The following is a 127,530-nucleotide window of genomic DNA, read 5'->3' as shown; positions in this document are numbered from 1 at the left end:
AAGACATGTAGATATTTTAGATTATTTTGATATATGCATAAATAATTTCACTTAAAGATTAAAGATTTTATTAAGAAATGTGTAAGTAATGTTCATAGTATTCGAACTTTCGAATTAAGGTCTATCCTCAAGCATAGACGGTACTGATATTATTCTTATTATAGGTATAACTTCCCAAATATTTGTTTATCTCTCACGCAGTATATGCGATATGTTTGATCACATTTTCTTACTTTTACACAATTTCTGAGAATTTATAACTAAACTTCTAAGGAACTTTTGACCACCTACGAATATGTGGTGGAGATGTTATCATTCAGACCCCACAAGGTTCCGAGTTCGACCCTAGCTGGCTTAGCAAATCTAAATGAAGACATTTTCTTTATAGGTTTTGTGTATTGTATCTTCGTCTTTGTGTGTGCCTTAATGATAATTATACTCTTTTTCTTGTTTTCTTTCTTTTACCAGAATATTTATAGCACGGATCTTTAAGCTACGTAAGTCAGCAGTATAGTCGCCTGCTCGCATATTCAACAGCGCTTCCTGATCCTACTTACTCCTCCTTCACTATGCTAATGAGCGACCTCATTTTTTTATGGCAATATGTGGCAAATCAGCAGACAGCTCACTTGATGGTGTACTTGGCAGATTTTACGGTACTTGACTTGAAAATGAACCCAGTGCATTTTAAATGACCATTTCTTTCTGCCTAAAAATCGCCTTTGAAAAAATGTGCTTGATACTATAATTGTTTTGGTATCTTTTGGAATAAGCAAAGTTATATTATAAAACTTAATCCTCAACGGGTTTGTTATTAACTTCAGTTAGGATTTCTGCTACATACTTACCGTCACCTGATTTATTTGTCTTGCTAGTCATTCTTATAACCCAACACATTGTTCAGTCATAATTATATTATGTTTACCATTTTTTACCAGATTGTGGAGGGCTTTTATACCGTGTGTATGTATGTATGTCTCATCTGTTAAAACGCCCTACAGCCCAAATGGCACGACGGATTTTACCATAATATAATGAGGTATAGTTGGATTCAAATAAACTTGGGAGTACATTACTTTCCTTTTCATAAAATGACTTATCAGAGCAGTCGAGTTTATTTATAAAAGTAACTAACTTAACTAATTTGTAGAGAAACCACCGCGTACTTGATCAATAAATATATTTAAATACAATACGACATATAAAATATAAATTAGGAAGACAGACAATATTTTCAGTATCTACAATAAACAAACCATAGCAACTATCGTTGCGATCGCGGAAAACACCGACCGCAGCCGATAACACTTAACTTAACAGTACTATTACATGGCGAAGACCCTAAAAACCCTTATCGTCTTCACCGTTTTGTAACTGCTTCAATAAAGCATGTCAAATTTTCAAAAGCTCTTCGACAGTGGGAGCGTTGCAAGTGGAACTGCTTAGCATATCGAGATCGGCTAGAATATTCAATAGAGCTTTGTTGCTGACCGTACTTACTGGTTTAAGTTCTGTAGAATTTTGGGACAAAATTAATTTATGAGGTTCTAGCCTCTGTTGATGTAATTTATGTAATCATTACGGTGGATCTCGTAAAGTGATGTAACTATGTCTAGTTTAATGTAATTTTAATTTGATATGCCTCATTTCTTCTTTAAAACATCAGTGTTTTCTTATGTTCAGATTTTACCATTGTGGTGTAAGAAGAAGATAGCAGGAAATTGTACAAATCCAATGTGTCCTATTTTCTCACATATTGAACACTTAACAAGTTATTTTCGCAGGTAATCAGAGAAAAGTAAATAATCTAAATGAAATATATTAAAGGTACATTTTTAGCTATTTTTATTTTTGATCTGTTTTCCGATTAGACATTTTATCATTATCATATTATCATTTCCATCATATAGTTATTTCTACTTTATTTTTGCGACCTGAATCCTGTCAAAGGGTCATGAACGTCACATATAATAATTATTAGCCAGGCTCCAAAGGACCTGACCGGGCATAATTCAAACGTAGCTCAGTGGCACTCTCTAGTGCGCGGAGTGGCGTCGGCTCCTCGAATATTCATCAGGCGGCTTCATTACACTGGCTAGGACTAAAGTGACTAAACTTAGTAACTTTAGTATATGTAGTGTGTGCAGTTTTAGATAACTGATATTGATGGTCTTGACCTGTCTGTCGATTGACTTGTCTGTCTTTATTCATGTAAAAAATAACCATATGTGTAATGTCAAATTCCTTATTTTTAAGTGAATTTTGTATGTCCACTTCCTGCATTGTGGAAATTTATTTTTTATATCATTACGGGCTAATTTTGAAAATACAAATAAATGACGAAATTAAATTAAAAATACAATTCAGAAGTTCACGAGTTTTTAATTAAATTCGGTTATATACCAAGTGGATGGTGAAAACCTAAATTATTTATTGGGTAATGTTAAAAATCGTTAACCGTAAACTTATTTCTAGCGTGGTTATAAATATTATGACCTATGAAGTAGGTGCTCTGGTAGAAAACTCTTGCATTATTATATTTCTACTGCCCACTGCTAGGTACGGATCTCTTCTCAGAATGAGAAGGATTAGGCCATAGTCCACCGCGCTGGCCAAGTGCATATCGGTAGACATATACCTTTGATTTTTTTAAGTATTTTTCAGGTATTGCAGGTTTAAACACGATACATCCTTTGTACTTTAAGCAAGTGATAATTAATTCCTAATACGCACATAACTTTGAAAAATCAGAGGTTGAAGAGAAGTCTGGGATTTTAACCTCGAACCCGATCAAGAGGCTGTGTTTTTTGACCACAAGGCTATCACTGCTCAGAAGCGGATAGTGCGGTAAAAATCCCACATAACCCGGCGTCGCTCCCACGTCGTCGGGTACCTTTTGAAGGGTTCCCCCTCGTAAACAAAAATAAAAGGCTATATATATATATATATGTAAGGCTCACATTTAATATTATATTTATAATATAGACATAATTAAGTTTATAATTTAGACATCGTTAAATTACATTATTATTGCACATCTCATCCTGTTAAATTATAATTATGCTTATAAAATATTTACAAATAGAATCCAAAGTCAAATTCAGTTACAGACATTGTCCATAAAAGTTAAATATTTCATATTCGTTTACAATTCACATTTCAACATTAACGAGTAACTGGTAAGCCTTTAATTTTATTTTCATTATATTAGGTCCTAATTAACCCGTTAATTAAACAATAATCAGGGATGTATTCAAACAAATTAGCAGATTTGGCAAATATAAATTAACACAAACTAAATTTGGACAAATATTTCTCTGACATGCAAATATTTGTATGCACCCGACACTGTACCAGACGTACTTATTGTTTTTGAAAAAAATAATTTCATGAAATATTTACGAATCACATGCGAGATCAAGCCATTGTTGTCCCACAGCTGGGCATCGGTCTACTCTTTAGAGTAAAATAGTTCAAAGTTGAGTCAGTTACATAGCTTTGAATGCAGTAGAATCCTCTATGGCTGACTCCGTAGGCACCACCGTCACACCTGTTTCTTTCTTATAACCACAGTATTAAGCGCCACTGCGTTCTGCTTTGAAAAGGCCACCCACGTAACGCCTGAGAACTAAGTTTTAATACTTCGGAAAAGTATGTCTCTCTTAAGGGAATGGCCATTAAGATGCTTGGGATTTGAACCTCGAACCTCTCGATCGAGAGGCCGAATTTTAACCTATCTAGGCTATCACTGCTTACGCTTCTTCTTATCTTAATCCTTTAAATCATCAGTAATAACTTATTAATTTGAAGGCGAGTAGTGCCTTGTAAGGCTATAGTGTACGACGACAATAGCACACGAAAAGCTTTCCAATTTAGGTCCCGTACACATTTGCGATTTGTGTCGATCGGTCGTCGAGTCCACTGGCAATAAACGCGTATTAACACGCTCTAATAATACGCAACTCGCAATACGATTGCGTAAACTACAATCGGGATTGCTCTGTAGCTCGCACTCGATGCGGTAACGAACCCGCACCTGATGCTCTCAATCGCCGCTACTATTTGTTATCATTGCAATTTCTATTTTCGATTAAACACTTTGAAAATAATTGTATAAAATAAAACACATTGACACCAAATTAAAAGTAACAGTGACTTTATGCGAGGTAGCAACTACAAAACAATATTTATAATTTTACACAAATGTTACGAAGTACGAGATATCTAATTTGATAAGCTAAAATCATTATTGGTGAATGTTTCTTATACAAGTACAAGTAAGTAATCAATATTATTACAGTTACAAATTTACTGACCTCAAGCACTGATATGAGAAGTTTATAAACTTCTGTGAGCCATCACAGGCGAGGGATTAATAGTAAAAATCTAAACTGTGTACTTATAATCTTAAATATATGAATTTGGGTACGTGATTGTTAAAAAACCTTAAAGTTAACATAGTTATAAACTGTAGTAAGCCCGATTTGATAGCCCACATAATAATCAACATATTTCATCAATGAATGTCACCGAACTCGAACAAAACTCGAAGTGTAGGAGCAGTTTACTTTGATTGACAAATGCATTAAAGTTCATACTCGTAGTAGAGACATGCATCGCATTTACTGCCTACCAATAGGCACCTGAGTCCTCAGTTTTGGGTACTTATACAGTACCAATTTACGTAATAGCTTGCATTTGGGCACGGATTTTTGCTTTGTGGAATTACTGGATTTAATGTGCCTGATATGGTCAAGGGGCTCATAATATATTTTTATTAATCTACGTATTTCACTGATATACACATATCTCCTTGTTAAATGAGAAGGATTAAAACTCAAATTTTTACCATGCGGTGTTTTATAGGCTAGTCATCTTTGAGTACCGAGGTACCTACATTTTAAAGAACTTTTAAGCGTGCTTTTCCCTCTTACAATATTTTTTTATGACCATAACTATTTGCAGTTTCATGTGTATTGCTTAATCTTAAAATTATTTTCAGACCAGAATAAAAAAACTCGAATTCTTCTTTAAACATTACAAATTATTTATAATGAAATATCGCTTTATTTATAAAATACGTATACATCCAAGTTATTATTTTGATCACAATTGTTTTGTTTTAATCCAAAAATTCATTAATTTGTCTGCAGTGTTTTATGTAAGCCTTCCTAGAAATCCATGACTTATTATAAAACCTACAACATGAAAATAACTTCATGATTAAAATGTTCAACATGTGAAATTCGCGGTATTAACTCGTTTGGTGTAAGGTGGTAAATGGTGGCAAAATCTAAACTCATCAATTACATCGTTGCGTTACATCCCGTCAGGAGATCGGTGGCTGGGGATCGCATCAGTTATTTAACGATGTCCCCACTCTATTCCGTAGGGAGTGCAAAAATGCAAACAACGGTAGACGCTCTGTAGGGTTCAGATTCTACAGATTTACCGATCTTTTTATGAGTGTTAGATGTGATTAACTATTTAGGTATCTTGGAATGCCAATTTTTTGGAATGGGTCAAAACATGGAGCTTTTCGAAGTGGTACAAGCCAATAACTCTTCTTCAATTCAATTCGGCAAATCTTCTAAATCTTCATAGACGATGGGACTTTTTACTGTAGAGTTACTCGTCAGCTTTATTACTAATTTTAGATATAAAATAAGAAATGTCTTGAAATCTTCTTAATCATTATTTTAACAGATCTATACAGACTTTGTTTTGTAACGTAGTTTTTTACACTAAAATGTATTACTAGTAAATATTAAAACATTGATAAAGTATGAAATAACGAATATTTGTTTGGTACATTTTTTTTAATTGGAGTAGCAAACGGGCTTGCATTGGACGTGGTCACCGCCCATGAACGTCTGTAACCAATTAATTATAATCTATCAGAAGAGAATCACAGATGCTGCCACTCCTACATTCATCATCATCATCATCAACTCATAACTGTCCCACTGCTGGGTACGAGTCTCCTCTCATAATTAGAAGGATTAGGCCATAGTCCACCGCGCTGGCCAAGTGCGTATTGGTAGACTTCACATACCTTTGAGTTTTTTTTTAATAATTTCTCAGTTATGCAGATTTCCTCACGATACTTTCCTTCACCGTTTAGCAAGTGATAATTAATTTCTAATACGCATATAACTTTGAAAAATCAGAGATGCGTGCCTGGGATTTGAATTTCGGAACCCACGATCGAGAGGTCGATTTTCTTAACCACTAGGCTATCACTGCCATAATTACATTATTGAGAAATAAACAACTTTTGAACAATTTTAAAGTACTTTCTCATGCAAACGTATATCAAAAATATCTCAAGCTACACAATACAGAATACAGTCCTATAACTCACAATCAAATAAATAAGATATTCATATAGTAAAGTGAGAAGACGGATGGTCCGCATTGTGAGGGTTGGATAAAAAAGTATTCAATAATAAATCTGAGTCGGCACGTCGATCACAGATGCGTCCCTCGATTGATATCTTACGAAATCCAAGATAGATTAATATTAACTTTTCTCATATTGATATTAAAAATTAAGTTACTGTGTATGAAGGATTGGAAGAGAAAGGATTTTTGATATATACTTAATTTTCTCTCGATATTATTTTACTTTTCTTATTTTGGATCTTAATGATTGGTATCAGAGTAAGAAAAGTCATAAAAAGATTTTTTATACAATACCTATTGGATTAGATTCCTACCTGAGGTCGGCCACAGATGCGCCGCTATCTCTGAGGACTAAGCTAGAACGCCTTGGAAAAGTATGTCTTCCTTACCATACCCTTCAAACTAAAACACAACAGCGCTTAACACTGTTGTTATGAGGCAGAAATAGGTGTGGCGGTGGTGGTTCCGTAGTCGAAGCAAAGAGGGTTATACCACTTTTATATTGTTTGACACTTGGAAGTATCAAAGGAGCATGTAGACTGCCTGATGTTGTTGAAATTCATATAGTCGATGGACCTCTTCCTATATAGAGTCACTAACATAAAGGGTCTTATCAGATCCACCGGGGACTTTGGTTGATATAGTCCGCGTAAAACTGCTAGTCCGCTCTGAATATAGAAATGAATCTCGTCGCCATAGAAAATTGTATGACTACACCTGCTCGGAACAACTTCAGAGCGGAGTAGCAGGTTGGCATAGACTATATTTATTTAAAACTTACCGGAACGCGCATTCTAACAAACATTTAAATTTATGCCATATGAGAAAAATATAAATGAATAAGTAATGTGTTGATACATATGCATATATGAGCTTAGAAAACGGCGGAGTTGAAATAACAAGCAAAAAATATTGTTGTATACATTTACTTATTAGGTAGGTAATTAACAATATTAACTATGATAATAAAATACAAATCATTCACCACTAGCATACAAATGATCGTAACGCAATTTCCGACAATTATCCCTATGATCAGGGTCCCACCACTTCCTTAAATGTTTATAACTCCTGTGGGTTATACTGTTATTGGAATTCAATTTCGTGCACAGATCGCAGAAATGCGACCTAGATCTTGGCGTGTAGAAGTAATGGTTCTTCCAATCAAAGAAGAATTCGTAGGTCTTCGGATTTTTAATCAGGTAGTCTATAATCGCACCCAATTTCTTTATGTCCAAATGTTGCGAGTTGATGAAGGATCCAGGTGGCATGAAGCTGGAATAAGAAATTAAATTAATACTAGAAATAGTTTAATGTTAGCAAAAATATATTTTTTTCTTATTGAAATGAAGTTTTTGCCGCTGCCTGAATAGAGTTAACCCGATAGTATAATGATCGTAACAGATGTACATCGATCGAATTAGTATCGTATATAACTATTATATTTATGGCATGTTAAAACTATCAATTTCAAACTTTTTAACGTAACAGTAAATGACACCACCTCGCTTGATTTTAACCATCAGCAATCTAACAAATAGGATCCTATCAGGTTCTATTAGGTCCAGGATCCTATAGGTCCTATCCTATAAAGGTCATCATATCCACGTTTGCCTAAGATGGACTGCCTCAAATTTTCCTCATCATACCTTTCAAACTGGAAAGTACTAACGTTTATCACTTAAAATTTTTGAATACTAAATAAAATAACATGGAAAATAAACTCTTGTCGTATTAAATAGGACTTTGTATAAAATCTTATACATTAATTATCTAAAGCTATTTTACCTGGCGTAATCGAGTGTTCCCAAAACGATGGGAATAGCCAAATGTGTCATGGCCTTAACAATTCTATCCGTGACATAATCTTCTGTGATATAATCTTCTAGAACTAGTTGGAAGAAATATTGTTCTTCAATTATCTTGTAACAGTTGAATATACGATTTTTGGGACATTTGATGTTACCGCACGGACCGTAGAGGTCTAAAGTGTAGTTATATCCATGTAACTCATCGTGTAGTTCTTTTATGTACTCCTGGTACTTAGTTTTCAAAGTACACGTATAAACCATCAACGCCACAGCTTTCGTTTTCTTGCTAATTTTCTTAGTAAACCTATCTTTGTGAGTCATTTTTTCGACCCATTTCACGTCCCTTCTTGGACCAACCACCTTGTTCTTTTTGTCGTAAATATTAAAAAATGGATGAACGATATCAGAGCTCAATTTGTAAGTCCAAGTCCAGTTGAAGAATCCGTCAAAAGCAGTATTACAAATAGGATATTTCGCTGCAGGTTCCAGAGAATGAAACACGTACTTTTGGTAAGGCGATCTGGTCAGATTTACGTCTTTCGGTCTCAAATTTGCTATATCCCGCACACTGAATACCACAGCGTCAAAGTTTCTGTGGTCCGCGCGAAGAAAATGCTTATTATAAGTGATGTAACAATTTATAAATTCACACTTTTGTTTGATAAACACACTTTGGCCTCCGAATATTTCTTGTTCTTTCGGATAATAAAATCCAAATTTGTTTTCTCTTGATGGCTTCCAAAGCAATATATACTTTAGATCCGTCGAAAATCTCATCTCCGGTTTAGTTAGAAACTGTTCACTGTGATCTGTTAGGTAATGTGGTATGGAAAATATAATTGATCCCATAGTAAATAATGCTACGTAAACACCGTATTTTATTAAGTTTTTCCTTAGCGGGCTTATAAAAATCATTTCTCTTACTTTGTACATGAACGGTCTAATTCTCGGAATTTTGTAAAAGAAGTGTTGCAACGTTTGCTCCTTGTTTGATACTGGATACTGAGAAAAAGAGACAATTGAGTGAAAAATTTGTTTGTTTCCTGTTTAGTATTTAGCTTTATCACTGAGCAAAAAGAATGTGTGTTCTTTGTAGCTTCAAACAATTCCAAGACATTAGTATTATTAAAATTTATTAAAATTTGTGGCATTCTCTTTTATAAATAGTGATTTAGAATATATAATATAATCATTATTCCATCGCGTATAATGAATAATAATGAATAACTCCTGGAATAAATTAGCAAGTAACATTATTTTGTTTTGTTGTAGATATTGCATAGATTGTAAATATTGTAGTTCGTCCGTTCGTATTCGTATTCGTTCGTTCGTATTCGTAAATTTGTAGTTCGGTCCGTTAGCCACTTTCCACGAATTTTCTTTCAAAATTAGATCAAGTATTTCTAATGCTTCTACTAACAAAAAGACAGATAAATGAAAATAATTAAAATACGTGGTTTCTTATTTTTATAAATGGCGAAGTGCGAGTGCCTAATTATGGAAGTTAGCTGAATGTTGTTTGTCAAATGTTTTTTATTCAATGGACGCTGCAGATAGATAAACCTTAAGTGGCTTTAAATAAAAACTAAATTCAAATTTACCACGAATGGACTAAACTGTGTTAACATTTAGTATTACGTTAAACAGCTTACGTCCTTTAAAAGTTTTCGGAAAATTGAATTCTGTATGCATAGAACAGAACTGTAAGCTGGTTCCGCATAATTTATGCTTTTCATTTCACGATATAATTCGCGTATTCAGTATTTAATTTAATGTGAAATGGTTTACTAGTCCGTAAGTGTGACAGTCATCGAGCTTAAACTCAATGTATAAAAGATGAACTAAATATTTCTCTAAATCTTTCATTCTTAGAAAATTGCGGTCAGTAGGTAATATTCCCCTAGGTAATAGGTCCCTATTTTAATACAGAGTAGTTCTATTTTTGAATATTTGTATTCCTTGCATGTTTATATTGTTTAAGTGCAATTAAACTTATATGTAATGTCACTTATTTTTTACTAATTATTAAATAAATGAGTACTTTACTAACACAAATTAGCATTGCGAAACATTTGTGTTCTATGGGTTCCGTTTGCACTATTACTACGCCAAGTTATTAACGCAAATAAATCTCAAGAAAAAACCTAGGCTTTACTTTTATAGTGAGGTCGGCAATAGATATACCTCTATCCCTGAGGACCATCTGAGACCCTTCGTAAAAGTATGTCGCCTTACCGCATCCTCCAAACGTGAACACAGCAGCGCTTAACACTGCTGTTATTAGGTAGAAATAGATGTGGCGCCGGAGTCAAACCACAAAACGATTTTAAAAAAAGTATTGCAAATTCTCATAGAAAGATAGACGACACACGAGGATTTTTAGGTATTCGTGAACTTATCTATCTTAATCTTTTTAACGGCGATAATTCTCCTTTCTACATCCAATCTCTCCTTACATTAAATACAACTCCATCCATTCACTATCGAAGTTTTGGAAAATAGAACAGTGTAACGGAGCCTGGCGGGTCGTTCCCTCATAATTTATGCGTTTCATTTCGCGATATAAAGTCGCGAATTTAACCAACTGTCGTATGAAAAACTCGTTTTCGTATCCAGCATTTAATTTATAGCAAAAATTCCTTCCCTCCACGATATTAACACATGTATCGTCGGATTCCACCTATTTTGTTTTGTTGTCATTGATATATTGTTTGCTTTTTGTAATTAAGATGTTTCGTTGTGAACAAAGCAGGATTGGTTACGTTCTAATCAAGTATATTGTTTGGTTTTCATTCAATTGTTTTTTGTGGTTAGAAGCAAAGTTTTACTAGATAATGATATATGATGATATTATAGATACAATATACTATTTATCTATCCTTTCTTATACATAGAAAACACTTTGCGTGCTTTAGGTCTGTCCTTAAAATAAGGGTTATAACTGTTGTAAAGAAATAAGGATCTAACTAAATATACTTACCTGCCTATAATTACCTGCCTATACCTACAATTATTCACCTGATGTTTAGTGGTTTGAAGGTGGTAGAACCCTTTGTGGTTCGACTCCGGCGGCACCACCGCCACACCTATTTCAACCTTATAACAGCAGTGTTAGGCGCTGCTGTGTTCCGGTTTGAAGGGTGTGGTAAGGGAGACAGACTTTTCTGAGGCGTTCCAGCTTAGTCCTCATGGGTAGCGGCGCATCTGCGGCCGACCTCAGGTAGGAATATCTAATCTTATCTGGGGTTGATTACAGATGTCCATGGGCGGCAGTAGCCACTTATCATCAGGTGGACTGCATGCTCGTCTGCTACTCCTATAATATAAAAAAAAAAGAAAAAAAAGTGGTCACTGCCATCCATATCTGTAATCAACCTCAGATATGATTAGCTCTACCTGATGGAGGCCACAGGATCATTATCAGGCCTGAGGTGTGTGTCTCTCTGTTAAGTCTGTTTATCTTCAAGTCAATTAAAAAAAATTAAGATATGTTCATAACCTCCAAAAGTTAAAATATTTTTTATATAAACATGTCTACCTAGCCACACCAATTGATCAAGTATACACTTGCGTAGAATGCTCTTAATATAAATCAGTGTGATAGTGGTATTACAACGAACGCATACGTCTTACCATATCTGTAATTAATTGCCTGATCATGAAGCGCTTTTTACTAAAAACAAATTGAGAATAGATTTTTTTCTGTCTTTGTGATTAGGGAAAGGGAGTATTTAAAATCCGAATAAATACGCAAATACACCCACTCCACTTCCCACAACCTTATTATAACAAACCCCCACATCTTCGCAAAGCTGACAAATGAATTCGTTCACAATAAACTGGATCATTATCTGTCTGTTTGTTGAGAATTAAGCGCAGCACAAGGCGGTGCTTATTTTCTGTTGTTGCGCCTCAAATTGTCGACACTTGAGCACAGATTAGCTTCGTTACCCCGCGGCGGCGTACCTGGCGTAGGGGTGGGACAGTTCGGAAATATATCGATATAAATGTTAAAAATACTTCTCGGAATGTAAATGTGTACTTTGTAGGTATGAATTGTGATGTATTTTTCGTTGGCTACTGAAATGGATTTTAGTTAAAAGCTTAATATAATTGGTTGCATCATTTTGCATGTCGGGCGCAGATGAGTGAAACTTATAATGATGGCTGTAATGATGCTATAATTTACAATTGATGAAAATAAAAATACAAAAAAAAAATAGTATATAAATAAAATGATGGTGTTTTATTTTAGGTTGTGATTGCCAAAGATTATAAAATGCTCAATCAATGCTGATATCAAAAGTGCTCATATTAATATTCAAATTTAAAATTCCAAAGTCAAATATCTTAGCTCAAAGCTCGAAGCAATACATTCAGAAGTTCAAACTCAAAACAAACAATAGTTTAAAAAATTCTTACCTATATTTTATGAGATAATATTGTTACAAACAAAAGTACATTATCAAAATTACATAATATCGATATCGACAACCGTCCTCCCTAACTTCGCAAGTGGTCGCTATTCGAAGTACCGGCATTGCGCGTTCAGATACGCTCGTGTTCTGTGCTTAATGGGGATCTCGATGTCGGCTTTAATTGTTTTCTTTACCTTTGTTCGCAGTTTATTGTGTTGTCTCCGAAAAATGTGGAAAAAGCCACCTTTTATAATGTTTTGCTTAAAATACTTCGCCAGATTCGGATTAAGAATTTATGCCGGATTGATTATATAGTGAAGTGAGACGTGGAGGTAGGTTATCTTTAAAAATATAACTTAAATTACTTTAGTAGTAGTTAAGTAACATTTAATAAAGGAAAGTGGTAGTACTTATTTTACTTAGGTTAGGTAGGTAGTTAAATAAAAACATGTTACTAATAATACTATACTAAACACTACCTTTATAAAAACAGTGGATTGTTAAAACAAGGCTTATTTAATTACAAGCTTTTTTTGTATAACCTCAACCACTTTTATCTCCCACTGCTAGGCAAGGGTCTCTCCCCACTAGAAGACTAGAACGGAATCCAGCTCAAATCGAATATAATTTCGATTTAACGTTTATTTGAATTTAGTATGCATTTCGAAGAAACAGAGCAAACGAGAGATTAAAACTAGTCATAGGAGTATGAAATGAACATTGAGTATTGATAACCGATACCTCAGTACACTAGAAGTGAGAACGACAATCAATTCGTTCCTCAAACGAACACAAAGGCATTGAAACTCAATCACAGCGAAACGCTGAAAGAATAAAAGCATGCTTCGGTGCGCTGTGACATTTTCAATTCCATTTAGGCAACCGCGGCCGCAGCTGGACTGTCATTGGGGTCGGAGTGTATTACAGGAGCGAAGCGGTAGCGGACTTGGGACATTAATATACATATATTCTCTTTAATTGTGTATTATAGAGTTAATAAACATGAATGCAATCAACCTTGTCTATGATCGGAAGTGACTACTGCAGGCCATGGATATGTATAATTAGTCCTTGACAATATTTAACTTAAGAAAGGCTACAAATGCATTATTACCCCTAATGACTTAATTGGAACGCATTATATAAATTACTCCCACATCATACCCTTCAAAGGCATTGAAACTCAACCACAGCGAAGCGCTGCAAGAATAAAAGCATGCTTTAGCGCGCTGTGACATTTTCAATTCCATTTAGGCAACCGCGGCCGCAGCTGGACTGCCATTGGGGTCAGGCGGCACTACATGAGCGGAGCGGGCTACTGAACTTTTGTATGTACTTATATTATTTGTATTATGGAAGTAACAAACGAGCATACAGTCCATTTGATGCCACCCATTAATATTAATAATTAATCTTAGATAGGATTGGAGTCCCAACTTCAGAACTGCTACAAAATGAAATGTATTATTACCTCTGATGACTTATTCGGGATACATTGAATAAGTGATTCCTTCTTCACACACTTTAAAGTTCATTGAAACTCAATCACAATGAAGCGCTGAAAGAATAAAAGCATGCTTCGGTGCGCTGTAACATTTTCAATTCCAATTAGGCAACCGCGGCCGCAGCTGGACTGTCATTGGGGTCGGAGTGTATTGGATGAGCGGAGCGATAATGGGCTACTGAAATTGTATATATTCTTTTTTATTTTCTATTATATACGTAGAAAACAAGTATTAGCCAATCTTATGGTAAATGGTAAATCCATTAAATTATAAATAAATAATCAATCCATGCGATTGTCTTATCTGAGGTTGGTCGCAGATGCGTTGCCGACGGTCATCTTCGATTTCTCATACTGGCAATATTAATGTTGTACTTTTGGAAGCTACATATAAATTAACATTTTACCGGGAAACATAAAAATAGTACTTCCATATGACAACAGTTTAAATCGCCATGTGTATTTGTATGTATTTTGAGAAGCATATAAAGAGATACTAACACGAGGCACGCGCAACAGCCATCAGTACCCTTACCATGAGTTTTTACGTTTCGACAAATATGACTGTTTTGGTATTTGTTTACGTATTGACCCATACGATTTCCAAGTTCTGATATAATCCGCTAGGAGCGCTGATTGGAAATAGTATGGGCAAATACGTATACAAATACCAAAACAGTCATATTTGTCAAAACGCAAAAACTCATGGTAAGGGTACAGGTAGCATTTATATTTTATTTAACTATTGTCAAAATCGCTCATAGACATCTACCATGAGCGATTTAACTGCTTACTTTAGTCGTTAGGTGGCATGCTCAATAGAATAAATTCATAATTCGCACAACACTCGTGTAAATTATTATGGAACAGCGTGGAAAGATAAAATAAATAAAAAAGAAAAGACAGATAAATCTTTTCCGTTACTAAGGCCACAACCTAATCATTCGCTAGACTAAATCACTGGTCCCAGTGGGTCGTTTACAGTGATTTAACACGTAATTAGTGGTATGTGGTATGCGAAACAATGGAGTAAGACTTGAGACAGATAAAGGTCTTGCATTGTATCTCGTTTCACACATATGTAGATTTAAAGATTAATTCGCCTTAAAGCGCCGTTGTTGGTTTTGAATTTGCCTGAAATTGGAGTGCGGAGAATATTTTTATTAAATAAACTGCGTTAACATACATGTCTATAGGGCTTAAAGTGTAAATAAACAAATGAAGACGCTGGATTTGTTCTCAAATTCCTCCGAATTAATCGACAACTTCATAACGATATTATCAATAATTCAAAATATTTAAGGGAGAGCTTTTTCAAATTTCAAAGATAATTTTAGGCAAACTTACTTGTATTGCTTATTGAGTAAAATATTTAAAATTGTCTATACTTAATGATATTTAAATATTTTTCGATATGATAATAACTGTTGCATCCCTATTAACAGCATGGAAGATTAAAAACCAAAATAGTTAATAAAATAGTCCACACGAAGAAGAAATAACCTAAACGTTTTATTTATATGCCTAATATAAGTCGATTTAATAATCCAACTGTATGTTGATATCAAAGTATGAATTACGTTTATTCAAAGCAAAACAGCTAATGGAATCCTGCGTTCAGGTACAGTCGTCACGCGAAATGGAATCCAGCTTATACATACCAATGAGGTTTTATCACGTCGTAGCCATAAACAAATATTATTATTTTATCTGTATGTATGTACGTATTATCTGTTATGTAGCATAAATTTATAGTAAATTTTACCTTTGTGTATTAATAATAAACATAAGTTTTAAGTTAAGTTGATTTTTAAGTTTAAGTTAAGATTAATTAAGTTCCTATTTGCATTTTATTACAATTTAATAAAAATCATATCTTATATTACGGTTTAATCTAAAGTTATATTTAAAAAGAAAATATTAGACAGCTGGTTATTATAGGCTATTTAAACACAATTTTTAACCAATTCTTATTTGTCAATGTCAAGAATTTATTCAAAAATGAATAAAAACATAGTAGAACTTGTCAATCATTTTCAAAAGGCTGCCTTTTTTACAGACGAATACGTTTCAATCGCTCTATATACTTTGACAGGCACTGCCCGTGTGTGCATGGCTATGATAAGGTAGATATAAATACACATTGTCTAGACTTTTTTCTGACATGGTTCGTGTTTGACACGCAATATATCTGTCGATTTACGTCTAGGAACCTTCAGACGCAAATTTCATAAAAGACAAAGTTCACATCTTTTGGCTATTTTTAAATAGGTTAACTATTTCATTTTCTGAAAATATTCCGCATAAAAACCAATTAAACATCATGGCGGTGCACCGAAGCTTGTAATTAATATTTATCGGCAGCAAAATGTTAACTGAGCGAGTTAGCGGCTAAGTGAGTTGTTCGAGCAATAAGCGGTTTGTGCCGTGCATTGCGCTGTCAATGGAACATAACTCAGTTTGCGCGGCGACATGTACCGTCGGCAGAAAAGTTTTTGTTTACGTGTATATATTTTTTATAATGTAGGAACTATACAAATGAAATGTAGTGATAACCTTGTTGTTTAAACTCGGCCTCTCAATTGAGGTCGGAGGTTTGACCAACAGATACGTATTTTTCAAAGTTATGTGCATATTAGAAATAACTTGCTATAACGATGAAGAAAACATCGCTATTAAATCTGCACTCCAAAGTTTTCTTTAAAAAATAAATTTTAAAATGTATGTAAAGTACCAATGTATGTAAAGTACCAATTCGTACTTGGTCAGCGCGGTGTCCTACCTACTTTGACCTAACCTCTCAGAGTGAGAGAGGGTCTCTTAATCTGAGAGGAGACGCAACAGGGGGACAGTAATGTGTTGACAACAACGACTTAACTTTAACCTTAACAATTGACAAGCTTGCCAAATTATGGCTTATTTATTTTTAATTTTTATATACTTTTATGTTGACGTTACCTCGTATCGAAACCACTTCGGCGAGACGCCAAGACACAATGAAATTATTGAGTTTTTTCGAAGGCATTTTGTGTAACGACGTACTATTTTGGTAAATATTCACTTGACTTCAGTTATGAATATTTAGAGGCTTCTATTATTTTACGTTTCACGGGTGGCTTATATATTATGAAATAGCAAACGTGGATACATTTTGATTTTGATGTTATATAAGCATTGTACTTAAGTAGTTATCAGTATTAGTATTACTTTGATTTTTTCTCCGAATTTCGTCGGATCTTTTATGCTTTTTCTGAACTGTATTATTTACATTTTTTATCACAATACTTGCACTTAACTAATTACTACATTCGTTGTTGAAGTAATTTTATTTGTTGGCGAGAGGTTTTTTAGAATTAACGGAAAAAATGTTCCTTTTATTCGAAAATTTATTGGAGGCCTCGCATTGTCCCAGGGCCTCTAGGCCTCCAAATCCTGACTGTATTTAATGGACATTTGTAATTATGAATTCGGTAGAAATTGAGGTCAGTTGCAGTTGTGCTACTCCTGAGAATTAAGTCGATACGCTATTGAAACCGCAAAATTTCGATGTAAATGTCCACAAACTTGAACACTGGAAAAGCTTTTATTTATAATTACGTAAATTTTTTTCCAATATACTTAATACAAAGACTAAACAGTCGAAGGAATTTGTATTGATAATTAACTTTTTTTTATAATATAGGAGTAGTAGACGAGCATGCAGTCCACCTGATGGTAAGTGGCTACTGCCGCCCATAGACATCTATAACATCTATAATCAATCCCCAGATAGGATTAAATATTCCTACCTGAGGTCGGCCACAGATGCGCCGCTACCCCTGAGGAATAAGCTGGAACGCCTCGGAAAAGTATGTCTCCCTCACCACATCCTTCAAAACGGAACACAGCAACACCTAACACTGCTGTTATTAGGCAGAAATAGGTGTGGCGGTGGTGCCGCCGGAGTCGAGCCACAAAGGGTTCTACCACCTTCCAAAGTAGTAAGTAATATTATTTTATTATTTTCCAAACTTATAATTATTTTATTGTTTCAAAAACCGAATCAGCGAATCCTATGTAAATGTACATGATATTCAATAAATGTTTGTAGATATGGTTTATTAGTATATTTGATCCTAATTAAATAACATTTTGAGCTAATGACACCATAATTTGAAACAATGGGACACTGATCGCTACAGTATATGAAATCCTCGCCGATATTTAAAAAAGTTTTCTTTTTCAGAAATGTACAAAGAAAATAATATATCGCACAAGTTTGTCTTATTTAATTTTAACACAGGAACGTAAAATATACACTTGATTGAGTTCAACACTTGTAATAAAAGTTGTTATCTTGTAGCATAAGTGCAACAACACACTTCACTTCAGAACCATGTGCACTTCCTTAAGTTTCATACACAACAACAAAGCTTAAGCTTAACTAGATAGCGTAGCGGAACATGTAAAAACATGTTAAGCTTAACATGTTGTTAAGTTTGTTAAGTATGTTAATGTTCCACATGCTTCGGTCACTTCCTTCGTGCATTTTCTCCGATAGTAAGTGAATATTGATATTTTTACTTTGCAACTTTAGCCTTGTAGTCAGCACGTGGTATCGTCATGTTTCAACTTGTTTCAAGCGTACAGAATATAGGATTTAAAAATCTTTCTTTAGGGTTGTTAATGGGATTTATACATAATCTAATTAATATACATATTTGGCAAGTAGACATAATCTAATTGAGTTACTTTATAAAAGTAATAATGATAGTTTATTTAGATTACCAGACATAGAAGGTATCAGACGCTTGCCATGACATACAATAAATATTCCCCTATATAATGTATTGAGGTTTTTACATATACCGTAAAGCAATAGCGTAAACGCAGGCTGTCAATTACAATATTGTTTAAAAATATGATTTTGTCTGCTACGACCCGTGTTTGATACGTTCAGTATCTGTTCAAATAAACGAGGCCATTACTTTTGAACCTACTTGTAAATAATGGTAATATCTGTTAATATTTTAACGTTCACCATTTTTATCTTATATATAAAATCACTCGTGTCATAATGTTAGTTACCGTACTCCTCCGAAACGGCTTTACCGATTTTCACCAAATTTTATATGCATATTCAGTAGGTCTGAGAATCGGCTACTATCTATTTTTCATACCCCTAAGTGATAAGGGTTGTTCACCATAAACATTTTTTTATTTATATGACAACACCGTTTGCCGGGTCAGCTAGTGTACATATAATATTACAATGTTTCCTCTATAGTCCTTTTATTAATAAACATTGTTAAATATAAATAAGTGGACATCCATAATCTCAAAATAGTTTCAATAGCTAAACGTTACTTTGAGAACGTCAGGAACTGTGCAACGTGTAGAAACATGTTAAGCGCTCGTACGGTACAAGTTTCGCAGGAAGAGCGGCGGAAGTTCAGCTACCGACAAAATGGCCGCCGGACACTTCCGCACCAAGCGTACTGTGCTTTAGACAACGCGAGTAAGTTCTTACCTAAGCATAGTGTAATTTTTCATGCGAGCTTTTTATAATGCTTTTATCTTAATATTATGTTTTGGTACTATTTACGTAACAAATTCATTCCTAAGTTATATTGTTGTTTTAATTTAAATGATATAATTTTAAAACTTACTTCTTGCTAAGTTACTTGTAGTATACGAAGAAGTATACTGTTAATCTGATAATAAGTGATGTCTTCCGCTCATGGATATCTGTTATCAACCACAGATAAGATTAGATTACATATTATAATGCGGGATAGAGACAATGAAAAAATATTATTTATTGTTAAACTTTACGACTAACCTTAAATGAAACACCAAAATTACTTGTCAATCTTCCTAATTTTAGATAGTTCACAATACACAAAGACGCTATATTAAAGTATAGGCACTTAGTGTAAGTCGTAAACCATTTCCTACGGGAAGCGTCGGACCAGTAGCGTACGTACCGGACTTCGGAAGCGGCGCCATGTTGTCTGCGACCAGCATTTCCTGCGAAACAGTCCCTGCCGATCTGTATTAGCTTTAGATATTAAATAAATTACTTTAAGTTTATTTATATTTTACTGGTATAGTCCGCGCCAAACTGCTAGTCCGCTCTTAAGTTGTTGCGCAAAACCACAAGCATATATTCCGTAGCAACGTAAGGGCACACTAAAGCAGCTATGTATCCATGGGCGTGAGCGGGCAACGGACAGATGCCTCGAGGGATTCCGCGCTGTCTTCGTCCCGCTAATATCTACAATTTGCTATTCGACGCGATTCGTTTCATATTTAGAGCGGACTAGCAGTTTGGCGCGGACTATACAAAAATTTATAGTGCTCATTACTGAATAAACTTTATTTTATTTTATTGTCTGACTAACCTTAAAACAAACACCAAAATCTTCCTAATTTTAGATAGTTCACAATACACAACGACGCTATATTAAAGTATAGGCACTTAGTGTAAGTCGTAAACCATTTCCTACGGGAAGCGTCGGACCAGTAGCGTACGTACCGGACTTCGGAAGCGGCGCCATGTTGTCTGCGACCCGCATTTCCTGCGAAACAGTCCCTGCTGATCTGTATTAGCTTTAGATATTAAATAAATTACTTTAAGTTTATTTATATTTTACTGGTATAGTCCGCGCCAAACTGCTAGTCCGCTCTTAAGTTGTTGCGCAAAACCACAAGCATATATTCCGTAGCAACGTAAGGGCACACTAAAGCAGCTATGTATCCATGGGCGTGAGCGGGAAACGGACAGATGCCTCGAGGGATTCCGCGCTGTCTTCGTCCCGCTAATATCTACAATTTGCTATTCGACGCGATTCGTTTCATATTTAGAGCGGACTAGCAGTTTGGCGCGGACTATACAAAAATTTATAGTGCTCATTACTGAATAAACTTTATTTTATTTTATTGTCTGACTAACCTTAAAACAAACACCAAAATCTTCCTAATTTTAGATAGTTCACAATACACAACGACGCTATATTAAAGTATAGGCACTTAGTGTAAGTCGTAAACCATTTCCTACGGGAAGCGTCGGACCAGTAGCGTACGTACCGGACTTCGGAAGCGGCGCCATGTTGTCTGCGACCCGCGTTTCCTGCGAAACAGCCCCTGCCGATCTGTGTCCACGCTGGAGATATTAAATCAATTACTTTAACTTTATATTTTAATGGTATAGTCTACGCCAAACTGCTAGTCCGCTCTTAAGTTGTTGCGCAAAACCACAAGCATATATTCCGTAGCAACGCAAGGGCACACTAAAGCAGCTATGTATCCATGGGCGTGAGCGGGCAACGGACAGGTGCCTGGAGGGATACCGCGCTGTCTTCGTCCCGCTAATATCTACAATTTGCTACTCGACGCGATTCGTTTCTATATTCAGAGCGGACTAGCAGTTTGGCGCGGACTATATAAAGATTTATATTCCTCATTACTGAATAAACATTATTTTCTTTTATTTTCTTATAGTTGTTTTTAATAGTTATTATTGTTGATTTAATATAAATGACATACTAACATCTATCTTACATCTTTGAAAGTATAGGCACTTAGTGTAAGTCGTAAACCATTTCCTACGGGAAGCGTCGGACCAGTAGCGTACGTACCGGACTTCGGAAGCGGCGCCATGTTGTCTGCGACCCGCATTTCCTGCGAAACAGTCCCTGCTGATCTGTATTAGCTTTAGATATTAAATAAATTACTTTAAGTTTACATTTTATATGTTATAATTGCATAAATATACTGTGTACGACTGTACCGTGGTAAAAGACCTTTAATTTTTCTAAAATCACGTTGCACCTTATAGAGTTAAAACAGTGAGAAAGAGACAAGACAGTTTTATACCTAATATTTTGACCGTCGATCTGAGTATTCAGTTATACGAGGAATTATTAAAAAAATCCTAAGTGACTTGTTCTAAAGAAGTTGTTCTACTTTTATGTAAGCCATAAACCATAATACAGGAAGCATCGATACAACGTATGTAGCGGTGGACCGCGTCGCCATGTTGTCTGTGACCCGCATTTCCTGCGAAACTTGTTCACTGCACAAATGTATTGTAGAGCTGAACATATTACGTTTAGATGGTTCAATTCAATTGAATTCATTTATTGCAGAATAAGGTAGAATACATATATGCAATACATTAGTCCTGCGGCATTCAAGTATGAGTCTTTGCGTGTAAGTTCACATTTTAAATATACGGTCGTATTTTAATGTTAATTATAGCGGTTTTCTTTTTTTTTGTAATACTGACTAGCTGAAACCGCTATTACCCTATTCAGTGAAAACAGTAATACACAAACAAGACACTTATATACGTAATACTTTGACATACGAAAAACTATTAGTCGTTTTTATTTAAGGCCTGCCTAAGTAAATTACTCTAAAGAAGTTGTTATACTTTTGTGTGTAAGCGATAAACCATAACACAGGAAGCATCGATACAACGTATGCGGCGCCGGACCGCATCGCCATGTTGTTTGCGACCCGCATTTCCTGCGAAACTTGTTCACTGCATAAATGTATTGATTTAATATTTAAAACTGTATTTTTATTTATTTATTAATTTATGCACACAAAAATACAACATAAAAGAGAGCTATATCTAAAATTTAGTGCAAAGGCACTGCTTATTTCTAAAGAAATTTCTTCCAGCAGACCTGAGTTTGGAAATTGGTTAACACCTGGTAAGCGTGCACATTTAACATAATATATACCATGAATAATATTATAATACATGAACAAAAATATATATATAAAGTAATAAAATACACATAAAATATACATTTAATACTTAGATACATAATATTTTAATACTCATACGGTTAAGGACAGGTAGTGATATTTTACTCTTTTCTTGAAGATATGGATGTTTTAAGAGTCGCGTATATCTGTATTTTAAATTTAAGAGTAGTATTTTATTGTAATATATTATGATGCCTTTCTTTTCATTGAATACTGACTTTCTGCTCACTATTGGGTCAAAACAGTGGTATCAAAGAAAACAGCTATTTACTTAATACTCTGACTGTTGAACTGCATTTCAAATCGTCTTTTTTTAAGAAATTCATAATTAGATTACCATATTCTTAAGAAGTTGTTTTACTTTTATTTAAGTCATAAATCATAATACAGGAAGCATCGATACAAGGTATGCGGCGCCGGACCGCGTCGCCATGTTGTCTGCGACCCGCATTTCCTGCGAAACTTGTTCACTGCACAAATGTATTGTAGAGCTAAACTTAGTACTTGATGGTTATTTTTAAGTCTGGTTTAGGTGTATTTGTGTTTGTTCTTATATTTGGTGAAAGCATGATGGAACTTTGAAGGGTTCTTCCATTTTCAAATTAATTATTTACTATAATTATTGAATTATTTATTAGTTGAGTCAGACCAGATGAGGTAGTTTTTGTGTACAAATTCAACTATAAAGTATTGAAATTATATCTAATCTTCAATATACCAGAGAATAATTATAAATACAAAAATTCAGACTGCTTAAAATTTTACCCCATGTTTCTCTCACGATTAAGCCTAATCTTGCAATATCTCATATGTAAAAATCTGTGAAGCCCTTTGGGCGATAGGGCATGCTAAGAAATGAGACACAAACGCTCTAAAAACATTACCTTCCGTAGTCGGGCGATAAATTAATTTTAAATATTTTATTATAAATATTTCTAAGTCTGCATTCCAGTCAGTTCTCCATCAATCCTTATTGGAACAGCGTGGTAAAGCATTCTCCGATCCTATAAGTAATCAAAAACCCGTAAACATTATGACATAAAAGGCTTAAATCCTCCAATGTTTGTATTGATTCATTAGTGTCGATACCGTTTATGTATTCAAATATGTCGAAGGGAGCTGTGGGATATTTCCGACACATCCGCTGTCCGTTCACTGTATCGTGGCTTCCTGCTTTATGGTTTACGGCTAATGTTAAACTAAACGTGCCGTTTATTATGACGCGCCTGCAAAATGTTGAAATATTTAAGTGTTTATGTCGTAAAGTAATAAAATAGTTACTTATTAAATTAAATTATTATTCTATTACTGTACAGTTGGTGTGTCTAAAAAGAGAAGGGTTTAACCCTTCTCTTTTTAGACATAGTCATAGTCATTCTCCTTAGTCCATAATACCTGTGATTTATAAAAAAATCTCAAAGGTATGTGAACTCTACCAATACGCACTTGGCCGGCGCGGTGGACTATGACTTAGGGCTCGTACACAAAACTGCGATGCGACGCGACGCGAATTCGCAACGCAGAAAATTGCGACACGAATTGCTGCGATGCGATATCGTGCGGCATAGCGTCTCCCAGGGTGACCTTTCTTCCGACAACCGTCAACCGGAACGTGTTTTGAAAATTAGGTCGTGACATGGATCGTAAAAAGAAATGTGCACTTTCGTTTTTGCTTAAGAGATACAGGAAAGAGTAATAAAGAAGATTTGGAGTTCATCCATTTATCATATATCATTTATTTTATATTTAGTTTCCCAAAGAGTCCCGTTCCTCAATCAGTAATATGAAAAGTCAACGTCGTACTTTGTCATTTTTTACATTAAAGTATACGTCTTCCCACCCAACAAATACAGGTCTATGCATCTTCCCTACACGCTGTCTCAGAACGAACTAAAAATGGCGTTAACAAGTGTGACGAAACATCGCAGGAATGCGCGATGCGAATTAGTTCGCAAGTTTTTGCGATGCGTCGAGGGAGCTCACAGATTTTTACGATGCGAGGTCGCATCGCAGTTTTATGTACGAGTACCTAATCCTTCATAGGTTAGGTTAGGTTAGGTTGACGATGATGGAATTATTAAAAGTATGAGTATACTTTTTGTTTCCGAAGATAAGTAACAAACTTTCATTGAAAATACCATCGTTTATGAAAGAAAATAATATCGTAAACAAAATTATTGTGTCTAACATTATTATTATTATTATTGTGTATAACGAAATTGTCTTTAAAAGTCTTCACCATGTTGTTATTTTATTTCTTAGTATTATTTTATTTGTAGACTACACTTTTTCACATATTATTTATTAATTATTTTAATACATGTAAATTTATTATAATATAAAGTTAAAAAGTTATATCAAAAGTTATCCATACGTTATCTGAGCTACATTTAGCTACAAGATTTCTGACAGCAAGTTGTAGCTTCGTGGGAGTCCAAAGTGAACTCCTATCCAAATAAGCCGCTTTATTAACTTCGGCAGATGCACAAGATTAAGTTTCTCTCAATAAGCTTTCTAAGTATATGTTTTAGTATGAAATCTTTGAATTATTTTTAATAATACAAGATTTAAGCTTGCTTGTAATTTTGCAGTTTATGATCAAATGATACAATGTAACTAAAAATCTCGATCTTATATTTAATTCTTTATTATTTCCAATTTTGTAGTCTGATATACATATGTAAGTATATATTTTAAACAAATAACTACTTAAAAGTAATGAACACCGTGGAGAAAAAATTTATCGGAGAGCTTTTCAAAATATTCACAAAGTCCAAATTGCATTTTGACTGCGACCTAATTTTAAGCAAACACGTACCTAGTTGTGGGAAAGTAATAAGTTGATGGACGAAAATGAGTTCATGAGTTATTCGTAATTAAATCAATTTTAATAATTCATATTACAATTAAACCGAAATTTGGAACTAGAAATAAAGTCCAAAACTAAGTTTGAGCGCTACGACTACACACGACGCTACGGGCTACGGCGTAGCAAGATAGTTCGACGGGAAACCCGCTCCGCTCTATCTCACTTCCTACTGTATATTTTACGACCTACTCTGGTATTAAGCTCTACATTAGTATCATTAGACTAGTAATGTAATAAGCATAAAGATTTATAATATAAGTTTCGCAGTGAAATAATGCTTTTAATGCAGAATCTTAAAAGTCAAAGTAAGCATGGAATCACCCATCTATATTATATTCAATAATTTTTAATTTGTATTATTAGTGATATAGTATACATTATAAAATAGTTTTTACAATTCTATTTGGCGTATAGTGATGGGTTTGCTAATGATGATACGTATTTTCGGCTAATATTCCTCTAATTGATGCAATAGTTAGAACACGACCGGTATAATTAAACCCACAGTTCAAACAGGAACTAGAACCCGTATCTAAGTTTGAGCGCTACACAAAGCTACCAGCTACGGCGTAGCAAGATAGTTCCGCGGGAAACCTGCTCCGCTCTATCTCGCATCCTCTGCATGTTTTACGACCAATCTAGAGCGATAGTGAACTCTACATTAGTATTAACACATTAAGACAGATTAATAAGTATAAATGTGATTTTAAAAAATTGTGTCGTGTGATTTTAACGTACGTACATGACTCATGAGGTGGCCGTCTTAGTCTTTAGGTGACAACGCTTCTGTGATCGACTTCAGACCCTACTCTACATGAAACTGGTTACATATATCTGTCATATGAATGGTAATGACTGCTAACCATTTGTTGCAATGCATAGTTTTAGGCTACTTCAATATTAGAAAAAACGGATTAGACTAAATTAAAGATAGTCTGTGATATAAAAATATTTTTAACGTTTACTACTAACTCTTAAGCAATGAATATGTTTAGCTATTCAGTGAGATAATTCTGCTGATAATCTGAGTACATTTCTGCGGGAATAATTTTTGTCTCTATGATTTTATTAATTTAACTTTTAGTTATTGGTATAGTGGTGAATGGTTCTAATTTTTTTTACTAATTTAATTCATGATTTGAATTTATAATAATGTAGTTTGACAATCTTAGGATGCCCTAGAACTTTTACATTTTAATTATACTTCAAGGGACTTAAAACTAAAATTAACTCAGTAGAGCAAGAAGCTACGGCTACGGCGTAGCAAGAAACAGTTCCGTAGGAAACTAGGTCCGCTCTATCTCACATCCCACTGCATATTTTACGACCTATCTACCGCGACTCTACCCCGAAAGTATGCTCTCTACATTAGTGTTTTGCAACTTATGAAAAAGTTAAAACGATTTATCGTCAAAATGAAAATTTGATATGGCAGGAAATGATGTGATAATATGAAGTAGTTATGGTCGTGTAATAAGAAGTTTAAACTCCCGCTTCGGAAGTCTCGATTTAAAATTGAGTTGTAGTCTATTGTATTTATTTCTGTCTTACTGCACGGCACGGGTATGGTCTCAGAATGAGAAAGGTTTCAAGCCACATTTCACCACACTAGCCATGTTGGAGCTTCACAAACTCGTAAGAAAGATCTTTACGGCACTCGCAGCTTTGTAAAATTTCTCATAATGTTTTCTTAGGTATTAAGCAATGAGTTGATGACGTAAATATTCATATGAATGTGCAGTTATTTCATTGCATACAGAAATAACGCAAAAAGAATATCTTAGCAAATACGTTTTCCGCCAATATTTGCTATTGATAGCGATATTTTTACTTTATTTCTGAGTTTTTGGCAGAACGCCAATGATCAGTTTCACCTTTTAGATTTAGGTTTATGTAGAAAAATATAAATTTCGAGGTTGGGTTGAGTAAAAATACAATTTACTTTTATTAAATTTTATTTTCGCTTTTTTTAAGACAACACAGCATCTATTTCTACAACATTTAATTCCGTTGGTACATTACAGTTAAATACAGTAGTTGTATAACCACTAGGCATATGTAATGTTATGTATATTACGTTGCTTTAACATATATTTTATATTGGACTTTACGCTTTCTTTTTTGCAAAAGTTCAAAATTTATTATTGCCTACTTTCGGAGTTTTGATATAAATGCCATTTTATACATATAATAATTATTTTTAAATAATTATGTCATCTAATTATATCTAATCTACTTAACTATTCATAAGCCTCTTTGTATAATATAGTATTATAATTTTATTACAAATTTAATTGATTAATATAATTGAATTCATTTATTTTTCGAAAGCAATTGATTACAAATAATTTTAATAATTATAATATGTAATTCTCCTTTGTATGTTCTTAAGTATTACGCTTTACAAAATTTGAAAAAAAAATATGGAGAAAAGTTTACAAACATCAGATCAGATTTATTCCTAATTATTTTGCGTGACACTTTACAGTGTGGACGAATGATTATTCAATTAATTGAATTATAAGTATGGGTATAATTATTTACATTTATTTACAGCTACGTCTACATTTCTAAAACTATTTGTTATATTATAATAATACATAATTTTAGCGAAGATTTTATATATTCGTTTTAATAATAGTTTTGTTACATTAAGTTTTAGATTTAACAGTTACAAGGAAGATATTGTCTACACAATTGACGGTTTACCAACAGTAACAAAAGCGACATCTATGTCAAAAACTAAGCATTTGGAATATATTTTGTCAGCTCTACATTAACTATTATATGCCGATATTTTCTCATAAAATGACAATAATTCAATTAAATACCTTTAAAAAATAAATGTGTTTATATTTATAAAAATATAAATAAAATCGTGAATTAAGGGAAATAGTAAGTACAGAATATTTAGATCATTCCAAAGAACTTGACAAATATATAAAATATATTTATAAGAAATGACATACATTTTGATTTGATTTTTTTATAAATATTTTTCAATTTGGTGAAAGCATCGCCAAGTCTTCTGTGCTCCTGTACCGCATACTATGTTCCCTGGGCCATTGAGTAGCTGAAAATTTTGTAAAAAATATACATTGGTTCAAATTATATCCGAATTTGTTCCCCCTATATCTCTTAATCATCATGTTTATCAATTTACTTGTATCTTGATACTGAGCAACGGCCGTTAATATAATCAATCTAATTTTTTGCCTACCAAATATCGAATTTTGAAGAAATCTCTTTAACAAGAATTGTCAAATTTCGATCTTCGCTAGGCACAAATTCGATTAATACATTATTAAAACCGTCGTTAACAAAACATTTACTAGAAATAGACACATTCTCTGATTAATTAAAACCATAAACTTTATAGATACGACTTATCAAATATTCTAACTACATAATTTAAAGGTACACTTAAAAAACAATACGTGCAAAATTTTAACTTATAAAGCAAGCTTACGTGCAATTCAAAAACATACCTTTTTACACCTAAATTAATTTAAATAGTTTTTGATAAGTTAAGCAGCCAACAAATACAGCACTAAAGAAACATTCAATTATGTGTACATACATGCTTACTTATAACATGCTACAGATTATTGGTCAACCTACATTATTAATACTCAATCTATCAAAATTTTGCCTAACAAACATCAAGACAATTTGCAGTATACAGAAATTGTCAAATGTCGATATTTAGTAGGCAAAACAATGGATGGATTAATCATAAATAACGAACGTAAAAACACATATCGTCGTCGTGTCGTGAATTATGTCGTCAAAATCCACGACATGTATCGTAAATAATCACGACACGACGGTGAAACGTCCCACGATACAACATCTTAACATTCAGACGTATCGCTAAACAATGTCAAGTCGTTGAAATCCATGTAAAAAATCACGACGACAACGTCCAAACGTGGCACGTTTCAACATCGTATCATTTGTATGTGATTAAGCTTCAACAAAGAAAAACTATCGTGCTGTAACTATACCTATTTCTGTGACATATACGAGTAGTGTTATGGTTCTTTCGTTTGCATGCAACGCTTTTTTTCGAACGTGCCTTGCGGGAATATCGTGCTGAAACATTCAATAAGAAGTAATTAAACGCTAATATTCAAAGCTGTGGACGCCATTGATACAAAGTACAGAAATAATTAGACTTTGCTTCAGAAATAATGAGACTTGCGAAATAATAGACTTTGTACACCTGTTTTAGTTAACACCAATTTTGGGGATAAAATGTACCTCTGTTCAAAATACGTCTTCAATTCTAATGCAACGTTTATATATTTGCCAAGTACAGACGAATAGACGCGAGCACGACGTAACAGAACGACGAGCATCTACCTATTTCCGCGGGCTGTTGGTTTTTTAGTGCGAATTCGGATCATAGAATTAACATAATAAATTAATTAGGATTATTCTTCTGTTACTACATGATCATCAATGTTTGGCGAATTATGCGGCGTATTGTTCGCAAGTACCTACATTTTGTATTATTCAGGTTCAAAGTTCTAAATAATTACATTTCCATAAGACTTTTCCACAAGGATTCAATCGATTTAAATATTAATATAAAGATAAAAAGGTAAAGAAATGACAGACAGGCAAAAAATTTTTGACTATAATTTTGTACAGAGAAATTCTAGAAAGAATTTGTAGTCTGGCGAATTTAAATAAAAAAAAATAGATAGTAGGTAAATTGTTAATGTGTATGTATGTAAATAATTATAAAAATGTATGTGGATATCAAAAATGCTTTAAGAAGAAAAAAGTCATTCCTCAGAACAGTTATCATGCGAAGGGATTTGTCTAAGACTATGTAAAATTTCAATAGATTTTTATAGAGTCAAAAAGCTATGAAAATACCTGTGTAATGCATATTGCGATACATGTCTGGGCAGTTGCTTGAAACCTGTGAACAAATTAAGTTAATTAAGTACTTTTTTAAAGGGATTTTATCAAGAAATAGATTTTTATTTCTTAACCTAATAAAAATATTTTTTGTAGCGGCTAGTTGCAGATTCATCCGACCTGAAATTCAATGTATTTTTTTAATAACATATTATTTTTTCGTGTTATTCTCAAAGTGTTCTTACAACTTCTATATTTTTGACTACTAACAATGAGAAACCTATGTGAAAATTCCGGTGTAAAGCTTCTTCACAATTTTCTTTCACATAATTTTGAAAAATCTGTGATCAAACCGCGATTAGAATCCCAATCCCCGATTTAAAAATCAAATTGATATAATATTGACGACCCGCGTGGCGGAGCGGTCACCATACCGGTCTGACGCGCAAAAGGTCCCGTGTTCGATCCCCGGCCAGACAGACATCTAAATGATAAATTAAGATTTCTGTTTCTGAGTCTGGGTGTTTGTGTATTTGTCTATGTGTGTGTCCATGGCATCCACGACAATGGGAACTAGTGTGGGGCTGTGAGTGTAGAAAGCGTTTAAAAAATACAATGAAATAATGGTCTAATTTTGTCACACTAAAGAACTATGATATACTGGGTAAATAAATATTTGTAAAGTAGTATCTCATACTACGACTTAAACATGTTCACTAAAGAATAAAGAAGTTATTCACAAGATAGTACTTGCAAATTATTTACAAAAACGTAGACACGCAATCCACTAAATTCTGAGTGGCCTCTCCAAGTCATGGATAACATTTATATGCACGTAGAAGTATGTTTACTTTAGTATTAACATGAAATAACCATGCATATAAAATATACATGCATTTTGTACAAGAGCAATGGTATTCAAATTTAAAAGAGCAATATTTTTTGTCTTATCTAGCAAGTAGTTTAAGGGATGTGACTTGAAGTTAGGGATGTATTATTAAAATATAATACAGTACATTTTTTGTTGTGTTGAAAGTCTGAGGTACAATTTTAGTTGTTTTGTTTTTTGTTTTGCGTTTTCTTCATTCTTAGCTATGGAACCTTTGGTACGTGTCGTGTACTATAAACATATAAAACAAACACATGTATATATACTGAAAAAAGGTGTCTTAATTATTACTTAAGGTCTTCAAAAGACTGAACATCCTACCTAACCTAGAATTAATTTATTTTTTACTACAAATATATCAATATTTCGGTTCAATAGTTCGTAAAATGCCGAAAAAAACAGTTTTGTTTATAGCGACTTTTGTTTTTAATGTTTTTATTTTATTTATTTATTTTTATAACGGCTATAGCAATATATACTTTTTTAAATTTTCAAGTGTCTATTAAAGTTCAAGAGATTAAAGCCCTGTGACTGTCGAACAGGGAGCGAAGGCCTTTTAATTGTGTGGTAATAGGGTTCAGTTTCTTCCTTTTAAGTCATCATCATCATGAGCAAGTCATTACTGTCCCACTGCTGGGCATGAGTCTCCTCTCATAATGGAAAGGATTAGGCCATAGTCCACCGCACTGGCCAAGTGCGTATTAGTAGACTTCACATACTGTTGAGATTTTTTTATAAATCTCTCAGGTATGCAGGTTTCCTCACGATGTTTTCCTTCACCGTTTAGCAAGTGATAATTAATTTATAAGTACCTTTCAAGTACGGAGCCTTAAAAATAATAAAAGAACTTATAGTCCGAATGCCACTGAATAACTTTACAGCTTTAACCTGTTATCCACTGCACAGTTGAAACTTTTGGACCTAAACACCATTATTGTGCTTTACAGTGCTTATTTAACACATTCATTGTCGCGATAAGAAAATTTACGTCAACATTGCAAAGGTGTGCACTGTGCAACGTAGATATGTAATACGTGAATGTGTAGAATACTTAATTTATAGACCGAAGTTTTAATTTTATATGCTCATATAAAAATCTTATGTTTTTTATTATATTTTTGTAATTTAAATATATTTTATAATTACGTTGACTCAAATTATTTGTATAATTATTGCATTTTAACGACTTTAATGAAATATATTTGTTAAGGTAACTATTATTTATTATATTGCTTTGTTTATAATTAAAAGTTACATTAAAACTAGCTTATATTAAATATTAATTTTCATTAATATATATTTATTTTTAATTTAAAATGATAATTATTATTCAAATCCAAGCCACATTATATTATATTAAAATAACCCTTTTAAGTACCAAAAACCCTTATAAGAATCTAAAAAAGTAAACTAATAAAAAGTTAAAAGAAAATAACTAAATTCCCGGTATCAGTTTAACAAGTTTAAACGAGCCAACACTTGCTTTCAAACTAAGCACTGTTATTGTGCTTATTCACAGTGCTTAGTTCAGCCCATTCATTGCCGCGATAAGGCACTGAGAAACTACAGTTTAAACTGGAGTGGTACGGTTTAGTTCACTTTCAGGTATTAGGCGTGTTTAGTTAAATTTTCATTGATGTTTTAAAAGCACGAAAGTATCTATTGATTTAGTGGATTGAAGGATGTGTAGTTTTTTTTCGCCCTAGCGGCTATAAAGTACTTTAATATAAATATGTATACAGACATAGAACGTTCCAGAAACGGTCTGTGACAGGCAAATTATTATTTTTCTATAAGTACAAGATCATCATCATCAACCCATAACTATCCCACTGCTGGGCACATGTCTCCTCTCATAATGAGAAGGATTAGGCTATAGTCCACCGCAGTAGCCAAGTGCGTATTGGTAGACTTCACATACCTTTGAGATTATTTTTTTATAAATCTCAGGCAGTTTTACTCACGATGTTTTTCTTTACCGTTTAGCAAGTGATAATTAATTTCTAATACGCACATAACTTTGAAAAATCAGAGTCTGGGATGTGAATCTCGGACCGCCCGATCGAGAGGCCGGTTTCTTAACTACTAGGCTATCACTGCTTTTTATTAAGTACAAGATATTGACAGTTTAAACGAGAAAGTGATTTTGCATGGCTTTGTTATGGTCATAACAACCTCAATACACATTACATGGGATAATGCTTTTTGTCTGTTACGGCACGTGTCTGACATGCTCTATGTCTGTAGATATAAAATTATTATATTGTAGTTCGTGTTATTTTTTTGAGTTATTGTGTTTATATATTTGCCAATAAAAGTAATTTATTCGGCAAAACCTTTCTTGTTTCTTTTTCGTTTTCATTTTCTTTTTCTTTTTTTATATAAATAAATCCCAACTTATTAGACGATCTACAATCTACACATGCCAGAGAGGCTACTTAAAGCAGATACAAACTAAACTTAGTCCCGTTTCTATTTTGCCTAAAAATAGCCACAATTCAAAGGACATCAGTGTTGCAAGTTCACCGCATTGGAAACAGTAAATCGTCACCGAATCTCGTAAGCCACTACAGCCGAGACGTAAAATATAATTTACTTAGAACCCGTCTCCATTAATTAATTTAATACGGCGCTGCGGTTTCGGGTGTCTATTGGGGTAGAAATGCAGGATTATTTGCAGTTTCGTAACTACGAAGTATAGCGATGCAATAGGTGTGTTTATAGCTTGCTTTTGCTTGGTTTTAACTGAGATTGTGTAATTGGGAACAATAAGAATTTCACTTTTAAATGTCAAATATTGGTTTCAATTAAAATTTGTTTTTTATTATCAATATGGGGGATTGTTAGACCGTTTGTGGTTCGACTCCGGCACCACCACTTCTACCATAACTATTTCTGTCTAATAACAGCAGTGTTCAATGCTGATGTGTTCTGCTTTGAAGGTTGTGGTAAGGGAAACATACTTTTCCAAGGCGTTTCAACTTAGTCTTCATGAGTAGCAACGTATGTGTTGCCAATCTTAGATAGTAGTCCAATCCTGTTTCTTTTTTTTATAATATAGGAGTAGCAGACGAGCATGCAGTCCACCTGATGGTAAGTGAGTACTGCCACCCATGGACGTCTGTAATCAACCCCAAATAGATATACCTACCTGAGGTCGGCCACAGATGCGCCGCTACCCCTGAGGACTAAGCTGGAACGCCTCGGAAAAGTATGTCTTCCTTACCACATCCTTCAAAATGGAATACAGCAGCGTCTAACACTGCTGTTATTAGGCAGAAATAGGTGTGGCGATGGTGCCGCCGGAGTCGAACCACAAAGGGTTCTACCACCTTCTTAGTTTCGTATTGATGGCAGATATACTAGCTAGTGACATATTTAAGTGCATTTAATTGCTCATTAAAACTGAGTAATAGGCTTACACGTGTATGTACACGTGTATACACGTATCTAGGTCAAACGATATGTTAAACGCTCATTAGGTATGAATGTTTTACTAACAAGTTTGCATCTCTGAGAACGTTGCTCGTAGATACTAATACATACTCGTAGATATGTTATTTATTTTTATAATAAAACTAGTAGTACCCGCGGCTTCGCCCGCGTTTTAATAAAAGTAACATGACATTTGCGCCACTGTCAAAAATTAGTTGTACCAACTCAGAAACCTTCGTGAACTCATGCACAAAAACCTTTTCCCACGGACTAAATTGTGAATCTAAACCATTCTCAAGACCCCTTAAACACACACAACAAATTTCATCAAAATCAGTCCAGTCGTTTTGGAGGAGTTCAGTGACATACACACGCACATAAGAAATATATATATATATAAAGATTAAACTTAGGTCGCGAAGGTTAGCGGTTAGCTAAATGTGTGATGTTTTCATAAATAGTACGACTTAAACACTGTAGTATGTTAGTGTAAGAATCAAAAACTTAGAAAAAGTCCGGATAGTCTAATGGTTGGAAACTTGGCTTCTCTCAATCTCAGTTGGGAGATTCGAGCGTCGAATCCCAGACACGCACATCTGTACCCCTTTTTTTTTGACGAGGGGGAAACCTTCAAAAGGTACCCGACGCTATGGGAGTGACGCCGGGTTATGTGGGATTTTTACCGCACTAAACCCCCCCCCCCCCCCTGGCCGTCCTCAGCGTTTGGTGGAGAACTCCGGGATCTCCAACGGAACACAACCGGAGTCCTCCAAGCGTGATGCCCCGATCGGGCTCTGCCCTGGGGGGAGCACTTGTGGCTCCTCCCACACCATCTGGTGTTTACGACGGTATGCGGCCACACATGGACCTAAACTCCACTCACTTTTAAAAGAGACCCGTACTCAGAAGTGGGTCAGAAATGGGTTGATGACGATGGTAATGAAAAGTGTTTTTTCAAACTAAAGTCTAAATACGTTTGCTGTAACAAGAAATGTCTGTCTGTCCTATTTAATATGCAAAGTCATAAAAATCCATTATAAATTAATTTATTTTTATGTTTCATGCTTATCTTTGAAATAAGGTTTCTACCATGTTTCTACTAATTGAGTTTCTACTTTTAAAAGTGGTATTCTCAGAAAGCTGGCATTAAAGCTTTTCCTTTGAAAGTTTTGCGTCTAATGAGTTATTATAATGTTTTATACGCTACATGTTTATTAAAGGTAACATTCCGTACTTTGTAGAGCATATTTGACTTTCAATTGTTATCATCTGTTATGTTATGTTATCAATTATTATGGAACTGTTAGACAAATATCATATTGATATTCTTAGCTTTCATTTATGACATTTAATACGAGTATTATCGATTTTAAATATTATTGTAATTTAATGTAATTAAATATAATAAAATGTTATGAAAATTGACTTTAAATAAATGATTCTTATAATCCTACTTTGAAAAAAAATATGTTATCTTTGTCTTCATCAATATATTAGTCGTTTAATTTAATCGTAGGTTCTTATGAGCCTGTAATCCGAAATGGGTGGCCACTAAACTGTATCACCTTTTATCACTCATTTGCATTCGACTAGCTAGTAGATTATAGTTGATAACTTAACGTGCCCTCAGAAAATTTAGCAACTAGCGGTCACCCATCATAACCTGGACCACAGTTACCGTTGCTTAACTTTGTTCGTCATTTTATACGTACTGGCATCCCCTGTTTGTTGAAGTTAATGTTGGTGCGGACAGTTCGGTGGTGGAGGGGCTGGACTGGTCTGGCGTTGTTCCCCAGCGGTGCCTTCGGAGACAGCTGGGACCCTTGCATCAGCTGGCGGAGCGCGAACATCTGGTAATACATACGTCAATAGAGTTGTGATACTCACATAGTCATCATGTAGTGAGTAATTTACGAAATATAAATACAATAATAAAGTAGTGATTCTCTTTTAGATACGTGGTATTATCTATATTTCCATGGAAAATCCTAACTTTTAATATTATTGAAGATGGTATATAGGTACTGTCGAATCGGATGGTATGTAGGTAGTCATCATGTAGTAATTAATAAAAAAACCTTATTACTACCGTTTCCACATATAACCTTCTTATTTTATTGCTAACAGATCCGTGGACTGTATTGAACTTAACACAAAATGGTTTCAGACATATGAATATAAACTTTATTTAACATAAGTCCATAGTGCAGGTAAAAAGTAGTTATGGTATCATCAGAGGGCAATATTATTTATTAGAAATCAATACATATAACGAAAACATATACAAGTACATAAGACAGTATAGTTTACTTAAGCGAAAGAAATCTCTTCCACCAGGTTGACGAGTTGAGAAAACTTCGATAGCGTGATTCAGAAATACTAGTGGCGCTATCTGTTGAGTAGTTACGTAAAAACCTCCACATGTCCTTAAAACTTTACCAATATATTGTCGGGTCAGCAGTACACTGGCAAACGTTGTGTTACCATATAAATAAAAAAATGTTAAGGGTGAACAACCCTTATCACGGGGTACGAAAAATAAATAGTAGCCGATTCTCAGACTTACTGAATATTCATATAAAATTTGGTTAAAATCGGTAAAGCTGTTTCGAAGGAGTACGGTAACTAACATTGTGACACGAGAATTTTATATATAAGAAAAACGAATACAAACCTCTTGTTTCGAAATATACATGGGTTTGTTGAAGATGATCCAGACAGCAGTCTCCCAGCACCCTGGATGCGTGGTGGAACCTTCATACGTCAGGTACTGTTGGGTGTTCGGCAGCAACGAGCTCAGGGGGAGATGTTTGATGGGGTAGGAGCTACCTGTTACACCATCAAATTTAAATGTAATACTTTGGTTTACTCAGTTTTTTTTTTCAAAGTTAATTATTTCTATTACGCACATAGCGTAATAGAAATAAATTAATGATTACTATCAGTGAAGGAAAACATTGTGAGAAAACCTGCATGTCTGAGAGATTTATAAAAAAATCTGAATGGTATCTGAAGTCTACACTTGGCTAGCACCGTGGACTATGGCCTGAACCTTCTCATTCTGAGAGAAGTTCCGTGCCCAGCAGTGGGACAGTTTGGTGCAAAATTTTATCGGTGGTGGCACAACTGGTATACTTGTTTATGACATTAAAAAGGCCTACATTCAGTTTAAAAGCGCTGATATGCTTCAGGACTAAAGCTTTGACCTGACTGGGAAGCCATGGGCACGTCGCCAATGACGTATCTAAGTGATATTACTATTATACATGTATAATGTATATTACCTACAGATACTTCATCTGGCGACGGTTTGGCTACGTCGCCAATTTGGTAGCTATCAAAATTGTATGCTTCTTGTAAAATATGTTATGTTTTTTATGCATCACTGGTAACGTAGCCATGGCATCCCCATGAGATGAACCTAAGACTAAGTTGGAATGCCTTATAAAAACAAACTTTAGATAAACGTTTTTTTGTTTCGTACTTATTGGAAAACCTATTGATGGTCGGTAACCAATTGCTATTGATGGCCACTAAGCATTATGTGGTTAGCCAGTAATTAATACAGCTACTCTCTTCGATTACTGATGCTTCTAGCTTAATTGATATTTAGTAAAGGCATAAACGAAATTGAACAGTACCCTTACCATGAGTTTTTACGTTTTGACAAATATGACTGGTTTGGTATTTGTTTACGTATTTGGCCATACTATTTCCAATCAGCGCCCCTAGCGGATTGTGTCCGATATTGACAATTGTATGGCCCAATACGTAAACATAAGCAGCTGACATCAAGAATAATATTTATTGATTTTAAATTAGAAATATATAAATGTTGTTGTTGATAGTCGAACTAGCGACTTCCTTATTCCTAAAAAGATACTTTCAGTCAGTTTAATTTCACTTTCAGGTTTTGAAGCGCTTCTAGGCGCGTTTGTATTTTTTGAGATAGGAAAAAGCACACTCGCGACACTGTTACTTTAACCAACATATACAATATATATGAGAAGGTAAATAATAATTAACAAATAAAATTAAAAAATAATTAACAATAATAATAATAATTTACACACAAAATACATACGTAGTTTTAACTGTGTAGTTTTGAAGGTGGTAGAACCCTTTGTGGTTCGACTCCGGCGGCACCACTGCCACACCTATTTCTACCTAATAACAGCAGTGTTAGACACTGCTGTGTTCCGTTTTGAAGGGTATGGTAAGGGAGACAGACTTTTCCTAGCTTAGTCTTCAGGGGTAGCGGCGCATCTGTGGCCGACCTCAGGTAGGAATATCTAATCCTATCTGGGGTTGATTACAGATGTCCATGGGTGGCAGTAGCCACTTGCCATCAGGTGGACTGCATGCTCGTCTGCTACTTCAAGTTTATAAAAAAAAAATTACGTGGGCACTGCCGGAGTGCCACTGTTTTTTGGCACATTTCCCCTAGTACTGATATATTATGAATTTCACTACTGTCTTCTGATTGACTGTAATATATGTAATGTAAGTAGTTTATGGAGTAGATACGACTTTTTATATACAGGGTGAATTTTTAAAACGGGCCTTCAGGGCCAAATCCGAAACTATAAGGATTAGCGAAAAATTCTGAAAGGAGTTACGAGGCCGATTTTGATAAAAACTAAAACTGCATCATTACTTTTTTAAAATAACTTTTTCCCTAGCCGGGAATCGAACGAGTTCATTTAGAAAAAAAAATACACCCTCTATATTATTCCACTATCTGATAGTGTTGCTTATAAGGATCAAAATCTGGGAAGTAATGATAAATGACAAACTAAAGGAAAAGCCTCAATTTTAAGAAAATACATATTTTTTTATATTAATTTGGCAGTTAAGTTCCCGCCATTCATCAATTTAAACATTGCGCGTATTAACAATTTTTTGGCTCAATGTTTCAAATCATTCGAAATGGACGTTTTGTTCTTCAAGAATTTATATTTTTATGTCCGACTTAGTTAAGGTTACTTTTAGGACCATTATAATAGATTTAACATGTTATGGGCGGAGTTTCGTTTAATACAGATGTAAAATTGACAATTTCCGAGAATGTCTTTTTCGAGTCAAATCCGAGTGATAACTAAACAAAGAGATATAAAAAATTATATTTACTGTTGAAACGTAGTTATAAACAACAAACAATAACAATTTACTATTTAATTGCTTATCTATTTTTATTAAAAAATAAATCCTAAAAACGGCGGTAATTTACTTGCCAAACTATTACTTTCTCATACTAAGCCGTATGTCACGGTTATAACATCGAATAATTAGTTGATTAACCAACAAATTCTTCAATGGTATGACTTACGTATGTTTCTAAAGATTTACACATAAATCATTTGTTATGTATAATCCTTAAGGATTAGTATGGCAATGTATGGAAAAATATGTATTTTCTTCAAAATTTTCCTTTTCCTTTAATTTGTCACATAACATTACTTCCCAGAATTTGATCCTTATAAGCGACACTATCAGATGGGGGAGTAATATAGAAGGTGTATTTTTTTTAAAAATGAACTCGTTCGATTCCCGGCTAGGGAAAAACATATTTTAAAAAACTAATGATGCAGTTTTAGTTTTTATCAAAATCGGCCTCGTAACTCCTTTCAGCATTTTTTGCTTATCCTTATAGTTTCGGATTTGGCCCTGAAGGCCCGTTTTAAAAATTCACCCTGTATATAAGATACCAACCTCGAAATTTTACTTTTCCAAATGCATTCGTGATTAACCTCAGCTCTTTGTTAGTGGGTGCTCCAATCTGAAACAAAATACAAGTTAGGCGTCTATCCATATATTATTAAATAAAATTAATATAATTAATAAATGGAATTTATTCTAAATAAAATTAAATATAATAATAATCTGCAATTTAGAATACCTGTGATAGTGAAGTTAACTAAAGAGTAAAATACATGCAATTTAATGTGCACTTTCTGGTATTATATAATACAAATTGATCTAATGTAACATTATTCTTCACAATAACCTATACTCGTCCGTATCGAGCTCAACTAAAACAGCACCTATATGGAGTCTATTTTAATCATCATCTAAGTTTCATGCGGAGTCTACTTAAACCATCATCTAAGTTCAATAAGCAATAAATTCCTTTTTAATGCATACATGCAATTCGTGTTGACTTATCGTGATGACCCTGTACTTGTGAACTTACTTGAACCATTAGTGAGATGCCAACGACCCCCTGCGACTTGTGTTGAGCTTCAGACATGTTGTGGTAGAGTTCTTTGTTGAAACCGTAGAGTTGGATCTAGAAATATTTATAATCTTAGATTTGTGAAGGTGAGTACACACTACAATTATTTATTGAAAATTAAATTGTTTTATGTTGTTTATTTTAAAGGTGGTAGAACTCTTAGTGGTTCGACCGCCACACGTGTGTCTGCTTATAAGTAATAATAGTAGTGTTACACGCTGCTGTGTTCTGGTTTGAAGGGTGTGGTTAGAGAGACATACATTTCCGAGGCGTTCTAGTTTAGTCCTCGCCGGTAGCGGCGCATCTGTGGCCGACTTCAGGTAGGAATATGTAATCCTATCTGGGGTTGATTACAAATATCCATGGGTGACAGTAGCCACTTACCATCAGGTGGACTGTATGCTCGTCTGCTACTCCCGTAATATTAATAAAAATTAAAAAAAAGATGTACATCAAATAGCAACTCCTTACGTATTTCTGGAAACATATTATTGATAACGATTGAGTAGAGAGATGCTGTCATTTTTAAATCCAATCTTTATTAAACTATGTTCTATTAATAAAATATCGCAATAATTAGTAATTTGTTGACATTGCAAATGAATAAACGCGGCACGTCTAGTATGCAAACATTAAAAATTAATTAGTGATATAAATTAAACATGATTAAGCTTGAATAACTAACGGGGACAAATTATTCAATGTTTGCCAATATCGATCAATTTTAAATTAAGTTGTTTTGTTTAGTGAAGTACTGTTATAATTAATTGCAAAATTTAGGTTAAATTCTAATTATGAAATCATCATATCGAGTTCGATTTTCAAATGTGTCTAATTTATGTTACGTGGTTTTTTAAATAAAATCGCACGAGGAAAATCTTTAATCCTGATTCGTGACGATCCTGATGAGGAGAATGGGATAAAATTAAATTAAAAATCGTGTATTGTCATCGGTTCTTGACAATTTTTTGAAAATTTTAAATTAATCGGACTGTTCAAAGTGGGCAAATATCGAGTTCAAAGTTCCGTTACATACATACATGCTATTTTTAATGAACTTAGGTTCCGTTATTAATTGTCTGTTTAATATTTCATATTAATATTTTTATATTCTCTTTTCAATTTTGAGGTTTTAAGGCTACTATCACACGCAGCGGTTTTCATGCACGCCCGGACGCACAACACGTCTAGCATTACAATCGCTTCTGTAGTCCTTAACATTTTAATATTGAATAAAATAAAATATACTTATAATAAATTAATCAAAATAATTCCTTAATTTAACTTTTGATGTCAACAGCGCATGAACCGTTAATTAACGTGTTCTGTATTAGTTAATTATAGCTCCTAATAATCACATCCTATGTGGTAGTCATGGTTAGCTATAACTCCTAAAATAATATAATGATGCCATATTTTGTGTTCACAGTCATACACAAAGCCATGTGTAAAACAAACATTCTGGTCTAATCCCTGTTTTACTATTTCGATGGCTACTTGACCCGAGATCGAACCCGGGACCACATCAATATTTGAGATGGTTTCGTACTCTTCACCCACTGCACATCTACCCAATTTGAATATTTTTGAATTACAATATAATACATACCTCTCCAGGGAACGTATGGTGGTCGATCTGGTGTTCAGATCCACGGTTGTCTTCCATGCCATAGTGGAAGTATATCTCTTCGAACTGGTACCGGTAGGAGAGGGGCCCGCCGCTTATGTTCACCTGGTGTTTCGAGTCCTTCTCCACCCTGAAGACCAGGGATTGGCCAGTGTTTTGCAGGACACCGCTGACCTAAGGGCAGAATAGACGTATAAAACATAGATTAGATTTTGAAGGTGGTAGAACCCTTTGTGGTTTGACTCCGGCGGCAGCACCGCCACACCTATTTCTACCTAATGACAAAAGTTTTAAGCGCTGCTGTGTTCTGGTTAGAAGGGCGTGGTAAGGGAGACATACTTTTCCGAGGCGTTCCAGCTTAGTCCTCAGGAGTAGCGGCGCATCTGTGGCCGACGTCAGGTGGGAATATCTAATCGTATCTGGGGTTGATTACAGATGTCCATGGGCGGCAGTAGCCACTTACCATCATGTGGACTGCATGCTCGTCTCCTCCCCCAAAATAAAAAAAAAAAAAGATACGAGTGAGTTTATGAGTGCACTGAGATTTTTATTTTCATTTTGACGTATGGAGCCTTGAAAGTATCTTTAGGTATAAAATGTTTAGTATTATGGTAATGGGAAAGTTTTCTACGAGTATATACATTTAAACATTAAAATAAAAAATGTTTTTTATTTTTCTTTAAATAATTAGGATTTTGATAAACGAGAGTCTTACTCCAGCTTAAATGATTACGTCTGAAGAGCGGCTGTACTCCAAAAGTCTCAGTTCAGAGCTTTTGTCTAAAAAAAATGTTTAAAAAACTTCGCTAGCTTGATTCGGGATTGTGTGTCGCCATCTCTTATTAAATTATGGAAGGTCATATTTTTTCTATTGCTGGCCCTTCTTTAGGTACATTTGATAAATATGCAATGCATAGTTAATCCTACATATAACAGTATATTAACAAAAAAACAATGTTTATATGTAAATTCAATTTAATAAATAAATGCATAACCTTTAATTTAAGACGTAATTTTGACTGGCTGCAAACCATTTCAGATCCCACTGCTGGGCATCCTTAAAACTGCAAAGATCTTTTTACCTAGAATATACTCCACTACACTACTTCAATGTGCATCACTACACTATTTTAATTTTTCATTATTAGTTTTTTAAAATACGAAAAAATGTTTTATAAAATACGAAAAAAGCTTTTTACTTTTACATTTTAATTTATTGAATGCCCGTGTTATTATATGAAACGCAACGATTAGTTTCCCAGCGGGGCGATGTTATCAATCAATGGCCACACCTTGATTAAAGCTGGGACTCAGCTTTGAGTGGAGATGACATATTACTTGCTGACACGCGAGCTACAGAACTATGTTGACTGGAAGTGCTAATCTTTGGAGAATTTGATTTTGAGAATTTATGAAAGAGAAGTACGAATGGTAACAAAAACTACTGATGCTATAAATATTGTCCGTTAACTTTCTTATATTATTATTTTGTGTATATCTGAAATAAATATTGCTCTTCTGAAGGTTAGAAGAAGTGTAAAAGAAGGAAAAAAAATCTTACTTTTATACTCGTTCATAAAAAATATCTATATAATATAACTATGGTGCTTTGTTTTGTATCTATTTGATTTAGTAGTATATTTGAAGTGCCGTCGTAGTATTCGAAGTAGCATGATAGAAAAGGACAAATTCGGACAGCTGACATACTGTCATTGAATATTTAATAATAACGAAACTTATAACAACTTATATGCAATAAATGTGCGCCGGGCGCTGTCTGTCAGTATGTCATTGTAAAATTTATTAAGTAAATTGGACCAGGACGTAAACTATTAATTGTGAATAAAAATTCAATGTAGTACCGATAAATTTGCTTAAGTAGCTAACGTAAGCAGCCTACTTGATGGAAAGTGGTCACTGCCCCTCATTGACATCTGTAACCATCCATTTAGAACAGAGGTTGTTTCTATTCATAAACAAATAATGGAGAAAAAAATAGTCTTACTAAATAATATTAACAGCAAAAAAATGTTTACTAAATAATATTAAAAGCAAATGCTGGACGGTCCCATACTATGTTTTGACCTATTTTGAGCTGAAACATTGTTACCCATTATACTCTCGTACTTATTAACAAGTCGCACATGATATGTTCTAACACAACACAGTCCCACTAGCTATAGTAAGTTATCAATTTGACGTTTCTATGTCAAAAAAAAACATTTTATATTCGTGTTACAAAAGTACTCAGGAAAGGCGCGGCTGCCCTTGATTCCAACAGTTTATGTAAAAGATAAAGACACAGTTGAAAGCCTTGTTATTGATGAGTTTACAGAACTTTAAGGGTAGTAATTATCATTTATCTACCCCCTCTATCTTACACCTTAATGGTTTTTACCACCTATTTGTATTCTGTCTCCATTTGGCATAAATTTCGATTTAAGTACCTGTCTATTATATTATGACATGCCATCATGTTACAACATGTATTTCTAAATAATTAATAGGAATGTATTTATTATTACTAATGTATTACTGTCCAACTACTAGGCATATTTCCTTTCATAAGGTGCAGTAAAAGTAATAGATAAATGATAAATAATTTCGATAGAAAAACGGTAATACGAATGTATACGATAAATAATTTATGATGATTATTAAATAAATGAAATAATTACTTCATTCCTATTCAGTTTAAGGGAATAATGTCCAAAAAAAATCAGTGTTTCTCTACTTAATATATATAGAACTTATGTGCAAATTCTATTTATATACTCATCGGTTAAGCAGTTTGTCTTCTATGAGCCTATTGTATGTGTTTTATAAAGTGGATAAACAAATTAACACAAACAACTACACGGATAAAACCATGCTGAAACCGGGTAAATCCGGTTCATGCATCGCGCCACCGCATGGAACGAGAAATCTTATCTACGGTTATTCGGTTAAACCAACACTGTTTTCTGCTTGCAAATGTACAGTAATGTTTGTTAGTTTTTGTTCGCACTATACTATTTTAAGCGTATCGTAACAAATATTAAAAATATTAAAGTAGTAAGTATTTTTTATTATATGTACAGATATACTTTCATTTCCTATTTAGCCTACTTATTTTTTTTTAATTTTTTTTATTTAAGACCGTTATAAGTAAAAGAAATTCCTGTGTTAAATTCCACTTATGAACTTAACGGGAAAGCTGCGTACTTTCTGCCTATTTTTCATTTTAATTACGTAGATAAAAAATTAACACAAAAAACTACACGGATAAAACCATGCTGAAACCGGGTAAATCCGGTTCATGCATCGCGCCACCGCATGGTACGAGGAATCTAATCTACGGTTATTCGGTTAAACCAACACTGTTTTCTGCTTGCAAATGTACAGCAATGTTTGTTAGTTTTTGTTGGCCGCTGTGCTAAGTTCTAAGCGTGTCATAAAGTATGGCGTGACGGTATTTTATTAGGTTTATATACACCTCTCAGAAAATAAATCAAAAATCCATTTTTATTATTCATTAATTTTATAATTATAAAAAAGAACCATTACGCAACATTCCATGCTTCAAGAACCACCGATGAAGCTATGTGTCATCTTTCTGTTTAGTGTGTTTTATAAAAAAAATAAGCAAATTAATACAAACAAGTATCCGGATAAAACCATGCTGAAACCGGGTAAAGCCGGTTTACGCATCGCGCCACCGCATAGAACGAGAAATGTAATCTACGGTTATTTGGTTAAACCAACACTGTTTTCTGCTTGCTAATGTACAGTTATGTTAGTTACTTTTTGTTCATTCTATACCTTGTTTTACTTTTTAGGGTGTTGTGACGTATAGCATTTTAGTAGTTCACTAGCATTGAGTGGTAAAATCGTGTTTCTCTAGTCATAACGTCTACTTGTAAAAGGCATTCTAAATTTTAAACTAGTCTTAGAATCCTTGATCGAAGGTTCTAGATAGATATTTACTATTACCTAATTATATTCGTCATAAACGATAAAGATTACTACTATTTCAATTAAATTTTTTAGACATTTTTTAGATTTCTATGTTACCCCTTTCACTGTGCACCTAGTGAACTAAAAATACATAGTTCTACTAGAGATAGATAGATGCTCGATATCGAAACCTGTAATTTACCGTGTGTAGGCAGCGAATGAATATTGCAAGCGGTGCTAAGCGCGTGGAATTATTCATTTAGCCCGAATTACAGTGTAGCCATGCTAATTTATGCGACTGATAGCATATCGGCTAGGCTATCGGCCGTTTTTGTAACGAATTTTTAAACTTTATGTGCATGTAATTTAACTCTTTTAGAACGTAACTTTGAAACATAATGATACTATTTTATTGATACCAAGTGCATAAAGCACTGTTGTGTATTCCTTCTGACAACTTCTTACTGAGGTATTCCCAGTGTGCTATGACACGGGGTTCTTCAAAAAAGGTCCTAACAGAGCTCTCCTGCAAAGCCGATGCATTAAAGACTCCTCTGATGTTGCAAATGTCTATACCCGATGATGACTACTTTCCATCAAGTGGGCCATCTGCCTCACCGTTTAGGTATAACTTTAAAAAATCTTATCGCCTAGACCGTAAAGCCGTAGAAAAAAAGGAACATTCCGAGGAATTTCATCTAATATTTTAACTTTTAACATCCGGCTCGAAGGACCAAAAAAAGATGTGGGGTCCTTGGTTGACCGCTACACTCTTTATTTTGTGTTGATGAAAACGCGTGGATTTATTGAAATATTTAATGTCCTTGATGTTACTAATCCTACATGGAGCTTAACTATATGTCTAGAAAACTATAGCTAGCAAAACTATATGTCTAGAAAGGTTTTCTTAACTATCTTTGAAAATGTATAATGTATATGTGTAAACAATGAATATTGCGCACGATGTTAAGCTCGTCGCATATTCATTTAGGCTGAGTTACAGCGTAACCGTGCTAATTTATGCGCAGATAGCCTATCGGCCGGCAAGCCCGTTTTTACCTCACCAGCACAAACCACGACCTTTAATTATAGATAAATAGTTTATATTTATTATTATATTATACCTAATCGTTTGGTCTGTAAGTGATTCGGCTGATAAAGGTAATTTACATTATTTATTATTTAAACAAAACTAATCACTTGACGTAAATAATTTAACATTTTAAAACAATATATTCGAAATGAAGTCGCTAAAAAATTTCAAAATTATACGTCTAGATAGTACCTAGTCTTAATCGTCTTTGAAACTGTATATAGTACCTGTACTAGCTGGCCTGGCAAACGTTGTGTTGCCATATAAATAAAAAAATGTTAAGGGTGAACAACCCTTATCACTTAGGGGTATGAAAAATAGATAGTAGCCGATTCTCAGGCCTACTGAATATGCATGTAAAAATTGGTGAAAATCGGTAAAGCTGTTTCGGAGGAGTACGGTAACTAACATTGTGACACGAGAATTTTATATATAAAATAATGTGCAAACAACGAATATTGCGCACGATGTTAAGCTCGTCGCATATTCATTTAAGCTGAGTTACAGCGTAACCGTGCTAATTTATGTGCAGATAGCCTATCGGCCGGCAAGCCCGTTTTTACCCCACCAACGCGTAACATGACCTATAATTATAGATATAGAGTTTATTATTAACTTGTTTCAAGTGGTTTTATATTTATAATTATATTATACCTATTTGATGTTCTATTTGTGTGACTTTAAGTGAATTGACTGATTATTGTTATTCTCATTTTTATTAAACCTATTAAAATAAAGTAGCCACTTCACGAAAATAATTTCAAATAAATTCTTGGAATGATTTTTCTAAAATTATCAAAACTATAAGTATAGAGATCTTTCCTAATAGTATTTTAAAGTTTTTGAAGCCTTAAAAGGTAATTACGTACGTAATATGCAAGAATATAGCGCACCATGTTAAGCAGTTATTTCTGTCTGCTGCTCGTGTATAAGCGCCCTTAAGGTGTAAAATGGTCACCATTTAATAAATAGACCGTCATTCCTCACTTACACTAAAATAAGATAAAATCAGAGCACGTCATGTAAGCTACAAAAAAGGTCAAGTAAATCCAAAACATTACCTTATGTTTGTCGAACTGTATGTCCCTTAGCCAAGGGTCGAACAACAGTTTGTCGGGCTCGATGTTCACAGGGCTTTGCCGGCGGCCCTTGTTGCACATGTTCCACTGTGGGTTGATCAGACCCCAGAACCCGGGACCTACGGACGGGAATACATATTTTAACCACAGGGTTATTGGGATTGCTACATGGTTGTTGTTTTTTAGCTTGTAACTTACAATGTTTGGGAATGAATCAAAAATATTAACGTTTTAAATCTATTTTAATAAATAAAGCTTATACCTTTTGCCGGCCATACATTTGACAATGATATCGAGATGCGTAGCAGTGAATTTTTGTTAAAAAAAAAGTTTAAGATCTCCTTTCCTGTCACGAGGGTCTATGCCCGCATGCGTGTCCTACCAGCATGCATGTATTAACTCACTACAGTGTATTTGCAACCCGTGTGGCACGTGTGACTTACAAAGTAGCTACGAGTACAAAACAAAGGGATGATATACACCCGACACAAACGCGCGTGACAGGAAAGAACGAATAAAGCTTCACAATTTTTTATTCAACCTTAGTTAATAATTTTCTTAATTTGACAAAATTCTAATTACATGAAATTTTATCAATCATCAATCATATCATGTACTTAATGTACTTTTATACTATACATAAGTTTTAAATAAATAATTTTCGAAAACGAGTTAAACTCAAAAGTACCCATTACCACAGTTGCGTGTAATACTCTACGGTTATGATAATGATAACATCATAACGAACCGGTTATTTCCGGACACGTGATTCAGATGCCTTATGCATTAAATATGAATGTGTGACATGGGTCGTATTTTGAATGGTTTCGTAATTGGAGAATGGATATCTGACGTTCAATAGCAGTTTTTGTACAGTGCATTTTCTGGTATTGTCTTGGTAGGTAGCTGACTAAAAAAGCTTGGCGGGGTTATCTAGGTTACTTTTGAATTTAAAAAAAGCTTACTAATAAAATTTTATATAATATTGAAGTATTACAAACGTGCCATTACATCACATGGACTGCTTTTCCATCTGCTGTTAAGGTGCAACTTCTGCCTCTTGGCACTAAACAATGGCTGAGCTGTTTGTACTGACTTTGAGCAAGAACTGAGCTTTTGTATTCGTAATATATTTTTTACCATACAAGTATTGTTCTATTCATCCCTACTATAACTCCTCACCTAAAGGTTGTCTGGAAGAGATCGCTGGTCAGCGATAAGACCGCCTTTTGTGGTATGTGTTAATTTAGTTATTTATTTTTATATTTAAAATAATCATAAGAAGTCGTAGGTTAAAGCTAGTAAGTACAATTCCATTACCTATTTATATAGTAAACACAATGCATAATTATGTTCATTACATTCCCATAACATTGATATAATTATTAGTAACGCCGATATAGTATTCCTCACTAATCACTTGACATCAAAACCATACAATAACTACCATTCAATGGCTCACAATAACCACTACTCCCCACTGACCCAATAATACCAATTATATTTATACTATTGAGTTTTGGTAATGACGTGATTTTTATGATAATCGTATTGAAATAAGAAGGTCAGTGTTGCCATGAAAATTTATGGAAAATTTGCCTAAATTTGGGGAAATAATGATTAGATTTTTTGGGGATATCCGTAAATTTTGTTATGATTTTTCCTGCAATAATGTGTTTACTTTAAGTATATGTTGAGTTTTAGAGTATTTTCTGGTATCTTAATGGTGATATTACAGCTTACAAAATATGACGATCCTATAAAATTAAAGTTAAATATAAGTGCACTAAAATTACAATAAAAAAGCATAATAATTTTTTAAGTCTATCCGACAAAGAAAAAAAAACAATTATATTCAAAACATTTAATACAGATATTTCTCTTACAACACTTCGATTTCACTCCTATAACAGTAACTATTCAGTTAAATATCTAATTACATAATGACACTGATTACAGATTAACCCGATAACGTCACGTAATAACTCAGTCGTTACGGTAATGACCGGCCTAACGTACTCTCTGGGACTGTAACATTACACACGCTTCGACGCATTACACGGTGGGATGGCGATGAACTTTCAGCTTCCTGAATTAGATATTTATCGAGCTTACTACTTAGGAATATATATAAAAGGAAAAGATAGTTAATATTATGATTGCAATATTAGCTGTATTTATATAAATAAAAAAAAACTCCCCTGATAAATTAATAAAACAATTATGTCCATGAGGTTTTATACATTTAATTCTACTCTAACAGTAACTATTCAGTTAAATATCTAATTACATAATGACACTCATTACAGATTAACCCGGTAACGTGTAATAACTCAGTTGTTACGGTAATGACCGGCCTAACGTACTCTCTGGGACTGTAACATTACACACGCTTCGTCGCATTACACGGGGGATGGCGATGAACTTTTAGCTTCCTGAATTAGATATTTATCGAGCTTACTACTTAGGAATATATAAAAAGAAATGATAAGTAATATTATGAGTGTAATATTCGCTGTATTTATATAAATGAAGGATACTTATCTGATAAAGTAATAAAACAATTATATTCATGAGGCTTTTTAGGTTCAACTCTACTATTTCAGTGACTATTCAGCTATATATCTAATTACATAATGACACTCATTACAAATTAACCCGGTAACGTGTAATAACTCAGTTGTTACGGTAATGACCGGCCTAACGTACTCTCTGGGACTGTAACATTACACACGCTTCGACACATTACACGGGGGATGGCGATGAACTTTTAGCTTCCTGAATTAGATATTTATCAAGCTTACTACTTAGGAATATATATAAAAGGAAAAGATAGTTAATATTATGATTGCAATATTGGCTATATTTATATAAATGAAAGAAACTTACCGGATAAAGTAATAATCCTAAAACCTCATGAACGGTTTTAAACAGTTAACTCTACTTTAACAATAACTATTCAGTTAAATATTTAATTACATAATTACACTCATTACAGATTAACCCGGCAACGTCGCATAATAACTCAGTTGTTACGGCAATGACCGGCCTAACGTACTCTCTGGGACTGTAACATTACACACGCTTCGACGCATTGTAATCAACACCGACATATGTATTATGTAGCCTAAAATTTTAAATGTAAATTACTATAAATAAATATAAGGTAACTGTAACGACGGATTTACTTATTGTAAATGATTGCTGCTAGCCAGCGATCAACGATAACGACTGCTCTAAAGCCTTTTAAATGAACCACGAAGCTTTTAAGCTTTTGCGTTTAAAACGAATAAATCTGTTATTCGCTTAATCACTTAAAATTATCTAATTCAATCAAATCACATAATGACACTTATTATCCGCAATGACCTGGTAACATCGCACAATAATTCAACCGTTACGGTAATGACCGCGGGTAACGATCCCGCTGTCTCGACGGGACAGTAACATTACACACGATTCAACGCACTGCGATAGCCGAATTTTGTGGTGTCCCGAATTTTCATTGAGCCACAAAAACTATTATATTACACTTAAGGAACTCGTCTCACTGTTTCATCTTTCTAGATAATCTTATATAGTTTGGTCACTAGCTTTCAATTGTTTTTTTTTTTTACTTTGGATGTAGTCAATTATCAAGAGTTTGAATATCCAGTTAGGTAGGCTCAATTTTCCTTGGAAAACATTTTTCATAAGGATCATGAGTAAAACAAATATAAACGTATAATAGGTTTCATTTATAATCTAATGTTATAGTCATGACTATTGTTTGAAAAGAGCGTTTATTACATTAAAATTATTATATCTTTTATTATCGTTATTTTAATTCGCTTGATCACTCAGAATTATCTAATTCTATATTAAATTAGCAATGACCTGGTAACATAATACAATAATCCAACCGTTACGGTAATGACCGCGGGTAACGATCCCGCTGTCTCGACGGGACAGTAACATTACACACGATTCAACGCACTGTGATAGCCGAATTTTGTGGTGTCCCGAATTTTCATTGAGCCACAAAAACTATTATATTAAATTTAAGGAAATTGTCTCACTATTTCGGATGCAGCATGGATAACCTAACTTTGTATGAAATCGGTCTTTTTTGAAATGTTTATATAATCTATTTTCCAGAGTATACATATTACATACCCAGTTGAGTACCATGTTCATGTTCCACCACCCACCACCACCCATGTTCCATAAAAACCATTTCACATAAAAGTCGTGAGCAAAATAAACCTATACATTTAATCAGTCTCATTTGTTACGAAAGATCATAAGTATCTCTATTGTATGAATAAACAAAGAAAAGAAAGAAAATAAAAGAAACTGTAAGAAAGAAAAAAACAAACAAAATTAACACGCAGTGTGATGCATAAAATTGAACTTAAAATTAAAACTAGCTCAAGCAGCAATTTAAAAAAACCAAGAAGAAGTGAGGCCAAATTTTTGAAATAGGTACCTTACTCCTTCACTCGTCCACGGTGAAACAAGTGATTAAGTATTGAAAAGGCTTTTATATTTGAATAACGTTTCGAAATTCTGATTCGTCATCATTTCGAACTATTCCCCAATGATTTCTGGCTAATGTGGCGTGGGGCTGTTTAATTCTGTCTTGTATTTGGGACATCTGTTTAGAAATTCATGAATGGCACATATCATTATTGATAGGCGCTAATTTTAAATTTTAAACCATTTTTGGTAGTGTTTGGTGCTTTTATGTATTATGTAAGCTGTCTGGTCTTAGGATTGGTACCTACCACCTTAGTGGTCTACCAACTTCCTAAGACCTTCCTATCCTAATACCACCAGAATCCTAAGACCACGTTGGTGATAGGTACCATCATCATCATTTATGATCCCAGAGGAGACCTTCTCATCTTTGGATAGTATAACAGTAAGAAGGGGAAATAAGTCGCAACACTCCATGTATATCTGTTAGCAAATCTAATTATTTAAGTATCTAAAACAGGTAAACGAAGCGTGATAGCAACATGTGAACTAAACTAACTTTTGTATCTAGAATGTCATCATACCTGAAATTCCGTCGTATGTCCACCATTCTTCCCAACTACCGGAAATATCTGAAAATAAAAATAAAATATTAATTAAGTACTGTACTTAATGTACTTTTTTATAACACAGAAACATCAAAAGGACTGAGGACTAAGTTAGAACCCCTCAGGCAAGTATGTATCCCTTATCACATCCTCGAAGCCGAAAACCAGCAGCATTTTAAAACTGCTGTAATTAGACAATAAGGTAAAGGTAGAAGAACCCTTCGATAAAAAGCCTGCCACCTGTAAACTTCAATTAAGTGTAATGTAGTGTGATGTGATGTCATGTAATGATGTATCCTGTTCTTCTCCAGAGAATAGGAATTGACATTGGCGTCAGAACAAACACTAAAAGAAAAACTGAATTTAGTAGTTCAGCCAATACTACTTGTATTGTTCAATTAAATGGAACATATTCTGTGTAATGCAACGTGATGTGATGGGATGTAATGTAATGATATATTTCAGGTAACCTGTTCTTTTCCACAGAGAATAGGAATTGATATTGGTGTCAGAACAAACGGAAAAAGGAACACTGAATTTAGTAGTTCAGCCAATACTACTTGTATTGTTTAATTAAATGGAACATATTCTGTGTAATGCAACGTGTTGTGACGGGATGTAATGTAATGATGTATTTCAGGTAACCTGTTCTTTTCCACAGAGAATAGGAATTGATATTGGTGTCAGAACAAACGGTAAAAGGAACACTGAATTTAGTAGTTCAGCCAATACTACTTGTATTGTTTAATTAAATGGAACATATTATATGTAATGCAACGTGATGTGATGGGATGTAATGTAATGATGTATTTCAGGTAACCTGTTCTTTTCCACAGAGAATAGGAATTGATATTGGTGTCAGAACAAACGGTAAAAGGAACACTGAATTTAGTAGTTCAGCCAATACTACTTGTATTGTTTAATTAAATGGAACATATTCTATGTAATGCAACGTGATGTGATGGGATGTAATGTAATGATGTATTTCAGGTAACCTGTTCTTTTCCACAGAGAATACGAATTGACATGTGTTTGTGTTTCAGGATGCGTGGATAATGTTCCCGGCTTCCAAAAAATTAGGTTAAGTGCATCAAATAGTTAACAGTTACCGTCTGTTTGTCGGTCTCGTTTAGATGTTACTGACATATAATGGTGTAATGTGTTTACTCTATTTTCATGTTAGTAACTTAGTAAAGTTAATTTTTTGACTGCAATAAGGGAAAATGCATTGTATCTATCCTTTTGTTTCTTTTTTTAATTTTTTATTGTAGTGCATATTTTATATTATGCTAAGTATGGCAGTGTTCCGTGTTCGATCCTAGGTTAAACAAACAAAATAATAAATTTAAATGTCTGTTTCTGCTTGAGTCTGGGTGTTTGAGTACTCGATGTTATGCGTCTACAACACCCATACTAATAAGAACTTTAAAGTAATAGCTAGCTACTAAAATATTAATTTACATTTAAATACTACAGTTTTTAGTATTTGAAACTTACCTTTGACAGTGACACAGAGAAGAATTAGTATAAATAGTGAGCATTGGTGCATCGTGACGATGCCGCCGATCACACTGGGCCCAGCATTGGGAAGCAGCACTGGGCAACTGGAACAAGGAAACAGTACTTTACACTTAAGTCTATTAATATCAATACTGGGCTAAAAGTCAAAATTAAGCCCACAGTTAAACACAGGTCTCTTATAAGAAAGAGGATGAGACTATTGTCTAGCACATTAGCTAAGTGCAGATCCAGACACGCGGTAGTGTGTCAGGCAAGTTTAAAAAAAAGTCGGCGACACAACATCGTTTGTACACATACCACTATTACATTACACATACCACTACAAGTAAATTTTAGCCATTTATTACTATTTAAGATAATTGGTAAATTACACGATTATAGCATAAATGTTTATTCTAATTTTATATTACTTGTTGCTCTGAGTTACATGACAATATGACAATTATTAATTTTATTATTATTAATTTTCCTATTGTCCCAAAGTATTAAATCAGGGGTACGAAACATAAGAAAACATACATAATTTTATATTACGTAAATCTATTTGTATTTCATGATTTTACAAGATACAAAAGCAGAGGTGCAAAACATTTTACTTGAAGCTCGCGTGTCCAGGGGCGATCACCGTTGGTTGGCTCATATTTGTCTTCGCTGAAAGCCCACGCCCCGTTAATTGCAACTGCACACTAATCACTGATTTCATTGTTTATTTACTTTTTAATCCAATTTTGTTCTGGTTTCTACGGATACGCTAAATTAAAGTTCTTCTTGGAATAGGAATGCTTTGTAAACATTTTTATGGAATTATTACACTCATATTTTTATTAAAGACTGCTACTCATTGCACTGTTGTTTTAGCTACAATTACAGTTAAAAAATCTTGCCTATAATATGGTCGGTTATATTATTACCTGTATAGCAATATTGCTTTTTTATTATTTTTGGTGCGCGAAGCGTTTATTAAAGTAAATGATAAAAGTGGAAAGTAAAGTTACCCCTCTATAACTGCTTTCTCTATCTAAAAGTTGCTTAAAAATTAAAACTTCCCGTGTGTCATAGTGGTGGAGACCAATATATGGTATTATAGTTAATATTGATCTATCATGCAATGGTTTAGCTTCGATTCCCTTCGAATGATAAATGTATATGTGTTTGTCTTCAAAACTATTAATTTTACTAAGCTTACTTAACAATCTAGATCACCAGAGAAATAGCCAATTACTTACGAATTTAAAAAGGTTCTTTTTAATTCGGCGGATCACAAAAAATAATTTCTAAAAGTGTTTAACTTATATATTTATTTAATTAATATGAAAAGAACATTTAATTACATTAAGTAACATTAAGAGATAATCACAAAAAACAATCACAAAAAAGTCCAAAAACAAAAACTACTATCATTCACTCTCATTATCATTACAATTACATTACAAATCACATTAAAACTGTATATTTAAAAAAAAAGTAAAGAAAATATTCAATTAATTATCCAACAACAAAACAAACCACTAACATTCACTGTCATTATCATTACAATTACATTACAAATAAAATTAAAACTGTATATTTAAAAAATAGTAAAAAAATATTCAATTAATTATCCAACAACAAAACAAACCACTAACATTCACTCTCATTATCATTACAATTACATTACAAATCACATTAAAACTGTATATTTAAAAAAAAGTAAAAAAATATTCAATTAATTATCCAACAACAAAACAAACCACTAACATTCACTCTCATTATCATTACAATTACATTACAAATCACATTAAAACTGTATATTTTAAAAAAGTAAAAAAATATTCAATTAATTATCCAACAACAAAACAAACCACTAACATTCACTCTCATTATCATTCTCCAAACAAACACCGAAGCGCAGTTCATCCGGAATTGCCTTATCTAAACCCCGGTACAAATGCGGATCAGTTCTTATCTCCCGGATACTGTAGTTCAGAGATCATGCGATTAGAGTTGTTTTGTTCGGAAAGGTTTTTCCTACGTAATAAGCTATGTTTTTCATATAACGTTAGGATTAATTCGTTTATAAGATATATTTTGCAGGAATTGCAATATTTTTAAATTATTTTATGTTAATAAGAAACGATTTCTTTTTTTAATATAAAAGTAGCAGACGAGCATGCAGTCCACCTGATGGTAAGTGGTTACTGCCGCCCATAGACATCTGTAATCAACCCCAGATAGGATTAGACATTCCTAACTGAGGTCGGCCACAGATGCGCCGCTACCCCTGAGGACTAAGCTGGAACGCCTCGGAAAAGTCTGTCTCCCTTACCACACCCTTCAAACCGGAACACAGCAGCGCCTAACACTGCTGTTATTAGGTAGAAATAGGTGTGGCGGTGGTGCCGCTGGAGTCGAACCGCAAAGGGTTCTACCACCTGCAAAAATTGCAAAAATTAATTGCTGATGAGTAGCAATCTAGCAGGAAACTATATAAAAAGAAAGAAGAATATTAAGTATATTGTTTAAATAATAAGATGTCATAGAGTGGATTGTCTCAGAAAATATAGAGTGGAGCTGTTTTTAAATGTTTTAGTATGAAAAATAGACCTACAGGAATAATTTAATTACAATAGGAATGTTCGTTACTCTTAGAAATAATTTTTAACGTTTTTACAAAAATGACTATTTGTATTTGTTTACGTATTATCCATACAGACCGCTAGGGGCGCTGATTGTAAATTGTATGGGCAAATACGTAAACAAATACCAAAACAGTCATATTTGTCAAAACGTAAAAACTCATGGTAAGGGTACAGGTACGATTATAAGTTCTACCCAAGGTTGCTTACAGATCCGTTGCTACCACTGAAGACAAAGTTAAAATACCTCGTGTATCCCTGAAAGACGTAATCTTTTCTTTTCTGTGATGTTCCACTGATGGTATATTAATACCGAAAACTAACCCTTACTTTAATGACCCGACCCTATCTCTATTACATAAAAGTATAGATTTAAGGAAGTTAAGTGAAAACAAATGGTTACCGAACTCGTTAAAGGCTTGATCACCGGAAGGCTGTACCGCTAGGGTGCAATCTTCCCCGCTAACGACTGAAGATTGCACCCTCGTACCCTTCTAGAAATATTCCTTGTGAAAGATTAAGAGATAGTTATCTAAATTATAAGTTAGCGGGTGAAGGGTGAAGAAAACATTTATATGTATTTTTTTTTATAATATAGGAGTAGCAGACGAGCATGCAGTCCACCTGATGGTAAGTGGGTACTGCCGCCCATGGACATCTGTAATCAACCTCAGATAGGATTATATATTCCTATCTGAGGTCGGCCACAGATGCGCCGCTACCCCTGAGGACTAAGCTGGAAGGTCTCGGAAAAGTATGTCTCTCTTACCACACCCTTCAAAACGGAACACAGCAGCACCTAACACTGCTGTTATTAGGCAGAAATAGGTGTGGCGGTGGTGCTGCCGTAGTCGAATCATAAAGGGTTCTATCACCTTCTAATATATATATACTATATAGCACCCTCTGTGGTTCGACTCCGGCGGCACCACCCACCTATTGCTGCCTAATAACAGCAGTGTTAGCACTGCTGTGTTCTGGTTAGAAGAGTATGGCAAGGGAGACGTACTATTCCGAGGCATACCAGCTTATTGGTCTTCAAGTGGAAATCTCGTCTTGTCTCGGGTTGTTGCAGATGTCCATGGGCGACAGTAGTTATTTAACATCAGCTGAACTGCATACTCGTCTGCTGCTTATATATTATATAAAAAAGAAAAAAAAATATGGTAAGTTGGAATTGTAGTAGTGAACGATTTGATTGCCAGTACATGTTCTATTATATTTCAGTTCAGACAAAATATTGTAAATAACGGCAAATGGAAGAAATTGATAGAACTTTTTGTGGTCCGACTCCGAAGGCACTACCACCATACCTATTTCTGCCTAACAATGGCAGCATTAACCTCTGCTGTATTCCGCTGTGCCAGGTATGCTAGAGACATCAAGGATACTGAGGCGTTCCAATTGCTCTCTCATCTGTAACCAACCTTAGGTAGGAATCCAATCTTATCTGGGGTTAATTACAGGTGTCCATAGGCTGCAATACCCACCATCAGGTGGACTACACTGCTAGACACTTCAATATTAAAAAAATGAAAAATGAGTCACGTTACCTAAAATAATCATTATTATTATATGACTCAGTAGACACGAAAACTTGCCATTTAAAATTATCTTCTGTTCTCCCCTATTTTCTTTTGGCAACCCCTGTCGCCAGACAGGCGGGCGCCGTCGCTTCCGGTGGCTGTGTTTATATCAGGGGGACAAACTTACATACGTACATGTATATTTCTATATTAAGTCAAATATTAGGCTGAATATTATATTTCTTATATTAGGTGCAATGACTCTACATTGCAATGTGCTCCACGAAAATAGATGTCCGGCGTAGGATGAGACAATAGAACAGATTTACTCTGTATTTTTATTTAATATAGGTGTAGCAGGCGAGCATGCAGTGCACCTGATGGTAAGAAGCCTCTACTGCCCATGGATACCGGTAATCAATCCCAGATAAGATTAGATTCCTACATAAGGTCGGGCACAGACACGCCGCTACTCCTGAGGACTAAGCTCGAATGCTTCAGAAAAGTATGTCTCCCTTAACACACCCTTTAATACAGAACACAGCAGCGCTGACGTTATAACAGAAATAAGTGTGACGCAATTGTAACATATATTAAGAGCACTTTATGATCGTAAAATACAACGGATCTATTTATTCATAACTTTTAGTAGCAAGTGGTTAAACTTGAAGTACCTAGTGTGTGATCAGCCTATAGTTCACATGAAACAGTTTCGGGAGCAGACGGCGCCCGCCAGTCTGACGACAGACGTCGGGTATGTTCGGGTGGAAAGGAACATTCGTCTGTTTAATGGGGTATGGGATGTTTACGATTGGTTATTAATTATACGGTTAAATAAGGTTAGTTATTATAAGCTGTTTTGAGATGATATTTTTAGTATTTGAATAACATATAAACGAATGATTCACACCATACCTGCTTTCATACTAATTTTATTTAAAGAGTAATTTTAAAGCAACCTATATGTACCTCACGTGTCACACACCTGCAGTTCAGTTCTTATGCATAGAAATTTCATTGATAGTTTAATATTACCAAAAACTTTTTCTTGTTAAATTTCGTAAAAAAAATAACGACGACCGACCTAGCACCTCATTGATTCACAACTTCTAGTAAGTGAGTGAAATGGAAGTAGTGTGTAGTCAGCCTATAGTTCACATGAAACAGTTTCGGGAGCAGACGGCGCCCGCCAGTCTGACGACAGACGTCGAATAGGTGCGGGTGGAGAGGAACATTCGTCTGTTTAATGGGGTATGGGGTGTTTACGATTGGTTATTAATTGTTGGGTATTAACATGTTACTAGTTTAAAATAATTGGATGACATTGTGTTGTTGTTGCCGTTGACAGGAAAAAAAAATGTTAACCAACTTCGAAACGGAGAAGGTTTCTCAATTCGACCATATATATGTATTATTTTGTTTGTTCGAGGATAACTTCGTCGGTTACGAAACGGCTTTGGTGATATTTTTTTGTTGGAAAGAGGATATGTCCAAAGCGGTCCCATTATAAGGAAATCAGGGTCTGATGATGGCAGACCAAAAAATAATTTAAATAAATGTTGGTTTAGTAAATATTTCAGAAGTCGGCGCTCATATTCGACACGCTGATTACGCCGTTATCCAACGAAATATATTCACGCTGACTTCAGAAATATGTAGTAAAACAACATAGTGACATAAAGACGGATCTATTTTTTACAGTTTTTATAAGTACAATTTAAAAAAAAATTGTACTTATACTTAGTACAAATTTATTATTACTGACTGAATTTATTCCTAGGCGATGGGTGGGTTGTATGCAAGTAATCGGTTAGTCAAGAGAAAAAAAAAGCATATTTTACGTTTAGGTTATATTTCAAGCGCATAGCACTAAGAAAAATATTTTAAAAGAAAAGACTTCAAAATTTTTACTTCTACCTTTTTAAATATTTTTAAGAATTAAATTTCACTTATTATTTAGATGTAAAAATTTAAGCGAAAATTATTACAATTAAGTCTTGCACCAAATTGTATATCAATAACAGTGCAATCTTAGTTTATGACAGAGAAAATTAATTTAACAATAGGTATATTTTATTACAACATATTCTGTACATTTATGTGTTTTGATTTTGATTTTTTGTGCAATAAATTAAAAACACGATCGATCTAGAAAAATTTCCTATTAATCAACCCACAAAACGAATCAGATTCTTGTTCACGGTACATAGTGTTCCGATGCACCCCAATCCACCCTACCGAACTGATACAGGCAGTCATAAGAGATTAAGAGGGCTAAAAGCATCGAGCACCCCTCCCGGTTCACTGTAGGTATCAGGAAATACGCATGAAGCCAGATACTCGAAAATCAAATTATTGAGCAAGCATGCAGCCCATCTGACTGTATGGAAACCGCCCATGAACATTATTGGATATCTATAATCAACGCAAGATGTTTTAACTTAGGCCTCAGGTTGTAAAGCATCTATGCCCTAGGACTTTAATCTTATCTAGGGTTGATTAAAGGTACCACCTTTGGATAGCCAAGTAGACACATAGAGCCTACGCACCTTAGAGGAGTTTTTTTTTAATATTCTCGGTAACGTAGACATTCTCACAATGTTTTTCCGCACCGTTAAATAATAATAATAATAATAGCTTAATAATATAAAGTTAATAGTATATTTCATATTTGCGGAGTTATTGCAATTGTGATGATAATGATATAGTTATACTTATTTAAAATGTACAAGGGATTAAAATATTTTATCGTTTTATTCGTAGCATAAAATTTAAAGTCACGTCACCTCAGAGGGTAGAGCATGAATGCCTCATTTGCAGTTCCACTGATTATCACTTCTGACCAGAAAACAATGGCGTAATCAGACTTCGTCGCAACTAAAATTATACTATAAAATATAAGACTGTAATATAAAAGTTAGCATATTAAATATTACATTTGTTCTTTCTATTGAAATTAATCTGAGGTGAATTTCCATTTAACTTAATTTCTCGGGTTCAAATCCTTTTTGGGTAGAGAAGCTGGAGTGTCAAGTTATGATAACGAATTTAAATTTATAGTATCTGTGTAAATATGTCTGGGTATGGATGTCTAGTACACGTACAACTTTGTGCTCTTGATTAACCCATTACAAGCACACAAACCACACAGGAATGGCACAGGTAAACTTTTCGTTTGAGAGTATTTTAGATAGTCTATCCGCTGACTAAATACAGATTGGACTTACATATCATTGAGATTTTGTAAAATAAATACCTCTCAATTACTTTATTAACATTATATTTTAATTACATATTAATCCACATGGATTATCCCACGATGCTTTCTTTCAAAATCAGAGAACCCTGCCGAGGATTCGATGCTTGGACTCTCCGATTGAAAGACCCATTCAAACCACTAGGTACGCTGTAACTGTTTTTTTGCATCATACTAATACAAACGATTTTTTTATGCAATGCGATATGCGAATATTATAAAATGTACCTAGTTTTTTTATGATGATTCATTTATTCATTTATTCAATACAATTAAAAAAAAACAAATAAACAATATTTAAACTAAAACTACTAAGATTAACACGAAAAATTTATAAATAAAATAAATGAGCCAAATCGCTGCCCCCAGAAAGTTTATATATTATAGTTTGTTATTTTTCTTTAAAGGTCAACTTACAATATCTCAGACGTCAGAAGCCCATACACACGAAGTCATAGACACGCTAGAAATTCATAAACAAATTTATAACTTCGGAAACATTACCATAACTCAATTTCCGACTGCATAGTAAAACATTATGGAGTCGAGAAAATGGCAACCGTAACAATATAATAAATGGCTCATTAAAACCTAACTTTCCCTCCAAGAAAAAGTATTGTGAAAAATACATTTGCAAAAGGCATAAATTTTAACCGTTCTCTGACAACGGTTAACTAACTCTATGGTAACGGTTTATGGTTCAAAATAGATCGTGGAAAGTTGTTGAAAGTGTTTTGAGTAGGCTTGGTAATGTGCCATATAGTGAAAACCGTTTTCATTTATATATCGTACAATATCGATTTTCTAGATATGAGTAGCTAACTGTTGTAACAAAATCAAACGACAAAAGTACAAAAGCAAATTATTAAAGGCAAAACTAAAACTATCGTGAATTTTGTATTCATTTTGTTCAACTTTCAATACTTGCTGAGGTGAAAAAGAAGCGAAGTGAAATAATTTTATGTAATAATATGGCAAACTCGATATAATTTTATAACGTGTGACAAACATGGACGAAATAAGCGTTTTTTTTTTAGACAAGCATGTACTTGCGTTTTTTTTAAAAAAACGCATACAAAGTCGGTAATAAACTAATCTGATATCGATATAGAGAAACAGTTCATAACGATATAAACCAAATATCGTTAACGCAACCGTTATCGAAAAAACTGAAAACGACCATGACTTGGAAACAGGAAGTCAACAACGGTTGTAGACAAAGCTCGTTGGTTACCGGATGTGTTGTATCAGGGGGTACGTTGATAGATAAGGGTTGATTATTCCTGACTTGTGAACTGCACTGCTCGTACACTTTGTTAATTAATAGTATTTAGGTTTATAGTCTACATAGCCTTTGCGGTTTAATTCTTTTGCGCGGAGACTACACCTATATACATGTGAATATAATATCATGTCATCATCATCATCAACCCATTACTGTCCCACTGCTTGGCACGGGTCTCCTCTCATAATGAACAGGATTAGGCCATAGTCCACCACGCTGGCCAAGTGCGTACTGGTAGACTTCACATACATTTGAGATGTTTTTTTTTTATAAATCTCTCAGGTATGCAGGTTTCCTCACGATGTTTTCCTTCACCATTTAGCAAGTGATAATTAATTTCCAATACACACATAACTTTGAAAAATCAGAGGTGCCTGGGATTTGAACCTCGGACCCCTCGATCGTGAGGTCGAGTTTCTTAACCACTAGGCTATCACCGCTATAATATCATGTATTCATATTCAATATCCATTCTTTATAAATTATAATATCAAACAAAATATGTGACAACATCGTACCTTAGGATGTACGGAGACACAATACTTAAAAAGTTAAACTTAAAAAGAACGTTAAGTTTTGTTAAGTTAAATAGTACCTTTCAATAAATGACGCCAGTGTTATATTATATCAATCTGATATTTCTATATTTACTATAAATGCATTTGTAATACCGATGTCAGTGAACAGACTGCGCTATTTTGGACACCAAGACGAAGACGATGCGTCGAGACTGAGAGGCGCGACGCATAGGCGCCAGGGGAGTGACGATTTATAACAATGTATTGTTACACTGTATATATTCCTTTGGTACATTTGTTAGATGGACTGTAAACTTAATTTATAGTTACATCAATATCACGATACCAGGGGAATGACGAATGTGAAAAAAAGTTCATCTTACTCAAATGCGCATTATTATTATTCACCCTGAAAAGTTTTGATATAATATTAATTTTATCTAATACCTTTAAACGAGCAATTCTTGTATATATATATATATATATATATATATATACGGTTGAAACGACATTTCCTAAAAATAAAACCTAGCTAGATCGATTTATCGCCCCCGAAACCCCCTAAATACATATATATATATATATATATATATATATGTATCAACGATCTCGGAAACGGCGATTGTCTTGAAATTTTGTATTTAGGGGGTTTCGGGGGCGATAAATCGATCTAGCTAGGTTTTATTTTTAGGAAATGTCGTTTCAACCGTGTTTTCATTGCATAAAATCCTCCTACAATATCATTAGAATACGAAAATTTCGCCACCATTTACGCAGTTAGAATAGCCCGGTCGGGAAATCGGGTTCAAATCTCGGTCCGACAGTTTCTTTTTTTTCTCTTTTTTTCGAATTCCTTCTTTTTGTGTGAAAAATAATTGCACTCGTGGCTTTTTATTTCAAATAATCGGTATTTTTGTTTTATTATTACAACACCGAGCAAAGCTCGGCCATCCAGGTACTTTCAGTTTAAGCTGCCATAAGAATAAGATACGATTTTTGATTTCATAACCAAAAAGATAATCATACCTTGCATTTAAAAATATGTTACATCGGGGGTCGTCTCTAAATGTTACCTGCAATATATGGAGAGTTTTACGGAGAGATATATGGAGAAATCTACAGAGAGTGTAGAGAACAGACGTTCCGGCGCGACGCTCTGGCGCCAAGGGACTGACGAATTTAGCTAAATATTGCGTCTCGGAATATTATTTCAATTTTTTGTATTATTTTTCCTATGAGTAGCAAAAAAATCGCGCTATCTAAAGCAGTTATTATGGTAAAACCCCTTTTATGTTAATTGGAGTCCTATACAATAGTTAGACAGCTAGGTTTTTGTATTGATTGTAATGGTAACTTATTGATAGGATACTACCATCAAAAATGTTTTTTTTTAATTTATTTTGATAGTAAATGGCCTTGAACGAAATCAAAATAATTAAAAAAAATTGACATAAAGTGGAGTTGGCTGATTTGCTAATTATGGTATCTATGTGTATTTTCAGTTTAAGTGAAATTTTGTGGATTGTGTAATTAAATAATACATAAGCATTTTTTTCTTCTGTTTACCAATACTTTAAAAAACAAAGACAAAACAAACAAAATATGATAAACGTCCTAAAGGTACGGAATTCTCTTGTATTTTCACAATTCATTCGTACGACAATTTTCCGAGCGATCCAATACATTTGTCGGCTCATACCAAGGGCGGTATCGGATTCCCCATACGAAACACAAATAAAATGTGTGGGCAGCCATCACACCGCAACTGATTATATATATTTTTTTAAATATGGAAAATATGAATATTTAGAGCGTTTGTGAACATATTTTTTAATGGAATTAAGATTTGCAAAGTAGCAGTCTGCCTGGAGATAAGTGATCATTACTACTCAACCTTCGATTGGATAAAACCCCTATCTGCCTAGCAACTCTCCCTTATCGCATTATTCAAAACAATACATACAAGCCCTAACACTGTACTTAAAATTTAAAATAGGCACGGGTCTCCTTTCCGAGTGAGGAATTTAAGAAATAGTGTGGTTAAGTCCAAGTAAGTGGCTTGACAATTATTTTCCTAGAACTCTCAAACGTTCAAACAGGATAAAAATCCCACATAACCCTGCGTCGCTCCCACGGCGCCGGGTACCTTTTGAAGGTTTCCCCCTCGTAAAAAAAAGAACTCTCAAACGTGCAGGTTTCCTTTAGCGCTCACGTTTTCCTTCACAGTTTAAGCGAATGATAATTAAATTCTAATACGCAAATCACTTTAAAAAATAGGGGTTGTCTGAGATTTTATCCTCGGACCCACCGAATAAGAGGCCGAGTTTCTTAATCATCACTGCTTTATCAGCAACACATTCCAGTTAAGTCATTTGTATTCAAGTATACTATTTAAAATATTATTTTGACGATCAATTCTACTTGTATCTTACACTTAAACTTCTTGTAACAAAATTCAGATGCTCTCAGTATTCCACGTTTCGCTCACCCGTTACGCATCGGTGTGATACACAGCCTAATGCAATGGCAAGTAGGTAGTGAGTTAATTTAGTTGAGTGGATTTGCCCTGCATTGTCATCGCTCGAGGTAATGGTATTAAACTTTGGATATTGGTTTGAATAACGGATTTTTGCTTTGTCCCTTTAGGTTTTGAGGCGTTGGTTAAGCTTGGTTAATTTATGCTTCATACTGGAATAATAGATTAATACGCGATAGAATTTACATTCGAAATTGTATGTTGTTATATCTATTTTTGACTTGGATCATTATGCGTGGCTCTTCAAAAGGGTTCTTCTAAGAAGACCCTTTGGAAAAACGAAACCCAGTAGGAGATACGACCTTTTTCCTTAAGGTATTGTTTAAACTGATAACTGACTAATAACAAAGTTTATAGGTTTGTGGCACTCTTTTCTTTTCAAGTTATAAAATAGTTCGCCTAGTCGATAATGGTATATTTATAACTTTAAAAGGTAATGCAAAAATTACCTTACAATCATAGATTAGTAAAGATACTTCGCCGCCTTGAAATTGAATGAAGCCACAAACGGTTTATTTTAGTAAGTTTTTTTTTTAATTCTTGACAAATAAAAACATTTTTAGAGAAAATTTACGAATAAATAACTAATACTGCATTTACGTAATAAATAAATAATTATTTCAAATATTTTAGGGACATTTTAGCACGGAGACGTGGCAAAACTTTTTTACGCAAGTATTTCAATTCTCAAAACTGGGTACATTTTCTTGTTAGGGTATCTTTACTAATCTATGCTTACAATAATCTCACCTATTTCAGCCACAACTTGAAGACAATTTTACACTTTCTACACCTATAATCCTTTATATAAAATTCCCGGTGACATAAGTGTCATAAACTTACAAAGGCAAGTAGAAAAACACCAGATCCATAATAAAATTCTTATCATTTAGACATCTGCTTGGACGGTCATCGAACCCGGGACCTTGTGCGAGTTACCGGTATGATCACCAAGAAGCAAACTATCATCGGAGATCGACTTCGTACTAAAACATAGACCAAACACGTTTAGAAATTACGTGTAGTGTACGTGTACCTCTGAAATCCTACACCAAATGTGGTCCACACAGCATCCCATGGGAGTTAAACACCAAACAAGACGTAATCTGTTCCGTTTGCATTCCGAGACGTTCAGATAATTAAGGTATGCAATATTAACATACCTATCTAGCACAGTTGGATTATTTAAGAGTCGCAAATTACCAGACTCAATAGAAACCATTCCGAGGCAGTGATAGCTTAGTGGTTGAAACTCCGCCGAGATCGAGGGGTTCGAATCCCAGGCGCTGATTTTCAAACTTTTGCGTGAATTCCAAGTAAATTGTCACTTGCCCAATAGTGGGACAGTAATAGGTTGATGATGATAGAAACCTTTCTATTTATCGTTTCAATGCCTACATTTTGTTTTATTCATATTTCTGACACACACATTACTAATATTACGCTTTTTACACGCTTTTTATTAGCTTCACCTGTATGTTTGTTTGTATGTTTGTAACCGACTTCTTTGGGCGCGATTTTGACCCACTTTAAACGGCCAGATTTCGTTCAAACTTTGTAGATTTATTTCACAATTATACTATTTACTGTTCCTTAATTGATTCCTAAATTCATTAAGATTTTCTACTTTTTAGTTAATTTTATCATAAAAGCGTGTTTTTTAGTTTTTTGAACTATATTTATTATAATATAGAACACACATTATAAAATCGGAGTCCTACCTAAAGGCGGAGATGCGTTGCTAACTCTGAGGTCCACTCTTAGGTCGAATGCTTTGTAATTGTCCCTTCACACTCTTCAAACCAAGCCACGTGAAGTCATATAAAGTCTTGATATTCATAATTTTGTTTATAATATTGAAATAACAAACAAGCATGTTATCAGCCTGACGGTTTTGCTACTGCCACTAACGAATATTTGTAATTAACCCCAGATAAGATTGGAGACTTTCTAGAGAAGACCACAGATGCTACTGCTATCCCTAAATGCCTCACTTACCTCAAACTGAAACACAGCAACGCTTAACACTGCTGTTATTATGCAGAAAATAGTATGGCTTAGTGTCTCCGGAGTTAAACCTAAAAGGCTCTACTATCTTCAATATCATACTGCTAATGTGTTTTTTTTTATATAATGTAAGAGTAGCAGACGAGCCTGCAGTCCACCTGATGGTAAGTGGCTTCTGCCGCCCATGGACATCTGTAATCAACCCCAGATAGGATTAAGTATTCATACCTGAGGTCGGCCACAGATGCGCCGCTACCCCTGAGGACTAAACTGGAACGCTTCGGAAAAGTCTGTCTCTCTTACCACACCCTTCAACCCGGAACCCAGCAGCGCCTAACACTGCTGTTATAAGGCAGAAATAGGTGTGGCGGTGGTGCCGCCGGAGTCGAACCACAAAGGGTTCTACCTTCAAACCACCTTGGTGGATTTGGCCTAAACTCTTTATAACTATAACCCTTCTACTCATCAAGGTGATATAATAGAATAGTAACCTTCATTACTCGATTTGCCTAACTAGTTGTCTAACACCTTAAGTTGCATTCACAAAAACTTAAACCTTGTTAAACTTCACGTCTTAGGAATTGAACAGATAATTAAAGTATGCATTATTAACAGAACACTCAGCTCCCCGGCTATATTATTCATTGGATAGTGTACACTAAGACTGGTCTGACTTTAATATGTAACGTAAGGATGCAATCAGGTTTTGTTGATTATTTAGAAGTTGTTCTGTCTTGGGTGTAAGTGAGCTGCCACAAGAGTGAAGCGGAATTAGTTTTTTGTTATTTTTCACGGATCTCCTAGGTTTTTGGGACGAATGAAGGAAGATTTATCACCTGTAAGATTTTTCATATTTGTTTAGATGTCTCATTGTTTCCGCGCAAATGTGAATGAACCTGAACTATGTTTTTATTTGTTTATCTGTTACGCGGTTATTTAGTCTGTGGCGGTTTTTCTTATTATCTGGACCATAGTGCCGTGAATTGTCTGTGCAATCGTATCTATGTACCTTTGTCTATATCTGGAGGCACGGCAGTGCCTCCGCCAAGTCGAGCCAAAAGAAGCGGCACGGCCGTACCATACTTTTCCCGAAGCAATTCGGCCCATTTTTGACCCCCTGTAACTTCGTTGCATATGAAGCTAGAAGCCTGAATTTTCAGGAGCCAAGCAAGCATTGTATAGACACGGTACATTTCAAATTTCATTCAATTTGAACCAGTAGTTTAAGAATTACAAGTAGTTAAAGTTCGTAATTTTGTCACTCACTCACTGACTGACTGACCGATCATCAAAAGTTTAAGGCACTTCCAGCAGACATAGAAGGTTGAAATTGAGAATACAATTAGTGTTTAGTATATAACTCATGGAAAAACTAAAATATTTTGCAATTTCTGTCCAGTTATCTAGATACACCAACTACATTAAATAACTTTGTATCCTATATAAGTTATATAGGATTACAAAGTTACATTTGCAGTTAATGAATCTGTGTTTCTGTCCGCGAAATGTACGAGTAGTAGGGGAGCCCATGATGTTAAATGGGTAGAAACTCGAGTGTCAATAGGACGTATACGATTGTGTAGATTACACAGTGAAGAAAAGGTTGTGTGATATTTTTCGATTCACCGTGGGAATAGTTTCTAGATGATTCGAAAAATGTAAAAAGCAGAGTCAGACATACTCAAGGCGCGGCAGGTTAGTGATAGAGTATATATCTCTGATGCCGGAAATATGTTTATCTGCTGGTTTGCATAGGGGGACAGCCATACGAGAGGTAAAAATGGAAAAAAAAGTAACCAGCACATTAGATTTGATCTTGACACACTCGAGGGCGTAAGATTATTATACAGGAAATTCCAGCTGATGTTTTACTTATCATAACCCTTCATCTGACGAATTAGTGGAGGGGTTTTTTATACTGACGATTTGAAAAAAAAAATAGAATGAGAATATATAAAGAATAATGTATTTTCCATAAAATTTGCCTTTTCCTTTAGTTTGTTGTACACCATTACTTTCCAGGGATCCATGATAATAAATGGCGCTATCAGTAAGTGCATATTTTCTAGCATAATTTCCTTTGTATTAAAAAAATTACCGCGTATGTCCAGTATGTCCAGGTATAGATTTTTTGCAACCTTATTACTCCCTAACGCCGCCCTCAAACCATCAGATTATAAATTTATTGTTTTCAGCATGTAATTAAGCTAATATAGATAATACGATTTTTTATTAATAGTCTGATGGACTTCCCTGGTTGAACCCCTCAAATGGATAGTTTAAGATACTCTATAGGATGTAAGGTATCTCCCATATTTTAATCTGCCGCGTTCAAGTCACTCTCGAAATCCCGTCTTGGGCTCCCCTACTATTATAGGCGACGTCAATTGTTTTTATTCTCGAGACAAAAGACGTTTTCAATTCCAACTTCAATTTAAATTCAATTCAAATAATGGGTGAAGTGCGAATCGAACTCGTTCACTGAGGGTTCCGTACCACAAAAATATTTGTTTATTTTATTTTTATTTTTACTAATTGATGTTATAGCAGCCATATAATGCATTGTGAACATTTCAAATGAAAAACGCTAAAAAATAGCAGGTCCTTATATGTTTGTCTCTGTAGTTCCTGGACTAAAAAAGGGTTAGATACGATATCCCGTGCCTGTAAGAAGCGACTACAAGGGGGCTTCCGGAGTTGGGAGTGGCAAGAGAGAGCTGGAACCGTCCAATAAGTGTCCCCGGGAAGGACGGCGGTATGTGTAGTCGCATACCGTCGTGAACACCGGATAGTTTAGGAGGAGCGAAAACTGTTCTCCCAGGGCAGAGCTCGATCGGGGCATCGCGCTTAAAGGACTTCTGTTACGTTCAGTCGGAGATCCCGGAGTTCTCCAACAAACGTTGAGGACGGCCACCGGAGGATTTTAGTGCGGCTAAAGTCCCACATAACCCGGCGTCACTCTCACGTCGTCGAGTACCTTTTGAAGATTTCCTCCTTGTATGGCAACTCTCCTTTATTTGAAAGTTTTTTGGAGTTTACTCCTTAAGAAACGATTTGAGTTATAAGGCCCGGTACGGAAATTTTATGAGGAGTAAAATCAAGTGTAACACGAAAAGTTGAGGCGTTACGTAGAAAGAGACAAACATATATGTATATCTGTAGGATTGAACGTGTAAAAGAATGAGATGGAATACATTACACAGCGTATCTCATTCTCGGGGTCTCCTCTTTGCGCGATACTTCGTAGTCTCACTGTATAGTTCACTACCTCCAGTCTGAGAGTTGAATGTGTGCGTATGTTTATACGTGTGTGTTGCGCGCCTGCGTATTACGAAGTTCTGCCATAACTTGTATACTGCTGCCGAGTACAGGGTATGCATGCTGTATAATAAATGCATATAGTAACATCTATTGCAGACATCTATATATTATTATTATTTATATTATTTTGTAACATACTTTATGTAATACGCATTATTGAAGTAATATAAATAATCCGAATAATTACAGATATATGTTTGTTTCTCTTATCATTTTAGTAGATGCGTTCATTTACCCTTTTTTCTATTCGATATATATCATAATTATCGTTCGTAAGGAGTAAACTCCAATCGTGCGTCGTAGCTGACACACACACACTTTTTTGAAAGTTTTTCTTTTTACTTTTAGTACTTATTGTTAAAGCGGCCACCATTATACATATTCCGTAAAAATTTTAAATTTCTATCTATTAAGGTTCCAGAAATAGAGCTCTATGTCAGACAGACAAACGGACAGCTTAGAAATAGGGTTCCGTTTTTACCCTTTGGGTATGGAACCCTAAAAAGTTATATAATATCAAAAACATTCCGAATTTCTGACAAATGTCATGAGAAAAAAACTAGATGTTACGGCTAATGTGCCTAAATCAGTTAAAAAGCAGATAGCTTGCCCACTACCTAAAGTACAAAACGAAGATTGTATCAATTTTCACCCCTTGACGTCGACCCGTGCATGCCATAATGCGTCGTCGTGTCATGAATTTACGACAAACATTGTATATTTTCACGAAACAATATCGCTTTGCGGCACGATGTCGCTATGTGTCACGATACGTCGTCGTGTCGTAAAAAGGCATGTGTTTTAGCCCTAAGAACAAGTCTGAAAAGATGTTTCGAATTTTAACTACATAGTTAATCTGCATATTTTCTAGCTAATCTTAAGCCTAGTTAATGTGTATGCTAACGTATTCTACAATCTAACGGTAACATACACAAAATACAATAAGTGTCGTGAGGTTTAGCAACTGTCACCGCATTATAAAATAATAATAAGTTTGTTTCCAAGGAAACAAGTGTTTAGGCAAAGGAGATGTTTCATTTTCGGCCATCTCATGTACATTATAACTAAAAAACACGAATAATTTGTATAATTGAAGAAAAATACACATATATTTTGATAACCTAAAGTATTCGTGTTTAAAAATATTTAAAATAAGCAATCCTCATTGAAATATTAAATATGGCGGAATACTGTCAATGTCAAGTTTTCAAAACTGTCGATGTCGGGAACCTATGTGTACCCCACACATAGGTTACTATACTCTTTGGATGTCGGTAATTCTGTATTTCGCTGTTTTTGTCGTAAAGTTATTGTTACCTTAGTACTTTACAACCTGGCTTTTGTTTTGGGTATCCCATCATTATTTCTAAATTTAATTAATTATTTATAATAATAATAACAAAACCACCTTTTAAATAGTATCTGGTTTTATAGATGTAAATGACATGTCAAATTAAAAAAGAAGAAGTTGTCAATTTGATATGCGTAAAAGTGGATATATACATATTATAATAGTGGACTCCAATGTAAACGTTGAATAAATATGTAGGTACTGATGAGAAGATTCCATTTTAATCCTGAATATGTTTCTGCTCTGTGCTGCTTACGATTATGGAGTGATTCTACCTTACTTGTTTACCCAGATTATGTTTTATGGACTTTTGTGATTTTCGTGCGATCGCTGTGGATTGTGTTGACAAGGATTCAATATCATCAGGTAAAATATACATCAGTTGTTGTATTAATCGTGAAATAATCGTAAATAATTTTAAACTAGAGAAGCTAATCTTTTTAAATTTCTCTTTTTTAGATAATTACATTAGCCAGACAAGGACATTCTTGGGATGACAAAATAATCAGTTATTATTGCAACTGCATCGCTGGGCAACGAACCGTACTCGTAGGTAGTTGCGCTCACATTATGCCCATTGTTTGATGTTTGGGCTGAGCTCAGGATGAAAATATTGATAAGGGAAGATATTTAAAATGAATAAATAATGTATATAAGTGAAGAGTAAGTAAAATATGATCAAATGTGTACTTAAAGTTGTTTTATTTACACACTTAAATGTTTTAACTAAAATAAATTGGTATAAAAGTACATATTTTGGTATGTTTGTTTTAAGTCAAGATTTATGAAAGTAAATATAATTAATGTTTATCAAATATAGGCCTTGTTTCTCAATACACACAATACAATGTTTATATATCTACGCCCATTCGCGTAAAAAATATATTAAAAATTATATAATGTATATAGTAAGTTAAAATAGAATGACAGATGACATTATTACGGTAATCACTACCGCCATGATGTTTTTCCACTGTTGTGTTGCAAGTTTAAGTGTAAATTATTGTTTTTTAACAATTAAACGAACATGATTTGAAGAAAATTAACCCCCTTCTTGCAAGTTTTCTTAATTTTTAATATAGTGTACAAAAGGTGGCCGGGAGCCCATACATTTTGAAACATCTCCTTTCGGCCTTATTGAGCATAAATAAATGTCTATGAAAATAATTTTTATATGTAAGCACATAAAAAATTACAATGTTCACAATAGAAAATCCCTAATAACTTCTAAACGGATTACCCTAATTTACACAATTCCTTTTGCCCTATCCGTTTTAGACATAAACCTACCAAATGGCATTAAAGACAAACCAATATATATACGAACAGAAAATCATGTTTTCAACTTACGTAATATTAGGTACGTAACATTTCAACGCAATATTACAAAAATTTAGTTAAGTTCGTTTCAAATGATTCGAAATAGGAAACTGTTATATAAATCGAGCTTAGATATCCACTTTATAACATATTCTTGCCATGATCACCAAAAATATCAGCTCCTAGTGGCTTGATAATTGATAGCTATAAAAAAACGAAAATCCACAGTTTAACGTTGAATTTAAACAACCGTCCATTGCACAATTAGGGTATTTTTTTGCTCCATTGCTTGTACAAAACACAAACGCGTGTCAGAAATGAACTGACAGTCGCGCACGTATGCGCTCGAGTCCCCCCGAGATAACGAGTCGGTAAGTGGTGTCTACGTGTGCGTTACTCCAGCCCACTTTGTATGAAGATTAACTTCTGTTAGTTTTTATTTTGTGTTAGTACCTACCCGGAAAAAACGTGGAAATTATTATAAGAAACCTTTCTAATATAAATAATTTTAAGTATGAATTTGTTAGCGGTGAGTAAACTTACTGAAAAAGGATTTACTGTTAATTTCTTGAAAAACGGTTGCACTATTAGTAACTCTATGGATATTATCATCGCAACTGGCCACAACGTAAATGGTATATATACAATTTGTCAAATCACCGATATGTAATTTGACAATGTCAAATAAATATTGGCATAGAAGACTAGCCCATACTAATCCGGAATATATGCGAATTTTAAAGAATATTATGACTGGTCTTGATAATGTGAACATTACCGACGGATATGACGACTAGTAAGAAACCATTTCCAAACCTCTGAACGCGAACGAACGATATACTGGAGATCGTACATACAGATTTATGTAGTCCCATGGAAGCTAGTTCACTCAACGGTTCAAGGTACATGTTATTATTTATCGACTATTATTCTCGAATGACACGATGAATGTTTATTTTCTAAAACATAAGAGTGAGTCTTTAAGAAATTTCAAAAATATAAAGTGTTGAAAAAGGAACTAGCAAGTCGAACAAATGTATGAGATCAGATGGTGGGACGACATTTTGTAATAGAGCTTTCAATATTTTCTTATCAAGAAATGGAATTCTACATTAGAAGGCGATACTGTATACCCCTAAACAAATTGTTGTGGTTGAAACAGCTAACAGAACTATTATTGTATATGCGAGAAGTCTAAAACGAATGTTATCATTATTAAATAAATATTTCATTTCATTTCAGAAGTCAGAAGTCTATTATAAATTGAAACTAATTTGAGCAAGAGCAGTAAATACTGTGGTTTATATCAAAAACCGGAGTCCGACGAAGTCAGTGAAAGATTACCAATGATTTTTGTCGGATATTCAGAAGAAAGTAAGGGATGTCGATTATTTAATACGAAGACACGTTAAATCCCAATAAATAAATAAATAAATCACAATCAGTAGAGATGTTTTTAGAAGATGTTTTTCCTGAGGATAACGGGCATAATTTCAGTTGTCAAAATAGTAACTTTTTTAGATTTAATTTATTGTCATGTTCGAATGAAAGTGATGATGAATGGCAAGATTATTTACATAACTACAAAGACTACCTAAACAATTTAATTGCCTTTAAAAAATCTGTTGTTGAGATTCAACTAGTGGAAGGTACCGGAAAGGAAAAGAGTAGAAATATCTACAAAAAGGAATGAGATGCCATCAAAAACAATGCTTGTAAAAAGATCCAAGTCTCGCCATTCAATTCTTCTACCGTAAAAAGTCTTGAGATCTATGTAATACCAAGCCGGTAATGTATGCAGTCCCTACTTAAGGGACCTTCTGTCTTAAGGTATTATCTCACTATCTAACCTAACAACATCTCATGGGACCATACCAATTTTAAAAATATTTTATGTTCTAAATAAATTGACGTGGCAATCGTACTTGTGTGATGCGATATGATAAGATGAAAACACAATGTGACTTGCAGTACGATTGCCACGTTAATTTATTTAGAACATAAAAGATTTTTAAAATTGGTATGGTCCCATGAGATGTTGTTAGGTTAGATAGTGAGATAATACCTTAAGACAGAAGGTCCCTTAAGTAGGGACTGCATACATTACCGGCTTGGTATTACATAGATCTCAAGACTTTTTACGGTAGAAGAATTGAATGGCGAGACTTGGATCTTTTTACAAGCATTGTTTTTGATGGCATTGTCTATTCTTTTAACTTCCGCCCGATGAAAAAGTTTAGTTGAAGCAAGTTGAAGTAACGACCGTCTCTAGAATACTCACAATTGATAAGTGTCACCTGTATATCCTCCAAAGATATAACACTCATACAAATCACTCGATAAGTTTCCCAGATAAGTATTACAGATTGGCAGACATTTTTAACTGTTTTTTTTATTCGGATCCTTTGAATATACTTTTATGTGAACACTCAGCTCCCCGGCTATATTATTCATTGGATAGTGTAGACTAAGTCTGGTCTGACTTTAATATGTAACGTAAGGATGCAATCAGGTTTTGTTGATTATTTAGAAGTTGTTCTGTCTTGGGTTTAAGTAAGTTTCCACAAGAGCGAAACGGACGTAATTTTCAGGAATTTTTCACGAATCCTAGATTTTGAGAGAAACGAAAGAGTATTTTTTACCCTGTAAAGTTTTTTCATATTTGTTTAGATGTCTCATTCAAATCACTCGATAAGTTTCCCAGATTTAGTATTACAGATTAATAGACATTTTTAACTGTTTTTTTAAATCTGACTCTTTAAATATACTTTTATGTGAACACTCAACTCCCCGGCTATATTATTCATTGGATAGTGTACACTAAGACTGGTCTGACTTTAATATGTAACGTAAGGATGCAATCAGGTTTTGTTGATTATTTAGAAGTTGTTCTGTCTTGGGTGTAAGTGAGCTGCCAGAAGAGCGAAGCGGAATTAGTTTTTTTTGTTATTTTCATGTATCTGCTAGATTTTGGGACGAATGAAGGAAGATTTATCACCTGTAAGATTTCATATTTGTTTAGATGTCTCATTGTTTCCGCGCAAATGTGAATGGACCTGAACTATGTTTTTATTTGTTTATCTGTTACGCGGTTATTTAGTCTGTGGCAGTTTTTCTCATTATCTGGACCATAGTGCCGTGAATTGTCTGTGCAATCGTATCTATGTCCCTTTGTCTATATTGTCTATTCTTTTAACTTCCGCCCGATGAAAAAGTTCAGTTGAAGCAAGTTGAAGTAAAGACCGTCTCTAGAATACTCACAATTGATAAGTGGCACCTGTATATCCTCCAAAGATATAACACTCATACAAATCACTCGATAAGTTTCCCAGATAAGTATTACAGATTGGCAGACATTTTTAACTGTTTTTTTATTCGGATCCTTTGAATATACTTTTATGTGAACACTCAGCTCCCCGTCTATATTATTCATTGGATAGTGTACTAAGACTGGTCTGACTTTAATATGTAACGTAAGGATGCAATCAGGTTTTGTAGATTATTTAGAAGTTGTTCTGTCTTGGTTTAGGTAAGCTTTCACAAGAGCGAGGTCAACAGAATTTTTTTTTTCAGGGATCTCCCAATTTTTTTTTAGTAAATAAGGTTTAATTAAAGGACAATTAAATAAAGGATTTATTAAGATTTTTCATATAGAAGACTCGTAAGAATTAGTCCTTTAATTTCCAAAATAGGTCATACAGATAAACAGACAATATTCTAAGGAACCTTTTTTAAAAGGTTCTTTAAATAGACCTATTATTATATTTTTGTATTTAAATGACTTGAAATTGCTTAACGTCAAAGCGCTGAGTTTGATTGCGGCTGCAAAATGTATATTTAAGTTAATATAGCTGTGATGGTGACCACATCTACTTCTCCACACACACATCTGTCTTTATCTGTCCATGCAACACTAGTTGGCCTGTTTAGTCGTTTTCTATCACTTCATAAAATAAGTGTGTACTCTTAATAACACTTACCTGCCTTTCCAACACTCAAGAATCCTTAACTCTTTTAACCATCGGCACTTCCTTTTATGTTGAACTCGTTGAACTCCAGTACATTATCAATAGCGAAGCCACAACTTTCGCATAGTTCCCGCTTACGAATGCGAATGTGAGCCACAAAGCTAACTTTTCATTGAAAGAACTTGTGGAAATAATTTTGTATTTGATATAATAACAGAAATTGTGTTGTTGTAGGAAGCGGTGTGTGGTCAGAGTTTGTTAAGTGGTACCCGTAATAGTTTGAAATATGTGATACCATAATAAAGGATCTACTTATTTCAAATATTCAGTATAATCTTTGTAGTCCCAAACTGTAAAAAAACTATTGAGAAAATTTTGAAAGCAATATTTTTTTATAATATAGGAGTAGAGAACAAGCAAGCAGTCCACCTGACGGTAAGTGGCTACTACCGCCCATGGACATTTGTAATCAACCTCAGATAGAATTACATATTCCCTCGTGATGCCGGCCGCAGATCTCCACTACCCTTGAGGAGTAAGCTGAAACGCCTCGGAAAAGTATGTCCCACATGGGGTATGTGGGACATACTTTTCCGAGGCGTTTCACCACCACCCTTCAAACCGGAACTCAGCAGCGCTTAACACTGCTGTTATTAGGTAGAAATAGGTGTGGCGATGGTGCCGCCGGAATCGAACCTAAAAGGGTTCTAACACCTTCAGAATGTCTCTCTTACCACACATAAGCATGTACTCTTCTGTACTGTAAACAACACATATTACTCCTGTTTTTGTGTGATTGCCCGAGCAGTGTAATGTATTTATTATTAACCGTCGCGGCTCAGTAAGTGGTGCAACGAGATTGTTTCATTGTTTATTTAGCGATGTTTCATGCTTCCTTACGAAACGAAGGAAGTGTTACACGTTAATCTTGTGTACGTGCAAAATGTATAAAGGTAAAAGTCAGTGAGGTAGACGCCGAAATGTTGATGAAGTAAGTTATCAAGTCATAGATCAGTAAAGATACTTCGCCGCCTTGAAATTGAATGAAGCCAGAAACGGCTTATTAGTAAGTTCTTTTAATTCTTGACATGATTCTTTGAATTCTTGACAAATAAAAACATTTTTAGACAAAATTTTCGAATAAATAACTAATACTGCGTAATTTACATAATAAATAAATTATTATTTCAAATATTTTAGGGACATTTTAGCACGGAGACGTGGCAAAACATTTTTACGCAACTATTTCAATTCTCAAAACTGGGTACATTTTCTTGTTACGAGTGAGCAATCTTTACTTATCTATGTATCAAGTAGACTGCAAATAAGATAAAATATTTGTACAAAATATTGTACGGAAAATGAAATTATTGGAACTTGTTCTAACTTATTGGGACGTCTTTTTTTTAAGATTGCGTCCTTATTATATTTTAAGGTCAAGAAGATTTTATTCTATTTTAAGGGTGGAGACACGTCTGAGGCTTTCCTCGGATAAGACTTTAAACATATCTGGGATCGAAAAGAAGTTCATGGATGAGTAGTTACTTACCATCAGTTAGAATGCCTGCTTATTTGTTACTTCAAAGGTACTTAAACCAGAACACAGCAGAGCTTAATCTTATAATGCAAAAATATATGTGACGGTGGTGCCTTCGGAGTCGAACCACAAAGGCCTCTACCATCTTTATATCATCATAATGGTGACATACTTTTCCGAGACGTTCCAGCTTAATCCTCAGAGGTAGCGGCGCATCTGTGGCCGACTTCAGGTAGGAATATCTAATCTTATCTGGGGTTTATTACAGATGTTAATGGGCAGCAGTAGCCACTTACCATCAAGTGGCTGCATGCTCGTCTACTACTCCTACATTATAAAAAAAATCCCCATATATCCCCGTTTAAAATTCCAATAAGTTCCTGGTATTTAATATAAGGAAACTGTTTAACGAAATGTATAATTTTATTTCCACGTGATAGAGAATCAGTGATGTGCATATTGAGTGCATAATTGATCAACGTGTAACCAAATTGAGGGAAACAGGGAAATAATATTCCAGAAGATTAATTTTTGATGATTTATTTCCCACTATCCACTAATAAATTGTTTAAGTGTGTTTTTTCAATTATTATAAATTGAAATACGATCCATAAAATATATATATATATTTATGCTTTTTATCCCAAAATACCCACGTTAAATATCAAGCTGAACTAAAACGAAGTTAGTTCGTATGCTAATTCTATAGCAAACGAGCATTTCACCTAATGGTACCTCCCATTAATCTCTATAATGATATATATGACAGATATTCTATCTGATGCTGATCAGATGTATTGCCCGTCTTGAGGTCATATGACTTTTACATGGACGCCTTATATATATAAGTTAACCGGCATGTAAAACATATTCGATATTTACCTTTACCTTTTTTTTCTTTACGAGGGGGAAACCTTCAAAAGGTACCGGACGACGTGGGAGCGAAGCCGGGTTATGTGGGATTTTTACTGCACTAAATCCCCCTCGGTGGCCGTCCTCAGCGCTCCGCTGGGGTCGCTGGGATCTCCGACGGAACACAACCGGAGTCCTCCGAGCGCGATGCCCTGCCCTGGGGGGACCAGTTTACGCTCCTCTTGCACACCTGGTGCTTACGACGGTATGCGGCGACACACATCGCCGTCCTTCCTGGAGTTGCTTGCTGGACGGTTCGAGCTCCCACTCTTGCCGCCCGCAACCCCGGAAACCCCCTTTAAGTCGCCTTTTACGACAGGTAGGGGATACCCTGCCTGTCGTATTCTATTCCACATTCTAGTCCCGGGACTACAGGGACAGCCTCGATATTTACACCTAGTATTTAATAATTAGTTATATACCATCTGAAAAAGGAATAGGGTTACGAGCATAAATTTCTAAATAAATATTAATGGCCACACAATGAACCGGCAAGATCAAAGGGTCGTTATTTTGCAAAAATCATCATGGAGGCATTTTATTTTGGTTAATTAATACTAATTACCCATTCTGTAGCGGAGTTAATGAGATAGCATGATTTTCAGTTTTGTATTTTTCTGTATATACTCGTAGCCTGAAAGATGATTAGGGTCGTTGGTTAGTTTTATTTCTCATTTTTTTGCATCAAAACTGAAGAATTTATAAAGAACCCGACATAAAAAATAATAATTGTCCAAGTGCGAGTCGAACTCGCACTCGTGGGGTTCCGACTTCCGTACCATACATTTTTTAGCATTTTTAATAGCAACCATAGAAGTGGTGCTTAGTAAGGTGGTAGAACCCGTTGTGGTTCGTCTCCGACGGCACCACAGCAGCGGTAAGCGCTGCTGTGTTCTGGTTTGATGGGTGTCGTAAGGGAGACATACTTTTCCGAGGCGTTCCAGCTTAGTCCTCAGGGGTAGCGGCGCACCTGTGACCGACGTCAGATAGGAATAACTAATCCTATCTGGGGTTTATTATAGATGTCCATGAGCGGCAGTAGCCACTTACCATCAGGTGGACTGCATGCTCCTCTATATCATGTAAAAAAAGTATAAAGCACTGATGCATGCCGGCTTAAAAGCACATATTTTGCCGACCTGAGATAAGACTTTAATCTTATCTGGGGTTGATGATATACACTTACAGAAATACCAAATTTAAGTTTAATAGTTTAAATGGCAAGTAAAGCTTACCTATTCTCATTAGACCAATTACTTAACATTGTGGAAGCGATATTAACTTAACATGACCCGCGAGCAACAATGTTAACAACAGCGCCACCGGAAGTGCTTTGTCGGTCACTCGCTCACTGATTAACTTACACCCGTAATTAGTGTAATGGTGTCTTTGTTTCTGGTTGACTGTACTAATATACTCGTAATTATATTAAAACTAGCTGACCCGGCAAACGTTGTGTTACCATATAAAAAAAATGTTAAGGGTGAACAACCCTTATCACTTAGGGGTATGAAAAATAGATAGTACCCGATTCTCAGATCTATTGAATATGGATATAAAATTTGGTGAAAATCGGTAAAGCCGTTTCGGAGGAGTACGGTTACTAACATTGTGACACAAAAATTTCATATATAAGATAGTAAGTATATAATTTATTTGAATGATTTTTAAAAGTAGGTACAAATCTAATCGTCAGTAATAACTTATAAGTTATGAATAATATTGCTCTGCTTTCCAAAATTTTAAGAATTTTCCTAAATTATAATTATCAAATTTTAAATTTTCGTACGAGAAAATTTAAAAGTACCGGGCGTAAAACATAGCTTGTTAATGATCATAATTACCTTTAAAGAAAATAAATAAATGAAAGTTGGTAATTAAAGTTAGAATAAACAATAAACCACCCTCCCCTAAGAGTAGAAGATGACTAAGGGATGAACACCAGTAATTAATAATAATAATTTATCCGATGTTTCACCTACTAAAGATACTTTAGGCATACATTGGATAAATTGCTTATTAAAATGGACTTAAAATGGCCAGAAGCGTTTTACCGACTCTTTTTTCTACACTAATATTATAAAGAGGAAAACTTTGTTTGTTTGGTTGTAATGAATAGGCTCAAAAACTAAAGGACCGATTTTAAAAATTCTTACACCATTCGAAAGCTACATTATCCACGAGTAACGTAGGTTATATTTTATAAGAAATATATTTGATAAATAGATTTTGAGGCGGAACAAAGCTTGCCGGGTCAGCTAGTTTAATAATATAGGAGTAGCAGACGAGCATGCAGTCCACCTGATGGTACGAGTAAGTGACTACTGCCGCCCATGGACATCTGTATTCTTTTATTGGTTTACTGGACTCTTTTATTGCTCCTGACTTCCTTAGCTCCCATATAAGGCGAATTACTAAGGCCGGAAAGATGTATACGCTCTGAATGATGCAAACAAACTAAAGGTGATAGAATAAAATCCTCAACATACTCCGTTCAGTATAAAAATGTCATATTCTAGTCAAGTTTTCATTGATCCAAAAAGTTCCACTGTATTCATAAGTATAGTCAAGTGACGGCAGCTCCAGATTAGCATATTTTAAAAGCGATTCGCACCTGCTCCAACTTGCGGCGAGTTTGAAGTTTGGAGCGACTCAAGGTGTTAATTTTACAGAATTATCTCACCGCGACGCCCTGATTAGGAGTTCTCGAGTGATATTTAATTAAACTGATTAGCCAACTTTGTTTGTGGACTGTTTTATTCAATTCGTAATGCTTTGCGCTTTGTTTGAATTTTGGAGCTAGATACAATGACTGTGCGGTAAAGATGTATTGATACTCTGATCTAGCGTTTGGTTATATTTCCTTTCCCGTAACGTCTGTGTTAATTCAAACGTGAACGTGCTTTAACGTGAATGTTTCTTTATCTCATCGTTACCGTCAAACCATTACTCTGAGCCCTCTCAGGCTGATTTGGTTAGTGGACTATGCTATGGCATAGCATAGTCCACTAACCAAATGCGTATGGGTAGACTTCACAAAACTTTGAGATTTTTTATTAAACCCATGCCTGGAGCCAGTATGATGAATAGTGACCGTAAATCTAATGAGAGCCGAATTCCATCGTAAAAGATAAAAGAAAATTACATTACTTTTTCTTCAATCATAGCTGCACACTTGTATTTCTATATTTAAAGTGTTACGGGTACATAAAAACAAGTATACAACTATCCAAACCGAACACACTGAATTTAAAACATGGTGAATTTATGACATTTAAATTACTTTCTAATCAAATTATTTTCTAATAAAAATCCACTAAAAAACTAAATAATTTCCTATTCCTATTTCAAATAATTTTATAATACCAATTACGACTATGCTATGGCATAGCATAGTCCACTAACCAAATGCGTATGGGTAGACTTCACAAAACTTTGAGATTTTTTATTAAACCCATGCCTGGAGCCAGTATGATGAATAGTGACCGTAAATCTAATGAGAGCCGAATTCCATCGTAAAAGATAAAAGAAAATTACATTACTTTTTCTTCAATCATAGCTGCACACTTGTATTTCTATATTTAAAGTGTTACGGGTACATAAAAACAAGTATACAACTATCCAAACCGAACACACTGAATTTAAAACATGGTGAATTTATGACATTTAAATTACTTTCTAATCAAATTATTTTCTAATAAAAATCCACTAAAAAACTAAATAATTTCCTATTCCTATTTCAAATAATTTTATAATACCAATTACGATGCTCAAAGACCGTTACGGATCCAGGATTAACATATTTAACGGTGATCCGCGTCAACCCTTAAGTTGCTCCGAGTTTGAAGTTTGGAGTTCAGGCCCGCTTCGATTTACAATTATGACAACGGTTTTTCAAAGTTTTGTATAAATTTAGGGAGAACTGAGGTTTGGGATTTGATTTCATATTTTTGAGGATGACCCGTTAAATTATTAGCATTTGTTGTGCTTGGAGAACCAGGTTCGATGCTTGATAGAGGAATGTAAATTTTAATTAATTATAATTAGTAGATTGCCTCCGTGTCAATCATTTTGTATTATACACACACATTTGTATTTTATAAATATTCTGTATTAAATAGGGGTTATTTGAGTTCCTTCATTTTACCTATGTATGTCAGTGTATGACAAATGCATATGTAGAAAGTCTTCATTAGAAATAGACGCAAGGCAGTTTCTAATAATCCCACTCGTCTCTGAAGTACTAACTAATCAAATCGGTTGAAGCTTCAGATATACCTGTATATTATTTAGTAATCCGTACGGAACAGGCGCAGTAAGCTCTTTGCCTTCTTCAGATAATAGGAACAGGCCTTTTTTTTATTTTTTTTTCTCGAGGGGGAAACCTTCAAAAGGTACCCGACGACGTGGGAGCGACGCCGGGTTATGTGGGATTTTTACCGCACTAAAACCCCCCCGGTGGCCGTCCTCAACGCTTGTTGGAGAACTCCGGGATCTTCGACGGAACACAACCGGAGCCCTCCAAGCGCGATGCCCCGATCGGGCTCTACCCTGGGGGAGCAGTTTTCGCTCCTCCCACACCATGTAGTGTTTACGACGGTATGCGACCACACATACCGCCGTCCTTCCCGGGGTCGCTAGCTGGACGGTTCGAGCTCCCACTCTTGCCGCCCGCAACCCCGGAAGCCCCCTTTTAGTCGCCTCCTACGACAGGCAGGGGATACCGTAGCCCTATTCTAGTCCCGGAACTACAGGGACAAAAGAATAGGAACAGGCCTGTGCCTAACATAAGAATATAAGAAGAGTTGCAGTCATCGTTCACTTCAGACAGTTTTCCACATTTTCTCATAGATTTGGATTTTAAAGTCATAAGAAAAAGTTAAAAAGCTTAAAGGGCTTGACAGATTTCAACATATGAGATGTTGTTGATTCGTCTAAATTGTTGGACTGACGGAATATCTTATATATAAAATTCTCGTGTCACAATGTTAGTTATCGTACTCCTTTACCGAACCGAAACGGCTTTACCGATTTTCACCAAATTTTATATGCATATTCAGTAGGTTTGAGAATCTATTTTTCATACCCCTAAGTCGTAAGGGTTGTTCACTCTTAACATTTTTTTTATTTATATGGCAATACAACGTTTGGCGGGTCAGCTAGTAATTTTATGAAATTTGGATTTTTTATTTATAATAACTATGCTTCTCCCTATACGTTACCAGATCTATATTGATCAGAAGTTAGTTCATCTGTCGAATGAAATATGGCATTTAAAATTCAATGCAGCCAATAAAAACTTATTTTATGAAAATTACATTTAGAAAAGAATTTTATTTCTACGTCCTATACTTGAACAAACATTTACTCAAGAGACCATATCTTACAATTTCTAACGTAACATTGGCTTATTTTTTCGAGTTTAATAAAAAGATTTGGGCAAAGATTCAGAAAGTTGACGTATGAAAGTTTGGCATATTGTTCGAGGTGAATAGATGAGTCGTTATATTAAACCGTGGGGCGCCCGCACTCAATTTCATGAAAAAACTTATGAACGCCGCCTACCTGGATGTTTGAAGGGTTTGGATGTGGCATTTTCAGTTTAAGAGTGCCTTTTTAACAAAGATATGCGAGGTACGAGTATCTATATCTATGCGATGTGTGAGAACTAGCTTTGGTACGAAACTAAACTAAGCTCTAAACGAGTTATATGTGTTCTGCAAATACCTTTTTATACCTACTGGTCGCCCATTAGCTACTATCACTTATTAGCGTAAGTCACGTAAGTATCTTATCATTTAAGCAATTGAGCAGTCGATTAATTCGTTGTAAATGCGATACTTGTTTCATTTTATTTGAAAAACTTGACAACACGCTATTGTATACGCCTCTCTTTACGTGCATAGTCTACTAAATAATCGCGGAGCAATTTTTGACAGTCACTTTAAACACTAGTCGCTCAAGCAAGTCATATTGTGGCGGTCAGAATTACTGTCTCTCATACCGATTCCAGGTTTATTTTAAGAGTTATAAATACACTTTCATCACGTCCTTACAATTATATTAAAGTTGAAGTACATTAATCTTCTCACAGTATATGCAATGGTGACTACATTCTAAGCTTCGTAAACCTGGGTTTAAAAGTACAGTGAAACTCTTCCATTTTATAATTATTTACTTTTCCATTACATAACAATTATTTATTGCTTCATTAATTTTATTTAAGTTAAGTGAAATTGAAACATTCGCGTGCATACGACAGGATGCAGTTGGCTATTAAGAAATCTAATTTCTAAAGTTATTTGATTCTAATTCAAAGAATATTAGAATTTTTAGTACTACGTTATCGAGTAGGGGTGTTACCACGACACACCATAACTATATTAAAAGTTATATTGCAGCACAAAACAATGTACATTTTACACAAACATGAATATGCAAAGGTCAAGTAGTTTTTCGGTGCCAAATTGTTTATTGCCAAAAATCTGAAGTGGGTGCCAAGTTACATAGGCACAAAAAGTGTGCACAGAACAATAGTAATAAAACTGTGCAAGATATATAAATATAAAAAGCTTTTAAAAGGGTTATTTCAACTTGATATATTTGGATGGCTACGAGTATAAGATTTATAATAAAATATTTAAAAAGATTTTAGGAACAAGATTTTATTCTTACTGAAATATAAATATGAATGCTATGCTATTTATTTTTGAAGAAGGTAGAACTCTTTGTGTTTCGACGCCGGCGGCACCACCGCCACACCTATTTGTACCCTATAACAACAGTGTTAGGCGCTGCTATGGTCTGATTTAAAAGCCGTGGTACGAGATACATTCTTTTCCGAGTCATTCTAGCTTATATTAGTCTTCAGGGGTAGCGGCGCATCTATGGCCGCAGGTAAGAATCTGGGGTTATCTGGAATTCCAGCTTAGTCTTCAGGGGATAATCTGGGGTTAATTACAGATGTCCATGAGCGGCAGTAGCCACTTATCATCAATTGGACTGCATGCTCGTCTACTACTCGTATATTATAAAAAAGCGCTTATTTACTTTACGTTTATTTATTGGCATTTTTTGATATATTTGTTATACCTCATCCATTATATTTCACTATTCCCGTAAAGATACAACTTTTTGACGCAGTCATGCCAAAGAGCCTCCTTTAAGAGTGTTCTTTTTAACAAAAGTTATAGCGTCAGGATTAAATTTTCTTTTAACTTGTAACACTTTCTTGCCTGCACGCGGTACTTTATTGAACAGTACAAATAATGTGGTTAGTTGTCGAAGAAAGTTTAGTTAAAACTGGTTTAAAGCAGTTTAATCTAGAATGACGCTGTTTTATAGCACCACAAAGGTTAATTGTATAGTGGGTGTTATAGCACAAAAAGATTAGTATAAAAATTAGACCCAGAGCTAAAATAAAACTATTCATACGTTTGCTTCGCTAAGAATTGAACTCAGAACGTTTTTCAGTTTTTTTTTTTTTTTGTAATTTATTATAGAAGTACGAAACAAGTATGACTTCCAGTAGTAATGTCTATCTATGAACATCTGTTATTAACCCTAGATACTTTTGAAGACTTTATAGAAATATAGAAAAGCTGAAATCGCTCGCCATTAGTACTCCTAAGAACTACGGAATGTCTCGTATACTCTTTCTTGCTTCACATTTCAAACCAGAACTTAGCATTTAACACTGTTGTCATGAGATTAATATCCTAATACCTTCAGAGCGGAATCATTACTATCTTCATACAACATTAACACATTCGCTACTACCGCTATCTAGCGGGCAAAATTGGCAATAATTAAGCCATTTTCAGTCAATTCACGTACCATCCGTATCACATTATGCATAATCACGACCACCGGTAATGATTCAGTACCAACATAATTATTCGGTGACGAGGGTTAGACATATCTGATGTGTGTTACGAGTGTGTTAGCAAGCTGATAGTAGATATGGTTCCTTACATGTTAAGAAATTGGCAATTAGTGATTTGGGCTGAAAGGGACCACTGAATTTCTAAGGTCTAGGAAATTAGATGTTAAACGTTGTGTTCATTTCTGTTTAGGGTGATGTGGCTATATAGCAATAAAAAACATAGACTTTATAAGCCAGCCTTTAAAGCCCTTTTAAGGGCTCTGTTGTTTGTTAGACTGGTAATAGAATCAAAGGAGCATAAAAATGCACGTTGCTCCGTATGAAGAGATCTAAATCGATCTACAAAGTTAAGCAACGTTGAACGGGATTGTTAACGAATGGGTCACCGCTAGTGGTAAAATGCCCCCTGGTTAGCAAAAAAGTGTTACGTACTACTCAAGCCACAAAGTCGAATCACAAAAAGTTCTATTGAATTCACTTTTCATCATCAACCCTTTCCTGTCCCACTATTGGGCACGGGTGTCCTCTCAGAATGAAGGATTAGGCCATAGTCCACCGCGCTGGCCAAGTGCGTATTGGTAGACTTCACAAACGTTTGTGATTTTTTTATAATCTCTCAGGTATGCAGGTTCTCGATGTTTTCCTTCATCGATTAGCTTAGATAATAAATTTCTAATATGCACATAATAACTTTGAAAAATCAGAGGTGCGTGCCTGGGATTTGAACCTCGGACCCCTCAATCGAGAGGCCGAGTTTCTTAACCATTGGGCTATCACTGCCTGAATTCACTTTTAAACGTTATTTTATATTCAAAAGTTTATTCTATATCGAAGAAATATCTTTATAGTGCATTGCCCTTACATTGCATTAGTAATTAATGAGGAGATTATAACACTTATAACCAATTAGCATAATGATAGCAAGCAAGTAATTAATTTTGACGCGCATTTAGTGTAGAGTTACATTTAATCAAACCAGATGCAATATTAATATAACGAGGGTTCCGGATTCTAACCCCGCTCAGGCATATCTAATTTATGAGTGAGATGATATTTGTATGGGTCTAGATGTATGACGTAGGTACCTTTACTTATCTTTGCGTGTGTTATAGCACCCAAAAGATATTTCTATCAGAGGCTAAGGCTATTTTTAGAAGATGACAAAACCCTTAAATATTTTTCTATTATTTGAAGTAGCAGACGAGCATGCAGTCCACCTGATGGTACGTGGCTACTGACACCCATGGACATCTGTAATAAGCCCCAGATAAGTATAGATTTTTACCTGAAGTCAGCCACAAATGCGCCGCCACAACTTAATGGTAAGCCGGAATGGCTCGGAAAAGTATGCCTCAAAACACAGCAGCGCTTAACATTGCTGTTATTAAGCAGAAATAGGTGTGACGGTGGTGCCGTCGGAGTCGAGTTACAGGGCGTTCTATACCACCTTTACTTCTAAAATTAATAAGTCATACGGCAAAGCATGAAGAAATATTCCGTATATCTCTAAAACTTATTTAAGAATAACTTTACATTTAACTTTCTTTTAAAATTCTCGAAGCAATCTCGTTCACTGCAGTTTTTAATTTAAATAAAAGTGGATAGGAGACTCACGAATTCATTCGCCAGTGTCTTCTGGCTTCGACGGGATCGAAATTTAACGAGAATTTCGAAATACTCGTAAAGTCCGTGATTGCTTGAAATGAAGCGTGTGATAAAAGTCGTATACATGATTAACGATGTATTTAATTGTTATTATAAAATGGTATAATATAATATAATCTTCTTTTAAGAGTATTACATATTCTTTTCTTTAATTCCAGGAGTAATTCGTTGTAGGTGGTTCGACTCCGGCGGCACCACCGCCATACCTATTTTTGCCTATTAAAAGTAAAGTTGAACGCTGCTATGTTCTGGTTTGAATAGTATGGTAAGGGAGATATACTTTTCTGTGGGGTTCCAGCTTAGTCCTCATGGGTAGCGGCGTATCTGTGCTCGACCTCAGGTAAGAATATCTAATCCTATCTGGGTTTAATTACATACGAGTACGTCCATAGGCAGCAGTAGCCACTTTCCATCAGGTGGGCTACATGCTCGTCTGCTACTCTTATTATATAAAAATAAAATCTTCTTTTAAGAGATACTCTTTTCTTTAATTCCAAATTTACTTTACGTAATCTTCTACTTCATACGCTATTAAAAGGAATTTGAAACTGTCTCAAAAGGTTGCTTTAAATTGTACCGAGGACTTTTTAAAAAATATTGTTTTGGCCCTACTAAAAAATTGTCAGTATCCAAATGCGATATTTAAAGTTACTTACGCGGTTTGCATTAAATAATTAATAACGACGATATAAAACTACTATAATTATTTGCTTTTTAACACCATATCTGAGATTTTCATTTTATTTTTCGATGATCGAGGTTCTGCGTTCGTTATCTTTCAATGAATTACATTTTAATGACGACGAAACATTGTCGAGTTGTTATTCAAATAAATCGATACTATTTGGTATTTCTCAAATGTTTTTGACATGGGAATTTAAAAAACTTATAAATCTATATAGGAACTGAATCGTTTTTGAATTAATTGCAAATTGATTATTTCTGTAGTTTTAGGAACATTTTTGTGGAATTGCTGACATTACTAAAATATTAATTGTTATCTCTTTTTGATACACTATCTAAATATTATATTTTCTTTAATAATATATCTCTCCGAACTCGAATCGGATCTTTTGATTGAATATAGTCTTGATCACGTAATAAAATAAATATAAAAATAATGTTACTTCACTTAATAATTCTATTTTTTTTAATTACCTTCGATCAATTAATAAAGGCGCAAAATAATTTATTTAACATGACTGTGATCTGAGATTTGAACCTTATAACTGCTCTTACCTTATTTAGTACTAAGTAGTATTTAGTAGTATGTGAACTTAACATAAGAGGTTTTAAGATAATACCAAATTTAATGAGGCAAAACTATTTCCTTCAGTACTTACCATAACTTTAATACTAGAAAAAGAAATAAATTAGCAATTCCTAAACATAGATTATGTAAGGCTATCTTTCATGGGTAACTGTATTCGCTACTGCAATAAAATACCCGACCACATTTTGAATCTCACAGAAAAAAGTTCAAACATGTCGTTAAACAAACGCTATGTAAAAAAGCTTACTATAAACTAAGTGATTATTTGACTGACAAAACGGTGTGGTCTGAAGTAGTTCCAGCTCCATTAGGTTAAGTTTAACATTGTACGAGTAAAAACATTTTTTTAAAGATGTGTGTTATGGAGTTTCTCTCGCCGCTTCTTCTCCATAACGAAACACCTTGTGAAGTGGTGGTAGTTGTATTGACATTCAAAAAGTGCTCTGTAAAGAACCTATTTTGAATAAAAAAAATGATTTGATTTGAGTTCCCGATTTAAGGCTAACATAGGGAAAATTACCACTTTTGATGCAACGTGTTTTAAACATTATTTCCATGAAATAATAATGGATGTGTAAATAACTTACATGATTTTCAACACAAATACTTAAACATTCAGAAACGAATGGTGCTTGCAGAGTAGGTAACTTGGTAGTAGGACTTGAGAATAGGTAAATACTGGAAAATTAGTAACAGAACAACGTAGTGAAGAGTAATATGATCAACACTAGCTTGTCTAGTAGTTTATAGTAGTTTTAGTAAATTTATGATTTATACAGGTACAAAGTTTTGTGCGGAAACAGAATTTCTGTTTGAGGGAGATCGCCGAAGTTATTTGTCATTGCAAATGTGCAAATATTTGGATAAAGTTACAAAGTTATTTGGTATTCATTGTATTAGTAGGAAGTTGGTACAACTTTTTGTTTTGATTTCGGTGGTACCACATCCACAACTATTTCTTCTGTTTTATGATAGCAGTGTAGAGTTGCTGATATGAATGTGTATAAGGTTTGGAAAATGATGCGTCTTAAGGTATTATTCCATGGTTCTGAGAGCGATTTTAAGTAGATATGTACTACTTAAGGTTAGTTAACAAATGTCTATGGGCAGCAGTAACTATTTAGTTTTTGTTAACTAACTAGGTGTCTATTACTTAAAATAGTTTTTTACAACCGGTATTTTAAGTTTGAAATGAATTTTATTGATTTTGTGTTTATCAAATTGCGGTTATACAGTGTAATAGTTACTTTATATACATTTGCGGAGAAGTCCTGTTAAAATTAATTCAACTTATTCATTACTTAAACGTACACTGACAGAAAAACAAATAATCAAAAAATTAAAAAAAAAACAGATTTATATTTTATATTACATGCATCCTTGTGTAAAAGCTATGAAACTTTTAAAATTTTGAAATGGAAAAGGTACTTCAATTCCCTTACCAATAAATATATATTAAATTTTATTTTAAGTAGATTTTCGCGTGTAAAATCTTAGATTAGCTATTATTTGTGTGCATATTCATTGTTCAATATTTGTAAGTACGATGCACTGTTCAATACTTGTACCTTGATTCTGTGGTAACTCGTTTGCTAAAGTTACTACCTCGCTCAATTACGTGGTTTAACGGCACCACACCCCTTTTAAAAGTTTAAGTGGTTGCAAAATGTTTGCGAAATAAAATTTGGTACAAAGTGTATTTTAGTCTGAGTAAGTCGAATTGTATAAATGTTTGGATTTTTTTAACTAAGTAACTTAGTACAAACTTAGACTAACTTAGTTTTTTACTGTGTCGTCACTGCTGGGCTCGAGTATCTTAAGAGGCACCAACCTGAGGGTTGGGAGGGATTTAGACCATAGTCTACCGCGTTGGTCAGCGAATTGGTAGATTTAACACACGTTTGAGAACTGTTTAAGAACTCTCAGGCGTGTAGGTTTACTCGCGATGTTTTCCTTCACCGTTAAAACGAGGGATGATTATTTTTTAAACGCAAATAACTTTGAAAAAAACAGAGGTGCGTTTCAGGGGTTTGAAGCTTGAAACAACTCAGTCTTTAACTTTATTTGGTATTAATTGTTAGTACCATTGTTAGTACTAGTATTTAGTATGTGAACTTAAAAAATGAGAGCTTTTTTATATATCACTGAATTTAACGAGGCAGAAATTTTTCCTTCAGTACCGACTACGCGCTCTTAGGCAAATTTAGGAAAAAGTACCAGTTTTCATGCAACGTATTATAATTTATAATTTTTAAAATTATAATTGGTATTTGACTGGTTACCGTTTTTTTAAATAAATTCCTGTAAAACATTGAAGAATGTCACGTTAACTCATGTGGAAGTTCTTTTTAGGCAATAATTAAAAAATAATTAAAAGTGCTTGGTAATTTTTGAAAATTTTCCTTAAAAATATTTTCCTTGATTATCCACTCATATTTTTTATATCAAACAATTTAAATACAAATATAATTTCTAAAATCCAGTTCATTTTTTAAGATATTTTTTCGGTGATTTTAATAATTTTAAAATATAATTTTTATATAAAAAATAGGATGTAGAATAAACAATAACTAATAACCTAATCTGGCCTGAAAGTAGCCGTTATTTAAATTTTCAGATATTTCATTAAAGAACCAATTTTATCTATTTAAAAAATAAATTATATAAAAATTACATACCTAGAAACCCTTCAGCGACTTAGCTACACCATACGCGCACCATACACTACTACCGAAACAGCTACGCCACACAATTAGACAATAACGTAAAGTTTTCCGCGCTCCCCGACACGACCTAACGCAGCCCTAACACAGCCGCTCCCGCGAACTGTCGCGGTCAACTGAGTTCCTCGCCTGTCTTCGTTTCATGAAATGAACTGAAAGCGAGCGACAAAAAACGAAACGACGCAAACGACTTCCCCTTTCACGCAAAATCGAAACGAATCCTCTCCCACTAAACCACAAAGTGGCGTCGCAACGAAAATTGTTTTTAAAGTACTCCGCTGTTTGTTTGGGAGGGTCGCAGAGGCGGGAATGAGTATGTCGAAAAAAAATAAGCCAACCACGACTCCGTGAGTTAAGGCTTCATGGGCGGGTTTTCAGAATATCTTTAATTAAAACACCAACTTTTCTTAGTGTGTGATGAATTGAAAGTGAAAAAACTAATACCCGAGCTTAATGAAACCTTCAGAGGAGAGCTTAAGGAAAGCTCCGTGGAGAAATTAATTAACATAGAGTTGATTCGACGCTGCGCTCCGAAATGCATATTACAGTTGGGAATAAGGAAATTATGGAGAATATGTTGTGAAATTTGTTCCTTGAATCTCAGGCTCACTGTAGTTGAGATTAAATTAGTATTCATGTGTTAAACCTAATTAAATTTGAACTACAATAGTGCGTAAACAATATAGTTTTGTATTAATTTTAAGTTGTGATAGTTTTGTCTTCTTTGGCTATTTATGATACTTATTTTATAATTAGGCATTCAAGAATGCTGCACGATAAGTGTTAGTGTTACCATTTTCAGAATACATAACTGAAAAACAATTAGAATACATTAGATATCAATAATGACAGAGGTCGAATAGAAAATATAAAAATAATAACAAAATTCTCTTTTTGAATTATAGTTTTTGAGATATTTTAATGAATACAGAGGAATACAGTTAATAAAATAATTAAATTGTAATTATGCTATTAAGAGATTAAAAATAAGCATCTCCATAAAGTAAAATTATTGTGTTTGTCAGTACAGTTTTAAAATCTTGAAACGTCTCAAAATATTTAAAAGTTTTCAAATGCCATTTACAAAACATTCGTAGAACCTTTTCATCCTAATTGTTGTGAGGGTAACTTTTTCTGAAAAGTATTTTTTCAGTTAGCAGTGATAATGGAATACAGATTACATTTTAGAACATTTTGATGAATGTATTACAGTATGTGCATTTGATTAAACTTGTTATATATTTTTTTAATTTCAAGTATTAATTTATTCCCTTACCCACAGACTATCAATTTTGTACTGTCTTACTGCTGGATACCGATCTTCCAAAGCTAGCCAAATGCCGTTTGGTAGACCTTAGGTACCATTCAGTAACATAGGCACATAGATTTTTCATGATGATCTCTTTAATTAGGCATGTGAAAAGATGTAATCTTTACAGCTATTGCTACCTACCCTGACAGGGATGACTTGATCAAGGAAATTCTATGACCAAATTAATTTGGAACCAGTTACCTTACATTAAGATCAAATTCTGTACATTGATTTTACTTTAATTAATATTTTTGCGTAAAATCTTCCTTCTTAATCTATATTTTAAAGTTTTAAGTAGGAAAACCATAAACATATGACAATGAAAGTTTGAAGCAATTTCAATAACTCAAATTACATCGAATAATTCCAATCAACATTGGCTGCATATTTCTCCCCACAATTGGAGAAGACCTGCAGTACTCAAGTATGCTAATTTTCAACACCATTTTCCCAATTGCACACATCTCACTTGCCCACAAGTGGGCAAATACAGATAGATAGGGTATCTATCTGTATTTACGATACCATAAATCCTCCAGTAAACGATACACGAATAATGCTTTTATTTCAATTGCTTTGAACTTTTATCTGAAATCAATCCACTAAATCACATTTCCGTGGTATCATGAAATCTCTATTTATCTCTTTCTCCAGAAGGCGGGGCTTATCTCGGCGCATGCGTGGCCACAATCTTAAGAATAAGAGGCAAATTTTTTTTGGTCTCGAAGGATAATATATGGGTTGTATACAATAGAACATAGTTTGTATGTACGGGAGTCAATTTAAACGTCTTCAGACTGCGAATGCTGAGCAATTCGATTTGCTGGTGATGTACTCTCTACATTTGAGATGTCTATCTAGTGACAAATCTAAGGACTCAGTCTAGACATAGACTAGAGTAATCTACTTTATAAAACTCTTAATACGGACTAACTGAGAGACAAAGTAGAACTTAGGCCGGTAGGTCTAGTAGCATGACCCAGGGCATAGCCCGAGCGGGGCATCGCGCTCGGAGGACTCCGGTTGTGTTCCATTGGAGATCCCGGGGTTCTCCACCAAACGCTGAGGACGGCCACCGGGGGGTGTTTTAGTGCGGTAAAAATCCCACATAACCCGTCGCTCCCACGTCGTCGGGTAACTTTTGAAGGTTTCCCCCTCGAAAACAAAAAAAAAAGGTCTAGTAGCATGAAATTGCATACAAGAGATTTAGGTAAGAAGTGTTGAAAATGTATCTCCTAAGAAGCCTTTATAATGAAGGAAAGCTTGTAAGCAAACTATGGCATTTAAAGGTCATCGTCATCCACAAACCATTAGTGACCCACTACAGGTATCTTCTCAGAGTAAGAGGGATTTAGGCCATAACCTACCACGCTGGTCAAGCGCAGTATTGCAATGTACATTCTGTCCGCCTTTGAAAACTTTTATAACTTGTAAAAAAGGGCTTCACATCTTCGTTGCGGTGGGACTACCCCGGTCGAATACTCGTTCTTCAACGCATTCGTTGAAGGTGGTAAAACTCTGTGTGGTTCAACTCCGGAGACATCACCGCTACTCCTATTTCTACCTAATAACAGTTAGCGCTGCTGTGTTCTGGTTTGAAAGGTAAAGGAGACATACATTTTCCGAGACGTTCCAGCTTAGTCACCAGAGGTAGCGGCGCATCTGCCGAACTTAGGTAGAAATCTAATTCTATCGGGGGTAGCTTACAGATGTCCATGGGAGGCAAAAGTCACTTACCGTGAGGTGGTCTGCATGCTTGCAGGCTATTCCAATATTATATACAAAAAATCCTTACAATATTTACAGAAGACTTTCCGTTTTAATCCTGATTGGTGGCATTCGAGATTAATTATAAACATTCGTCATATTTTATCATTATAGATGAACTACATGTCCGTAAAATTAAAATGAAACGAGATGTAAATATCAAACTCCATGCAAACTAGCTAGTGTTTCGACTAATCTACTTCTACTAAACTAGAAATGAAAGTTTACTTGACTTATTGGATTTACTAAATGCTATTTTATGTTTACTATGTATGCATATGTTTTATGCGAATTGCTTTAAATGGCGTTGTCAATTTGCACACCTAAAAAATTTGGCGCCAAACGAGAGACCACATTGGTTTACTTAAATAAGACCAAAAGTACAAAAATATTAGAATATCCCATGTCACGAATACCACAAAACGCCACAGAGACGTATACGCAAAAAACCAATATAAGAAACCTGAATTCGTCATTAAGATGTCTACCTCACTAAACTCGTACCTCTGCATGACAGTAGTGTTAATACATGTATTTGAATTGTTGCATTAATGTTTTAAGATAAAATAAATCAGACAAGCACTTAAGAGAAATAACGCATTTCTAATTAGTTTCAAGTGTAATTCCTGTTATTTTGAAGCTAGTCTAAGCTATGCTAGTATATGCTTAACTAATGCAGTTTGATCGATCCTATGAAACTTGTTTTATCGTATTTTTTATGGAGACGGCTTTTATGTAATCCATCATTTTTACTGGCCATATTAAGATCACATACTAAATTCATCACCTATTCGTCTATTGAACGAAGTGGTAGCTAGAAGGATAAAGAGAAAAAAGATATAAATGCCATTAATAATAAAAACATATGTAGTATGACAAGTTGTCCCCTGCATATACGTTCGTAAACTCTTCGAAAAATGAGTCTTGCTGTAGTCAGTAAATTTGGCTGATTAAATTGAATAACTTATGAATTAACTTTTTGGTCAGAACCAACCAGCCAAAGGCTCTGGGTGATTGTGTATTCATTCGTCTTTGTGAGTCCATGGCACCCGGGACACAAAAAAAATCTTAGCCTAGTAGTTATGAAAAGGTTACAATGCTATTCTTGGTATCTTTTAGTCATATTATATGATTAGCACAGGTAGAAATAATGTGGAATATGCATTGTACAATAATTCGTTATGCGTGTTTGTCATTTTTTGTGTGCGATTTGACTGATTTTGATGAGATTGAGTGAGATTTTGAGAGATTTGTGATAGATGAACCTGTCAAGAGTCAATGGTATGTTTTAATCTATTTAAGTAACCAAATATTTTTACAATCTTGAATGGGACACTTAGTATCGACATAAACTTAAAAACACATAAAGTTGACTAAAGAAGCAATTCTCAGTGCATTTCACCAAACATGCACGTTCTCATCGCTGAGTTCGGTCACGGAGCGCCCGCTCCACTCGCCCATTTGACGCGAGGTGGCGCTGTCAATTTGTACACCTTGCACGCTTTGGCGCCCAACGTGGGACCGAGTTTTCTCGGTACCTACAGAGCTGTACCGTTAAAAATGTTTTTGAATTTCATTTTATTGCACGTATTTTTAAACGGGACACAAAAAAGAGCTACAGGTAAAAATATTTTCGAGTTTCATCTTAAGTACTACATAAGTAGCACCCTCTAGCAGTATCAAGAACTATAATTTTGAACGCTGCTCGAAGACTATTACATCGACCATTTTTCAGACATAATATAATATCTTTGCACGACTGAGTTATTAATTTATTAATTCATGACACTTTCTAAGCAAGTTTTTCATATACAAAAAGTTTTATAAAATAAATCCTTAGATTTAGAGCAGAACACTATTTATATGTCTGTTATGCTATAAATCTAACTCGGAACCCTTTGAGTCTCATATCAATATGGTTACTATTTCGAAGATTACTCATAAAAAATTAAGAGAGTGAATTCAAAGATCATGATATTAAATGATCACTTTTAATAATACCAGTTGATCGAATTAAATTTTAAGCATTTTCCATTCTGATTTCACTTAACTATTCGAAATCCTTTGGGAGCATTGGAGCTAGAGTTTTATCTCTACAGTTCCCGACCTCTAGACGGGATGAACACATCAAACGGGTTCGAAGCTTTAATCGCCGGGAAACCGCCGCTCCCGAGGGAGACGGGTGTGCCTTTGATATTCAAACGCTTGCGGTTCTTACAAATACTGGAAATATGAATTGTAGTTCAATTGTCTGGTGAAACCGTGGATAACAATTTATGTTCGCAAAAAAGTTTGCGTTTTGACGATGACGTCTGTCTTTGAATTTTAAACAATACTAATTCTTAAGATCTATTTTCCATCAGTGATATTATTAAGATTATTAACGGTTTTTATTTGACAAAACCGTATTTTAAGGTAATTATTACGTAATTATTTTTTTGTTTTTAGCCGTACTTATCGTTATCACTTACCTGTTACCACAACTAGGCTTTGCATGCGTTTTAAAATTCCTGTTATTTATGTATGCTTTTTTCGTAAATTAAGTAATTAATCATTTTTTACGACCATAAAACAATAAGATATACACCTAATTCGTCAGGCTAAGTTTCGTCTAATTGAATGAACGAACTCCGAGCAAGGTGGAGCGCGCGACGCCCGCAGCGACACAACTTTGAAAAATTCCCGCTAGTTTGTCTCACTGTAACCCGGTTGGCTGCCACAATACCACTCGAAAGTTAGTGATTCTTCAAAGTACAGTCCTTTATCTAGAATAAATAGAAATATAAATAAAACAGTTTTTTAAACGGTGTCATTTTACTAAAAATATTTGTACCTATAAAAGCTTATTTTCATGAAAAAAATATTATTCAGAAATTTAGTATCAAATAAACATATTAATACATAAATCATACTACACTAAAAAATATGAAAAGAAAATCAAAAGCAAAACGTTCATATTTAATTGTTGCTAAAATATTTTTTCTTCTTATTTATTCATTTATAGCGCATTATATTGCTAGTACAATTCCCATTTACTTCCATTAACTGATAAAACACGTCTAATGCGTCAGGCTAAGTTTCGTCTAATTGAATGAATGAACTCTGAGCAAGGTGGAGCGCGCGACGCCCGCAGCGACACAACTTTGAAAAATTCCCGCTAGTTTGTCTCACTGTAACTCTATTGGGTGCGACAATACCACTCGAAAGTTAGTGATTCTTCTAAGTACAGTCCTTAAACTAAAATAATAGAAATATAAATAAAAATAAAAAGATTTTTTTAACTGTCATTTTACTAAAAATAATAGTAAAAATAAAGTCACATTGGTTTTCAGGACAAAATAATTATTCAGAAATGTAGTATCAAATAAACGTATTAATATATAAGTCATACGACATATTAAAAATATATAAGAAATAATCAAAAATCAAAAAATCCAAACGTACAGAGTTGTAGATAAAACATTTTACACATCAGCAAAATAAAATTGGGAATGGTATCTTATTTATTTATAGCGCAACACTAAGGACATTCCTTATTTATTTCCAGCGACCAAAAAAAACACCTAATTCGTCAGGCTAAGTTTCGTCTAATTGAATGAACGAACTCCGAGCAAGGTGGAGCGCGCGACGCCCGCAGCGACACAACTTTGAAAAATTCCCGCTAGTTTGTCTCACTGTAACTCGATTGGGTGCGACAATACCACTCGAAAGTTAGTGATTCTTCTTAGGACAGTCGTTAGTCTAAAATAAATATAAATATGAATAAAAATCTTTTCAAACTGTGTCATTTTACTAAAAATAATTGTACCTATAAAATAACATTGATCTTCATGAAAAATTAAGTATTCATAAATTTTGTATATAATGAAAGCACTAGAACATAAATCATAAGAGATATTTCAAAATATTAAAAAAAATAAAAAAAAAACCAACATTACAAGCGTACAGAATTGTAGCTTAAAAAAATTCACACATCAGCATAATAATATCGAGAATGTTATATTACTTATTTCTTTATAGCGCAACACTATGCGAAGACAATCGGCAGTTACTTCCAGCAACTGAAAAAACACCTAATTCGTCAGGCTAAGTTTCGTCTAATTGAATCAACGAACTCCGAGCAAGGTGGAGCGCGCGACGCCCGCAGCGACACAACTTTGAAAAATTCCCGCTAGTTTGTCTCACTGTAACTCGATTGACTGCGAAAATACGACTCCAAAGTTTAGGATTTACTTCGAGAAAACTGTGGAACAAATTCTGTTTTTTTTTTAATTCTTGTTTGGTTATCATAGCGCTAATGAAGCAGGATTTATTAAAAATAGAAAAGTTCAGAATATAAGTTTTACTTAAGTATCACAAAAACGAATAACTTTAAGAACTCTTTTGAAATCTTTAAAACTGCAACGTCAATAATAAAATTAGTAGAATAAGCGACTCATATACGACCATAGATCTGTATCTAAACAAATACAGGTGTATACGACCCATATTACAACATTATTATGCTGCAGCAACCCCCATTCAGATCTTTTCGCATGGGATTCCAGTTTTGACTCTGGACTAAACAAACATCTAGATTAAATTATATTTTCTACTTAGAGTCCATTCCAGTCAGGACATAATAATGTGCCACCATATTAGTAATGAAGAATGTTTCGTAGATACCATTTGTATGAACTATTGACACAAAAAAATATAAAAAACAGGTAGAATAATAAAATTATCCCTGATACTCCCATTATAATATTCATAAAATTTATCCAATATACTCGTATTAAATTCCCGTAAATTAATACTTACCTCATTTTTACACACAGCCCTACAGTTCTAAGCATCAAAATTTAATACCACATAGCATCATATCTCATTTTATTATAGAAAAACCTAATTCGAGTGAAAAGGAAAACTTTTAGCTAATTGAATTGGATAAACTTTGCGAGGTGGACTTTCGACGTCCTCAGGCGACGCGACGGCGACTGTGAAAAATTCCCGCAGTTTCCCGCGGAGTTTGTTTTATTCCGGAGTGGAACTACGAAAAACTGCGCTATGAGGTTAGGAATAAGTTGGGAATATTACTCTGTCTTGTCTGGACAAAAACAATAACTTCCTATGATGTTTTATTTGTGGAAAATTGAGTTCTTGCGTTTGTTAGGTGGAGTAAGGTCATAGAGTTCGGAAGATGCAGAATTTCTAAGTTTTTTTAAATATTAGTAGAGTAGCAGACTAGCATGCAGTCCACCTGATGGTAAGTGGCTACTGCCGCCCATGGACATCTGTAATCAACCCCAGATAGGATTAGATATTCCTAAATACACGAGTACATAAGTAAATTAAAAGAGGTTTTCGTTTGCAATATTAAAATCACTTTTGTCTCGTTATCTGTAAAAGATTATTTTTGAAAATACTAGATTGATTTTAATGGGTACCTCTAATAAATCTAAGACAAACACAGCAATTTTACAAATACACTACATTGAGAAATGTCTCATATTATCTACATATATATGTTATATGTCTAGATATTATCGGCAAATACAATGATATTTGCCTATAATATCTAAACTTCGATAATCGATCGTAAAAATCAAAATACCCCAAAACAAAAACCAACACGCTACCAGCTCATGCAAATAAATTTACAAACACGATAATCCTAAAAGCAGTGAAATCCGCCAAATCTTTTGATTAATTCTGCCTCCGAAGGAATCAAACCCAGCCCTTAAAAACGAACCTTTTTACAAGGATCGAGGTCTGGAATTTGATTTACTTTTGCGTGGAAAAACAATTTTTTCTTCCCTTTAATTTGATCAAGTCACCGCATTAGCGTCCTCGAGCAAATCTGCTTAACATTCTTAGTAAACAAACAGTGTTCGATGTTTTTCCCGAAGTCGTTTGCGTGACTAAATATGATATGAAATGAAGCTACTAAGACCTTGCAGCGTTTCACTCTGGTGATTATTTCTGTATAATAACACCTTTAGCATACATAATACTGTGTTTTTGTTTAAGGGTGGCATTCGAGAGGCATTTCAAATTAGTCAGAGTTGATAACGCACTCATGGCTGATCTTAGGTCAGATTCGAATCTATTTGGGGTTTATTCTAGATATCCAAGGCAGTTTAGGTAGACTACACGCTAGTTTGATACATAAAAAATATAAATATAAAAATATTTACAAGTCGCAAGAGCCCTGTACTTGGTTCTAGACCTGTGTTACAGGTACCCCACTCATCCACCGGATCTTCATACAGTGTGTTATTCAACAAACATGACATTAAATTTTGTTAAAAAATTACATAATTTCAAGCCTTAACTAAATATGAGGGAATGAATTGGTTTATGTGTGTGTGCATGCGTGTGCGGTGTGTGTGTGTGTGAGTGCGTGTACGTATATAAAAATACCAGTTATCATCTATACGTATATACATCATTTTTAAAATCTCATTACATAATAATGTAAGTAAGGTACCGTCGCCAGCCCTACAATCCATTTCATATCCCACTTCTGGGCATGTATCTTTACCCAGAGTAAAAAAATCGTTGTACAATACGATAGGTTTACCTATCTACTATCTATCTATATTTACATATCTATCGTGGAGGATTAGGATTTGCTTCATGGTTGTTACTGTAAATGATAATTAATCCTTAACACGCAAGTAAATACTACAAAGATTACACACAATACTTGTGTGTATTTATTGCATGTCCCTTGTCCATTATTACTGGCAGCTGACACGACCGAAAGTTTTCTTCTTAAATTAAAAAACCCAAACACCAAAGAGGCAACCAGGCGAGCAAATTCCAAATTCAAATCAGTTCGTGAGCGGAGTGCGAAGCGAGCGGACGTGTCTTGACAACCATTTATTCCGTTACGAGTCTATTTCAAATGCTAAATATATTGTCGAAAACGGGAATATTGAGGCGAAAGGTTTGCATAATTCGGGGTTGAGGCGAATTTCAAATAGCTTTGTTTGTTCGTGTTATTTGATTAAGTCTGATGTAGATTAGTTAATTAGCTTGTTATTATTGTACGTCGTTTTGTAATATAACTACTGCTTTGCTAATTTCTATTGTAAAATAACAGTTTTCATTGTTGTGAAGGCCTAAAATTAGCTATCCCTTTAGCCTCGAGACTACAATAGCTATATAGTATCACTTGCCTGTCGTAAGAGGCGACTGAAATGAGGTTTTTAGCGTTTCGGGCGTCAAGACTGGAAGGATAGGACGAATGACGGTATGTATGGCTGCATACCATGGGTTTTCAAAACATGCCACAATTTTACGTTACGTTTACTCAATCCAATATTCTGTTTCGTTCACTTCAGTAGACTGAGTAAACGTAACAATAAGTAAGTGCTCAAGTCTTTTTGTCTGCCTCACATGTTCGCGAAAAAGAGAGACAAAACATAAAGCGCCATTTCGCCAATTTAGACATTTAATGTTACGTTACTGACACTATAGTTCTGATACAATCCGCTAGGGGTACTGATTGAAATTTGTATGGGCAAATACGTAAACAAATACCTTCTTCTTCTTCTTCAACCATTATTCACCCAATTCTGGGTATAGGTCTTCTCATGGTGTTTCCATGTTGCATGGAAACACCATGAGAAGGGGGGGGGCAGTAGTCGCTCGCGTCCGTGGGAAATACCCTTAGTCACCCCACACGTGTCCCCCGGGTGGTGCTAAATGAGTGACAACGCCGAGTCTCAGGCGGCGGTAACTAACCTGACAACCCGGTATACAGGGCGGCTACCACGAGCCGTGAGAGATAAATGATCTCAAAAAGAGTGGACTCGCCAACCCGCAATGGCCAGCGTGGCGTTTTAAGGCTAAAAACTCTCATGGAAAGACGAAGAAAACAAATACCAAAACAGTCCTATTTGTGAAAAACGTAAAAACTCATGGTAAGGGTACTGGACAGAGCCCGATAAGAGCACTGCGCTGGTAGTAGGACTCTGGTTGAATACCGTTGGAAATTCCATTATCCTCCACGGTCAAACAGGCCATGGGCTACGGTGGCCACATTACTTTACGCAGAATAAAAGCGCAATCTGCCACAAGAACCACAACATAATAATAGTAAGAAACGTTCAAACTAAAATTGCAGTCTTTTCAAAAGAAATAAATGTAGCCAGTAAAATGGAGCAGTCGTAACATCTCAACAACCCCGCATTTTAAATGTTTCCCATTTTCAACCCCTAACTCGCTCGTTAGCGGGATATACATGTAAAAGTGTATAATCCCTTCAAGATGATATACAACACAATTCTTAACAGATATACCAATATTTCAAGATCTACCCTGCCTCCCTAACTCTTCATGTATTAGGGTATAAAAGGAGATTTTTGCAGTCGTTGAGAGGTCTACCCTATTTGGTTACATTATAAATAATGATGGCAATGCATAGCTTAGGCCAGATGTTCTCAACCTGTAACCTAAAAATTTATATATTTTTCTCAACATTGATGCTTAAACATTTTCTTAATGTTGAACTCATTTTTTAACAAGTAAATATATTTTTAATTATTTTAGTAAAGCCTATATTTTATTTTACTATAATACCTAAGCAGTATTTCTCTCATCTAACTCTACTATCTGGTCCTCCTGCAGTTGTGAGAAGACACTATACACTATTCCTAGCAGTGAGACACAAAAAGAATAACAGCATTTCTTTAGTTACTTAAATACATAGAATTTTAGAATATACCTACTCAAAAAGATGTAAAAAATGTATTTATAGAGCAAGAAAAATATTTTGATAAAAGTTTGAGCACCACTGGCCAGACTATTAGTCAAGTGCCGTAAACGTTTCTCTCATTAGATACGTGCTTCGGTCAATGTAATAAATCTTTATGAATATCACGCTAAAAATGTTATACAAAATGTTTACGACTTTTATATAGAATGTATATCTTATATATAAAATTCTCGTGTCACAATGTTAGTTACCATACTCCTCCGAAACGGCTTTACCGATTTTCACCAAAATTTACATTCATATTCAGGAGGTCTGAGAATCGGGTACTATCAATTTTTCATACCCCTAAGTTATAAGGGCTGTTCACCCTTAACATTTTTTTTATTTTTATGGCAACACAAAGATTGCGGGGTTAGCTAGTATATTTATAATTACCTGTAGCTGAACTAATAAGTTATGTATTCTATAAGAGTAAGATTTTCGCATCATTGTACATCGGCGCCGTGGCTTAGTTGGTTAAAGCGCCTGTCTAGTAAACAGGAGATCGCGAGTTCGAATCTCGCCGGGGCCTACTTAGCACTCTCGTTCTTTTTTATTCTGTTTATTATCAAAAAATACTAAGTTTAGAAATCAATCTACGTAACACTAATTTTGTTTATTAAAATCATGCCTTTTATGTCCTAGGTATTTGTGTTTATGTACTTCTTTTTTGTCTATGACATTCGAATTGTTTTTTTTTTTTATTTTTTAATAGTAAACCTAACGATAAAGCAGACGTGCCACCTGATGGAAAGTAGTCAACGTCGCCTGGACATTTGTAACACCAGAGGAGTCGACAATATATCACCAGCTTTGAAGAAAAGCTTTTTTGCACCTTTTTGAAGAGACCCGTATCCTAACGTTTCGGTAATGTAGTATTTTAAAGGTGGTAAAACTTTACTACGAAACCAAAAACATCACCCTATTTAACCTTATAAAATGGGTGTAAAGCTGTTTAGCTTTATAGCTGTACCACGCGTACCAACTTAGTCCTAGTAACGCACCAGTACCCGATCTGAGTATTCGAATCCAATCTGGGATTGAACAAAGTCCATCGGCGGCGGTTAGTATCACTTTGACTTCATTCTGGTTTCTACAACATAAAAGTAACAATGCATTTCTGCGTAAAATTCTACAACTTAATACGCGAGATAAAATGCGAAAGGTGGTGGAACCCTTTGTGGTTCGATTCCGGCAGCACAAAGCCACACCTATTTTTGCCTAATAACAGCAGTGTTAAGCGCTACTGTGTTCTGCTTTCAAGAGTATGGTAAAGGAGACATACTTTTACGAGGCATTCCAGCTTAGTCCTCAGCGGTAGCGACCAGGCAGCGGCAGTAACCACTCACCATCAGGTGGACTCTATGCTCGTATGTGACTCCTTTACTATAAAAATATATAAAATGAAATAAATATAGAAAATGAAAAAAGAAATTAAATAATTAATCTCTAATCGTACTTTTGTACATTGCGTTTAATTTAAAAGAAATGTGGACACTAACAAGGCCCCGGCGAGATTCGAACTCGCGATCTCCTGTTTACTAGACAGGCGCTTTAACCAACTAAGCCACGGCGCCGATGTCTGAGAGGCGTAAAAAAATAATTCGTATTCACATAAGTTTAAAAGTCTTAAAGGAAATCGGATCGACTTTTAGCTTTAACTATACCTAATTATATAGGAGTAGTAGACGAGCATGCCGTCCACCTGATGGTAAATGTGTACTATCGCCCATCGACATCTATAATCAACCCCAGTTAAGATTAGTTTTCTACCTGAGGTCGGCCACTGATGCACCGCTACACCTGAGGACTGAGATACCTCGTAAAAGTATGTCTCCCTCACCACACCCTTGAAACCAGAACACAGCAGTGGAATAGGTGTGGCGGTGGTGCCGCGGGAGTTGAACCATAGAGGGTTCTACCACCTCCCTTATAACAACGGTAAGCGCTGCTGTTGTTATCTGATTGAAAATGACATCTCAAATAAAATCCCAGTTCTATCTAAGATTGTCTGCAGATACGCTACTCCTGAGGACTAAGTTGTAACGTCACATATAAGTATGTCTACTTTATCATATCCTTTAAACTAGAACACAGCAGCATTTGCTTTAAGGGAAAATAGGGGATGATGTTGCAACAAATTGCAAATTGCCACCTTCCAATCACTATAATATAAAATATAAGTACTTATAATTATTGTTAAATAAAGCAAAAATTCAACAATTTCAAGCTTTTGTAATATTATTACGTGTTATTCTTATTTTTGTATAGAAACAAAAATTATCAGGCCCCGGCGAGATTCGAACTCACGATCTCCTGTTTACTAGACAGGCGCTTTAACCAACTAAGCCACGGCGCCGATGCTTTTAAATTCGAATATAATACATATAAATTTATATGAGAAAGTGTTTCTTTCACAACAGATATTTTTTTATATTATAGGAGTAGCAGACGAGCATACAGTCCACCTGATGGTAAGTGGCTACTGCCGCCCATGGACATATGTAATCAAGCCCTTGATAGGATTAGATATTCCTATCTAAAGATCAATTATAGATACGTCACTACTTCTATATATAGATATTATATAGAATTTGTTTGCTGAGGTTCTGTACCCTTAGTATGAGTTTTTACGTTTCTACAAAAATGACTGTTTTTGTATTTGTTTACGTATTTCCCATACATTTCCAATAAGTTCTGATACAGGCCGCTAGGGGGCGCTGATTGGAAATGTATGGGAAAATACGTAAATGTTACGTAAAAACTCATACTAAGGGTACTGGTCACCTCTCAGAACGTGATGGGTAGCCCATCACCATAGTTCACTACGTAGAATAGATTAATAGTAGAAATACCTTTTCAAATAAAGTCTACCTACTACTGGTAGCGTTTATTTAGATTTTTTTGTAAATCTCTCAGGCATGTAGGTTATATTATGAAATGTAGAGTAGTAGAGTTTAAACGGCGAGGTACCACCGCCACACCTATTTTAGCTTCAAGCAGTTTTGGTAGAATCGTGTGGATACCGGCTGACTTAATCACGAACATCCGTAATCGACCCCAGATAGGATTGGATATTCCTACCTGGGGTCGGCCACAGATGCGCCGCTACCCCTGAGCCTGCTAACCAAATAACATCAGCGCTTAACGCTGCTGTTATGAGGCAGAAATAGGTGTGGCGGTGGTGCCGCTGGAGTCGAACCACAAAGGGTTTTACCACCTTAAGAGTTGACAACAGATGTCTCTAGACGGCAGTGTCTAACCGTCAGGTGGACTGCATGCTTATTTACTCCCTCAATGTTATGCAAATATGCTATATTATATTATGTACTTTGTTATCATAAAAATAATCTTATTTGTTCAGTTGTTACGATATAAGGTGTCTGTAATAATTAATTATATTTAATAGCAATTAAAGAATGACGCATTATGAATGTAAAGAAAATATTGCGTTCTTAATAACAAATCTTAGATTATTAATAAATGTAGATGGTGTAAATGACTCAAGGTGAATATACAGGGCGAACTTTTCAAATAGGTCTTCAGGGCTAAATCCAAAACTATAAGGATTAGCGAAATGCTGAAAGGAGTTACGAGGCCGTATTTGATAAAAACTAAAACTGCATCTTTCGTTTTTTTAAATATATATTTCCTTAGCTGGGAATCGAACGAGTTCATTTTGAGAAAAAAAACACTCTCTATATTGTTCCACTATCCGATAGTGTCGCTTATAAGGATCAAATTCTGGGAAGTAATGTTATGTGACAAAGTAAAGGAAAAACCTCCATTTTAAGAAAATACATATGTTTTCATATTTTCTTGGCAGTTCAGTTCCCGCCATTCATAAATGGGAATCAAACTCGCACGCAAGGGTTCCGTACCATCATTTTTTTATTTTTAATATTTTTTATCATAACAATCATAAATCATAGAAGTACCTATATACATAGTGAAAATTTGAGCTCTCTACCCATTAAGGTTCCATAGATAAAGCGAAAAACGTAGAAAAATAGTTTTGAAAAGTTGTACATGGCGACCCCATTTACCTATATTCAAGCATTTAAGTACTTGAAGTGTTGACACTTGATTCTTTAAGGGTTTAAGAGATAGAGCCCTGTGACAGTCGGACAGACAACGGAGGCTTAGTAATACGGAACCCTAAAAGTGAAGCTATTTTTAATATTTTTCATAGTGCCTCACGTGTACCTTTGTACACTTTATAGGGTCTTACCACGCTTTTATTAGCTTGACCTGAATGTATGTAAGTAATGGAATCTTTGAACTCGATTTTTACCCACATTGAACGGTCCGATTAATTAAAAATTTTGAACAATTATCAAGAACCGATAACAATACACGGTTTTAATAATTTTATCCCCTTCTCCTCATCAGGATTGTCAGTAATCAGGATTAACGATTTTCCTTGTGCGATTTTAGCGTGGTTTTTAGTTTTAAAACTACAATTTTTTTATATAGCAGAAGTAGCAAATATTTATAGATCCCATCTACACAGTTTTAAAATTATATGGCACGAATATAACGATTTATTATTATTTTTAAATATTGCAAAATTTTTATAATTTCAAGGTATTGTTATATACGTGTATTCTACACCTATTTTTGAATTGTAGTAGCCAAAAAAATTACGAAGGCCCCGGCGAGATTCGAACTCACGATCTCCTGTTTACTAGACAGGCGCTTTAACCAACTAAGCCACGGCGCCTATGTCTTTTAATTCGAATATAATACAGACAAATCTATATGAGAAGTTCTGCTGTGTTCTGGTTTGAAGGGTGTGGTAAGGGAGACATACTTTTACGAGGCGTTCCAGCTTAGTCCACATGGGTAGCAGCGCACCTGTGTCCGACTCCAGGTAGGAAGATCTAATCCTATCTGGGGTTGATTACAGATGTCCATGGGCGGCAGTAGCCACTTACCATCAGGTGAACTGCATGCTCGTCTGCTACTCCCATATTATAACAAACAAAGTTGTTTCTTTGATTGCAACTGATTTCTGCCTTTTGTCGATTGTTTTAATCGCGGATGTTAAACCATAGAAGTAAATGCATTGTGGAAATAAAAAACAATCTATGTATCTATTCAATACATTCAACTATTTCAATAGATAAAGCTAAAATTGTCAAAAAATTGCGGGTTTCTTGTATGGCGACCCTCATTTATTGTCAAGCACTTTATTTTTTTATTTATTGTTATAGCGGCCATCTTAATACATACCTACTCTGCAAAAATTGGATTATCTGTCTTAATAGATAGACTCAATTTTACGGTTCAAGGTTCCGTTTTTAAAAATTAGTTATTTAAAAAAAATTAAACGAAGGCCCCGGCGAGATTCGAACTCACGATCTCCTGTTTACTAGACAGGCGCTTTAACCAACTAAGCCACGGCGCCGATGACATTTAATTCGAATATAATACATACAAATTATGTTTGATTGTGTTTCTTTGACTGCAACTGTTTTCCGCCTTTTACCGATTGCTTTAAACATGCTTAAACATGTATAAAGTACAGTTAATTTACATTATAATGACATTTTTTACGCGCTAGCAGTTTTAAATCATTTCATATCATAGATATTATTTATTCATTATTATTTGCATAAAATTGTTATTTTCATTAAGTCTGAGTGTTTTTAAAATTTTTCCACATACCTAGATTTATTTTAAGAAACGTCATTTTTCTAGTAGTGCAATAGTGATTATGAAACAAGACATTTATAAATAACATGTTTGTAAGAATATAATATATTCCATGAAATGAAATAAGTTTTCTTTACTTTTCATAACTGTCATTGTGTACGATATTTTCGCCAGTTTCTGTATCGGCGCCGTGGCTTAGTTGGTTAAAGCGCCTGTCTAGTAAACAGGAGATCGCGAGTTCGAATCTCGCCGGGGCCTTTGCATAATAGTACACGGCTATTTTTGCTTTTTTGTAGATCTTATTTTGTTTTATTTTTTATATCAAAATGTTAAAAAGTAATAATGTTAATATTTTTTTGTTAAATGATACTTTTGTTTTTTTTTTATATAATCATTGAAATAGAAAGTTGGTAAGACAATATTGTCTCGATTTCTTATCATTATAATTAAAATATTCGGTTAATTAATATCGCAACCTTAGCAACACGAATTTACTGAATTTATCAATGTAATGTTTCGATAAAATTCTATTATAAACATTTAATTTTTTTTTCATATTTTAATACATTACAGAACTCGCAAATGAATACACCACTCTGATGGTAAGTAGCCACTGCAACCTACAATGAACTACATATAATTAACGAGCTTTTGCCCGCGGCTTCGCTCGCGTTACGAAGCAATCATCCTCTATAACTCCTTGGGGGTAGACTTGATCTAAATCCTTTCTTAGCGGATGCCTACGTCATAACATCTACCTGCATGCCAAATTTCAGCCCGATCCGTCCAGTGGTTTGGGCTGTGCGTTGATAGATCACTTTGTCAGTCAGTCACCTTTGAGTTATATATATTTAGATTATTAAAGTACCACTTGAAGTATCACAGTTGCTTTCATTGAGAAATAAGTCGGAATACCTCAGATAAGTATCTCTCTTACCACACCCTTTAAACTGAATCAACAGCGCTTAACACTGCTATTTTCAGACAAATATAGGTGTGTCACCACCATAGACTATTCATATATTTTTTCATAATCATAGACAATTCATATATTTTTAGCCATATTTTTTCTATGGTCACCGCCGTCACCGGAGTCAGACAACAAAGGGTTCGACCACCTTTAAAACTATTATCTATTTCCAACCATCGATTGTCTATAGCTAAGCCTAAGCTCTAGCCGAAAGTTCTAGAACTCATCGGACTGTTTGCTGAAACGTGTTGGGTTTACAGAGAACCTAATTTGCATAGGAATTCTGGATGTGGCTAAATAAACTGTTTTTCTAAGTACGCCTTTGTGGACAGTTTGTTGAAAGGATAAAAAGTTTTGTTTGGCGTTGAATGTATGTATAAAGAGTGTTGTTTATGGTTGTGTATTTGTCTATTCCGTCTTTAAACTAAGGGCATAAAGGGCCCACGGCCAGGGCCCCCACCGAGGAGGGCCTCGTTAGGCGAATATATTATGAATTTAAAATACGTGTCGTGTAAGACCATAATTATACGGGCTACTAATTTTAAATTGGAATGTTTTCTTTTCTTTATTATTACTTTCCAATAGGACGCCGAACTCTTGTTCTCTGGGGCCCGGGTGTTCCTTAAGACGAACCTGGTTTCCGTCTATAAACGACTATGTGATGCTGGTGCAGCTATTTTCTTGTTTAAATGTAGACATTACAATCAGTGGCGTAACTATAGGGTGGCAGGACTAACAAAATGCCACGGGCCCCGAGCCTGACGGGGCCCCCGGCCTGAAAGGCTGCGAGCTCAAAAGTGTGAAAAAACATTGAAAAAAAGTCACCAGAAACAAACAATCAGAAAAGTACGTATTCGTTTGCGAGTATTTCTTACGGCCCCACGCAATGAATTTTCCACGAGTAGTATGGTAAGGTTAAGGCACTGATTGCAACAACGTAATAAGCTGTAAATTGTCTTATCTAGATTAAAAAGACTTAACTCATTGTTCAAACTGCTCGTAACCAGTTCGATAGGAATTGTCGAAACTCGCGACATGCTAAAGTTCTGGCGCCTGGACGGAAGCTGATACAAATTGCATGCCGTCCGCCAGCTGTCAGGTGTAATATTAGAATAGTCATCGGTCACCGTGATACCGACTTGCGAAGTTGAACTTCGGAAGATTCTAATTTAGATGTGTGGAAACAAATAACATGCCACCCGCCAGCTGTCAAGTTTAATATTAGAATAGTCATTGGTCACCGTGATACGGACTTTAACTTTGGCGAAGTAGTGAAATTATAGTGCGATAAGAATCCCACATAACCCGACCTCGCTCCCACGGTTATTGAAGGTTTCCCCTTTGTAAAAAAAAAGGTCAAGTATCTCAAGAGGTGAGTAACTTCAGAGAAGCTTCCGTGCTTATATAACGTAAAACCGTCAATCTCAGTAGTTATCATTGTATCTATGTAAACCTTATCCCGACTAAGCCCAAGATGACAAATTATAACAAATGATATATTAGGCATTCAGTCATTACTTTCGGTTTCACAACATCTCACATTGATTCCTTACTAATATGTACTGAACCAAAGTGTTCAACCAATGCAGAGTTGTGGAGTAAGCTTCAAGTCTTCCTCAATTATATGGAGAAACTTATAACCAGCTGAAGAACCTATGACTATCATCATAAACTCCAAATAATTCTACACTTTTTATACCTTTTTTATTGATTAAGCAGACGTGCTACCTGATGGAAAGTAGTCAACGCCGCCTCCAGACATTTGCAACACCAGAAGAGTCGACAATGCATCGCAGGTTTTAGGTGAGAGCTCTTTTTTCACCTTTCTTAAAGAACCCCATGTCATAGCGCCCGGGAATACCTCAGGAGGAAGCTCATTCCACATCTTACACGTTCATAAATGACAATCGACATAAATATTTCCAATGAGTAATCAACGTCGAGATCACTCAACCCACTAATTACAATCAACATTCCGTCAGTTAACTTAAATAATTACACCGGCAGGCATTGGGGGTAGACAAGTTGAAATGCATAATTAAATTAGATATTCAGCGCTTTGTCTCAAAGGATTGCGAATATTGATTCAAAGTTATGAACGACAGACGATGCACCTCAATAATATGAATAGATAAGAATTCGTTTTAGAAATTGAAAAGTGATCCTTTTGAGAAGTGGGCATTTTGGAAAGAGTAAGTGGGAAGTAAATACATATTTTTAAAATGTTTATACAATACAAATAAACAAAAATCAAGCGTTTGTTTGACAAAAAGATATTTTTATAATACTAGCTAACCTGGCAAACGTAGTGTTGCCATATAAATAAAATAATGTTAAGGGTGAACAACGCTTATCACTTAGGGGTATGAAAAATAGATAGTAGCCGATTCTCAGACCTACTGAATATGCGTATAAAATTTGGTGAAAATCGGTAAAGCCATTTCGGAGGAGTACGGTAACTAACATTCTGACACAAGAATTTTATATATAAGATAAATGTAGCAAACGAGCCTGCTCATCTACTCATATAAATATGTCTACCGTACCTTCAAACCGGAACACAGCCCCGCAGCTCTATAATATATTTAATCTATTTGCCTTTGATCACATAAGATTCCTGTCAATCAGATGGCCTACGTCATTCTTTCAACACATAGCAAAATAAATTGACACAAACGAAACTTCAACCAAAAACTAATTATCAATAATATGGAAATATGGGACAGTGTATACGCCTGAAGCATAATGAAATCAGCTATTCAGCTGCTTTATCTCAAAGGAATTGCAGCTACGAAATGTAATTCAAATCTGAAACATATCTTGCATTCAGTTGCTAATTGATGGGTTTTAACATTGAGGTACTATTTAAATAGACTCCGAAGCATTTTAGGGATTTTGTTTGGGGAATTTTGGATTGGATCGCCGCAGAAGGCTTAACGATAGACTTATGATGCCTAAGTAGTAACTGGCTAGGCACGTTAGCTTTTTTATCTAATAGCATGGAAATATGTAATCCGCCTTATATTGTGCGATGACTGCCGACCATAAACTTATACGTATAGACATAGATTAGTAAAGATACTTCGCCGCCTTCAAATTGAATGAAGCCCCAAACGGCGTATTAGTAAGTTCTTTTTTTGAATTCTTGACAAATAAAAACATTTTTAGAGAAAATTTACGAATAAATATCGAATACTGCGTAATTTACATAATAAATAAATAATTATTTCAAATATTTTAGGGACATTTTAGCACGGAGACGTGGCAAAACTTTTTTACGCAACTACTTCAATTTTCAAAACTGGGTACATTTTCCTGTTAGGAGTGAGTAATCTATGCGTATAGATTAAGAGTACTCCAGAAAAAATAATGTTACTGGCGACGAATGTCAGAATTTACCTTTAAAATAATACAAGAACCACATAAAGACAAAATATTTATGTGCTTGATTTTGCTGTATGATCGTAATTGATCCTGTTTGATATGGCCATAAAATACATGTCTGGCATTAGGAATCTATGTAGTTACTTAATCTGTGGTTTGAGGGAGACATTAGGGGATTGTGAAGGCACTAATTGGGTTTAAAGGATATGCCTTTGGGGAATATAGGGTTGGAAGAGGGTAGTTTTCCGCATAAACAGATCTTTATTATAGTTTTTACATGCTTTTGTCATTTTTTGACATGTCTACGGATTTTTTCTTTCCTTTTGTATTTCATACATACTATTGTACTGTGCAAGCAAAGAGTGGTATCTTGTTGTAATGTGGTTATAAAAATTATTAGAGGTTTAATTAAAATCTTAAATATGATAATTAGGAATATAAATATCGATTTAGAAATTAATGAACAGACAATTTAGCTACAATATATTATTTTTCTAACCATAGAGATTTTAATAAATTTAAAGATTTGATTTGAAGTTCCATATTGAAACGATTGTATTTTAAACAATTAACCATAGGGTCTATTCTCTCTTATAATATTATTATCTACCTAAAACTAACTAAATGTTTTTATTTTTTGTAAAAGGCAACTTTATTTTATTTTTCATATAGCCTTACCTTGTACCGCTCTCTGCCATAAATCTAAAAAGTCACCGATTTGTCTTATAACTACCCCGAAATGCTTACAAAAAATGGCCGCGCATGTTGACTAACGGCGGGAAATGAGAAAGTATGGCCGCCGCGTCATGTCGTGACTACTCGGGGCTCGTTTGCAAATTCGCGGGTGCTTCAGACAAATGACCGATCTTACGAAAGGTATCTGTATATTCGTCATCTAAATCTTTTTTTACTTTACCACAACTGTTTTTTTTTTCAGGCTAAAAAAATATATTTTCCTTATTGTGCTTGTAAGATTGTGAAGGATCTTGTTTTTTTTTAACTTGACTTTAAAGAAAATATTAATTATTATATAGGTATCTAATATTAGTAACGATATCTGAACATCGTAACAAATACAACAGAATAGGGGCTTTACCTAAAGTCGATCATAGTAACCTTAGTATGAGTTTTTACGTTTTTACAAAAATGACTGTTTTTATATTTGTTTACGTATTTGCCCATACATTTCCAATGAGTGCCCCTAGCGGACTGTATCAGAACTGACATTAAATGTATGGGAAATACGTAAACAAATACAAAAATATTAATTTTTGTAAAAACGTAAAAACTCATACTAAGGGTACAGGTCACACCTGAAGGTACACTCCTGAAGACTAAAATGGTTGTCTCACAAGCATCCAGACACCTTCGCCGAAACGCAGGATCTCTTTCGCAGTAGAAATATTTATAGGGGTACACCCCGGTTGAATTCTACTCTTTCTATCTTCCAAAGACCTTCTGAAAGTCAAACGTACATGAGCTACGCCAAAGTGACTCTCTTCAAACCTCGTTTACAAATTCGCGGGCCCTCAAGAATGATGGCCGGTAGTTTCGTAAGGTATTTTAGTATTTTTCATCTTAGTACTTACCATATTTTATATCATACAGCGGATCATTATTTTGAGGCCTACGAAATCCTTCTATGCATTATTTCTAAGTTATTTGCTGACATAAGTTAACATTAGACGTAAACTCTTATTTTCTTTGTTGTTTAAAATTATCTGTACTTAACTAAAAAGTTATTAATATCAAAACACTTTATGTTTAGAAGTCTTTGGTTTAATTATATTTGACTTTTTATAATCTATCCTTGATATCTTATATATATATCTGAAATGGAAACAGCGAAAATCTTGGCGATTGATTTTAATATTTTTACAAAACCTGAATACCTTAAGTTATGAGTATACGTGAGTGTATGAAAATTATTTTATTTTTAGTTTCAACTGTCTCTGCCTAATAACAGCAGTGTTAAGCGCTGCTGTGCTCTGGTGGTAAGGGAAACATAGGAATAGACATAGGTAGCGGCGCAACTGTGGCCGACCTCAGGTACGAATATCATATCTGAGGTTGATTACAGATGTCCATGGGCGGCAGTAGCCACTTACCATTAGGTGGACTGCATGGTTGTTTACTACTCCTATATTATAAAAGTATCGTAATATAATTCATATTGCATTTAGTAGCAGCAATGGTTTAATTACTAGCTTCCTATCAACCATACTTGAAAGAGATGTCGTCAAAGGAAGATATCATATGAATACATTGCTTTATGATTTACCAACGTTTCGTGGAAGCCCTATTTTCCATGCAATATCAGAGTTAGTTATATAAGGATATGTATAGATATATTGTTTGAATTTTGATCAAAGTTTCCCATTGATTTCGTTATCCTGGGTTTAAAATGAACATTTTGCCTACACCTAGACAATGTTTTATATTAATTTATATACTTTACAACAACATTTTTTTAAAATGTTCATCTCAAGTTCATCTTAAAAGAAGTTACTGCCGCCTATGGGTATCTTTAATCAATCTCAGATAAAATTGGATTTTTACCAGAGGTCGATCCACAGATGCGCTGTTACCTCTGAAGACTAAGCTGAAACCCTTAAATGTTCCCTAACCACACTCTTCAAACCGGAATACAGCAGGCCTTAACACTGCAGTTATTAGGCAGAAATAGGTTTGGCGGCGGTACCTTCGAACAACAAAGGATTCTACCACCTAGCTATTGCGATGCCTTCGAAGTCGTACCACGAAGAGTTTTAACACTAATAATACACTTTCATACTTAATTTAATCTTATATATAAAATTCTCGTGTAGCAATGTTAGTTACCGTACTCCTCCGAAATGGCTTTACCGATTTTCATCAAATTTTATATGCATATTCTGCAGTAGGTCTGAGAATCGGCTACTATCTATTTTTCATACCCCTAAGTGATAAGGGTTGTTCACATTTAACATTTTTTTATTTATATGGCAACACAACGTTTGCCGGGTCAGCTAGTACTGTTATAATATACAAAAGATATACCATTAATCCTACCTAAACAATTGAAATTTAGTTTTGAATCCTGATACAAATACCACAATTGAATCCGCACTCACCAGTGTAGTTAAATTGATTTTCGAATTTCTATAAATCTCATGCGCGGGTGCACTAACCGCGTTATATGAACGGATAATTTTGGTATGGGCATATGGTTCTCAAACTTTTTATACAAGTATTTAAAAGTATATAGTGGTAGCCCATGTACCGGAATTACTGTCATAAGTTTGACATGCAGAGGCTTCGTCAGGTGAACTACTTCTTCATTTTCTTCTTCTTAATTTAAAAAAATGTATGAACCCAACGGTGGAAGGTAATGTCTTTCAAGCGTATAAGTGTGTCTCTTTCTTTGACACACTCTGTAGCCCAGCTTGGCGATTTTTATCATGTGAGGTCTCGTTGGATTTGTCTTATTTATGGTAGTGACACATTCTGTGCTATATTTTCAAGCAGCAAGTTTATTTGTTATTCACTAGTTTAACTTGACTTTGTATGTTTTAAATTTTAATAGTACTCACGATAGGAAATCCTAATCTTTGCGTCAACGTCATATCTCTAATAAGCGTAACAAATAAGTGTGGAGCTCACCTTAAGCTTCTTAGTCATCCTTCTTTCGTCCGTACACAAACTCTATATTATAAAGTACCGAATTACATAACCCCTTGTTACTAATAAAACGTAAACGTATGAGTTTTTACGTTTTATGACTGTTTTTGTATTTGATTGGAAATGTACGTAACATTTCCCCCTAGCAAAAAGTATGAGAACTAATTGGAAATGTATGGAAAATACGTAAGCAACAACACCAACAACAAAACGTAAAAACTCCTACTAAGGGTATAGAACCGCCTCATAAAACAAATTTGTGTCAACACATTGCACAATTCAAAACAAAACAGCATCACACTACTATAATACTCAAATAGACATCCACCGCAAACCAACATCAAAGTAAACATTTCAATATATTGAGTACACATACATACATCGAACAGAAACGTACCATTTCATAATACGCCCCTAGGCTTCCAACTCCGTAAATTTGAGAACCACTGGCCGAACGCATTCAAAAGCAAATGATGTAATGCCGAGCCGTCTGTCAGTCCACGGCTTTATAATTAAATTGTGAAATGAGAGATAAAATCAGCTCTAATTGCAGACACGTTATTTTACTTCAGGAACTTTTAAATGGAGGTTTAAATTCATGAAAAATTAATCTAGGTATAAGTGCTGAGTGGGGTAATTTTAAATGTGACTCTATTTTTATTCTGCGATGAAACTTTATAGAGGATTACCGTATAGGTATAGGTACAAAAATTTTAAGTAACTAACTATACCACTATATATTGTGGTTCGACTCCGGCGACACCACCGCCACACCAATTTCTACCTAATAACAGCAGTGTTAAACGCTGCTTTTTCTGGTTTGACAGGTGTAAAGGAGTCATACGTTTCCAAGGCGTTCCAGCTTAGTCCTCGGGGATAGTGACGCATCTGTGTCCAACCTCAGGTAGGAATCTAATGTTTTCCGAGATTGATTATAGACGTTCTTGGGCGGCAGTAGCCACTTACCATTAGGTGGACTGCACGCTAGTCTACTATTCCTATAATATATAAAATCTAGGGTGGCAGCGATCTTAGTACAAGATATACTAACTTTTTTTTTTCGAGTGGGAAACTTTCGAAAGGTACCCGGTGCCATGGGAGATACACAGAGTTATGTGGGATTCTTACCGCACTAAAACCCCCCGGTGGCCGTCCTCGGCGCTGCGTAAAGGACATCGCGATCACCAGAGGAACGCAACCGGAGTCCTCGCTCGCCACACCGTCTGTTATACACGACGGTATGCGACCACACATACCGCCGTCCTTCCCGGGGTCGCTGGCCGGGTGGTTTGCACTCCCACTCTTGCCGCCCGCAACCCCAGAAGCCCCCTTTTAGTCGCCTCTTACGACAGGCAGGGGATAACGTGGCCCTATTCTGGTCCCGGAACTACAGGGACCACCAGATAAACTACCTACTGGTTTTCTACTTCAATTTCGCTGTTAAATATAACTAAAAGATATCGAGGTGAAAACGAGCTGACAGATGCAAAGTTCGCGTGCATCTAACATTGTTACCTCATTAGATAGCATCTCTATTAAGGATCGCGTGTGAATTCTATTTTTTGCTAGGAATAATTGGTTACCATACTAACCTTACTCTTCTTCATCTAAATACCAAGAATTTTATAACTCTTTATCATCAACCCATTACTATCCCACTGCTGGGGACGGGTCTCCTTTCAGAATATATAATCGGATTTGGATTAGGCCATAGTTCACCGCACTGGCCCAGTGCGAATTTGTAGACTTCACATACGTTTGAAGACATTTTTTAAGATTTCTCTGGAATGTAGGTTTCGTCACAATGTTTTCCTTCACTGTTTAAGCAAGTGATAATTAATTTCTAATACGCACATAACTTTGAAAATCAGAGGGGCCTGGGACTTGATCCTCGGACCCGTCGATCAAAAGGCGGAGTTTATTAACAACTAGGCTATCACTGCTATATGTTTTTAAATATAACTAAAAGATATCGAGGTGAAAACGTGTTAAGACTGATGCAAGGATCGCGTGTGAATTCTAATTTTTGCAAGGATAATAAAATTGGCAACCATATTAAACTTACTCTTTCTCATCTAAATACCAAGAATTTTATAGCTCATCATCATCACCACATTTCTATCCACTGCTGCATGTGTCTCCTCTCAGGATGTGAGGGCTTAGACCACCGCGTATTCTCTGGTATTAAGGTTTCCTCACAAGGTTTCCTGTTTTCCTTCACTGTTTAAGCAAGTGATCATAAATTTTTAATACTTACACAACTTTAAAAATTTGTGGTGAACGCAAAGTTCGCGTGCATTTAACATCGTTACCTCCTTACATAACATCACTATTAAGAATCGCGTGTGAATTCTAATTTTAGCAAGGTTACTAGAACCACTATGCTCACTGTCATAGACATGGCAAACGTATTTTTATTTAAATAGCAAAAAGTATTAGATAAGGCCCCGGCGAGATTCGAACTCGCGATCTCCTGTTTACTAGACAGGCGCTTTAACCAACTAAGCCACGGCGCCGATGTACAATAATGCGAAAATCTTACTTTTATAGAGTACATATTTTTATTGGTTCAGCTGTTACGCTTTATAAAAATAATAAGGCATTATTCAATGCAAATATTTCGTCTTAAATTAAATTAATTATAACTTGATATACAGGGAAGGAATACATCGTGAATAAACCTCTATAGGTTAAGGTTTGGAAGTTATTTAAAAATAATTCTCAAAAGTTTGTGAAGTCTATCAATATCAACTTGCTCAGTCTGATAGACCCATTCACTCTAAAATCAAATATTAAAAGTTTAAATTTCTATTTACCTTGAGTTAGGTATCAAAACCCCCCCTCCGAGGAGCTGCCACCTTGTCGTGGTGGAGGGGCTTGCGAGGCCCTACGATCCCCAAGGCTGTACCGGTAGGAATACCCATACCGGATAGGCTTGGTGGGGAGGGTCCAGACTAAGAGCGGCTCAGCCTCGTCGGGAATCGAAATGATTCCACCAGGCGGGGAAGGTGCAAGGCGGATAGCCTTCACGAGGAGTTTCTTCCAATCGGAAGAACTCTGGGCGGGCTCGGTGAGCACTTACCCTGCCACCGGGCAGGCTACGGTTATTTGCCTAGCCACCGTCGATATCGTAATCCCACCCAGGAGAGGTGTAGTGGTCATGTCTCGCGGCCTCGGGTGGGACCGAGAGTCTTGCCTTAATTGGCCGGACTGCGAGGAAGAAAACCTCTATAAAAAATCACCCTAATCCCAAGCGGCGGCGCACCGCGAGGGGATGCATGGCTGGCGGGGAGGCCAGTCATTAGTGCGACTCCCGCTGCGGTACCGGCCGACACCGTGGCGGGTTACGCTCAGGCTTACCCGGGTACAGGGGGCACTGCCCGGGTGGACCGCTAATCCCCCATACTCGTGGGAACAACAATGGCGTCTCTAATCAAAAAACAAAAACAAAAACAAAAACCACACTACACAAAAAACACACAAACACACACACACAAACATACGACACTAAACATTGATGAGGGGGAGACATCCGGTTTGGAGGCATTCGAATCGGATGTTAATGGGAGTACAGTGGCGGGTACGGGCCGGAGCCGCCTGTGGAGGAACCGAAGGAGGCACGATCAGAGTCTTCCAAGGTCAGAGCTGTCGAGCGAAGAGGAAGGTGCTTGCACACAAGTTGCTCCAGCTAGAATAAAGAACAGAAGAAATGAATTTCTTCTACAGCAGGAGATCAGCTGTGAAGCGGCGGTCCAGACGCTAGCGACGGGCGACAGGCCTCAAGCGAAAACATCTGGTGCAGACAACGACGATCGTACGGCCGTCGCTCTAAAGGAGCAGGTGCTTCAGGATGTAAGTGCTATACTCAACGTGTCCACAAAATCAAAACATCTTAAGGGCACGTTTCAAAAAGCACTAAAGGAGGCAGCCACATCGATTAAGGTGGCAGTCGAAGCCCTGCACAGCAGAACTGCCTCCGATGAAAATCTGAAAATACAGGCGGACAACTCTCGCCTGCATAAGGAGGTGGCGGACTTGCGCAAGGAAATGGCAGTGCTTCGAGAACAAATAGCTCAGCTGAAAATTGCCCCGTCCCGAGAAGTACCCGAAGTGCCATTGCAAACAGTAGCAAGCACGGCGGAGCTGTCGCAGTCCATAATGCTCCAAGTGGGGGATATGCTAAATGCACGCTTGGAAGAACTGGAGAACAGATTACCCCAGCGTGCTATCGACCGCAGCTGCACATTTGCGGAGGCAGTCTCAAAGCCAGGTAAGGGCCAGGAGACCACGCGACAAACGGGAGCTTCCAGTAATGAAACTGGGGGTAAAAAGAAGGGCAAGGAAAAGGCACAACGCCCGAAAAAAGGTGACTACCGCCCACCCTCTCCGGCACCTACGCCAAAGGAGAGTGAATGGTTGGTGGTCACCAAAAAGGGTAAGAAAAAAAATAATACACCGCAGGCAGCTGCCCCAGAGCAAAAAAGCAAGAAAGGTGACAGAAGTGCTCCTGCTGAAAAGGCTGGGAAGTCCAAAAGTGATCGGCCAATGCCAGTAAAACTTCGCCCCCCTCGTTCCTCTGCTGTAGTCATTACACTACAGCCAGAGGCAGAAAAGCAGGGGATCACTTTTGCCAAAGTGTTGGCGCAAGCTAGGGCTGGCATCGATCTTCCCAGCCTTAACATAACCAGCCTGAAGTTCCGTACAGCGGCCACGGGCGCCCGTATCCTAGAGGTGCCAGGTGCCTGCAGCGGCGACAAGGCGGACTCCTTGGCAGAAAAGCTCAGAGAGACCTTAGGTGAAGGAGTCGCAACTGTCTCAAGACCTGTGAAATGCGCGGAAATGCGGATCACAGGTCTAGACGACTCCGTGACGCCGGAGGACGTTGCAGTCGCCGTGGCACGGGATGGGGTCTGCCCGAAGGAGGGGATCAAAGTGGGCATAATACGACCGACACCGCGTGGAGTTTGTTCCGTATGGGTGCGGGCTCCCGTGGCTGCTGTAAGGAAAATTGGGAATGTTGGCCGGCTGTTAATTGGCTGGGTTTCAGCAAGAGTAGAAGTGCTGCAGCCGAAAACACTGCGGTGCTACCGGTGTCTACAAGGTGGACATGTCAGGGCGCATTGCACTGCAGAGGCTGACCGCAGCGAAGAATGTTATCGCTGCGGTAAACCCGGCCATAAGGCCAACGCGTGTACCGCCACACCAAAGTGCTCGGTATGCGTTGCGGCAAACAGGCCGGCGGATCATCGGCTGGGAAGCAAAGCGTGCTCCCCGCCAAAGAAAGTGAAGAAGGGGGTCAATGCAGCTACTGCTTCCACTCCCGTTGCTGTTGATACTGCTGTTGCTAAGAAGACTCCTGCTGCTGCCACATCGGCCCTAGCAGCTGTTGACTGTCCTTCCACTGAAGGAGGGACGGGAGATGTAGTGGTCGCCAAGCCAATCTAAGTATGGCCAACCGCCTACTCCAGGCGAATATCAACCACTGTCGCGCTGCTCAGGACCTTTTGATTCAAAGTATGGCGCAGTGGTTGGTAGAAGTGGCGGTTGTTGCGGAACCATACTTTGTCCCTCACTTGGATAACTGGGTGGGAGACCAGGATGGCTTGGTGGCCATTGTATTGTCAAGGACACTGCGAGTCCCGCCTCTGACCACAATCCGGAGAGGCAAGGGCTATGTGGCGGTTCGCTGGAGGGAGTACGTCCTGATTGGGGCTTACTTCTCGCCCAATAAACATCTAGCCGATTTCGAAGCTTTCTTGGGTGAGTTGGAGGCCCTAATAGGATCAATCCAGCCTCGCCGTGTGCTCGTCCTCGGGGACTTCAATGCCAAATCAACGGCCTGGGGTTCCCCTAAGACTGATGCTCGCGGCGAGGTGTTGGAAGAATGGGCGACGACGACCGACCTCTTAGTACTAAATCGTGGGTCGGCAAATACATGCGTGCGGCAGCGGGGGGGTTCTATTGTGGATGTCTCGTTCGCTTCTCCCGCTGTGGCAAGCATCGTCCGGGGCTGGAATGTTCTGGAAGGGGTGGAAACATTGTCGGATCATTTGTATATCCGATTCGACATTTCCAGCTCGCCAGAACACCCGGATCGTCGTCGCCCCAGAAACTGGGTACATAGATGGGTGCTGGGGAGTCTCAACAAGGATGTTCTGGTAGAAGCTGCCATCGTCCAGGCCTGGCTGGCTCCACCTGAACCTGTGGAGGTTGAGGGGGAGGCGGAGTGGTTCCGGGATGCTATGTCCAATGTGTGTGATGCCAGCATGACCCGGGCCAAACCGCATCCTCCAAAACGTCGGGTGTACTGGTGGTCCCACGAAATCGCAGAGATTCGCTCAGACTGTGCAGTGGCGAGACGCCAGTACACCAGGCACCGCAGGTTGCGAAATCGTAACATCGACCATGGCGCGGTGGAGCAACAGCTGTACGAGGCCTATCGAGAGCGACGATTAGCCCTGCAGCTGTCAATAATCCGGGCTAAAGAGGAAGCTAAGATGGAGCTTCTCCAGACCTTGAGTCACGATCCGTGGGGGCGTCCTTATAAGATAGTAAGGGACAAAATGCGCCCTTGGGCGCCCCCTCTAACTGAGACTCTCCAGCCCCAGCTGCTGGAAGATGTGGTATCCACTTTGTTTCCGGCCAGAGTGGAACACTCCCCTCCTACGATGGCACCATCCGATTATGCCTCAGGGTCGGAGGGGTCGGAGGTGCCCAAAGTGTCGGAGGAGGAGATGGGCGTGGCCATCCAAAGGCTCCGGGGCAAAAATAAGGCTCCGGGACCAGACGGAATACCTGGTCGCGCTTGGGTACTAGCT

At 35.3% G+C, this 127,530-nt stretch overlaps 3 protein-coding genes and 7 non-coding genes across 11 annotated transcripts; 3 read left to right on the top strand and 7 right to left on the bottom strand.

Annotated features, from left to right (window-relative positions):
- Positions 1–7,382: 7,382 nt before the first annotated feature.
- Positions 7,383–9,191, bottom strand: LOC140754563 (alpha-(1,3)-fucosyltransferase C). Its single transcript, XM_073089606.1, has 2 exons — positions 8,194–9,191; positions 7,383–7,680 (listed from the first exon to the last, which is right to left on the bottom strand). Exons 1-2 carry the CDS (start codon positions 9,147–9,149, stop codon positions 7,383–7,385), a joined length of 1,254 nt encoding a protein of 417 aa, XP_072945707.1. The 5' UTR covers positions 9,150–9,191.
- An 18,513-nt stretch (positions 9,192–27,704) lies between these two features.
- On the bottom strand, positions 27,705–95,360 carry LOC140754242 (carbonic anhydrase-related protein 10). Of its 2 annotated transcripts, XM_073089196.1 has the most exons (12): positions 95,174–95,360; positions 55,497–55,603; positions 53,976–54,023; positions 48,916–49,052; positions 42,808–42,999; positions 41,157–41,252; positions 40,676–40,742; positions 37,638–37,792; positions 36,676–36,813; positions 30,655–30,700; positions 29,775–29,862; positions 27,705–28,840 (listed from the first exon to the last, which is right to left on the bottom strand). In XM_073089196.1, exons 2-12 carry the CDS (start codon positions 55,546–55,548, stop codon positions 28,816–28,818), a joined length of 1,044 nt encoding a protein of 347 aa, XP_072945297.1. In that variant the 5' UTR covers positions 55,549–55,603; positions 95,174–95,360; the 3' UTR covers positions 27,705–28,815. The 2 variants fall into 2 exon arrangements, with proteins under 2 accessions (XP_072945297.1, XP_072945298.1); XM_073089197.1 differs by lacking the exon at positions 29,775–29,862 and having other exon boundaries at positions 95,174–95,359.
- Positions 95,361–107,498: 12,138 nt separating this feature from the next.
- TRNAT-AGU (transfer RNA threonine (anticodon AGU)) lies at positions 107,499–107,572 on the top strand. The gene has a single exon. It is a non-coding gene; the product is annotated as a tRNA-Thr (tRNA).
- Positions 107,573–108,543: 971 nt separating this feature from the next.
- On the bottom strand, positions 108,544–108,617 carry TRNAT-AGU (transfer RNA threonine (anticodon AGU)). Its single transcript has one exon. It is a non-coding gene; the product is annotated as a tRNA-Thr (tRNA).
- Positions 108,618–109,325: 708 nt separating this feature from the next.
- Positions 109,326–109,399, bottom strand: TRNAT-AGU (transfer RNA threonine (anticodon AGU)). The gene has a single exon. It is a non-coding gene; the product is annotated as a tRNA-Thr (tRNA).
- Positions 109,400–111,689: 2,290 nt separating this feature from the next.
- TRNAT-AGU (transfer RNA threonine (anticodon AGU)) lies at positions 111,690–111,763 on the bottom strand. Its single transcript has one exon. It is a non-coding gene; the product is annotated as a tRNA-Thr (tRNA).
- A 613-nt stretch (positions 111,764–112,376) lies between these two features.
- Positions 112,377–112,450, bottom strand: TRNAT-AGU (transfer RNA threonine (anticodon AGU)). Its single transcript has one exon. It is a non-coding gene; the product is annotated as a tRNA-Thr (tRNA).
- A 432-nt stretch (positions 112,451–112,882) lies between these two features.
- On the top strand, positions 112,883–112,956 carry TRNAT-AGU (transfer RNA threonine (anticodon AGU)). The gene has a single exon. It is a non-coding gene; the product is annotated as a tRNA-Thr (tRNA).
- A 10,198-nt stretch (positions 112,957–123,154) lies between these two features.
- Positions 123,155–123,228, bottom strand: TRNAT-AGU (transfer RNA threonine (anticodon AGU)). Its single transcript has one exon. It is a non-coding gene; the product is annotated as a tRNA-Thr (tRNA).
- Positions 123,229–124,132: 904 nt separating this feature from the next.
- On the top strand, positions 124,133–126,157 carry LOC140754562 (uncharacterized). Its single transcript, XM_073089605.1, has one exon. It carries the CDS (start codon positions 124,133–124,135, stop codon positions 126,155–126,157), a length of 2,025 nt encoding a protein of 674 aa, XP_072945706.1.
- The last annotated feature ends 1,373 nt before the right edge of the window (positions 126,158–127,530 follow it).

This window comes from Epargyreus clarus, unplaced genomic scaffold (genome assembly GCF_041222505.1).
Source record: "Epargyreus clarus isolate Ecla_fem2 unplaced genomic scaffold, WU_Ecla_fem_2.2 ptg000029l, whole genome shotgun sequence".
Taxonomy (NCBI): domain Eukaryota; kingdom Metazoa; phylum Arthropoda; class Insecta; order Lepidoptera; family Hesperiidae; genus Epargyreus; species Epargyreus clarus.
Note: the sequence above shows the minus strand (reverse complement) of the source record. Positions and strands in the feature narration are given on the sequence as shown.

Bases quoted from the DNA above. Each gene is read 5' to 3' on its own strand.
- LOC140754563 (XM_073089606.1), bottom strand. From the start codon at position 9,149: ATGTACAAAGTAAGAGAAATGATTTTTATAAGCCCGCTAAGGAAAAAC. The intron at 7,681-8,193 runs GTAAAATAGCTT...TTCTTATTCCAG, and splicing joins GGAACACTCGATTACGCCAG to CTTCATGCCACCTGGATCCT.
- LOC140754242 (XM_073089196.1), bottom strand. From the start codon at position 55,548: ATGCACCAATGCTCACTATTTATACTAATTCTTCTCTGTGTCACTGTC. The intron at 43,000-48,915 runs GTAATGTTTTGG...TTCTGCCCTTAG, and splicing joins TACAGTTCGACAAACATAAG to GTCAGCGGTGTCCTGCAAAA. The intron at 36,814-37,637 runs GTTTGTATTCGT...ATGTATTACCAG, and splicing joins TGTATATTTCGAAACAAGAG to ATGTTCGCGCTCCGCCAGCT.
- LOC140754562 (XM_073089605.1), top strand. From the start codon at position 124,133: ATGGCGTCTCTAATCAAAAAACAAAAACAAAAACAAAAACCACACTAC.